The 126,444-nt window shown below is 44.9% G+C and overlaps 3 protein-coding genes, 1 long non-coding RNA gene and 2 pseudogenes across 5 annotated transcripts; 4 read left to right on the forward strand and 2 right to left on the reverse strand.

Annotated features, from left to right (window-relative positions):
- Positions 1 to 338: 338 nt before the first annotated feature.
- Positions 339 to 1,350, forward strand: LOC131808209 (FGFR1 oncogene partner 2-like; annotated as a pseudogene).
- A 2,884-nt stretch (positions 1,351 to 4,234) lies between these two features.
- Positions 4,235 to 37,674, reverse strand: HADHB (hydroxyacyl-CoA dehydrogenase trifunctional multienzyme complex subunit beta). The gene is made up of 16 exons (XM_059132444.1): positions 37,547 to 37,674; positions 30,072 to 30,146; positions 29,918 to 29,962; positions 25,385 to 25,484; positions 22,395 to 22,439; positions 18,992 to 19,091; positions 15,142 to 15,229; positions 12,778 to 12,965; positions 12,267 to 12,447; positions 11,491 to 11,612; positions 8,734 to 8,813; positions 8,608 to 8,655; positions 7,725 to 7,812; positions 7,304 to 7,378; positions 6,730 to 6,894; positions 4,235 to 4,784 (listed from the first exon to the last, which is right to left on the reverse strand). The coding sequence occupies exons 2-16, from the start codon at positions 30,136 to 30,138 to the stop codon at positions 4,749 to 4,751; spliced, it is 1,428 nt and encodes a 475-aa protein (XP_058988427.1). The 5' UTR covers positions 30,139 to 30,146; positions 37,547 to 37,674; the 3' UTR covers positions 4,235 to 4,748.
- Positions 37,675 to 37,830: 156 nt separating this feature from the next.
- HADHA (hydroxyacyl-CoA dehydrogenase trifunctional multienzyme complex subunit alpha) lies at positions 37,831 to 85,270 on the forward strand. The gene is made up of 20 exons (XM_059132443.1): positions 37,831 to 37,986; positions 47,263 to 47,304; positions 47,397 to 47,467; positions 49,713 to 49,846; positions 52,008 to 52,146; positions 53,119 to 53,238; positions 56,449 to 56,551; positions 67,265 to 67,387; positions 67,825 to 67,943; positions 69,555 to 69,611; positions 70,787 to 70,896; positions 73,741 to 73,875; positions 76,065 to 76,236; positions 78,682 to 78,768; positions 81,672 to 81,812; positions 82,298 to 82,366; positions 83,108 to 83,303; positions 83,931 to 84,045; positions 84,567 to 84,712; positions 84,802 to 85,270. The coding sequence occupies exons 1-20, from the start codon at positions 37,920 to 37,922 to the stop codon at positions 84,945 to 84,947; spliced, it is 2,292 nt and encodes a 763-aa protein (XP_058988426.1). The 5' UTR covers positions 37,831 to 37,919; the 3' UTR covers positions 84,948 to 85,270.
- Positions 85,271 to 86,473: 1,203 nt separating this feature from the next.
- On the reverse strand, positions 86,474 to 101,357 carry GAREM2 (GRB2 associated regulator of MAPK1 subtype 2). Of its 2 annotated transcripts, none has more exons than XM_059132440.1 (6): positions 101,146 to 101,357; positions 98,079 to 98,219; positions 92,469 to 92,599; positions 90,733 to 91,767; positions 89,372 to 89,541; positions 86,474 to 88,879 (listed from the first exon to the last, which is right to left on the reverse strand). In XM_059132440.1, exons 1-6 carry the CDS (start codon positions 101,255 to 101,257, stop codon positions 87,865 to 87,867), a joined length of 2,604 nt encoding a protein of 867 aa, XP_058988423.1. In that variant the 5' UTR covers positions 101,258 to 101,357; the 3' UTR covers positions 86,474 to 87,864. The 2 variants fall into 2 exon arrangements, with proteins under 2 accessions (XP_058988423.1, XP_058988425.1); XM_059132442.1 differs by lacking the exon at positions 101,146 to 101,357 and adding an exon at positions 96,195 to 96,277 and having other exon boundaries at positions 98,079 to 98,097.
- On the forward strand, positions 90,361 to 90,480 carry LOC131808763 (U2 spliceosomal RNA; annotated as a pseudogene).
- LOC131807280 (uncharacterized) lies at positions 100,432 to 106,659 on the forward strand. Its single transcript, XR_009344377.1, has 4 exons — positions 100,432 to 100,748; positions 102,099 to 102,264; positions 102,933 to 104,292; positions 106,098 to 106,659. It is a non-coding gene; the product is annotated as an uncharacterized LOC131807280 (long non-coding RNA).
- Positions 106,660 to 126,444: the final 19,785 nt, after the last annotated feature.

Raw genomic sequence — 126,444 nt, forward strand, 5'->3', positions numbered from 1 at the left:
ATTTGCTGACAAGACTGTCTTTTCCCCCATTAAATAGTCTTAGCACTCCTGCCAAAAATCACTGGACCACATAGAGAAGATTTATTTCTGGGCTTTAAAATAAACTGTTATCTCCAAGAGGTTTCCTGTGGGCCAATGATGGGGCTGAACTCCGCTGACCCCTCCAGCACCTCTCCACTGACTGCCTCTGCTGGGTTCTGAGTCTGTTCCCTGAAGAAGCTCAATAGACAAGAGGAATCTCTTTTCTTAGGTGCGTAGGTCCCTGTGAGCAGAGGCTTTGAGCCCTAACGCCACAGCTGACAGCTGACAGGGATCGAGACCAGAGTATTCCTTCAGAAATGAGTTGCACAACTGAGAAGTCACCTTGCTCATGCTAATGATCTTGTTGAAAGATGGAGAGATCACGGCGATGCAGCAAAATCTCTGATCTACCACACCGCAGTTCTCAATGAGTAGAAGCGACCAAGCAGTATCAGGAAGAAATTCAAGAGCTTAATGAAGTGGCAGGACATTGGCCACAGTCCACATTAGTTATGGGAATCCAGCAAGAGAACAGACAAACCAGAGAAGAGCAACAAGAGAACAAAGAATCATATACATCAGTCTGCCTTGGAGCTTGGAATGAGCAAGTATCAAGAGCAAATGTTCAGACAGTTAATGGATAGCTAAGAAGATCTCGTATGCTAATGAAGATAAAAGAGGAGCACTCCAAGACGGACATGGTACATTAAAACAGCTCCGAAGAATCCGTCTCTAATGCATCTCAACAGGGACTGGAGAGGAGGCACTTGGAAACAAATCAGAAATAATTAAAAGCACATGTTGGACAGACCTGAAATGGCAGCAGTAATGAGGAAAGTCATTGAAATTGATGGGTGACAGCGTTGCAACGAACAGAAACGAATATTTCAACTTGAACAAGAAAACAAAGGCTCGAGAGAAATCCTTTAAATAGCTTGAAAACCACTGTTGAACCTTAGGAAAGGGGAGGTTCTGAAAAGTTTATCTTTGTCAGCCTTAGTGACCAGTTATAACCTGAGTCTGAAGAGGAGCTGAAGAGTCTGTAAGCCTACGAGCTTCTTACAAGGCTCTGTCCACTGGGACTGGCCTCCTAAAGTGAATGAGTTAACAGAAAAATCAATCTCAAGCTACTCTTTGCTTTATCTCTTCTTTCTATTATATGAACAGTGTGCTGTCAATGACATTCCTGAGATAGCAACAAAAAATTGCAATTAATGGTCATAGACTTTATTCCAAAATGTAATTAAAAAACAGAGGGGCACCTGGGTGGTTCGGTGGGTAAAGCCTCTGCCTTCAGCTCAGGTCATGATCTTGGGGTCCTGGGATCAAGCCCCGCATCAGGCTCTTTGCTCATCAGGGAGCCTGCTTCCCCCTCTCTGCCTCCTTGTGATGTCTCTCTCTCTCTCTCTCTCTCGCGCGCGCTTTCTGAAAATAAATAAATAAAATCTTAAAAAAAAAAAAAAGACTACCTTCCCATTCATGTAATATTTTGTCAAAGAAAATTTCATTTGCAAGGCTATAGGAATGTTTCAGAGGCACCATAAATAAGATGTAATTTATTTTTTGCTGGTATATAATAATTAAAATACTCCACTAATAATTCTAAGTTGCTAGAGAAATGAAGTATCCTTTCAGGAAAGAAAAAGAACACCTTTCTAGGAAAGACTTTTTTTTTAAGACTTTATTTATTTGACAGACAGAGGTCACAAGTAGGCAGAGAGGCAGGCAGAAAGAGAGAAGGAAGCAGGCTGCCCGCTGAACAGAGAGCCCGATGCGGGGCTCGATCCCAGGAGCCTGAGATCATGACCTGAGCCAAAGACAGAGGCTTTAACCCACTGAGCCCCCCAGGTGTCCTCTATGAAAGAATTTTAAGAGATATTAGGATGTTAAAATACTCCTTAGAAAGATTCAGCTTTGACTCTACAACAATAACAAAGATGAGATCTTTCTTTTCTCTTGTTGACCTTTAAGGATATTATGTAACTCATTTAGCTAAGAGTTGAAACGTTTGATATGGCAAGCTAGGTATGGTAATTTGAAATTAAATTGGAAATTCCTCTCCCTCACAACCCTCCCCCCCCTTTTTTGAGAAGTATTCTTGGGGGCAGGGGTGTGTCTGGGTGGCTCAGCCGGTGGAGCATGTGACTCTTGATTTTAGGGCTGTGAGTTTGAGCCCCACATTAGGTGTGGAAATTACTTAAAAATCTTTTAAAATAGGGGCACCTGGGTGGCTCAATCATTAGGTGTCTGCCTTAGGCTCAGGTCATGATCCCAGGGTCCTGGAATTGAGGCCTGCCTCTGGAGCAGAGAGACTGCTTCTCCCTCTCCCACTCCCCCTGCTTGTGCTCCCTCTCTCTCTGTGTCACTCTCTGTCAAATAAATACATAAAATCTCTAAAAAAAATAAATTTTTCTTTATTATTAAGCTCTTATCTGGTCCTCATAACCTATAGAATTTTTTTTTCTTTTTAAAATTTTGTTTATTTAACATAATATATTGTTTCAGGGGTACACATCTGTGGTTCATCAGTCTTACCTAATACCCAGTGCTCATTACAACACAGACCCTCCCCGATTTCCATCACCCAGTAACCCCATCCCCCCACCCCCACTCCCTTCCAGAAACCCTCAGTTTCAAAAGATTAAGGGTCACTTCTGGTTTGTCTCCCTCTCTGGCTTCATCTTTATTTTTTTCTGTCTTCCCCTATGATCCTCTGCCTTGTTTCTTAAATTCCACACATCAGTGAGATCATATAATAATTGTCTTTCTCTGGTTGACTTATTTCCCTTGGCATAATACCCTCTAGTACCATCTACATTGCTGAAAATGGCAAGATTTCACTTTTTGATGGCTGTGTAGTATTTCATTGTGTAGATATGCCACTTCTTTATCCATTCATCTGTCAATGGACATCTGGGCTCTTTCCACAGTCTGGCTATTGTGGACATTGCTGCTATAAACATTGGGGTACAGGTCCCCCTTCGGATCACTACATTTGGGTCTTTGGGGTAAAGCCCTAGTACAATTGCTGGTCGTAGGGTAGCTCTATTTTCAACTTTTTGCAGAACCTCCACACTGTTTTCCAGAGTGGCTGCACCAGCTTGCATTGGTGTGAGAGGGTTCCCCTTCCTCTGAATCCCTGCCAACATCTGTTGTTTCCTGACTTGTTAATTTTAGCCATTCTGACTGGTTTGAGGTGGTTCTCATTCGTGTGGTTTTGATTTGTATTTCCCTGATGCTGAGAGATGTTGGGGATTTTTTCATGTGTCCATAGGCCATTCGGATGTCTTCCTTGGAGAAATGTCTATTCATGTCCTCTGCCCATTTCCTGACTGGATTATTTGTTCTTTGGGTGTTCTTTATAGATTTTGGACACATATAGATTATCTGACACATCATTTGCAAATATCTTCTCCCATTCTGTTGGTTATCTTTTGGTTTTGCTGACGGTTTCCTTTGCTGTGCAAAAGCTTTTGATCTTGATGAAGTCCCAATAGTTCATTTTTGCCTTTGTTTCCCTTGCCCTGGGAGACATGTCTAGCAAATTGCTGTGGCCAAGGTCACAGAGGTTGTGGACCTGTGTTCTCTTCTAGGATTTTGCTAGATTCCTATCTTGCACTTAGGTCTTTCATCCACTTGAGTCTATTTTTGTGGGTGGTGTCTATTTTGTGGGCCATCCACAAGAATGGCCACAACTGAGAGACCTGAGCTTCTTCAAAGCACTAGTATATATTTAGTGCATAATAAAAACAGAGTTTTTATTTTTTAATTTTAAAATTTCTTTACACTTTACTTAAATCCCGGCAAACAGAGACATCCCCATTGAAATAAATTTACTTCCATGGAGCAATGGGGGAAAAGGTGTTATTCTAAAGTAGGACCCTGGGGTGCTTGGGTGGCTCAGTTGTTGGGTGTCTGCCTTTGGCTCAGGTCATGGTCTCAGAGTCCCAGAACTGAGCCCTGCATTGGGCTCTCTGCTCAGCGGGGAGTCTGCTTCCCCCTCTCTGCCTTCCTCTCTGCCTGCCTGTGATCTCTCTCTCTCTGTCAAATAAATAAAACTTTGAAAAAAAATAATAAAGTAGCACCCTCTTTACATTCCTTGCTGTCTCGTAGTTGACTAAGACTGTGAGAAGTTAACAAATGAGTAAAAGCAAATCTGCCCCCAAGCCCAGAGAACCACCCTTTCCCTCCAGTAAAAAAACAAGGCAAACTATTCAATATTTTCTCAGTTTATTAACGTTAACAGAGTACTTATACATCTAAACATTTACTGTAAGTTGTCAGTAACATTTAACTCTGAATTATCTTTCCATAATTTTTTTAGGCACATTGGTTTGTAACTTATAGAAAACACTCATCTTTAGGTCACAAACAGGAAAGAGTATAATTTGCAAATGTTACAAAGATGATTCCAAATCTCAGCCAACCTCTTTCCCAAATTGCAACCACTCTTAGTATTTAATGAAAACAGAGATGAAAAACAATTGCTTAAATGTTACCACTGAGTGACTCTGGTGACTAAGAAATCCCTGAAAGAGCAGTAAGCCATGATTACTGGAAAGCTCAGAGTGCTAGCAAGGCTTCCTTGCGAAGTATTTAATAGAAGGCCACAGACTGTGTTTCCCTAAGAGGAGCTAGGAACTATGGATGTCATTTAGTAATGCATTGGAATGGCATTGCCTAGTGCGAGTGTGCACGGAAACTCCAGGTCACCTCTTCATTATCTATTATTTTGGATAAGCTTCCACAATCATAGCATGGCCCTGAAAAGGGAAACAAAGAGTTCAATTAGAGCAATGGAAGGTGAAAAATCCAGCCGGTCCTGAGGCAAAAGAGAACAATGGGAAAAGTACAGGCTATAGAGTTTGATCCCTGCTCTGCCTTTCAAGCACTGTGACCCAATGTGCAGAAGGGGGAGTGTTGCTCCTAGCATCTAACGGGTGGAGATCATGCTAAACATCCTACATCCTGGGGCGCCCGGCTAACTCAGTTGAGCGTCCGACTCTTGACTTCTGCTCAGGTCATGATCTCAGGGTGGTGAGATGGAGCCCTGCTTCAGGCTCTGCACTTGCTGGGGAGTCTGCCTCTCTCTCTCTCCCTCTACCCCAGCCCCTGCTCGCTCTTGTACTCTAAAAATAAATCAGTAAATCTTAACACAAAACAAAACAAACAAAAAACCCATCCTACAACACAGAATACAACCCATCCCTCCCCAAGAATTATCTGGCCCAAAATGTTAACAAAGCCAAAGCTGAGAAACCCTACTCTGGATCCAAAATGCCCAATTCCTCCGCTAACCTCAGCCTTGTGTTGGTAGCAGGCATTCGCTCTTGATGAAACAATTGCCAAGTTTAATCTACTTCCTAAGGTGCATCATCTCCTCTCTCTGTCGCCATACTATAAATTTCTAGAAGAAAGGTACTGGGTGGTATTCTTCGTTCCTCCATAAAAGCACCCAGGATTGTACTACACTCTGTGTGCTTGAAGAACTATCAGGGAACACACACTCAAAACCACAGGACACTAACCTGTGCGGACCACCCACTCTGCACAGTACCATGCACTGGTAATCTCCCCCCATTGAGCCTGGCACAGAAAGATAGGAGGGAGGGCTCCAGTCCTGACTACGGTTTCCTGCGGCTGAAGCTAAACAGACAAAAAATGCTTTTCATCATGAAATCTGAAATGCTCCAACCTACAAATAACTGACCTCTTATTTCTTCAAAGTTTCTGAGGCAAGCCATAAATAAAGGTTTTTAAGTGTAAGATATTTAAACGTTTACATATCTTATCGACTCATCTTGATTAGCAACAGAAAGTTTCTATAATCGGGATGAAAACCAAAATCTGTTTCCATCAGGGTTGGGGGGCAAAAAATATTATAATTAGCCTGCCCTCCTTCTGGATTTTATTCCCAGAGTGAAATGCTGCAGCGGGTAGTAAGCTGTGTCTGCAGTGCAAGTAAGGTCAATGAAAGAAATCCAGAGAATACAAATTTCCCCCAAATAAACAGCAGTAAGTTATCCAGAAGTAAATAAATTCTCCAATTAAGATATAGTTCAAGAAAGATAATTTACTTCTTGGAGAGATTTTATAGATAAGGTCTCATGGTGACTAGATAAATGAGTAAATTTTATTATAAAAGAAGAAAATATATCAAAATGTTAATGATAGTGTCTGCTGAGGGGATTATAGGTGGTTCTAATTCTTTTCTATATACTTTTTGTACTTTCTATAATGACGGTGTATTCCTTTTAAAAGTAAAAAATATAAGGGCTCCTGGTTGCCTCAGTCAGTTAAGCATCCAACTCTTGATTTTGGCTTAGGTCCTGATCTCAGAGTCATGAGATGGAGTCCCACGTCAGGCTCCGTGCTCAGCACAGAGTCTGCTTAGGATTCTCTCTCCTCTCTCTGCTCCTCCCTGCACCCCACCTCAAATTAATAAATAAAATCTTAAATCAATAATATAAACATTACTTTAGGAATAGAAACAGCTTGGGTTTAAAAACCAACTTCCTTCCAAAATACTATCAGAATTAAAGTTGTACCCTCTTCCCCTCAAAAGAGGCTGCTTTTTTCCTGGTTGTCTGTCATCAGAAATATTGCTCTAAGGATGTTTCAAAGTTAAATGAAACACTCTCAGATGAGCTTGTTTTGTTTCCAAGAAAATGTCTTTCCAGAAGCACCTGTGGAGCTGCTGAGACGTACCTGCCCGCCAGCTGCACAGGCAGCCACTAAGCCATACTGGCCTCCCTCTTTCCGCAGTCTGTTGGCAGCTGCCATGACCAACCGGCAGCCAGTGGCTCCAAAGGGGTGTCCCAGGGACAGCGATCCACCCCAGTTGTTAAACTTCTCCAGGGGAGGTGACCCAACCTGGCTCCCACAAAACAGACACAAATATAATGAGGAGTTAACTTAAGAATCAGGCCAGGCTCTTACCAACAGGAAGGTAACAGAGACTGAGAACATGTCCAACTTAAATAACATCACATACTATTTTACTATAAAGAAAGAAATTCTAGGTCAATTCTGAAAGCCACAGACCATTTATTTTTCATCTAACATCAGAACTGGAAGAACAAAAGACAACCTAGAATTTTACTTCCATTTTTTCTAAAGATTTCCAAGAACTATTTTTCAACTAAGAAATAAATACATTTAATGAAATACAAAATTCTTCATCAGGAGAAGCCTTCCCCTTCATATTTTTATTAGCAGCCGACTAAACTCCAAATACTACAGTGCCCTGGAAGTTCAAGCCTAATTTTAATCAAACGCTTACCTTGGTTTTTCTACCCATGTAGTTTTGTGCAAACCAATCAGAATCCATGGCTTTAAAATTAGCCAAAATCTGTCCCTACAAGGGAAAAGACCTTGTTATTAATGACCCTTGCCATTAAAGTTGAGCAAATCTTTAAAGCAGTTTTTCATAAAATTTTCCTAAGGAAACATTTTGCTACTTTTCAAGGGCCTCTAAGAGACTGCCTCAGAAGGTTGTTTTCAAACTGTACCACTGGATTCCCTCCTCTTACACCTCTTCCAACAGTGTAGTCGTACTTCAAATATAAAGCTCTCCTCCCGTTTTACTCGCATCGTAAGCCATACCTCATTTCCCACACAAACACAGATTACATTTTTTTTTTTTTACGGATTACATTTTTTATGGTTACAGTCCTTTGATATGTATCTTCTAAGTGACTTACTGAGAATGCCTCATGAAATTCAAAAGCATCAATATCATTCATAGTCAATCCTGCCTTTTCCAGAACTTTTGGAGTAGCATATGTTGGTCTAAAAAGAAAAAATAAGTAATACGTTAAGAATTTAATTTTCCACTTAAGAACTCCTTATTCCCCAATCTGAGTTTTACATAAGGTATTATAATGCCCTTCATTTATTCACTGATTCTACTGTACAAATATTAAGTGTATATGCTAGAGTCAGGGATACAGTTAATAAACAAACAACAAAAAGAGAAGGACAAACAAAGTGAAGAACCAGAAAAACACACCGTGCAAAGGGCAGAGCACAGGAAGAGTAGCCTAGTTTGAAGGACATGATGAGGCCAGTGAGCCAAGAGCCGTGAGGGTGGGGGACACAATGTAAATATTCGGACGCTTTTACAAAAGGCTACTATAAAAACTGTGTAGCAATATGAAGAAATGCTTATGACATCTTAATGAAAAAAAGAACACAAAAGGATTATTTTTTATCCTTTAAATCCAACACACACACACCCCTACTCACAAACACACACCAAAAAAAAAAACTCCAACACACAAAACAATTATGAACTCAGAACTCAATGTACTTTATTTTCTTTTAATTATTTTGATTTAAATCTTGTTAATTAACATATAGGGCAATAGTAGAATTCAGCACTGCATGACTTACATACAACCCCTTGTGCTTATCACATGTGCCCTCCTTGATCCCCATCGCCTGTCTAGCCCAGCCCCCCACCCGCCTCCCTCCAGCAACCCTGTTTGTTCTCTATCGGAACTTAATGTACTTTAAAATCTATATAACAAACGTGGATAATCAAATACTTTCAATTATAGGCCAAGGATATACACTGCTACCTACCCAAGTAAAAGTTGATCTTTTGGATCCTGAGACACATATACGAAATCCCTAGGTGAAAAACAAGAGGGGTTAGCTCCAGTAATAAAATAAAGAAATTGAGGCAATTTATTTGAACATGTACCTTACCTCAAATATGCCTTTGGCTTATAACCCAAGGCCAGAGCTTTTTCCTCTGCCATAATCAGCATTGCAGATGCACCATCAGTCTGAAGTATTGAGCAAAACAATAATGTTAAATGCTTCAGCCTTTCTGGAAGTCTCTGTACAACCATCTTCTATGTCGTGTTCCTAAATCTCCCAACTAATCACACCCATGCAGAGATTTTATGTAACAAACTTTCTTTCCATTTTAGCCATCATTAATTCACAATTCAAACCCACACTGATCCGTTTTTCAAGGACGAGGGTAGACGAACCTGTTCAAAAGTACCACATTATCAAAATGGACAAAGAGAACAGGTAACTTTAGAAATATGTATCGGGGCGCCTGGGTGGCTCAGTGGGTTCAAGCCTCTGCCTTCGGCTCAGGTCATGGTCTCAGGGTCCTGGGATCGAGCCCCGCATCCGGCTCTCTGCTCAGCAGGGAACCTGCTTCCTCCTCTCTCCCTGACTGCTTCTCTTGACTATTTGTAATCTCTGTCTATCAAACAAATAAATAATATCTTTAAAAGAAAAAAAAAGAAATATGTTTTCATACTAAACTTAAGCCAAAAGATTATTTTGGCAGAGAATATAAGAAATCTTATGAATTAAAACAATCTCTCATTTATTTGCTTATTTTTACATTTTATGGACTATTTTGGAGCTGCCTCCTGCCTCCAGAAGGAAACACAGACTTCGAGGTGATATGGAAGAAACGGGTGAGAACATCAGAACCATGGTCTTCCCTCCTTGGACACACCTCACATGCTTTTTCCCAACTGACAATCAAGAAGTTCAGAGATAAAGAGCTACCATTGCAAAAAAGCCCTTCACCATGACTGCAAAAGAAAGAGCTCAAAAAAATAAAAAATAAATAAAAAATTTACTATTTGAGAGTCTGTAATATCAAAACAAGTTCTACCACATTGTATAATATTTTTATAACTTAGTAACTCTGAAGAAACTAAGGAGCTACCACAAGACAGGGGCCATAAAGCCTGGAAATAGAGAACTATACACAATAAATGGTTTACGGACATTACATTGATATAACGAGGCCCTGGGCAAAGCTGCAAGGAATGTGGGGCATTAGCACATTTCCCGTAACTCACGTATCTGCAATGTGCTGCCTCTGATGGTGTGTGTTTCTGACTTTTCAGTGAATAAACCTGCACCGTTCGCACACCCGAAGTGAACAAGGGAGTTCGGATCTGGCAAGAGGAGAGCCCAGCCCATATGGCCCTATCATTCAGTTTGGTTTTGGAAATGATTAACCTTTCAGTCCTTCACCACTCAGGCTTAACAGGCTGGTGCACCATCCTACTGGAGCTACTCCAGGCACCTTTCCCCTAGCCCGAGAGTGGGCATTCAGCAGTCACTTAACAACATCAAAAATGTCAACACGTTCCCATGTTTCCAGACTTTGTGTCCAGGTAGGGAAGATACACTATAAAAGAAACACTGACCAGCCAGACTATATTTAGAAAGTCGTACCCCAAGGTGGTAGGAGAAAAGAAACCACATCCTATGAGCAGAAACAGAATCCATAGGGAGGTTTAACTGAGGAGCCAAAAAACAAGGAAGGATATATGCTGATCAGCAAAACAACCATAACAAAAAGTGAGGGTAAACATGTATTCCATATGTTTATAGGAAGATGCTTATAGAAACTGCTTACAGGAAAATAGCTTGAGGGCCAGTAGAAAGCATCATTTTTTTTAATAGTTTTAATTTTTTTTTTAAGATTTTTATTTATTTGACAGACAAAGATCACAAGCAGGCAGAGAGACAGGCAGAGAGAGAGGGCGAAGCAGGCTCCTCGCTGAGCAGAGAGCCTGATGTGGGGCCCGATCCTTGGACCCTGGGATCATAACCCGAGCTGAAGGCAGAGGCTTTAACCCACTGAGCTACCCAGGCGCCCCTTTTTTTTAAAGATTCATGAGAGAGAGAGAGAGACCACAGATACCATGTAAGCATGGGGGGAGGGGTAGAGGAAGAGAGAGAATCTCAAGCAGACTCTGTAATGAGCATAGACCCTGATGCCAGGACTTGATCCTGCGATCCCGAGATCAGGACCTGAGCTGAAACTAAGAGTCAGACATTTAACCGACTGTGCCACCTAGGCGCCTGGAAGCATTATTTCCTATCAGAGCTGGAAGAGGTTATCTCGTCACTCTCCCTGCCTACTTGGCACGTCTCATACCACTCCTCAAATTCATATCCCATGTTCTAGCCAAGCTTTTCCCGAAAGAAACCCTTGCTCTCATATCCCCTTGCCATTCCCTTTGCCTAGAATGCATTTAATGAATTCTTGAATTGCCTTGTACCCTTCAAGATTTACTGCTCAAATGCCAGCTCCTCTGAGGGGCCTCCTGGACTCCTGTCTGTGTGTCCTCTCTGTCAGCCTATGCTCACAGCCGCCACCGCACCTTCTCGCTACACTACAGTCACTGTGACTAACTTGCTAACCCCACTGCCTGGCGTAGCTCAGCGGTCTTCTGAGTCTTTAAATGACTGAAAGAGATCTTGTTGCATCAGCATGGTGGCAGGATCAAGTGGCTCCAAGGGCCTTAAAACTAGGATTCTAATTTTTTTTAATGACTCCATTTTAATATCTTTATAATAAGTAACTATATTTTTATGCCTCTATTCATGATACATAAAATTGATCCACTTTAGGTTTTTCTATTGAGAGTCCACAAATAGGATAGTTGCTAGTAAACACACAGAGCACACAGTTACCAGGAAAGAAGAATTTGCAGCTGTCACTGTGCCATAGGGCTTGATGAATGCAGGTTTTAGTTTGGCCATCTGCTCCAGAGAGGAAGGACGAATGCCATTATCTTTGGTAACTGTTTCTCTTCCTGTAAAAACATGAGCTTTTTAACTCTGGGGAAACTATAGACTTTATCTTTGCTAGAGAAATATGTTCTAAAAACTTTGAAAAATGAAATGTAAACCACACCTATTTACTAAAATGTCTGTTAAAGTCATCAAGATACCAAATTTAAGACTATACTTTTTTTTTTTTTTAGATTTTATTCTTTTTAACTAATCTCTATGCTCAACAAGAGGCTCAAACTAAAGCCCTGAGATCAAGAGTCACATGCTCTATCAACTAAGCCTAAGTTATACCCTTAGGACATCTGGGAAATCATCTAAATGGTCTAATAAAAGAAGGATACATTACTTCCTTAAGATACTCATTCACATTTGGCTATTTTATACAGAAATCACATGAATGAAGTTTTTAAAACAGGTCTATACAAAAAACCTAAAATATAGCAGGAAGACCTAAAAGCAACTCCTAGAAAAACTTCTCTTTTTGAAATGTTGACCTACTGTTACAACATAAATTGAAACTTGAGTCTGTTTTTAAGAGTGACTGTTCGGCAATCAGAACCAATATACTTATTTGAAAAGTCATTTGGGGCTTTGGCAGTTTGAGAAGCAACTTAGAACTCCCCAACAAGTGGCACAAAGCATTCTCCTTTACAACGCTGAGCAAACCATCGGACCTGGCACTTTGAAGGGTACAACATCAGAAAGTAGGCCTTCATCCTGCGCCTTCTTGGCCAGGCTGTGCGAGCGCAGCGCATACTCATCCTGGTCCAGTCGAGAGACAGCAAAGGCAGCGGCCAGCCGGTCTGCAGAGTGGCCCATGGTCTCACTGGTGGAGAACTCGGCCACTGCGGGGAGCTGGGAAAGGAGCCACAGAGGATCAGGTATGCCATTACCATACGTTCGCCACACCTCAGGTTGTCTGGGGAACTCGGTCAAGACCAAGGTGGGAGAAGCTTTTTGTGAGCAAGGCATCTCCGAGAAGGGCTTACAAATTAAAATTTTCTAACCACAGTCTTTTTTTTTTTTTTTTTTTTATCTTGAGCAAATAATTACCCCTACCCTGTAATTAACAGAATCTACAACTACTAGAGCATAACTGACCCCAAGCTGTCTTACCTAATTCTAAATCTTTGCAGTGGGATGCTTTAGAAAAACATAGGTTCATGTAAAAATTCACAATCTTACCTCAGGTGATAGGAAATTCAATCTGAATTTTGAAATTAAAGATAGTCGCTGACCCAGAGTCTTGGCCTTATTGAGCTCAAGCATCATTTTCCTCATTTTCCTTGAATGACGAATAGGGACGTCAGACATTAATTCTACACCACCTGCCACGATCACATCACACTGCCCAGAAGCGATCAAGCCAATACCTACAGGGCACAGGTGACACACAGATGAACATCTTTAGTAGAAATTAACAGAGCACTGGTAATTTAAACTTCTTCATCAAAAAATTGTATGACGGGGCGCCTGGGTGGCTCAGTGGGTTAAAGCCTCTGCCTTCGGATCAGGTCATGATCCCAGAGTCCTGGGATCGAGCCCCACATCGGGCTCTCTGCTCAGCGGGGAGCCTGCTTTCTCCTCTCTCTCTGCCTGCCTCTCTGACTACTTGTGATCTCTATCTGTCAAATAAATAAATAAAATCTTTAAAAAAAAATTGTATGACAGTTACCATTATATAACATCTGTAATTAAACTTTTCATCTTTTCCCTTTTTTTTTTTAAAGATTTTTTTTTTATTTGAGAGAGAGCACGCGTTTGCACGTAAGCAGGGGGAGGAGAGGAGAGAGACAGAGACTCTTCAGCAGACTCTCACTGAGCACGGAGCCTGACTTGGGGCTCAATTCCACAACCCAAAGCTCATGACCTGAGCTGAAACCAAGAGTTGGAAGCTTAACCGACAGCTGTATTACAGCTTAACCCAGGTGCCCTGCTTCTCACCTTTTGAAAGGGATTAAGATAATTTTTTTGAATGAGTAAAACTATATTCACTGCATTAGAGAAAACAAGTTTCATTCAGGCCACATGGACATGAGCTTCTGGAAATATCCATGGGACCAACCCTCAAACAAATTATATTCTATACTAGAACATTCTGAAGATTTTATAAACTCCCAGCTTTAGTTTTCGGAAAGATTTTTTTCCCCTACAATGGGAATTTCTGCTACAAGCTTGAGAAAGTCTGGCTTTTGAAAAGGTAAGGCAGCCCCCTTCATCTTTATGGCCACTGGCAAGTATTCTGTTGCTTTATGCAGAAGTTGTCACAGGCTTCACAGAATAGTGACTGCTCCCAATCACTGCTTCTGGCATCATTCTGTGCCAGTCATGAGGCAGGATGCCCAAGCTGGCCTTCATGTTATTAAGAATGTCATTGTTGGGGCGCCTGGGTGGCTCAGTGGGCTGAGCAACTGCCTTCGGCTTGGGTCATGATCCTGGAGTCCCGGGATCGAGTCCCGCATTGGGCTCCCAGCTCCGAGGGGAGTCTGCTTCTCCCTCTGACCTCCTCACCTCTCATGTTCTCTCTCACTGTCTCTCTTTCAATAAATAAATAAAATCTTAAAAAAAAAAAAAAAAGAATGTCATTGTTATTAAGAATGCTATTAGGATGTCATGATGACGACATGTTTCAGGTTTCCTCAATTTTCATAATAATGGCCAAAGCTGCAAAATGTCCCAGGATTTTTTGCTAAGGTCTGTTAGGAGAACTTGTAACTAATTATAAAAATGCCAGTGGTGTGAGAAGAGAGTGGAGGAAAGAGCTGTATTACAGCAGTGATTTATCACTGATGCCACAATCTTCATGGGAGAATATCACATTAGAATCACCTAACTTTAAAACCTAGCAGGTTATAAATTATTTATGCCTTAAATTCAGAAGCACCCTCCTAGAGACATACTTTACTACCTGATAATCCCTACTGTGGCCAGCCACATTACTGATGGAGTAACTAAGGAATGGCTGTGTCCCTCAAGTACGGAGAGAAAGAAAAAAGCTGAGAACTACTGACAAAAATAAAAAATGTTCGATGCAACCCTATTTTTCTTAAAAAAAAAAAAAAAAAAGACAAATTTAGAGATCTGTTAAGAGTATTTTTCTTTTTTTTTTTTAAAGATTTTATTTATTTATTTGTCATAGAGGGAGAAGCGAGAGCAAGCACAGGCAGACAGAGTGGCAGGCAGAGGCAGAGGGAGAAGCAGGCTTCCCGCCAAGCAAGGAGCCCGATGTGGGACTCGATCCCAGGACGCTGGGATCATGACCTGAGCCGAAGGCAGCCGCTTAACAAACTGAGCCACCCAGGCGTCCCAAGAGTGTCTGTGGCACAGTCAGTCAGGTGTCCGACTCTTGGGTTTCTGTTCAGGTTGTGATCTCAGAGTCTTGGAATCAGGCTCTGAATCGCGTTCTGTGCTCAGCGTGGAATTTGCTTGAGACTCCCCCTCTCCCTCCGCCCCTAACCGCCATGTGTTCTCTCTCTAAAATAAATAAATAAATCTTAAAAAACAGTTAAGGAGAATTAACAGGTACCTTCTGTCTTCAAGTAAACATACCTGTGGTCATGGCTTGGTTGGCAGAGATGCAGGCCATGGTGACAGTGTGAGCAGGGGTTTTGTCCGAGAAGCCAGCTCCGAGGGCAGCCTTCATGAAATACATGAATGAAATGGTCACTTCTATAGGAAGAACTACCTGGAAATGATGCTTTGAGCACCATTTCTCTCTATGGTGAATCAGGAAAGCACTGAAGTTAATACTCTAGAATAATATTTGAATAAAATTAAGCCCATCACAGAAATGGCTTACTCATTTTTCATCTAGCCATTAATTGCCAAACACGGCGAAATTCTTGATGGCTGGTGTCTAGTGTGGTAGCAGGCTACGATACTCTCTTTTTGTCACCTAATTTCTTAGCCAAGCTTTGACCCAAGCCTTCAAAAATATCAACACATAATTCAATTTTAATTTAAGTTTTCCAATGAAGTAAACCTGTTAAATACAGTTGATGGAATGATGAAACATACTGTGGAGTAGAAACCTCATGATCTCTGTTCCTACAGCTGAAAGGCTTAGTGGCAAAGCACAAGTCATCAAACCAGAAAGTGACTTCTAAAGAACTGACCACTATGAGCAAAATTCCCACTCAGGTCCCTCCCCTGAGTTCACTCCTCTCACTGCCAGCTGATCTCCCTCAGCGACCGTCTCATACTTCACACAGCGCACAGTAGAGCCAACATGAAGTCAAACTGGAAAACTTGCCAATACACAGGAGTTCAAGCTGATGAAAGAACCCGTGCAATACTGCCTGAGCCCCGAGTGAGCCTCTGACAAATAAGGGTGAGACCAGGTAAACAACTGGAAAAAGAGAAATCCGTCCTGGATGATGACATTTACAGGCACTTTAAAAGAGAATAATTTGATGGGTCTTGACAAGAACTGAGGAGCTCCATTAATCTTGCAAAATGGCCTCCGTCATGATGGCATAGTAAGAGTTATACATGAAATGAAGATATCTATTACTTCATTGTACTATTAATTGGGAAAATTATGATGCTAAAAAAAAATCAACTTCTGATTCCATTTTTGCATATGTAAAGAATTAATGCATAGATACAATAAAATATGTTTATAATATTAAAGTTACACTTTAAAAATAATGCTCTCACTGCCCCCCCCACCAACCACCCCCCGCACTATTTACCATGAGATTTGGGCTCCCACGAGGGGAATTCTTTTTTATTGACCATTTTCTCAAACCATTTAACTGTGCTCAGAATACAAGATCTCCTGTAATTTAGTAAAAAGAAAAACATGTTTCTAAAATCTATATTAAGGAGGCTCTGTATCTTTTTTTTTTTAAGATTTTATTTATTTGAGAACCAGAAAGAGGACACACATGGGAAGCAGGCTCCCCACTGAGCAGGAAGTCTGATGCAAGCTTGATCCCAGGACCCTGAGATCGTGACCTGGGCCAAAGTCAGACGCTTATCAAACTGAGCCTCAGACTCCAGATTTCTTCACTGATTTTTACTATCTTACACGCCCTATACACCATCATCTAGAAATTCAAGTGTGTCTCAATACTGTATATGCAACATAACCATCCTCCGGTTTTTCTAGGTAGGTTTGATACTAGGTGCTCAGCCTACTTTGCTGAAAACTACACTCTGGCAATGGTATGTGAGCCTCTCAATGTAGACCATATTCAAAAGGAGCAAAGCAGTCAATCTCCAGGGGGCAGAGAAGGAGCACGCACCAGTGGGGCAAGTGGAAAGGGCACTGAGGTCCTTACGGCCTAATCCTCACAAGGTCCTTTGTAGCACGTGTTATACCCTTGGCCCCAGCTGGCTCTCAGGGCTGAAAGAGTTTTAAATAGAAGTGGTTTCTGGCGAACCTTGTCCACGTGCTTCTATTTAAAGCTTGAATAATACCTCTCAAGGCAAGCCTAGGCCCTGTTTAGTACACTAAGGGAAAAGGAGGAAGATGCCACGTTGTTAAATAGGAGAGCAGGGAAATAAACAGAGGTCTTTCAGAAAATTCAGGTTCATGGGAACTCGGCATCAGAGCCTTTAGGATTTCCTTGAACATTATTAATACAGACAACAAGTCCTTAAAAAGTTCTCCAGCTGGAGGTCACATTAGCTTTTAGGTTAAAATGCATCTGTAGAGAGACCTCTTCATAACATATTCCCCCAAGACCACCTTTCCCTGTAGCACTACAAAAATCACCCAGACTGCAACGCGATACGGCAGGGGGAGGGAAGCAAATGCTGGCCGATTAATACCTGAGATGCGCGCGAGATATAGAATCTTCCGACAAAACTTAGAGAAAAACATTATGGCTTTAAGAATTAGGATAAAATAGAAATACTAAGAAAATCAAAACACTCGGTATTTACTTTTTAAGTGCTCCCATAAGAGCTTTTTTCCCCCAGAATATAAAGGTTGAAAACGTATTATGAATAGCTTGACACACTCCTAAAATTGTCATATTCAACACAGTTAGAAATGTGAAAGCCCAAAGAAAAACAAAACAAAAAAATCAAGACGGGGAGAAAAAACACCTTTCTGTTCTTCTTTCCTGCCTCTCTAATATTATACAGTTGATTCTGTGGGCTTAAGGTGTGCCAGGCCTTCAGCAATGTTAATATGTACTGTTAGGGAAAGATGTGGGGTAGACCCAGTACTTGCAGGCCTGCTCATTTTCCTTCCCCCTACCTGACAGTGATGGAAATCCTTGCCTCTACAACTATACTGAACACAGTAATATGCAGGAACAACATTAAAAATAAAGAAAATGCTTATTGGCACCCTTAAATGTGGAGTCACCTTTATCCAAATAATCATTTCCAATTTGAAACAAAGCCCAGAAGACGCGTTTGGACTGTTCACTATGAAATGCCTGTATGACACGTCACAGAAGTTTCAAGGTCGGTTATCACCCTGGTTGCCACCAATAAACAGTACCTGGAGCTGTGCCAACTAGGGTAAAAGTAAACTCCTGTGAAATCGTTTAAGAAAACAACACCCCATGTGTCATCCAGTTAATGGGAATAAATGAATAAGCAAGGCTACCTACCTCCAACAAAAAACCACGTTACGAAATAAGTTCTTTGCACTATGTTGAAATTTTAAGTTAATTAGTAGCCATAGTAACATTACTAAAAGTCGTATTAGCCATACTTTGCTATAATCTCTATAATCCTAAGAGATAGGACAAATGAACATATATCCGAAAGCAGCTTAAATACTCGATTTGATTTATAGGATAGAATAAATATATTAGCATAGTATATGTTACTTGATTTATAGTATAACTTTTTTTTTAATATTTTTTTAAAAAATTTATATATTTGACAGAGAGAGAAAGAGATCACAAGCAGGCAGAGAGGCAGGCAGAGAGAAAGGAGAGGGTGGGGGAAGCAGGCCCCCCGCTGAGCAGAAAGCCCGATGTGGGGCTCGATCCCAGGACCCTGAAATCATGACCTGAGCCGAAGGCAGAGGCCTAACCCACTGAGCCACCCAGGCACCCTTATAACTCTTAAATATTAAATAACGTTTGTTATTCAAATTGTAAAATCACAATTAAAGTCAAATATAGCTTTAATGAGAGGGCACAGTTAAGCACCTACCTTTGGCTTAGGTCACTATCTCAGGATCCTGGGATTGAGCCCCATAGCAGGCTCCTTGTTCAGTGGGGAGTTTGCTTCTTCCACTCCCTCTGCCCCTCTCCCTGCTCATGCTCTCCCTCCCCCTCTCTTTTTCTCTCTCAAATAAATAAGTTAAATAGTTAAAATATATGTATAGCCTTAATGAATTTTAATAATTTAAAAAAGTAATTCTGTTAACTAAAATTCAAGGTGATTCTCCTATCAATCTCTTCGAACAATACAGAGTTTTACTCACCTCTCTAGCCACATTGCTTGTTTTCACTTCCTGTATAACTGTGCCAAAGATGATGTAATCAACAACATCCTTTGGGACATTGGTCCGAGTCAGCAAACCCCTGAGAGTAGAAATCCAGAGCAAAAACACATTTCACACACCAAGTTATTGCCAGAGGTCATCAGATAAAACACTGTACTTCTTTTAAGAGGTTAACTTTGAATTTAAAAGAATAGAGACCGTATTTTTTTCTTAATTCAACAAGAAGAAATGAATGAATAAGTGATTTAAAAAGTCAACATTTAGGGGCACAGGATGGCTCAGTCGGTTGCACACTACATGTCCGACTCTTGATTCTGGCTCAGTCTGCTTGGGATTCTTTCCCTCTGCTCCTACCCCTACCCCTGGCTCATGAACATGTCACTCTCTCTCTCTCTCAAAATAAATAAATAAAATCTTCTTAAAAATAAATAAGTAAAAAGTCAACACTTGATGTTCAATTGGTAATGAGAAATTAAATAGGAAGAATCAAAAATAATCCAGAAAAAGATAAAAGATACATAAACAAAGTAACATTAGTAGAAACCTAAGTTTCAGTCAAAAGAGAAAAGAGATATAAAATCAAAGACAAAAAAACAAAAAAGCTATAAAATCAAAGAACTGAAGTAAAATACCAGGTATATTAAATTTAAATTTGGTGTCTCAATAGAAACACGATTCATGTGTGTCTATACACACATACACTTGTCTAGCTCTGCCCACCAACAGAAACTAGAAACAGTAACACTCCAGTTGCCAGTAGGAATAGAATGAGCGTATCTTGAACTCGGATTTTGGGCGTGCAAAATGGTGGTTTTATTAAAGCATGGGGTGACCCATGGGAAGAAAGAGCTGCTGCCCCAGGGTTGAGAGAGGTGGCTGATTATATACTTGGGAGTTGGGGGAGGAAAGGAAAAAGGGGAGTTTCAAAAGAACTTCCATATTCTAAAGAGCACCTACTGGATATCAGAGGCAATGATATCATGATATCATTCATTGTCAAGGTTGATTCATCGTTAAGGTTGACAGATGAATGCTAAAACCACTTGGTCAAAGACTGTTGGAGAACATGGTGCTACCATATCACTTTATAGATTACTTACTAATTGCAAAAGAAAACAGTGTACCTTTATAACCAAAAGCCCTGGCAGTGTGACCACCATGACTGAGTGGTTAGATTTAGAATCATGTACCATGTGCCTCCTCAAATGACCGAATACCACATGCTTTACCTATAAAGCATTCTTACCAAAAAACGTTTAACTTGAATCTAACCAATCCTCTAGAACTAATTTCCAGTTTACAGGAAATTCAAAAGAGAAGTTAAATATCATCAAGAAGAAACATCTAAAATATGGGACATTCTATGGGACAGGTGGCCTAGGATTTTCAAAAAGTCATTATCATGTGGGGCAGGAAAGAGTTGGTAGGAGAAAGAAAAGGTTCTAAATCGAAGAGACTAAAGAGTCATATCCATTTGTAATGTGAACCTCGACTGGGTCCTGATTTGAAGGGAAAATAAAAACTACTAAGAAAAGACATTCTTGGAACAATTATGGGGGATCTGACTAGGAACTGAACATTACTAGTAATGGAATCATCATTATTGTCTTAGCCACAATAATGACATCCCAGATAGTAGAGAAGATCCTTATTCTGAGGAAATAAACCCTGAAGTATTTTGGGCTGAAGATCTCTGCCTCAAGATGACTGCAACTTACTGCCAAAAGCTTCAAACCACATAGATACAACAAACATGGCAAAATGGTTAACAATGATTAAATCTGGGTAAGAGGTATTTAGGTTTTTTCACTGTATTATTCTCCCAATTTTATCTTACATTTGACAGTTTTTAAAAAAAAAAGTTGTGGGAAAACTTGCAAAGCACCAGTCTGGGATCATAATCAGAAATGGCGCCAACATCAGAAATAGGAAAACAAGCTGGCTATTCTTTCTTCCTTTCACCCATTCATTCATTCATTCATTCGAGTAGGCTCCACACCCAACATGGGGCCTGAAGTCGCAATGCTGAGATTAAAAGTCGCATGTTCTACCAGCCAGGAACCCTCTTAATTTTTATTTTTGATACGCTATACTTGTAGTGTCTAAGAAAAGAGGTCAAATTCAGAGATTTGGGAGTCTTCCACATAAAAAAAAATAAATACTTAGATGAGATTCTTCTTTTAGGGAAAAGCATGCATACAAAAAAATACTATGCTTTAAGAATAAAAATTTGCCAAATACTTTTAAGATAAAGAGGAAGAGATTCAGTTTTTTAAAAAAGTAGAGAAGCGTCATTCAGAAAAGGGAAGGAAAATCCTAAAGGCATAATATTAAGAAATCAAAGGAAGACAGGATCAGGTATAGCTGAGAGGTCAATGCTACAGAATACAAAAGGACCCAAGCCAGGAGAAAGACTCATGCACTTAATGCCCCCAAAGCCATGATGAAGAGAAGCTTCCAAAGTACGGTTACTGAAGAACAGTAGGAACAGAAATAATCATTACGAGATTAAGGAGATGGACAGTAAGAAAAGAGAAGCAATTGCTGCTTTCACTCATTCTTAAAGTCTGGCAGGAAGAGAAGAAAAAGAACTAGATGGGCAGAAAGGGCAACTGAAAGGTTTTCTTTCAGACTAAAAAAGACCTGTGGCTGGTTGAAGAGACTGAGGCAAGGCATCAATAAAAAATGAGATAATGCTCTACATGCTATTCCCACCACACAAATAGCCACATATTGTAGGAGTTTCCTCAAAGTCCTCATCCATCTCAATCTCAGGTAACTACACCTAATTTTATATTCTCACTTGCTTTACACATGAATCTTTAGGTCTCGTTCTAGTCTTCTTTCTAGATAAATATCAGCTGTCTAAAATAATCACCAGATCACTAAAAAAATTTTTTACTAAAATAAAATCTCTATATATAGAGAGAGATATATTTCGGAGTAAATATATATATATATATATGTGTGTGTGTGTGTGTATATATATATATATATATATATATATATATATATATATAAATGTGTGTGTGTGTGTATGTATATATATATATCGTATTTACTCTGATCAGTTTATACTGGCTAGCTAGCTACAGCACTCCTTAAAGAACACTGTCATGCCAAGAGATTATTTGCCAAGACCTCAAAATAAACATTTCTGACAGCTGCGTGAATTTGTACTATACCTATGCTTGAATTTGTACTGTACCTATGGCCAGAAAAAAGCACAAATAAATCTTAAAAGGCCAGTATTTGTTTCTCACCACATAAAAGTTAGAATATCCTAGATACGGAAATTCTATTAAACACGTTGTTTTACATGTAAAACTAGAGAAAATGCTTTTAATGAAATAAGAACTAAAATAAAACTGCATTTACTTACGAAAGTGCTGCTCTAGCCAAATCATGTGGCATCAGGTCTTTATACCTGGGGAAAGAAAAGAAACAAAATAAAAGCCTAGAACTTTAATAAAAAAAACACATTCGTTCTATTTGAAATCCGTAGAGATAACAGCTAACACAAGCTGCTGTAAATGCCTTCATTTTGCTATCTAAGGTAGTCCATCATCTCAGATGAAGAAACAGTGTGACTACTATTTGTCTTGGGGAATGTTCTGGCAAGCCTTACCCCCTACTGAGCTGGCTAAGAATGTAACAAAGATGTGGCCCAGTATCTTACTGTTCAGTACGACATATGCTACATGCTCTTTAAAACTAAGCTCCAGGAGTGCCTGGTGGCTTAGTCCGTTGAGTAGAGTGTCTGCCTTCGGCTCAGGTCATGATCTCAGGGTCCTGGGATCAAGCCCCACCTCAGGCTCGCTGCTCAGCAGAGTCTGCTTCTCCCTCCCTGACCGTCCTCCCCACTTGTTTGTTCTCTCTCTCTCTAAAAATAAAACTAAAGTCCACCTTTTAAATACTCTTTACTTTCATTTTTAAAATACATTATTTATTTTGTAATGCCCAAAGGGACTTTGGCATTTGTATTAGGGCTTTTAAAGAAACTTTCTGAAATAATTTGAGATTTACGACAGAACTGGAAAGATAGAATGGACTCCTGAATACCCTCTGTGTGGCTTCCCCTAATGCTAATATCTTACAGCACCATGATGCACTAGTCAACACTAAGAAATTAAACTGGCAAATACTACTCACTAGGCTGCTAAATTTATCTGGGTCTCACCAATTTTTCTACTAATTCCTTCTTACTTGTCTGTTCCAAGACCAAATCCATGCATGTAGTGGTCATGCCTCTGTTTCCTCCAATTTGTGACAGTTTCTCAGCCTTTCTGTGTCTTTTGTGACCTTGACAATTGAAGACTAGAGTCAATGGGTCTGGGGGAAGAATACCACAGAGGAAAAGTGCCCTTCTCATTGCTTCATATCAGAATATACATGATAGCAACATGACTTATTCCTAGTGATGATAGTCTCTGCCAGTTTTCTCCACCATCTTTCCCCTTCTGTACTCAACTTGAGTAGAGAAGGACTCACTAGTCCCATTATCAACTCAACGGGAGAATGTAGCTCCATATCAGAGTAGAAGGAATAAAGAAGGATTTGTGGACATATATTAAAAGCATCAAAGTTATTAATGAATATTTGGGGGAAGAGAGTTTGAGGCTATGCAAAATATCCTGTTTCTCAACATCTCCCACCCACTAATTTTAGCATTCATTCACAGATCTTGCTTGCAGCAATTATTACCATGGTGTTCTAATGGTGATTTATTTATTTTCCTTGTTTCTGCTACATCTGTTAGCTGAAATTCTTTGGTAAATAAGATGTGTCCCTTCTTCCTCATGTATGGATTTATTCAATCACTTATTTATATCAGATTGGACTCATACAAATATTTATTCTTTGGGTTATGATGTAACACTCTGTCACCACCACTTACAGCATTACTTCTATAAGAAAATACTCTCTAGATTCTAAACCACATGTTTATCTATTTTTAAGATTTTATTTATTTATTTGATAGAGAGACAGCAAGAGAGGGAAAACAAGCAGGGGCAGTGGGAGAGGGAGAAGCAGGCTTCCCACTGAGCAGGGAGCCCGAAGTGGTGCTGATCCCAGGACCCTGGGATCATGACCTGAGCCGAAGCAGACGCTTAACAACTAAGCCACCCACATGCCCCTAAACCATATGTTTAAAAAAGAACGTTTACTGTTTGTGTGTGTGTGTGTAGATGTATACTATGTAACTTCCACAAACAATGTGCATTACACATACTGCTCTGTACCATACTCTTTATCCTTAACATATCTTCAAGATATTTCTATATTATACATGATAAGACTCACTATTTTTAGCAGATGCCTAACATTCCCCAGTGCATTTTTAAGGTAGTGACTGCTTATTCAAAATACGAACACCAAAACAACCTAAGCGGAATAAAACTATTGCTTCATTTAGTTTGAATCTAGTTACCAAAGTCTGTTATCAGCTTTTGGACAGACGGGGCCTCACCTGGGGTCAAAAAAGGAGAGGAAAAGCCTAAGGAGAATAGCAGTTTGGTTCTGGGAAATTTTTGTACACATCTAAGATCACCCTGGCTCCATTTACTTGGGGTTGTGCTATGCTGGGATTTGGACCAGCCTATCAACTGCAATTCTGATCATTTCCAGGAGGCCAAAGCAATGAATTAAAGGCCCTTGTAAATACCTGTAGGCCCACAGCCTCAGTATTCAAACTTCTGAAGAAGCACAGAAACAATGGAAGTATCTCCAGACAAAGAAAGCATATGTCTGTTGGAACCAAGGTATCTGGACCCACACTAGGTTTTCAAAATAGGGCTGGTTCAATCTAAAACTACACCAGGCTTGTTCATGAGAAAGGATGAAAAATAAATTTTTCCATATTATTTTACCACTAGCTTAACTTATTCTGTATTAATTTCATAAAAATGCTACCCATACATTAGTCCACTAACAATAGTGGACTAATTTTTTTTGAGAGAGAAAGAGAGCGAGCGAGCACACACCAGTGGGGAGGAGGATCAGAGGGAGAGGGAGAAGCAGACTCTCCACTGAGCAGGGAGCCTGATGAGGGGCTCAATTCCAGGACCCTGGGATCATGACTTGAGCCAAAGGCAGATGCTTAACTGATTGATCCACCCAAGTACCCCTATAAAGACCACATTTGAAAGTATCTTAAAAGAAGTAAATAAAATATGTGGGGTGATGGATGTGTAAATTAATCCAACTGTAATTATTTCACAACGTATATGTATATTAAATCATGAGTTATTAAAATTAAAAAATCATGTTGCGCAATCTAAATATATACAATTCTCATTTGCCAATCATACCCGAATAAAGCTGGGGGAAGAAAAAGAGAGAAAAAGAAAAGCACCATCATTTCATACTTACGAAGTGCCAGACTGCAAGAACGGAATGCGAACACCGTCCACCACTACGACGTTCCTTATGTTGGGTTTTGCTAAGGTTTTCTTTGATTTGGTCTGGGTGGCTTTAAGATAAAGTTCAAAGAACTGTTAGTACAACTATATGAAGTCAGATGACTTTTTACATTTTTAAGGAGAGACATTCTAAGCAGAATTACCTCATTCAACACCAAGTTGCATTTGCCATTTATCAAACTACTTCAATTAAAAAAACAAGACAAAACAAAACCACCAAGAAACAGACTAGCATTTACAAGTTTCCAAACGACATTTAAGGTAAATACACAGATTATACCTAATGAAGAGGGTGTTCGTGCCATTAAGAAAACTGTTTCTTTCTATCAAATGTTTGGTAATCACACTGAAAACAACCAATGTGACATCTGTCTGTCATTCATGATAGAAGTCAAAGGGGAGGGGGCACCTGGGTGGCTCAGTGGGTTAAAGTCTCTGCCTTTGGCTCAGGTCATGATGTCAGGGTCCTGGAATCGAGCCCTGCATTGGGCTCTCTGCTCAGCAGGGAGCCTGCTTCCCCCCCCTCTCTGCCCACTTGTGATCCCTCTCTCTAATAAATAAATAAATAAAATCTTAAAAAAAAAAAAAAAAAAAAAAAGTCAAAGGGGACCTGGCTGGCTCAGTCAGTAGAGCACCCAAATCTTGGACTCTGGGTTCTAAGTTCAAGCCCCGTGCTGGGTGTAGAGATTACTTAAAAAAATAAAAATCTGGGGTGCCTGGGTGGCTCAGTTGGTTAAGCATCTGCCTCTGGCTCAGGTCATGATCTCGGGGCCCTGGAATGGAGCCCCACATGGGTCTCCGCTCAGCAGAGAGTCTGCCTCTCCCTCTCCCTCCGCTGGTCCTCCTGCTGTGTTCTCATACTCTGTCAAATAGATAAATAAAATCTTTAAAAAATAAAAATAAATTAAAATATTTTTAAAAAAAAAACAAAAACCCGGGACACCTGGGTGGCTCAGTTGGTTGGACGACTGCCTTCGGCTCAGGTCATGATCCCGGAGTCCTGGGATCGAGTCCCTCATCGGTCTCCCAGCTCCATGGGGAGTCTGCTTCTCTCTCTGACCTTCTCCTCGCTCATGTTCTCTCTCACTGTCTCTCTCTCAAATAAATAAATAAAATCTTAAAAAAAAAAGTTAAAAAAAAAAACAAAAAACAAAAAAACCCATGTCATCTTCTATAAGTGATATGCTATGCCAGACAGGCTCTCTCTCTTAGGAATCTACACAAAAAAGCATAAAGAAAAACACTAATTAGTTGAGGCGGAAAGGATGCCATGAAGAAAAACCAGGGTACTAGCAAACTGAGGTCACTTGTAAGCCAGTTATGCAGCAGCAAAAAGCTTGAGTGAGCAGAGAAGCCAGCAGGAAGGGTGAAGGATATAAAGAGAGAAGCAGCAAAGCCGGGAAAGTGACATACTATCTGACCATGAGAAAAACAAAGGAGCCGGCCCCTAGAGCTGCTTGGTTTCTAACACTCCCCAGCTGTAGTACACTCCGGCCCTCTTATCCTTCACTTGAGTGTGTCCATTACACAATTAAAGACACTTGGCTTTGTGACCTCCCTACATTCAGAGGACAGAGAGAAGATGTGGGACAAAAGGTAAACTCGAGAGGGAGGCAGCAGGAGAGTCAGGAGAGAACAGTGCGTGACAGCAAAAGCAGGAGAGTATCGGGGAGCACAAGATGGTCAAGTGTTTCAATCCTTAAGGAGAACGAGGACTGCAAAGAAGCTACTGAATTAAAAGATCCGCAGATTACTCGGACTGACCTTGGAGAGAATGAAGCACTAAGGGGAAGTCAGATGACATGCCATCATGCCATCATGTCATTCCACTGAGCTCATGTCCCTTTTATACACTTAGAGATAAAGTTCAAATCCTGTCTCTTCCAATGAATTCCCTGCTTTACTAGTTCCACCTTAACCATCCCAAAGAATTTCCCCTTTCTCAGCATGTAATAAGATGAGCGAGTCCCCAAGCCCTCACACTGCTCATTTGCTCATTCAGCATCCTTGCCTTTATTCATGTACCCTCTCATCTGAGTGGCCTCTTCTGTCCGTCTAATTCCTACTTATACTGCAAGGCCTGGTGCACATTCCACCTCCTAGTAAAGCCTTCCTTGATTAACTACAGTTACCTGTGGTTCTAGCCTCTGAACTTCTGTGGCAACGTCTGGGGCAAAAATTAGCTATTCTAAACAATATAGCATATTATAAAGTAATTAAACTAATACTACAAGCCAAATTTAAAAATAGTATTCATTATTCATTATGTATTGAACCGCCACCCAAAGGACTCCCATTCTGTTTCTCGTGCACAATGGTTCCTACCCACATCAGAATTTTCTCAAAGGCTCCTTTTTATGTATCCCACAGCATAGGGGCACACAATAACAATGTACTCTCAGAATCTGAGTTGCGAGTTAAACTATCTGGGTTCTAGTCCCTGCCCTGCCAAAACTTTATTATTTGCTGGACTAGATGACCCCCTCCCAACTAGTTCCCCAGTCACCCACATTTTGGAAATAGGTCCTCTTGTATATGCTCATTAACAGAGAAGCCTATTACTAATTGCAAATTTAAACCAAAGCCTAGGATTCTATGGCTGATATACATTCTGTATTTTACACATATAATTGAAGTCAAAGCAGATAAAATATGTGTCATGTATTATTTCAGTGGTGTGTGTATGTATATGGTATGTTTATACACATAGATACATAACAAGTAGAGATATAACCATTGAATCGGTCAAAATTTCCATCAGACACTTAAGTCCCATCTAAAGACTTGAAAACATCAATAAATTCTGTATCCTTCTATTCTAAACCCTTCACCCTATGAGTCCTGTCAAGCAGGGACATTCACATGAGCTTCAAGAGGAATATGTCACAAAATTACTACAACCTAAAACCTGTCCAGCATAAGCCTGCTCCCTCCCAACAAATCAGGTGGTCACATTCCTTTGTCTTATCCTGTGCTTTCTGGTACATGATCTTCAGCAGCGCTAGCACAAATCACTGTTAGACACCAAAAAGGCTCCAGTCTTACAAGGGTTTGCGATATAGTTGGAGACAGAAACACAAACACAGTTAAAGAATGGTATAAAGAAAAATGCATGAGATGCCAGATAAATGCTTTCCTTCTGTTGGTATTCAGTTTGACCTTCTCCCAGTTGTCAAGAATCAGGTTCATTTGCGTGACTGCAAAGCAAAACCATGTGGGCAAACATCTCAATTACGGAAAAGGTAAATGAGACAAAAAGGAATTATTCTTCATGAAGCTAAGACAAATCCACTTTCTAGCTAGAATTTAGAAGCCAGAAGAAATATAATTGTTGCATGACAAGATGAAACTTCGCTAGGTGGGATTAATAGACTTCTGACAATACATATAAAATATAAAAATACCATCTTACATTCATATTGGGTTTAATTTTTAAAGTACTTTGAGATATCTTCATAACTTGAGGCCAACAAGCCTAAAATTATTATTATTATTATTTTTTAGACAAAGAAATTAACGCACAGGGAAGTAAAGTGACCAATTCAAGACCACAGTGCCCAGAAAGAGACAGAATTGGAATAGAGTAGAGGTCTTCTAAATTCTGGTAAAGTGCTTTTCTATCCAACTATTATCCAAGTAGAAATACCATAATAAAACCAAAATCATAAGCCATAGGTCATTCGAGGACCCAGGCAAAGAGAATAATGGTATGAACCTGTCAGAATGTTTTTAGCTCTGACCAGTGAAGATACATACCTATAATGGGTATAGATGCCTTCAAGATGCAGATCTACACTTGGTTTACCAAAGGTCTATATGACCATGTAAAATCAATACATTTCCCTACTTACTCATTTCATATTGACTAAATAACATCCTTTTATTTTTTCTAAAGATTTTGTTTATTTATTTGAGAGAGAGAACAAGCAAGCGAGCATAAGCAGGGGGTATAGCAGATGGAGAGGGAGAAGCAGACTCCCCACTGAGCAGGGAGCCTGTTGTAAGGCTAGATCCTAGGACCCCAGGATTGTGACCTGAGCCGAAGGCAGACACTTAATTGACTGAGCCATGCAGGCGTTCCCAACAACATTCTTTTATTTACTAGTTCCCCAGTCACCCACATTTTGGGAAGAGGTTTATGCTCATTAATAGAGAAGTCTATCACTAACTGCAAATTTAAAAATTTGACTTTGCCTTAAGAATGTCTGTATAGTAACCATCTCCGAGACTGACAGCTGAATGAAGTGACCAGCAGGGTTCATGGCACTGCCATGACACCAGCAGCAGCATCCTGTCGACTCTACACCACGCAACATCATTACTGGTTAGCCCTATACTGTGTTTTAATTTGAAGGCAACAGTGATGTTCTTGTTGCTCAGAGAAAAGGGAGAATTTGCAAGTTAGTCTTGGGTTTTATTCAGAATTCACAGCTCTAGAATCTAACATTTAAACCAGAAATGTTTATTTTACAAACTACTGTACCTGGAGCAGCTTGCAGCTGGGAGGAACAGCTCAGAGGTCTCACAACTAGAAGATAAAATAAATGGTTTACATAAAGCAGTACAATCAATACCTGTATAAGTTGCTTATAAATCTAAATCTCATCTTAAAAAAAGAAAGAAGAAATTAAACTTACAAAATTGCAGGGCCCATTTTGATGTATTGGGAAGATTTTTAAATGTGTAAGTCAACATGGAAGTCATTCTGAAATCTGAAAAAAGAACAAAAATATATCCTGGATTATTTGAGCAATTTGTGGCTTCTAGTCTATGATCTCTGATAATCTTATCCGTGGTAACTATAAAGAACTGTAAAATTTAATGTATTACCAAGTAACTATCCTTCCTCTAATAATATTCTTACAGCTACACTGACATGGCTTTCATAGCGTGCAAACAACAATTTTAAGCATTATTATTATTACACTCTTTGTAAGACATGAGAAAACTGAAGCGTGCAGGGATTGACTGACTCTCCCAAAGATCCACAGCTAGCAAGAGGCAGAGCTGGGATCTGAAGCCGAGCAGTCTAGCTCCAGAGTTTATGTCCTTCTTTAGGGCCAAAGCAGTAGAGAGGTTAATGGACATGACCATGAAGACACCAATGTTAATCTGCTGACTCTGAAGGCTGTATTGTGATTAGTGCCTTGTGCATGTTCATATGTGGGTGAATGTATACTAAAGTGTTCAGGGCTGATGTAGTGTCCTGTTAGCGACTTACATCCAAATGCCATAGGGAAAAAAAACTTTGTGTATTGCACTTTCTACCTTTTTTTTTTTTTTAAGATTTTATTTATTTATTCGAGAGAGAAAGAGAGTGAGCTGGAAGGAGAGGGAATCTGAAAAAGACTCCCACACTGAGCATAGAGTGCAATGGGGGACTTGATCTCACAATCCCAAGATCATGACCTAAGCTGAAATCAAGAGTTGGCTGCTTAACCAACTGAGCCACCCAGGATCCCCTCACTTGCTACTTTTTAATAAGCTTGCTATTGTTTCAAAATAATTAAAAAAAAAAACATTAAAACCCTACATATTAAAAAATATTTAAAATATATTAGAAGCACCCCTAAATTCTTAAAAAATGAATTCCTACAAATCAGTACCAAAAAAATGGGCAAAGGACATGAACACACTGTTCACAGAAATGGAAATAACGAATGGCTCTTGGATACATGAAAAGAAGTTCAATCTTACTCCTAAAAGAAATGCAAACTGAAACCACACAGAGAGATACAATATTTGACCTGTGACACTGGCAGACTGGAAGGTTTTACATACTCTGTGCTAAGAGTAGGCACAAACACGCTGCTGGGAGGCCATGCTGGGGCAATCCCTAGGGAGGGCAATGTGGCAGTTGACTGTCAAAACTATAACTGCAGGTGGCTGGGTGGCTCAGTGGGTTAAGCCTCTGCCTTTGGCTCAGGTCGTGATCTCAGGGTCCTGGGATGGAGCCCCACATTGGGTTCTCTGTTCAGCAGGGAGTCTGCTTCTCCCTCTGCCTGCCTCTCTGCCTACTTATGATCTCTCTCTCTCTCTGTGTCCAATAAATAAATAAAATCTTACAAACAAACAAACTGTAACTGCATCCAACTTTTGATCCAGCAATTCCACTTCTACTTCCAGGACATTACTAATGCACACGCAAAATGAAGCATGTCACCACTGTTCATAATAGCAAAATATCAGAAGAACTAAAAGTACAGAACTGGTTAAGTAAACCACACTACAACCACCCAAAGAAATATTATGCAGCTATGAAAGATAAGGAAATGGTTATGTACCGATAGGGAACCACTGTTAACCTGCATAAGGTGTAAAATAGTGTACAGCTACTACTGTTCATGTCAAAAAGAGGAAAAATAATATATGTATTTCCTTGTATCTTTATAAAATATCCCTGAAAGTAGAAACAAGACGTTAAAAAGGAAGGAAACTGAGTAACTACAGGACAGGATGTAAGGCAGACTTGTCATTGTCCATGTTTTATAATTTCTCAATTTTGAAATACGTTTTAACCTAAAAAAAAAGGAGGGGGAAGAATAAACTGATGATATATGCCTATGAAGATGGTGGCAGCCAGCCTCTACGATGGCTCCCAATAATCTCCAGCTTTTGGTATCCAAACCCTTCTGCAGTTGCCCCCAACAGTGTACCACAGTTGGTCTGTGTAAACACAAGAATATGTCAGAAGTGATGATATGTCACTTCTGAGATTAAGCTATAAGGAATACTGCAGCTTTGCTCTTGTTCTTTCTCTCCAATCACTCACTCATTCTGGGGGAAGCCAGCTGGCACAACTCAAACAGTCCTATGAAGTGACTCACATGATGAGAACTGCCACCTCCTGCCAACAGTCACCTGAACTTGGAAGTGGATCCTCAAGCACAGGCAAACTCTCAGATGATGAGTGCCCTGACCAACATTCTGACTGCAACCTCATGAGAAATCAAGTCAGAACAACCCGGCTAAGTCACCCCCAGAAGCTGTCCGAAACAGTAAATTTTTATTGTTTTGATCTGCTAAATTTGGGGGTAATTTGTTACACAAATACAATAGATAATATAAAAGCCTTTAAAAGATAGATAATATAGGGGGGGGTGGCCTGGGTGGCTCAGTTGGTTGAGTGTCTGCCTTGGCTCAGGTCATGATCTCAGGGCCATGGGATCAAGCTCCACACTGGCTCTCTGCTCAGCAGGGAGTCTGCTTCTCCCTCTCCCCCAAATAAATGAGTGGAATCTTTAAAAAATAATAATAATAATAATATAAAAGGCTCGTTTAACTTCTCTTGGGTCTTTATAGACTAAAAGAGGATGCCCTAGTACTTAAGAAAAAAAAAATCACATTTTTCCAAATATGTGGTTTGAGAAGAGATGAAGGAATCCAAACTCTAGGCTTATCACCCTAGGGATATTCAAAAGACTCTACCAGGGAGACACAAACAAGCCCATGAGATGAGAACCCCAGTTCCAGAAGTTACATATGACACCACACCAGTCTTGGATACAAATTCCCTTAAGTAAGGGCGCCTGAGTGGCATAGTCTGTTAAGCGTCCGACTCTTCATTTCGGCTCCAGTCATGATGGTAGGGTCCTGAGACAGAACCCAACAGGCCAAGCTCAGAGGGGAGTCTATTTGGGACTCTCTGTCTGTCCCTTCCGCTGTCCCTCTCTCTAAAATAAATACATAAATAAATCTTTAAAAAGAATTGCCTCCCTCTCAAAAAAAAAAAGGTAACATTTCAAATGCAAAAAGATGAATTATTCACTAAATTTGGGGGGGAAATGCCTAATTATCTGGAAAAAAACTTTAGGTCCGTAACTCATACATCCAGAAATCAATTCCAGATGTGACTACTCTAATTATATATATACATATTTTAACTATAAAAGCACTAGTAAAAGGTATCAGAATATTTTCATATTCTTTTTTTTTTTTTTTTTTTTTTTTTTTATAAAAGATTTTATTTATTTATCAGAGGGGGGGGGGGAGAGCGAGCACAGGCAGACAGAATGGCAGGCAGAGGCAGAGGGAGAAGCAGGCTCCCTGCTGAGCAAGGAGCCCGATGTGGGACTCGATCCCAGGACGCTGGGATCATGACCTGAGCCGAAGGCAGCTGCTTAACCAACTGAGCCACCCAGGCGTCCCAGAATATTTTCATATTCTTATACCGGGAAAGACTTCCAACATATGGCACAAAACTCAGAGGTCATAAAGGGAAAAGAGTAAATAATGGTTTTAATTAGATAAACATGTAAAATATCTACACAGCAAAAAGATACTAAAATAAAATTAAAAGGCAAATAACAGATTCAGAGAAAATATTTGTAATTTGTAAAACAGACAAAGGGTTAATATCCATAACCCATAAAGAACTATTACAAATTATAGTAAAAAGAAAAATAATCTATAATGGAATCTGTGGTTTTCACCCAAATATCCATTTGACTCCATTATGCAATTGCCATACGTAGTTTACATGGGATAGAATCCAGCCCAACTCCAGGATTTAAATCAATCAGAATAATTTCATTCTCTTTGCCAAGATCATTGGTTCAGGTAACCAAGGCCTAAAACAATGGTGTGTGATATTGACTCGATTTAGGAATAATAATCTGGTCAGTCTGACATTCCAGTCAGTATTCCACCTAGAATTCTGGAATATAAATCTTTCCTTCTGAGGCTTAACACAGCTACCACAGTTTGCAAACAGGAAAAAAAACTAGTCTGAGCAGAGAGCCAATCAATCCCAAAAGAGGACAAAGCTGAGAATTTCCAAAAAGGAAACTAGAGCCCTAACTGAATCATATCCAAAACCCACTCTCCTTTTGTGCTTTCTCCTTGTTAGAAAATAAATCCCCTTGAATTTGAGTTGAATTTTATTATTTGCAACTGAAAGGTTCCTTACTGATACATGCCTAAAAGAAAAAAAAGCAAATGAGCAATTCACAGAAATAAAAATGTCAAAGTATCAAAATTTTAAGTGTTCAACCTCCCTAACAATAAAAACATTTTAAGTGTTCAACCTCCCTAACAATAAAAACATTTTTAAAACTAAAACAAGGTATCACTGTGGGGTTGTAAACCTGGCAAAAAGTAACAATACTGTTAACACATAATTCTAGTAAGAATAGATTTAGGCACTTCCATACACAGTTGATAAAAGTGTAAACTGTTAAGGTTTTGGAAAGGAATTTTTAGTTATGTAACAAAATTTAAGTTGTGAATTTCTGAGCCCAATAGTTTCTAAAATTGGTCTTTAACCTATAGAAATACTCAAGATGTGTGTGTAGCATACACAGATCTCTGGCCTATAGAAATATTCAATATATATGTTCACTGTAGCACACTAGACACTGGAACTAATCTAACTGCACATCAGTAGGAAATGGTTAAATAAATTATAGTACAAACATACCATCGAACACTGCACAGAAGTTTGAAAAGAAAAATAAAAGACATGATATACATATATATTCTAACACGGGAAAATGTCCACAATATATACTAAATGAAAAAGCAAACTGCAGAACAATATGCACAGTAAGACACCACTTTTATAACAGAAAGAAAAAGTTCATAAAGCTAAGAGTCTATATACAGAAGGAATTTTAAAGAGGAGCTTTCATTTTTTTCTCATTTTTTTAAAAGACGCTTTCATTTTATATTCCTCTCTTCTCAAAAAAATCTGTTACAATGAGCTTTTTTTTTTTTAAAGATTTAATTTATTTATTTGACAGACAGAGATCACAAGTAGGCAGAGAGAGAGGCAAAGAGAGGAGGAAGCAGGCTCCCTGCTAGGTGCCCCCCCCCTTTTTAAGATTTTAGAGCATTTGGGGTGCCTGGGTGGCTCAGTGGATTAAGCCGCTGCCTTTGGCTCAGGTCACGTTCTCGGTGTCGTGGGATCGAGCCCCACATCCAGCTCTCTGCTCAGCAGGGAGCCTGCTTCCCCCTCTATCTCTGCCTGCCTCTCTGTCTACTTGTGATCTCTCTGTCAAATAAAATAAATAAAATCTTAAAAAAAAAATTTTACAGCATTTTATTTTTTATGTACAGTGTAATTCTAGTTTCACTTAAAAATCTATGTATATTAATATTTATACAAATGCACACAAAATGTCCAGAAAAATACACAGCAAAATGTTTTGGGTTTTGTTGTTTTTTTAAGCAACATGTTAATAGTAGTTATCTCTGGGTGGTGGAATTATAGGTGTATTTATTTTCTCTGTAGTTTCTGAAAAATAATTATTACTAACTCAATAATTAACTAAAAATACGTTTCAAAAGGAAGAGAGACTAAGCAAACTACCTTGTGGGAGGGTTGACTTTTATTATCATTTGCTCTAAGCTTTAGGAAGTAGACCTTTTTGACTCAAGGATTTGGGAAGCATGGAAACTCCAGCGGAGTAGGCTGGCATAATCTGTGGAACTATGGAAAGATGCATGAAGTAGCAGACACCTGGGAGTAAGGGAAAGGAAGAAGGTGCTCGGCAAGTAATGAAAGCAAAATGGGGGCGAGGGTTGCCTGGGTGGCTCAGTTAAGCCTTTGCCTCAGATCATGATTCCAGGATTCTAGAATTGAGCTCCCCATGAGGCTCCTTCCTGCTCACCAGAAAGACTGCTTCTCCCTCTCCCTCTTCCCCCACCCATACTCTCTCTCATAAATAAACAAAAATCTTGACCAAAAAAAAAAAAAGCAAAATGGAGTGGCTTAACAGCCCACTGTTAACACTATCATTAAGACACAATGGAAGGACACATAGTCTAAAACCAGACTGTCCAAATCCAAATCCCGGCTCCACCGTAGTTTTAGGATCTTAAGGAAGTAACTTAATCTTTCTATTTTAGAGGAAGATGTAGATAACTCATCTGTAAGATATAGATAATCTCAGCACCTACATCAAAGGGTTGCTGAGAGGAATAACTAAATTAATACACACAGAACACTTAGGGCAGTGCCTGATACATAGCTAGGGTCATACATGTTTGCTATTAATATACTACCGAGCAGTGGTATAAATCTACTTAGCTCCCCTCTCCTAAGTCACAATAACATTTATGCCCTGATGGAGCTTATGATCTCGTTGAGAGTACAGGTACAAAACAGTGAGCCAAGACAGGATGGCATTTAGCTAACAAGAGTTTTTACACTTTTGAAGAGTTGTAGAAAACACAACAAAAAAATACGATATCAATATGGGCTTGCAAAACCTAAACTATTTACTATCTGGCCCTTAACAAAAAAGTTTACTACCCCTTAACTAAATAGTAAGCACTGAACATAATTATATGCACGAGGGCATTTTGAGGGCAGAAGGCAAGCTTTTAACTGTAAAAATCTTATGAGTTGGGAGGGCCTCCGGGGATCAAGAATCCCTTTTGCAAGTTAACGTTATTTCGTTTGGAATCAATCGCATTATTCAAGGACTCTTACCCATTTTTCCAACATAAAACCAGCTATTATGCAACGGAGAACTCGTGACTAAAATTTAATAGACGTGGGCTCTATCCCTATTTCCACCACCTGTAGCCATAGATATGCCCACCCCAGCTGATTTATGGGCTTCATCTACAAGGTGAAAGGAATGAATGACAAGATGATGATGGGCAGATCCCTTCTAAGTTAGAAAATCCTCTGGAACATTTAATTCTCCGCCAAGGATGGAGAAACAGCGCAACTCCTGCCACACTCCAGGCCCGACATGGTCATGTGACCGAGTCCCGGTCCCGCAGCTCCGACGGGGTAATCCCAACTCCGCGTTCTAAATGTCTACAGCGGCTCACCTGGCTACAAGCAAAACGGGGGAAACACACACACTGCAATTCAGCCCAGCGCTTTAGGCCGACACACACACGAGCAAACAGGTCGTTAACCCGAGGTGACAAGTTAAAAGACACGGTGACACCGCCGCTCAGAGCTACACGCATAAAGCTAGTCCCAGGTACAGCCCTGATGGCAGTGGTCCCGCAGCCCCAGTCCGCTGGGGCCTCCCTCCGCTCCCCGAGGAGAAGGGAGGAGGCCGCGGGCACTGGCGCAGGAGGTAGGAAAGGAGCTGCGGCTGTTGCTGCAGGGAAAGGCCAGGCGGGGAGCCAAGCGCACGGCCCATCTCACCTTAGCTCCGTCCACTCGAGCTCTAGCTGCGGCGGACACAGAAGGTTTGGCCTCAAGTGCCGGGACTAGTCGTGACCCAGGGTCGGGTCCTTCCCCAAAGGACCCCCCCCTTCACTCCCGCCCCCGAACCCCGCAGGCTGCCCATCGGCCGCCTGTCTGGAAATCCGGGCACCGGGCCTCCTCTGTGGGCCCCCTGGCGTCCGTCGTTAGCCGGAAGCGAACGGCAGGGTGAGGAGCCAAAGGAAACTCTGCCCGAGGGGGTTTTAGTCAGGCAGTACGTCGGGCGCCTATCTGGGGCCAGGCTGAGCCGAAAAGTCCTCCGCCCCGCAGCCCCACTCTGAGCCCTTTCCACTTTCGTCCTCTTCAGCTCAAGATGGTGGCCTCACGGGCGATAGGCAGTCTGAGCCGCGCCACTGCCTCCAGGATGCGCCGCTGCCCAGGTGAGGCCTTGGCTGGGAGCGCCTCGCAGCCCCGGGCAGAACTCTTGGGAAGCCTGAGGTAGCGTCGTAGCCGCGTCTCCCTTTCGCTGTCGCCTCCCCGCCCGGCCGGGGAACGCAGCCCTGCGTGGGGGGAAGGATGCCGCGCTTGGACCCGGTCTCCTGTGCGTGCCCTTGCGCAGACTGACCCTTCCTCTCTCCCCGCTCCCGAGTCCTGCCGCGATTTCAGGCTCCGCAACCTCACGTTTCTGGGTGCTGCCCACCCGGTCTAGCCCCTTCCGCGAGTGTCCCCGGCGCACTTCTGGCGTCACGCCCCTCTTATTTTCTTCTGTGATGGCTTCGGACCTGACCCTACTACATGGGGAGTTCCAGGAGGACGGGGACGGTCCACTCTGTCACCTCTTTGTGGCTCCACATCACCTTACTCGTGACAAGAGCTGTCCTAAAAGCTTCTTAGGTGTCATGGACCAGCCTTGCGAATTACTGCCGCTCCCAGCTCCTTTCCCTCAAAACCGTTCTGTACCTATTACCACGTTTAAATACGGAGCTCGAATGTTGCAGTTCCAGTAATCCCAGTGTGAAGGTATAGTATGTTAAATTTCAAGGGGAGGGTCTGCAACTTGCCAGAAGAAATATTTTTTTAAATACACGAATACGCTTGTCCTGTCTGTGGACACCCTGAGGGCAAGGTGATGGGGTGGGGGTGGGGCAAATATCTGTACCCCAAGTTAAATCATTTTTTAAAACTAATCTGATTTTGTTTCTGACGGTAGCCGGTTAGGTTTGCATTAGCTGTATTTTTCTCTTCAGACGGGCAGTGAAAGGGTTAAAGCGGGTGATTAGGGAAGATCAAGCGTTTTCCTTCCATCTCAAATCTGTCGGGTGAAATGTAACCTTCTATTGCGTGTTACACTTAATACTGGCTGCTAATCAAGAATTTTCATTTGTAACATGTCTTTCTCCTGAACACGGTAGCTGGTAGCTGGAGGCTTCTATGTAAGGGATTAATTTTGGATTCAGACTTTTTCTGAATCTCCACCAATGTTTGTAGTTTCCACAGGACTGCTGTGTGTGTGTGTGTGTGTGTGTGTGTGTGTGTGTGTGTGTACCAACCATAATATTACAAAAAAATGATACGTAAATTCGGGGGAAAGTTAAGAAAAAAGTCACGCGTTATCAGTCACATATATAACTATTAGCATTTGGTCATTTTACCTTACAGTTTTTTTGTTTTTGTTGTTTTCCACATTTATGGTTTAAGGCTTTATGAAAATCACATGTATATATTTGAACTTGCCTATGCATTGGTTTTAAGATACCGCTTATGGATTAGCGGCTGCTGTAACACTGAGCTGGTAGTCAGGTCATGTGGTTTCCAGTCACTAGTGTAACTTTGGACAAATATCTTGGTCTAATGGATCTTTATTTTCCTCATCTGTAAAATGATTGAGACTTTGGATTTTCTTAGACAGGAGAAATAGGATGAAAGAGCAATTCAAAGCATTAAATTTGGAGTCTGACTTTGGTGCTTGAATCTGGCGTGGCCTTTTACTCTCTAGTGACCTTGGACAGTTAATTTCTTCTGTTTTCTCATTTGTGAAGTGGGGAACCTTTGTGAACTTCAAAGGAGTTATTCTAAATTTAAAGCAATTTTTCATGGACTAAATGTTCAGTACGTGCTGCTATTAACTCTTTTCTGGCCTGAAGAACTGATTCTGTATATCTGAGAATTTTTAAAAAATAATTTTTACATTTTATATATGTAATAACAAGTTTAGCTTTTCTATATTTGCATAGAAATATATATACACACATAAATGTATGTTTCACCAATAAGAAAATATGGCTTATAGTTTTTGTCCATTTGAGTAACAATGAATTTTGTAAAGACATATCTGGAAAGTGAGTTCAGAATTACCTGCACACCTGGATTGCTATTTAATTCAACATATTAGTCTTTTACCCTGAAAACCTGTGCCAAGGCCAGTGTTTAATGAGATTATGACATTTACTGGTGGATGGATAAATTCATTTGAAACTGATTTGTTTCTTTCATAGTTCAAACCCATTCCTCCCCAACTAATGCTATAATTCTGAATATGACTGTCAAGTGACAGTCACAACTTGACCAAGATATCTTAATTCCCATTCCTAAATCTAAATTTCTAATTATGTAAGTGGTAAAATAATTTCATTGAATTAGAGGCAAATAGTAAATAATGTAGGTTTAAATTTGACTCACTTGTTTAATCCTATCTCTTCCCCCAGAGTTGAATATTGAGAAAAGTTGTTGATTGTTAACTACCAAAGTAACATTTTCATATTTGAAATTTGTGTCAGCCTAATGCAACTCTCTCCTCTGCTATAGTTTTAGGTCTTGTAGTATCTTCTTGAGTTAAATTATCAGATGATTAAGAAGTAGGACAAAGGTTTCTCTCTTTTCCTGGCACATTTGATCTAGGCTAAAGTTCACCTAGCTGCTGTGAAGTTAACTTTCCAGATTGCATAATGGTAAGGGCTAGATTTCAAAAGCAAAGCTACCTTGTAGCTACCAACTTGATTTAGCTGGCTGTGGTTTGAATTCAAGATAAGTTTGTACACTTACTGATTTTCTCTTTTTTTGTTTGTTTGTTTCTATTGATTTAGAGGAAGTTTTGTGTATGTGAATATGGGTGTCTGTGTTTGTGCAGCAGAGGTAGTTTAGTGTAAGGGTTTTAAAATGATTTGAACCATAACCTAATGAGCACCAACCTGCTATCTCAAATAGTTGGTCTTTAAAAGTGCAACCTGTGGGGCGCCTGGGTGGCTCAGTGGGTTAAAGCCTCTGCCTTCAGCTCAGGTCATGATCCCAGGGTCCTGGGAGCGAGCTTCACATCGGGCTCTCTGCTCAGCGGGGAGCCTGCTTCCCTCTCTTTTTGCCTGTCTCTCTGCCTACTTGTGATCTCTGTCTGTCCAAAAAAAAAAAAAGTACAACCTATGCTAGGCCCTGGTACCTGCTCTGTTTCTTTTTTCGTTGTTGTTTTTTGCTTAGCATTTATCTCCTAACATACTTCTTTACATTTTTTTTGGCTGTCTTCCCACCCCATCTCTCCCACCGTGCATTCCCAGTCAGTCCATCCCTACTTTCATCCACTTTACCCTGTTCTAGCTAGAATTGCTTATTCCCTGCTTCGCCTCCCACTGGAATTTCCATTTCACAGGCAAACTCCTTTTTATGCCAGGCCTGTTTTCACCTCTTCATGTATCTCTACTGGGTAGGAACTGATTCTTCCTATGGGGTGTGTGTGTGTGTGTGTGTGTGTGTGTGTGATCCCCTGCTGCTATAGAATGTAAGCTACACAGAGTCAGGGATTTGTTGTTGAATGAGGGAGTTCGAGATCATGTTGGAAGAGTTACGCTTTAGTTGGAGGAAACACCTGCTATGGATGCAGTGATTAGAGAACAAAATAGTAAATAATAAAAATCAAAAGGGATTTTGAAGGGAGGGGAAAGATTGCTGTAGATCGAATCTCATGATAAGGCCTTGTAAAAGAGGGTAGAGTCATGATTCAAAGATAAAAAGGAGTGATAAATACAGATGATTCAAATTTTAAATGATAGTAAAGCAGAGAAAGGAAGTGTTTCCTTAGAGAGGCAGAGGCATGACGATTGAGGATATGGCTGACTTCTATCTTCATTTACTTATGGGTAGCACTGTGACTTACAGATACTTTTATAATCATTACATCACTTTTATTTCTGTCTTTATAAGAACACTGAAGTGCACTGAGACTTGTTCATGGTTATACAGCTAATAAATGATAAACGTGATGGTTGAAAAACGTGATGGTTCAACCTAAGTCTTGACTCTCGGGTCCTTTCTCTTTGCACTCAGATGGCTGATTTGGATTAGCTTAAAGAAAAAAATGCAGACAGAAACAGAGATCACCTCACTCTGGTACTTGCATCATCTACACAGCTTTCTTTTAATATGTTGCTTGCCTTTCAAACTAGTGTAAAGCTGCTATTTTCTGGCCGTCTTTTCCCCTCTCTGAAGGACCTGCAGGATAGGGGCACCTGGTTGGCTCAGTCGAAGAGCATGAGACTCTTGATCTCAGGGTTGTAAGTTCTAGCCCCACATTGGGTATAGAGATTACTTAAATAAATAAGACTTTAAAAAAAATAATAGGGGTTCCTGGGTGGCTTAGTTGGTTAAGTATCCAGCTTGATTTTGGCTCAGGTCATGATCTCAGGGTTATGAGATCCAGCCTTATGCTCAGTAAGGAATTTGCTTGAGATTATTTCTCTCCCTCTGCCCACCCCCCCACCCCGCCCCCTGTGCATGTTTTCTCTTTCTCTCAAGTAAAACTGCAGGATAGAGGGAAAGAAGGAGGAAGCAATAGCATCAGGCTATTGCTGATGGTCCCTCTCCGAATCCACTGAATCAGTGGGTTCTCCAAGTCAGTGGCTCTCACTTGCCCACTTGTTTGCTATCTGCTTCAGTTTCCTTTTTTAAAAATATGGACGCTTCCATCCGGGAAGATCCACACATGCAGTCCCCCTTGGATTCAGCTGCCTCTGCCCTTTGTGACTCCTATATCTGTATAAGCCCCAACTGACCCATTTGGGCCATCTCTATGCCCCTATTCAGCAGGAAGAAGTTACAGAAGATGAGACCTTCCACCCTCAGCAACCTTAAAGATTTAAGGGTTAGAACTGTTCAGAGGGGGATGATGTAGGAAACAAAGACAGAAGAGAAACCATTAAATTTCCATACTACCTGTAGCCCATTGACAAGTCCTTGAAACAGGCAGAGTGACATTCCTCTAGAGATTCAACTGCCTCAATGTTATTAGGCCCAATGTTATCAGCCCCAATTACTTTGCTTAGAGCAAAAGACAATTCTAAATCCTTCCCCCACCTCCCCCTCCCAGGATCCTATAAATCTCCTTTAACATATAAAAATTCCTTTGGAAACTTCCTTTAGCTCTACTCCCCAAGAGACAAGTTAGCAATCCTCGCCCAAGCATATGACCCACCAATATGCATCTGAAGAGTCTCATGACTGAGTTTCTACTAAACAGTAATAAATGACCTTTCCTGTCAATAGCTAGCCCCCTCAGGATCCTTGTTTCCCAAATACCTGGGAGGCTTGCACTATCCCTAACCCCTCTCAACTTGAAAATATATAACAGGCCACCACTCCTCAGGACCTCAGTGCAGCTCTTTCTGCCCATGGTACTGTCCTCATGCTTTAAACAAAACCACCTTGGGGCGCCTGGGTGGCTCAGTGGTTTAGGCCTCTGCCTTCAGCTCGGGTCATGATCTCAGGGTCCTGGGATTGAATCCCGCATCGGGCTCTCTGCTCAGCGGGGAGCCTGCTTCCCCCTCTCTCTCTGCCTGCCTTTTGCCTACTTGTGATCTCTCTCTGTCTATCAAATAAATAAATAAATAATCTTAAAAAAAAAAAAAAAACCACCTTTTTGCACCCAAAACAAAAAAAGGGACTCTGAGGCCCAGCACCCTTAAATTCTGATTCCTTGGTTCTAGATTATATGTCACCCAGACATTTGTGAGTGTATTTGAGCCCACTGATTTTAATGCCTAATCTAGTTCTGAAATCACTTTTCAATACTGCTGTGGAAATCGCAGTCCAGCTGGATATGTTGGGAAGTCTTTTGGGTCCTGCTTTGGCCATGTGTAATAGTTCCCCAATCCAGTAGGGTCCATGCCTCCTGGTCAGACATAGACCATGATCAACTTAAAAATGGGTATAGTTCTAAAGTTTGTTTCTAAGTCATGTAGAGAGTGTTTTTGATAGAGGTGATGTTTAAAAATTTCATTTAGACTACTACCATGACATAAAATGGCCAATGTGGTTTAAAATTTTGTCTATTACCTTTGATTATCACTGCATGCTAAGGCAGTCTAAGACTCTTGTTTGACATCCCTCAATTCTGAGCCAGATGAAGGTAGGGGCTTTGGAGAATGAGAGACTAGGCAGAAAGAGAGACAGATGGTCACAGGCTAGTGGGAAGGTTTAGCTGCTGAGAGGTTGTTACGGATTTTTTTTTTAAGATTTTATTTATTTATTTATTTGACAGAGATCACAAGTAGGCAGAAAGACAGGCAGAGAGAGAGGAGAAAGCAGGCTCCCCACTGAGCAGAGAGCCCAATGCGGGGCTCAATCCCAGGACCCTGGGATTATGACCTGAGCCGAAGGCAGAGGCTTTAACCCACTGGCCACCCAGGCATGCCAAGGTTGCTAGGGATTTTAACCTTTTTTTTTTTTTTTTTTTTTTTTAAATAGTGCTCCTAAATTAGGCAGGCACTCCGCTCTTTTGCATTATATTGTGCATTCCAAAACTGTATGCAGCCCAATGCAGTACATTTCAATAAAAATCAGATATAAAAAAGTTTTAATACTAATAATTAAGAATAAAATGATGGTGGAATATTATTCAATCATAAAGAATGCAAAGTTGCCACTTATAACACCATGGGTAGAACTAGAGCATATTATGCTAAGCAAAATAAGTCAGTCAGAAAGACAAATACCATATGAACTCATTCATATGTGGAATTTAAGAAAGAACAATGAGCAAAGGGGGAAAAAAGAGAAACCAAGAAGCAGACTCTTAACTAGAGAGAACAAACTGATGGTTACCAAAGGGGAAGTGGGAGGGAGGGATGGGTGAAAGAGGTGATGGGGATTGAAGAGTACACTTACCATGATGAAAAATAAAATAATAAAAGGAAAGATTAAATTTGCTGATATTTAATATATGAATTGATAGAGGTACATGCACATAATTTGTTTTAAAAGGAATAAAACAAATACTGAGGGAAAGCTAGTACAAGTAGCTAATAGTAGAGATAATGAAGGAACCACTGGATATTATTAAAGCACTAATTCCCAGGTACAGGTGTTCATATGTACTGCTACTATGCTCACTAATTATTAAGGGATGATTTGTTTTTATTTTTATTGCTAAAGAAAAAGTAAACTTTGTTCTAGGATATTGGACAAGGTTTGAAATAAGGAGTAAAGGATTAAAGAGGTGTATAGGAGGGGCACCTGGCTGTCTCAGTAGGTGGAGTATGCAACTCTTGATCTCAGGGACATGAATTCAAGCCCTGTGTTGGGCATGGAACCTACTTTAAAAAAAAAAAAAAAATTGTAAAAAGAAAGAAAGATACCTAAGAAATAGGGTTTGAAGTAAACCATGAACATGAAAGACAAAGGAAGAAAGAGCAGGATGTTTTTAAAGAAGCTTGGAAGTTGTAACTAAGGGATGTGGACCCTGTGCTGGCCTCCAGAGTAACTTGGTTACTACCTAGAGCCAGATGTTTAGGTTAGAGCAAGACAAAGGTGACGCTTTAATGGTAATAAGGAGGTAGAGTAATTCCCAGAACAAACTTTGAAATTTTGCCTGAGAATTTCACAGTGTTCCCTACCTTCTGTCCATAGTCCAAGTTCAGACTTTTCTAGTGATGGCTTGTGCTCAAAACATCATCTCATCATTATTATCCAGGAGAACTTCAAGTAGTGAAGTGATTAGGAGGAGGGAGAAGTGTGGTGGGTCTTTTGTCCTCCCCAGGTTAGGAGTATTCTTGGTAGAGGGCAATAGAGCCCTGTTCAGTTAGAAATTCTTAAAATAGCAGAGTGTGACTGGACTATTTCATAAATGGCCACTGTTGATGTCATCTTTTTTTAAAGTTTTTATTTGAATTTCAGTTAACATACAGTGTAATGTTAGTTTCAGGTATAGAATATAGTGCTTCAACACTTCCATACAACACCCGGTGCTCATCACAAGTGCATTCCTTAATCCCCATCACCTTATCAAGACACCCCACACACACACTTCTGGTAACCATCAGTTTGTTCTCTATAGTTAAGAGTCTGTTTCTTGGGGCACCTGGGTGGCTCAGTGGGTTAAAGCCTCTGCCTTCAGGTCGGGTCATGATCTCAGGGTCCTGGGATCGAGTCCCACATCCGGCTCTGCTCAGCAGGGAGCCTGCTTCCTTCTCTCTCTCTGCCTGCCTTTCTGCCTACTTGTGATCTCTCTCTGTCAAATAAATAAAATCTTAAAAAAAATTTTTTTTTAAAGAGTCTGTTTCTTGGTTTGTTTCTCTTTCTTTTTCCTCTTTGTTTTCTTAAATTCCATATATGAGTGAAATCATATGGTATTTTGTCTTTCTCTGACTTACTTTGCTTAGCATAATACTCTCTAGCTCCATCCATTAGGTTGCAAATGGCAAGATTTCATTCTTTGTGTCTAAGTAAAAATCCATTGTAAATTATTTTACTTTTGATAACACTGGAAAGTCCATCTCCATAAAAATACAAGAGGATGTGGCTAGAGAACATGGTTGAGTATATTTATTATATACCTGGGACTGACAGTATGGATTGCTTTGTAGATTACTTATTTCCTACTGTGTTCAGTTCCTATTGCTGCTGTAACAAATTTCCACAAATTTAGTTTCTGAAACAATAACAAATTTATTATCTTACAGTTAAGAAATGTCAGAAATGAGTCTCACTGAGCTAAAATCAGAAGTGTTGAGGGCACTTGGGTGGCTCAGTGGGTTAAAGCCTCTGCCTTCGGCTCAGGTCATGATCCTAGGGTCCTGGGATTGAGCCCTGCATCAGGCTCTCTGCTCAGCAGGGAGCTTGCTTCCCACCCACTCTCTGTCTACTTGTGATCTCTGTCAAATAAATAAATAAATAAATAGATTTTAAAAAACTGTTGGCAGGGCTGTGTTCATTCTGGGTGACCTAAGGGAGAATTCATTTCCTTACCTTTTCTAGCTTTCCAGGTGGAGGCTGTCTGCTTTTCTTGACTTCTTCAAAGACAGTGAAGTGGGGCTAAGTCCTTATGCTGCCATCTCTTTGGTCCTCCTTGATTCTCTCTTCTTCATGATTACATTGGGCCCACTTAGATAATCCAGGCTACTCTGTCTCTCTCTCTCTCTCTTTCTCTCTGTTTAGTTCAGCTAATTAGCACCTTAGCTCCCTTAGCCATATAACCTAACATATTCACAGTTTTTGGATACCTGGACATCTTTGAGCGGGCAGTTCTTCCACCAACCACATTTACTATTTAAATAATCTCATAAGCTGATCTTTAAAATGAAACAGATATGGTAGTAGTCACAATAATGGCCTAAAATACATTATTCTCATTTGGGGGTTTTTGCTGTTGTTATAAATTCCAGCTTTGTTATATTTAGCAAGTACTACAGCAGTTATGTTTTACAAAGTAATTAATTTTGAATGCCTTTTTCTTGTAGGTTATATTTGCCGCAGCTTTTCAGGGTCCTCTGCTTTGCAAAGTAAGTTTAATTTCTTGCTGACATGCTTACACTGCTTTTTAAATTTGTTTAACAATAAACATGTTTACAAATAATTGTCTTTTCCCTTTTAGCCAGAACCCATATTAACTATGGAGTCAAAGGGGATGTGGCTGTTGTTCGAATTAACTCACCCAATTCAAAGGTACCTAATTTTAACTTGCTGCAGTCTCTTTCTCCTAATACATTCATGAATCCAGCGCTGAATAGGAGGGAAAGAAATCCACCAATTTGGCAGTAATCTCACATGAATTTATAGTTTTGTTAGTTTAGCAAATTGTTCAAGGAGTGCAACTTTCTGGAGCAGAGGTCCTTGTTTAAGAATTCCTTCTAGATGACCTTAGGTCTCAGATTAACATCCGGGATTAATGAAATTAGCCTTCTATTGTTGTGTAGCATGCTGAGGTGACTTATTAGATAAGAACCAAAGTGCAAGCTTTGTTTTATAAGAGAAATCACCTGTTCATCTTAACTACCAGGTTGTTATACATGCTTTCCTCATTACCTGCCTGATGTCGTTATCTGTAGAAGATTGTCTGTGTTAAATGTGGTTGTTAAGCTTCCTGAGGAACTTGAATGAATGACTGAGTGTAGTTCACATATTGGAAGTCAGGTTCTGTTCTAAGTGAAGCCTCATTTGTTTTTGGCAGATTCAGGAAAGCATGGGGCATTAATCCAGTCTTTGCCAAGATGACCTTTATTGCAGGAGCTCATGCTTTTTCCCCCATCTAAAATTGATGTTAAGAGGGGCGCCTCGGTGGCTCAGTCGTTAAGCCTCTGCCTTTGGCTCGGGTCATGATCTCAGGGACCTGGAATCGATCCCCACATTGGGCTCCCTGCTCAGCAGGAAGCCTGCTTCTTCCGCTCCCTCTTCCAGGCCCGTGCTTGTGTTCCCTCTCTCGCTGTCAAGTAAATAAATAAAATCTTAAAAAATATATATATATATGGTTCAGTTGATTAAATGTCTGACTTAGCTCAGGTCTGGATCTCACGGTTGTGAGTTCAAGCCCCACATTGGACTTCACACTAGTCTTAGAGCCTACTTAAGAAAACAAATAAAATTGGTATCAAGTTTTCATACTTCAGGAATCCTCTTACTAAAGGCCTAGATGGAATAGGAGGACGTAGATGGAAGCAATTAACAACTATCACAAATTAAGGAAAATAACCAGTCCCCCTCACTAGGATGAATTTTGGTGCCCACTGACCAATGATTCAAACTTAAGATATTTTTTCAGAATTTTCTAAGTTGAGCATTTTTTCTGAGCACAGACACAACACATCCTTATAGTGGGAAGTTTGAAAGCTATAGAGGAAAATAACAAGTCATTCATAATACAAACCCAAAGGCAAATGCCTTCAACTTTTTTTTTTTTCTTTTTTCAGTTTTATTCTTTGGAGAGAGCGAGCATGCACAAGTAGGCAGAGCAGCAGGGAGAGGGAGAGGAGAAGCAGGCTCCCCGCTAGGCAGAGAGCCTGATGTCAGGCTCGATTCCAGGACCCTGGGACCATGACCTGAGCCGGAGGCAGACACCCAACTAACTGAGCTACCCAGGTGCCCTGACTTTTAACATTTAATCCAGTTTCAACAAATAGCTTTTACAAAATAAGATCACACTATATGTCTAACTTTGATTCCTTTTTTTCTTAATGTTATATGAATTTTTCCTTACCAACAAGCAGGTGTAGACTTATTTGTAGCTCACATATGATTCAGATTCTTAGGAGTGTGACCCTGAATTCCTCCTTTGAGTAGATGTATTTTATGTATATGCTAAAGATTTTGAGTCATTAATGAAGACACTGATGATACTATAGCCAGTTCAAAGAAGAATCCAGAGTACCTACAAATTTATAGATCAGGAATATTGAAATAAATGTGCAAATGGAGACAAACTGATTTTTCCACATGGAGCTGGTTGTATCTTCTGGGACAATTCGTTTGCATGCCTATAGACAAGAATATTTTTTAATTGCTTTCAGTTATCTACACAGAGATTTAACATAATTCCAAAGAAGCGGAAAAAAGATAATACAGAAGGGTGTGCTATAGATAATGCAGTTTCTTTGAAAAACAAAATTTCCTCTATCTAAATAATGTTACAGGTGGAAGTTGTCCCCGTCTTAAAATTGATATGTTGAAGCTGTAAACCCCAGTGTGATGGTATTTGGAGGTGGAACTTTTGGAGTTAATTAGGTTTGCATGTGGTCACGAGGGTGGAGCCCTCATGAAGAGATTGGTATCTTTTTGTGTGTGTGTCAGTGTTTTTTTTTTTTTTTTTTTTTTTTTTTTAAATTTAAATTCAGTTAATTAACTTACAGTGTATTACTTCAGAGTGTACGTACTTCTGATTTAAAGCCTTGGATTTATGTGTATTTCCCTTTGGCAGGTGAACACGCTGAATAAAGAACTGCAGTCCGAGTTCATGGAAGTAATGAATGAAATCTGGGCTAGTGATCAGGTCAGAAGTGCCGTCCTTATCTCATCAAAGCCGGGCTGCTTTATTGCAGGTGCTGACATCAAGTGAGTTTTCAAAGATTGGAAGTCACATTTCATCTTGGCTAATAGTATGTTTCTCAGGCCTCATCATTCCTTCTCTTAGGAGAAGGTGGAAGTAAATTCTCTGAACGTTTTCTTTTTTCAAGTTATTTTCACAAGTGTAATAAAGTTGATAGAAGAGGGGCTTGTTGCTTAAACCATGTAAGACTAAATCCTTAAAGAAGTCGAAAGCAGTTCTAAGAATATTGGCGTAGAATAAAAACTGCTGTACAATGAAACTATGAGGTGCCCTTTTTTTTAACCCAACAGACCAATAAATACTTAAAAGTTTGAAAATACCGTGTTAGCAAGGAAGTAAGAAAGTTAATATATTACTAATAAGAATGCCAATTGCTACAGCACCTTTGGGAAACATTTTGACAGCCTTTAATGAAATTGAAAATGCATATATCATCTAATTCAGTGATACCTCATCTAGCTATATATATACTAAAGAAATCCACCCTTTGTTTTTAAAGACGTGTGTATAAGGATGTTCAGCCCTGTGTAGTTTAAAATAGTAAAGAATTTGAAGCAATTATATGTTAGTCATTAGGGAAATGGAAAACTAAACAAACTTTTATATGATAAAATACTACAGAATGGCTCAAAGGAATTAACTGCATCCACAACATAATGTTAGAGCTCGAAAATGTTAAGTTTTATAGACCTTTTATAGACTTTTAAAAATATATTTTATTTATTTATTTGACAGAGAGACACAGCGAGAGAGGGAACATAAGTAGGGGGAGTAGGAGAGGGAGAAGCAGGCCTCCCGCCTAAGGAGGGAGCCTGAAGCGGGGACCCCCATGAGCCAAGCCTAAGGCAGATACCCAAGGACTGAGCCACCCAGGTGTCCCTTAAAAAAAAAAAAAAAGCAAGTTATAGAACATTCTGCATAGCATGTAGTTTATATAAACATTTTTAAATCATAGTGAGATGCCTTTGTTATTTATAGATACAAATATATAGTTGGTCTGGAGATACACTACAAATATTTGAGAATGGTTGTCTCAGGGAAAATGAAGTAGCTGGTAGGACTCTGAGGTTGTCAAAGGGAACTTTAGTGATGCAGCTAATATTTTCTTTTTTTAATGGTGGAATTTATGTGTATGTAACGTGCTTACAGTTTTCTAAAGCATTTATAAGGAGGTGAAATTCTATCGTAGTGTTAGTTTAATGGGCTAAAATGTTACCAGTTGTTGATTCTGTCAAATACAAGTATTTGTTTTATTATTCTTTGTACCTTAGGCAATGATAGCCAGCATTAGAGGCTTAGTAATTTGTACTTAAGGTGTTTGTATAGTTTTAAATCTTGCTCCACATTGTGTACTCTTTTTTTGTTTATGTATAGTAATTAGGAATTTATAAATATTTTGGGGGTTTGTGTGTGTGTGTGTGTGTGTGTGTTTAGAAAAAGCAAAATTACCTGTATCAAGTGCTTTTTCTTCTAGCTCAGTTATTTGAGCCTAGCAAGGCACTGATGTACCTGGTACTGGCTTCCTATATCCAGAGGAAAATACTTAGCAGCTTCTGTGAAGCTAGCTGAGCAACTCCCAGTATGTAAAATGCCAAAAACTAGTTACCTTTGTTCAAAGGTACAAAAGCCACTTTAAATGCATTTAAGAACAAAGTAGCAAATGAAGCAAACTGAAACTAAAGGACATGACGTACAGTGTTGTTCTTTTATACTCACTAGGAGATAAATAACTTGAAACCTTTTTTTTTTTTTCCCCACTGTTATTTTGATTGCTGTTCAATCTGGGAGTTACTTGATAGTAAAAATGGTTAATGTGATAGTGAAAATATTTACCAGAAGATGATTTTCTCATGTACAGAAAGCTTTATGATCTAATGTGTTTTTTTTTTAATAGAAAATAAAATTACACAACATGTTTTGTTTCATGTTCTCTGGATCCAGAAATCTGACACTCTTTATGGAGAGATGATGTGGCTTTATGGAGAGATGATGTTGCTGATATTAGTGCTGAGGCAAAACCATTCTTAAACTCTTGAGTATTTGAAGATACAATATCAGATATTGGTAGATGATAGGGCAGGGATACAATGGATGAGGTATTAAACAAAGTAGGGTATAATTTCATCTTTTTTTTTTTTCTCTTCTCTGCTTTCATGTTTACTACAGCATGTTAGCCTCTTGCAAGACCTCTGAAGAGGTAACACAAATATCACGGGAAGGACAGAGAACATTTGAGAAACTTGAGAAGTCCCCAAAGCCTATTGTGGCTGCCATCAGTGGAGCCTGCTTAGGAGGAGGACTTGAGGTATTGATTTCTTTCAAAGTCATTGAGACATTGTTCAGCATATTGATGGGAATTATAAGCTGCAAACCTGTAGGCTATGGTTTTGCCTGCAAAAAGTTCTCGGAGGAGGATCAGCTTTCTTTTTAGTTGTCAAACTTCTGGATAGGTTTCAATCCTTATTTCATGGCACAGAGCAAGTAACCAAAAGTGTGATGTTTTCATTTTTATAAATTGAAAAGATTTGAACTACATCTCCAAGGTCGTCTTCAATTCCCAAAACCTGGTTCAGGTTTGCAGGGCAAAGATTCAGAAGTGTGGTCCATGCTTTCGAGCTACTTAAGTCTAGATGAGACTCACAGAGCGTAATATGTGTTTAAGTGCTTTGTGAGCAGTGAAGATAGTGAATAATGTAAGATTTGAGAGGAGAGATGCTTGCTAGACTGGAGCATGTAGGAAAGGAGAGGAGAAAATAAAATAACATTTAATGAGCATTTATCACATGCTGGGCTCTATGCTAGACACTTTCACATATATTAATTAAGGAAACCTATGCCTCGTCCTAAGAAATCAGCAGAAATTGATTAATCAAAAAATAATGAGGAAAAAGATCATTTCACATATGGCATGGTATGAGTAAAGACAACAGTGAGCAAAAACAATGGTAGGCAAAGCCTATTCGATCACTGTAAGTAGGCCTGTTTGATAGAAAAGGAGGGTTTCTGTAGGATACAGGCCTTCTTAACTTGGCTTGCAATGTACAGTGATGTATGTGTATTTTTCTGTTTAGACCTAGCTTTCAGCAGGTTTTTAAGGAGATCCAGAACCCCAGGAAAGGTTCATTAGGGGGAAAGTATGAAATAAGCCTGGGACGATAAATTATAGAAAGCATAAAATACATTCCTGCTTTGTAAGTAATCTTTAGACCTTTGCATATCTGAAGATATTATAAAGTTACATTTTCTAACATTCTAATTTTCTTTTATTTGTTTGAAGCTTGCCATTTCCTGCCAATATAGAATAGCAACCAGAGATAGAAAAACAGTATTAGGTGCACCTGAAGTCTTGCTGGGAATCTTACCAGGAGCAGGAGGCACACAAAGGCTGCCCAAAATGGTGAGTTTAAGCCCCCTGTGACCTTTAGAACCTCAGTACCTATAGGTCCCTTTATCTATTCTTTTTATTCAATTATGGTTTGGTTTTATGTTGTTTTTGCAGTATTTGGTTTATTTAGGTTTGCATCGGGAAAAAAGCATAGTTTATTCTTAAAGCAAAGATTAAGAGTTAAGTTATAGTAATAAAGAGAGCTCCTCTGATAGTATTTAAAAAGTCTTAAAATTTCAAATGACAGGGAAGTTGGATGGGAAAGGTGAGTATGCTAAAATTGTTATCGTGCATTAAGAGCAGATGATTACATTCAAGTTCACAGGGATAACAGGTCTCTTCTTCATACATTCTCTAGTTTTGGCCATCAGACAATTTTCTATTTTCTAGACTAAGCTGCTATTTTGAGAACACATGAAAATACATAATATAGAATTGGAGATTCAAATAGAACACAGACCTATTTGTTATAAGCAAGAGAAATGTAACCTCAAGTTATGCTCATCTTTACCGAAGACATAGTTCTTTTAAGACATCTGATTCCAACTTATCTTAGATTTGGACACTACCTTAGTCTACCAAAACTGCCTTGGATACTTAACATCATAGAAATAAATATGAATTGCTCTTGTAATTCTTTTTTTTTTTTTTTTAGGATTTTATTCATTTGAGAGAGAGACAGAGAATGAGCATGAGCAGTGGGGGAGGAGGCAGAGGGAGAGGGAGAAGCAGACTCCCTGCTGAGCAGGAAGCCCAGTGCAGAGCTCCATCCCAAAACCCTGAGATCACGGCTTGAGCTAAAGGCAGATGCCTAACTGAATAGCCACCTAGGCATCCCTTGCTCATGTAATTCTTTATACAATCACACGAACATTAAGAGTTGAATCAGTATTTCACAGAAGGTGTTTCCCAGGTAGCAGGAACTAAAAAATCTGTGGGAAATGGTCCTCACTTTGTATTGATAGACATAATGACTTTACTTTTCTACAAAAGAGAAAAAAATGTAACTGTGATGCTGTTTCTTTTTTTTTTAACTTATTTAAATTCAACCAATTAATTTATGTATTACATAGTTTGAGAGATAGAGTTCAGTGATTCATCAGTCTTATGTAACACCCAGTGCTCATTATATCACGTGGTCCTTTATTTCCTCTGATACAAAAGGCACAATATGGATATTCATTGTAAAAATTTAGAAACAAAATAAAATAGGGTGTATAGGATCAGTAACAAATTTTATTACTGGTGTTTGATTTATTTTCTTAATTCTACTTTTTTAAATTCCTTGATCAAAATGAATTTTTTAAAGATTTTATTTAGAGAGAGCATGTACATTGGGGGTGGGGGGGACAAAGGAAGAAGGAGAGCCCCAAGCAGGTCTTGATCCCACAACCCTGGAATCATGACCTGAGCTGAAAAGTTGGCTGCTTAACTGACTGAGCTACCCAGGCATCCTAAGTCCTTGATCAAAATTACTGATTAATTACTAATCCCTGAAGAAGTATAAAGGTAAATATTTACCTTTCTGGAACATAATAGTTTTTTGGGGTTTGTTGTGGGTGGGTGTGGGTTGTTTGTTTGTTTTTACCTTTTTTTTTTTTTAAGATTTTATCTTTACCCCAGCATGGGGCTCAAGCTTACAACCCTGAGGTCAAGAGTTGCCTGGGTTCCAATGGAACCAGCCAGGTGTCCCTTGAACTTATAGTTTAATTTGTTCCTTCTGTGCACATTACCATCTTACGAGTTTTTCAAATCCATGGGTCATATTTCATGATAATTGTGAGCCACATCTTTCTCTTGATTTGGATCATCTCAACTGCTGTATTCTATAGAACCAAAAGAAACCAATCAGGCTTTTGAATTCATAAGGAGAGGAGAAAGACAGTCAGACTTAGAGGCTACAGAGCAATGTTTTTTTTTTGTTATTATTTTTTTTAAGATTTTATTTACTCACAGAGATCACAAGTAGGCAGAGAGAGAGGAAGGGAAGCAGGCTCCCTGCTGAGCAGAGAGCCTGACGCAGGGCTCGATCCCAGGACCCTTACATTATGACCTGAGCCAAAGGCAGAGGCTTTAACCCACTGAGCCACCCAGGCGCCCCCAGGGCAATGTTAATACCCACTGAACCCTACAGCTTCAGGCACTGTTAGTTCCTCAATGAAAATAGGGCTCAGCCGAAATATTCTTTGGAAGGAAGTTGATATGAGCTGGGCATAGAAAAATGGGAAGATTTGTAGTATTAGTTTTCTGATAATAAACAGTGTACATTCCTTCATAGAAATTGTCAAGAGGATTTATTGAAAGCATAAATAAGCCTATATGGTATAGAAGATATTCCTGGGTTTCTTTTATTGTCTTGCAATAATTGGTATTTGAATGCTGTTAGAAACCATTCTTCAGGTACGTACATAAGAAGTTCTAGCTGAGTTCTATTTTTAAGTCTAAAATTCTTATTAAAAATATTGTTGGGCACCTGGGTGGCTCAGTCAGTTAAGCATCCGGCTCTTGATTTCAGCTCAGGTCATGGTCTCAGGATCCTGGGATCAAACCCTATTCCCCACCCCCGAACCCTAGGCTCTTCCTCTCTCTCTCAAATAAATAAATCTTTTTTAAAACAATTTTAAAAATACATGGGGTGCCTGTGTGGCTCAATGGGTTAAGCCTCTGCCTTTGGCTCAAGTCATGATCCCAGGGTCCTGGGATCAAGCCCCACATTGGGCTCTCTGCTCAGTGGGGAGCCTGCTTCTCCCTCTCTCTCTGCCTCCCTCTCTGCCTACTTGTGATCTCTCTCTCTCTGTCAAGTAAATAAATAAAATCTTTTTTAAAAATTAAAAATACATAAATAAATAATGACATTGTCAAAATCATCAGGTTTCTCAATCTCCACTAGCTCCACCAAAGGGATTTTAAGATTATATAAATGACATAATATATAAATGCACAGCTTTAGGAAACAATTATTTCTCTACCGTATCAGTTCCATAAGACAGAAATCTTACATATTGAATTAAAAGAAGAGATATAGACATTTTTGCTTCAACGGGAAGTGTCTAATCCCAAAAGTTACCTAAATGTGTATTTTGTGTGTAAAATTTAACAGATTGATAAACAGCATAAAAATCTGGTTTGACTTTGCTTATTTATTTATTTTGCTCTGTTGAATGATTTGTAATTGTCATTCTGGTATTTTCCCCTGTATTCTGATCCTTCCTTGCTTGGTAGGTGGGTGTGCCTGCTGCCTTTGACATGATGTTGACGGGTAGAAACATTCGTGCAGACAGAGCAAAGAAAATGGGACTGGTTGACCAATTGGTGGATCCCCTGGGTAAGTGGTAGCATGCCTCAGAACTGGGCCTTATGAAGTTATTTTTTTTCTAAAGCAAATATTAGTTAGAGTGAAATCAAACTCTAAAGAAATGAGTCATTCTGAAGAGTGAAGTTTTCTGAATATAGCTAATACTAAATCCTCTCTAACATTAATCACCCGAACTTTTATTTTATAAATTGGACATCAAGAGTACAGAATTGAATCAAATCCTTATTTTTGGTTCTTAAATTACCTGTATCATTATTCATGATAACCCTCCTTCAATTTTTTGTGTCTGTTTTAATAATACAATAAATATGTATGAAACAGCCTGAGAATGACATCTACTGATGGGCTGCTTCCCTCCATACAACTTCCTTGCCTCCCCTCACCCAAGGAAACCTCTATTCCAGATTGTATGTTCATTATCCTCTTGCATTTCTTAAAAATCAGCATTATTGAGATGTTCGTTATATACTAACAAATTTACCAATTTTTAATGTCCAATCTCAGTTTTGACAAATATGTATGGCTATGTAAGCACCACCACAATCTTGTAATAGAACATTTTTAGTTTATAGCTTTTTGTGTTTTCTTTCATTTTAGCTAATGCTTTTGAGATTCATTCATGTTATTGCATATTTCAACAGTTTGTTCCTTCTTAATGCTGAGTGTTATTCCATCATACCGATACACCATAATTTGTTTTTCCATTCACCAAATGATAGAAGTTTGAGTTGTTTCCAGTTTGGGGCTGTTCAGAATAAAGCTGCTATGAACATTCATCCACAAGTCTTTATGTGGACATAGATTTCATTTCTCTTAAACAAATAACCAGAGAGTAGATTGGCTGGCTCATATGATAGAATTGTATGTAGCTTTTAAGAAACTGAAGTTGTTTTCTCAAAGTGCCTGTACCGTTGTGCCTTCCTACCAGCAATGTATGAGAGCTTAATCTAGTCGAGAGCTCTTCAACTGCTTTACATGGTCAGTCTTTTTAATTTTAGACCTTCTACCAGAAGTGTAGTAGTATCTTATTGTGGTTTTAATTTGTATTTCCCTAATGACATGAGATATAAAGTTTTTTTCATATGTCGATTTTCCTTCTGTATATCTTCTGGTAAAGTGTCTTTTCAGCTGTTTGGCCCATTTTGTTTGAATTTTTCTTACTACTGAGTTCTCAGAGTTCTTTATATCAGAATACAAGTCCTTTGTGAGATTTGTGATTTGCAAATATTTTCTTCTTGTCTGTGGCTTGTCTTTTCATTATCTAAATGAAGAAATTCTTAATTTTGATGAAGTCCATTATATTAAGATCTTTTATGGGTCATGCTATCGTTGTATCTAAGAAATCTTTTCCTAGGTCGCCTGCATTCTGCCTTCGTCTCAGGTCATGTCTGGGTTCTGTCCCGCGTTGGGCCTTGCTCAGCGGGGAGTCTGCTTCTCCTCCTTCCTGCTGCTCTGTCTGACAAATAAATAAATACAATCATTTTAAAAAGGGGGGGGGGATCTTTTCTTTACAAGACTGCAGAGATTTTCTCCTATATTTATTTCTGGAAATTTGGTGGTTTTGCGCTTCCATTTTTATCTGTGATCCATTTCAAGTTAACTCTTGTATGTGGTGTGAGGTAGATAGAGTTTTGGGGTTTTTATGTTTTGTTTTGTTTTGGGGGCTTTTTGCAAATGAATATCCAATGTATTGGCACAATTTGTTGAAAAGACTCCTTTCCCCATTGAACTACCTTGACGCCTTGGTCACAAACCAATTGACTCTATATGTTTGAGTCTATTTCTGGATTTCCTATCTCCAGTTATCTACATATCTTAAGTCAATATTATACTGTCTTGATTATTGTGTTTTAGTAAATCTTGAAATCGGGCAGTATGACCCCTTTTATTTTGGTTCTCTTTCAAAATTTATTTTGCCTATACTGGCTTCTTTGCATTTACATATAAATTTTATAATCATCTCATCTATAACTGCAAAAATAAAATGCTAGGATTTTGATTGGAATTGCACTATTGGGGAGAATTGACATCTTTAACATACTGAGTCTTTTCATCATGAATAGGATATAACTGTTTATTTAGGTCATCTTTAATTTCTGCAGTGTTTTATACTTTCCTTTGCACATACCTTGCACAAAATTTGTTAAATTTATACTTTGGTACTTCATACTTCTAGGACATTATACTTTTTTTAACTTCAATTTCTCATTATTAACCACTTTTATCTATGTGTGTGTACATATACACAATTGATTTTTGTACATGGAACTTGTATTCTGTGATTGCTAAATTTATTTATTCTGGTAGTTTTTTCTATAGATTTCTAAGGAGTTTTTATTTAAATAGTAATGTCTATAAATAAAGACATTTGGCTTTTTCTTTTCCCGTCTCGTTGGCATTTTTTTTTTCTCGATCTACTGCAGTGGCTGAGATCCTTAAGTACAGTATTGGATAGAGTTGGTGAAAGCAGATAGTGTTAACTTGTTGCCCATCTTAAGGGAAGAGCATTCAGTCTGATGCTGTAGGGTGTATGGTGTTAGCTGTGGCATTTTTATATACGCCTTTATCAGACTGCAGACATTTCTTTTTATCTATAGTGTGCTGAAAATAGACACTGAATTTTGTCAAATGTTCTTTCTGGATTTAATGAGGTGATTATGTGGTTTTTGTCTTTTTTAGTCTATTAGTAGTATCAATTACATTGAATTTTGTTTATTGAACCAGACTTGCATTCCTGGAATAAACTCGACTTGGTCATAATGTATTATCCTTTGTTTAAATTGACTGGATCATCTAAAGTTTTGTAAAGGATTTTTATGTATGGTCATGAGAGGTAATGGTCTCAGGGATAATTTTCTTGTGATAGCTTTGCTTGGTGTTTGTTATCAGAATAATGCTAGCTTCATGAAATGAATTGGAAAGGGGATTCTTTTTCCCTACTTTCTGGAAGATTCTACATGAAATTGGTATTATTTTTTCTTTAAATGCTTAATAGAATTCACCAGTGAAGTCATATATGAACTTGGAGTTTTCTTTGTTGGGCAAGTTTTTATATATGAATTCAATTTCATTCATAGATAATAAGGCTATTTAGGTTCTCCATTTTTTTGAGCAAGCTTATAATAGTTTGTTTCTCAAAGATTTTGTCCATTTTATTTAACTTGCTAAATTTATTGCAATAAAGTTGTTCATAATACTTCATTATTATTCTTTCAGTGTCTTTATACTCTGCAAAGATATATATCATTTATACTCTTTAATTCCTGATATTGATAATTTGTGTCTATTTTGTCCCTGATGAGTCTAGCTAGAAATTTATCAAATACCAGCTTTCAGTTTCATTGATTTTCCTCTGTCGTTTGTGTGTTTGCTATTTATTGATTTTACCTATTCTTTATTTCTGCTTGCTTTTGGGTTTAGTTTGTTCTTTTCTAGTTTCTCAAGGTAGAAGCTAAGATCATTGTTTTAAGCCTTTTTTTTCCTAACATAAGCATTTAAAGCTGTCAGTTTCTCTTATAGCATTGCTTTATCTGTGTGTTATAATACTACGTTTTCAGTTCCATGAAGGTCAGAATATTTTCAGATTTCCCATTATTTCTTCTTTGACCCATGTGTAATTTAGGAGTGTGTTATTTAATGTCTAAGTATGTGCAGATGTTTCAGAATCTTTCTGTTACTGATTTCCAGTTTAATGCTGTTATGATCAGAGTGTGGTTGATCCTTATTATTTGTAAGCTCCTTATCTGCGAATTCACCTACTTGCTAAAATTTGTTGTGACCCCCAAAAATAATATGTATGATGTTTTGCAGTCATTAATAGCCTGTACAGAGTGGTGAAAAATTCATATCTCTCAGTGAAAATGTTCCAGCTGAGGTCAAACAAGGCAGCATTCTGCTTTCTTATTTCAGCTCTCATATAGCCAACAAGTATTCTTTTAGTGCCTATTTAGTGCCATATTCTTTTCATTTTTTTGTGCTTTTTGGTTTTGATTTCACTGTTTAAAATCGGAAAAGCTAGGAGTGGAAAAGTACTGAGTCAGAGTAGAAGTGGTGTCTTTACGTGTTCTCTTTCTTCCCCTAATAAGGAGGCCTCTTGAGAGGCACCTGAATTAGACTTTGGTTGGAGGTCCCAAAGAGAGGGGATTGAGGCACTTGGAGTAAGAATGCAAATGTGTATCAGAGCATAGCCAGCAAGGGATATCTGAGTTATTGACTGGAACTCCTATTAAAGTCTGCGGTGCATTGGCTGTGCACCAAGTCTGCTGTGGGAAGGACAGCTTTCCCTGTGAGGCCTTCTGGGTAAAAGCCTTTCTAATTGCCTGTGGTTGGGCCTGAAAAATCACACATAGGTTTTTGGCCCAGAGCTGGGCTCCTCAGTTTCTACAAATAGTCATGTGGCTACAGCCATACCTATTTCTACTTCCCATTCCCTTAGCAAGTACCTCAGCTGATCATAGTTCTTTGCCTTCATTCCTAGAAGGTCTGGGCCACTAGCAGTCCTGCATGGATTCAGTTGTAATTTTCCATTAACTAATTACAGGCCCCAGTAGCACTAAGAGGACCCCCTAAGAGATCTGTCGTATTCAAGACCTACTCTTCCTTATTCCAGTTGTATAGTAGGAGATTGTAGCTGGAATCGGTGTAGAATCAGTGTAGTTGGTAATCAGGATGAATAGTTCTGGAAAGGGATTGCTGTGCTACAGCAGTGTACTTTCAGATGTCGCCTGAATGTCGTACCGAACTATCTACAGACCAGGCCCGAGTTTTCTCTTCCCAAGTCATCTGGTCGTAAGGAACTCCCCATGAGTCCGTAGGGGCAAATTGGGACAGAGAAGGGGGAGTAAAGAAAGTTTGGTCACTTTCTCATACAACTGGTCACTTTCTCATACGTTTGCCTTTAGGGTCTGCTCAAGCCCTTGCTCACATACACCAGTTCCTTTTGATCATGGAGTGGAGTGCTGTTGCACACCATGAACTTTATGGTTTAGTGGGCCAGACAACCTCCATTTCATGATGGGCAGCTTAAGTCACATGGTAATCTGATAGCCTATGGTAAATTTTGAGTTCCTGCCGAGGCCCACTAGCAGGCCAAAAGCTGTTTCTCAGTAGGAGAGTAGTTACATGGGCTTTGCTCCAAATTCCTCAGTGTCTACACTATGATTTGCCTGTAGCCTCCCTGTCTACCACTAACACTTCATGCACCATCAGGTCTGAATCATATGGTCCAAGTAGCTTTTCTTCCTGGGCCCCACTTAAAACTAGCAGCCTTCAACTTAGTAAAGGGGCTAGAGTAGCACACCCAAATGAAATGTTGGTTCTACGGGGTGCCTGGGTGGCTCAGTAGGTTAAAGCCTCTGCCTTCAGCTCAGGTCATGATCCCAGGGTCCTGGGATCGAGCCCCACATCGGGCTCTCTGCTCAGCGGGGAGCCTGCTTCCCCCTCTCTCTCTGCCTGCCTTGCTGCCTACTTGTGATCTCTCTCTGTCAAATACATAAATAAAATCTTAAAAAAAAAAAAAAAAAGAAAGAAAGAAATGTTGGTTCTAACATCCAGAGAGGCCCAATAAGCTTGTGCCTGTTTTTCTTTGGCAGGAGGGGTCAGATGCAACAACTTCATCATAATATCATCAATGTAATGAACCAGCATGGTATCTTGTAGAAGGGAAAGACAATCAAGGTCCCTGTGGACTAAATTATGACATTTGGCTGGAGAGTTGGTATACCTCTAGGGTTAAGACAGTAATGGTATATTGCAGACATTGCCAGGTAAAAGCAAACTGCTTCAGGTAGTCCTTACCAAGAGATATCGAGGAAAAAAGCATTTTCTAGATCAGAATATGCATAGCAGGAAAAAGATGTGTTAATTTGTTCAAGCAAGGAAACCACATCTGGAACACCAGCAGCAATTGCACTTACTACCTGATTAAGTTTAAAAGTTTAAATCCACTGTTGTTCTACAAAGGTCCATCTCTTTTATGCACAAGCCACAGCAGGCAAGTTGAATGAGTAGAAATCACCGTCTTTCAGATCCTTGCTGGTGGCACTAATCTCTGCAGTCCATCCAGGAATGCAGTATTACTTGGTTCACTGTTCTTCTGAGTAGAGGCCATTCTAATGGCTTACATTTGGCCCTTCCCATTTTAATAGCTCTAACTCCACAGGTCAGGGAGCTACTAAAGGGAGATCGCTAGCTGCTGAGTATGAGTATTCCAATTACACATTCCAGAAATAACCACAGGGTGGGTTCAGGGACCCAGTAGGCCCTTTCTGAGATAGTACTGAACTATAACTCCATGAATTACTTGACCACATAAGCCCCCCAACTCTGGTGGACCACAGAGATATTTTGGGTCTCCTGAAATTAGTGTCAGTTCAGAGCCAGTGTCCAGTAATCCCCCCAAAAGTCTGATTATTATATTTCCCTTTCCCCAAGGTTAATGACCTTATAGCATCCCTTTGGGGGAGGGGGAGAAAGATTAACAGTGTAATCTTATGGAGATGCAGCCTCCCCTGATTGCAGGAGGTTCTGAATCTGTAAACTGGCTCATTTCAAGGAATTGATTGAGGTGCCGTGACTGTCTCTGGTGATTTAGATTATTCTATTTGCTAGAACTAGAATTCTTTCACTTACACAGGTCAAGTAAAAATATAGTAGACTTATCGATCTGTTTCTTTTCTAGTGACACTTTGGTCAACTAGCCAGTGCTATAGGCCTCTGTAAGTCAGACTATTCTGATTACTTCTTTGGTTCCACTGTCCATTATGATAACCATACTCAGTTTGCCTTTGGTGGTGAAGTGTTGCTCTTTGACCTTGGCCATCGTAGGATCCCATTATCTCCATCGTATTTAGGGATCCCAGTTGATGGTAGTGGTTCCCACTGTAGTTTCTGACCTATAGAGAAGAGCAATGACAGAGCCCTTCAAGGGTCCCAGGCCTCTTCTCCCAAACTGATTGCTTAGAGTCATGGTGAAAGATATGTCCTCAAGCCCTTCCAAATTGGCTGAGCAGGTCCAACATGATAAATCCATGTTAACTTTGAAATTTCCTTAAACCTCTCATTAACTTCCTCTACCAGCACAGTTCTAGCATTTCAGCATCATTTAATGCTGCTTATTTTCTGTTTGTCCTCCCTGTTCTTTGTTCCTTTTTTCTTTTTCCTTGCCTTTGGATTAGTCATTTCTTACCCTCATTATTGGGCTTTTACTTTGCTTTACCCTTTTAATGGTTGCTCTGAGGTTTAAATTGTACATCTTTAATATATGATCTATCTGGAAATGATGTATCATTTTACATATAGGGTAAGAACCTTAAAAGAGTATACAGTTGACCTTTGCACAACATAGGTTTAAACTGTGCAGGTCCACTTATACACATATTTTTATACAGTACTGTAAATGGAAATGTATTTTTCTTAAGATTTTATTTGGGGTGCCTGGGTGTCTCAATCAGTTAAGCGTCTGTCTTCGGCTCAGGGCATGATCCTAGGGTCTTGGGATTGAGCCCCACATCAGGCTCCTTACTCAGCAGGAAGCCTGCTTCTCCCTCTCACACTCCCCTTGCTTGCATTCCCTCTTTCACACACTCTCTCTCTCTCAAATAAATAAAATCTTTAAAAAAAAAAATTAAAAAATAAAAATTTTTTAAATTTATTTGAGAGAGACAGAGAGAATGCGCACAAGCAGGGGAAGAGGCAAAGGGAGAGGGCAGGCCAAGCAGGAGCCCAACTTGGGGCTTGATCCCAGGACTCTGGGCTCATGACCTGAGCCAGACACCGAAGCTTAACTTACTGAGCCACCCAGGTGCTGCTCCTTATTTGCTTAATAACATTTTTTCCCCTAGCTTACTTTATTGTAAGGATACAGTACATAATACATATACAAAATATGTGCTAATCAGCTGTGTTATTGGTAAGGCTTCTGGGCAATAGTATGCTATTAATAGTTAAGTTTTGGGGGAGTCAAAAGTTACGCATAGATTTTCTGCTGCAAATGGAATCAATGTCTCTAACCCCTGCATTGTTCAAGAATCAGTTTCATTTTTCCCATTTTTTGTGCTATTGTTAAACATTTTTTTTTAAGATTTTATTTATTTATTTGACAGACAGAGATCACAAGTAGGCGGAGAGACAGGCAGAGAGAGAGAGGAGAAAGCAGGCTCCCTGCTGAGCAGAGAGCCTGATGCGGGGCTCAATCCCAGGACCCTGGGATCATGACCCGAGCCGAAGGCAGAGGTTTTAACCCACTGAGCCACCCAGGCGCCCCAACATTTTATTTCTAAATATATTCAACATTCCTCAGCATATTGCTATTTTTGTTTTAAACAGTTATCTTTCAAAGAGATTAAAATGAAAAAGGTGCCTTTTAAATGTACCCATGTATTTGCCATTTAGGGTACTCTCTCTTTGTATAGCTGCAAGTTCCCATCTGGTTTGATGTTCCTCTAACCTGAATAATTTCACTGACATATTCTGTAGCATAGGTCTGCTGGCAGTTAAATCTCTGACCTTTTGATTTGTTTGACAAAGTCTTCATTTCCATTTTATTTTTCAGAGATACTCTTTTTTTTTTTTTTTTTTTAAGATTTTATTTATTTATTTGACAGAGATCACAAGTAGGGAGAGAGGCAGGCAAAGAGAGGAAGGGAAACAGGCTCCCTGCTGAGCAGAGAGCCCAACGAGGGGCTGGATCCCAGGACCCGGAGATCATGACCTGAGCCAAAGGCAGAGACTTTAACCCACTGAGCCACCCAGGCACCCCCAGAGATACTCTTGATGGCTATCAAATTCCAGGTTTCTCGTATTTTCTTTTGGTACTTTATAGATGTCTGCATCATGTTGTGGCTTACATAATGTCTGATAGATAGTCTGTTCTCATTTTTATTTTAGTTCTTCTGTATGTAATGTGTCTTCCCCCTTACCCCCTACCTTCCCAGCTGCTCTTTGTTTATGACATGCCTTGGTTTGTGTGGTTACTCTTGTTTTTTCTTATGTTCACTGGGCATGGGATTCATTGAGCTTCTTGGACAGTGGACTGACAGTTTTTATAAAAATTAGAAACTTTCTGGCCATTTCTTCCAATATTTTCCCATCTCCCCCACCCCTTTTTCTGGGGCTCTAACTTCACATATGTTAGATTACTTGATATTGTCCCAAAATGAAGCAGTGAAGCAGTTTTTCAGTCTGTATTTTCTATTGCCACGAATATAAGTTTCCTGATCTTTTCTTCTTTGCTCTATAATCTACTATTAGTCCTGTCCTGTGTATTTTTCATTTCAGGTGTCAATTTTTTTTTCATATCTAGAAGTAACATTTGATTCTCTTTTATGTATTCAGTTCCTCTTCATTATGTTTGTTTCCCTCTACCTTCTTGAACATATGACATGAATTTATAATAGCCTTTCCAACATTGTATCTGCTAATTCTGTCTTCATTTCTGCATCTGTTTCTATCAGTCAGTTTGCCTCTTGTCTTTAGGCCATATTTTCCTTGCTTCTTTTATGAAGCATGCTTTTATGAAAAGAAGCCTCAGGTAGTTTCATTTTGTGCGTGTGCAGAACAGTACTCAGCCAGAATTTCAAGGGGCCCTCTGTAGATCTCTGGAGCTCTCCTTTCGCGGAGCAAGTACCCTCCAGGATTCTGCTTCACAAATTCCAGTGGCATTGGCCTCCCTACAGGCTCATTGTGACTTCTGTGGGCCCTGTGCACTCTCACCACTTGGCAGTTTGGGGCTCAGTTCTTTCTCATCCTCTTTCACATACTTTCACAAGAGAGCACATGTCTTAAGGGAGAAAGTGTTTACCTGTTTGCTTCAGCCTCTTCCCACTATTTTGTTTCCTACATACCACAAGACTGTACAAAATTGCCTTTTCAACCCCCAGCCACCACTTCCTTACAGGCTTTTGATTGAGAGCCACCTAGATGCCTGTTTTCATGACCCTGTAAAAATAGCTTTTGGACTTTTGGAGCCTAGCTCTTTAGTTTCTTGCCTCAAGCAAGTTAGATAAGAGCAGATGCTTTCATTAGAGTAGAAGGTGAGTTGCATGTTCTTGGCATGCTCCTTTCTCTGTAGAAGTACTTTATGTGCTAATTGTCCTGACAGTGTGAGGGATTGCCCTCTAGCTTTTTGACCCAGCCCTTCTAACCCCCTACACCACCATAGAATTTCATGACTATTCCATGAGGAAGACTAGCTTTGCATTTGGTTTCTTCTAGCTTCTGATCTATTGTCTTTGACCTCCCAAAACTGATCATTTCATTTGCCCCGAGGAGCATCCTTCTGTTTAAGCCAAGTAGTCTAATCTTTAGCCCATGCCCAGAAGCAACACATATCCTCAGGAGAGAAAATACCCAGCAATTGTCAGCTCACCTGAGACAGGCTCTTCCGGCTCTGGAATTTTAGTTCGTAGGGTCCTCGGTGCTTCCACCACTCTCTCATAGCTCTACAAATGTGTAATTTTACAAGTTGTTCATTTTTGTCCACAGTTTTGCAGTAAGAATACGGGCCTCATGAGATATTCTTCATCCTACTCAGAAATAGAAGCCAGACTGCTAGGACCTAAGACCTTGTTTTCTATCTAGAGCACATTGTTGCACCTTTGCTCAGTGTTACTTCCCTTCTTTGAGTCCGTAGTTGATGACTTGCCACTAACCAGTTTCTAGTCCAACATGGAAAGCTGTGCTGAAAGTGATTTACACTCCAATCTTTTCTGTTCATTTTTACAGGACCAGGATTAAAACCTGCAGAGGAGCGGACAATTGAATACTTAGAAGAAGTTGCAGTTACTTTTGCCAAAGGACTGTCTGATAAGAAAATCTCTATAAAGAGAGACAAGGGATTAATAGACAGTGAGTGTCATTATTAAAGAACAAAGGCAGAGGTTCTCTCCAGAGAGTTTTATTTTATTTGCTGTGAAATAAGAATTGGGGAAGAGGTAAATGCATTATTTACACCAAGCATAGAGTCATTCTGAAGGAGTACAACAACTCTGCTCGGTGATCAAGTCCTAAACCTTACACTGGTTGGTTACAGCCATTTATTTTTAATTTTATCTTGGAAAATTTGAACCATTAATATGAAAGTGGAATAGCATAATGCTTAGCACTTATCAGCTAATTAAACCACGTGTATAGAAGTGCCTTGGGTTGCAATTTGGATTTCGTATATCAAAGTAAAGTTCTTTCAGATAGCTACAATTACTGCCTTTTTATGGAGTTTATAGAACAAACTAATAAGAGAAGCTAGTCTTTTTCCAGTAAGTACATAAAAGCGTTTTCTTTTACAGAATTGATGTCATATGCCATGAGTATTCCATTTGTCAGGCAACAGATTTACAAAAAGGTGGAAGAAAAAGTACGAAAACAGACTAAAGGCCTCTATCCTGCACCTCTGAAAATAATCGATGTGAGTCTTCACCCCATATTCCATTTCTCATGTTTCCTCCCTTTGTGTAGAGCAGTATTCTTTATTGCCGTTCTGAACTGGATCTGCCGGTACTGAAGTTTTTGGGGTGTTTTTTTTTTTTTTAAGATGTTATTTATTTATTTGAAAGACAGAGATCACAGGTAGGCAGAGAGGTAGGCAGAGATCGGGGGAAGCAGGCTCCCTGCTGAGCAGAGAGCCCGATGCGGGGCTTGATTCCAGGACCCTGAGATCATGACCTGAGCTGAAGGCAGAGGCTTAACCCCTTGAGCCACCCAGGCACCCCTATACTAAAGTTTTTAATTCTGTTACAGTACTCACTAAAAATAAAGCAAGCTATGATGGCTTATAAAATTATATTTTAGGAATAATGAGTGCCGGGCATAATGAGTTTAAAAGTACCAGTTACAAGCCAGGAAAAAAGTTACATCAGTATAACAAAACCAGTAAAATATTGGGCATTAGTTAAGAGGTAGTTGAAACGAATTAGTTTGAAACCATTGCCAGTACCGAAAATGTCTCCTTGACTTCCGCATTGTCAGAATTCTAAAAAAAGGTGTAGTGAAGTTCTGAAAAAGGTCAGGGAGGGCAAGTATACAGGGTTAAGAACTTCCGTCTAAAGGTAGACTTTAAAACTTAGAAAGTCTTCAGTCTGGAAAGTCTAAGATCAAGAGAGCTTATAATCTAAGACTTCGAATATGGAGAATAAATCAGCCAGCAAATGTATTTTGAGGAAAAGACAGCAAAATGCATAAAATAGGACGCATGCGTCCCTTCCCTCACCCATCTCCCAGTGTGGGCCGGGGAGATCCGCCGTGTATCCGCGGTGTATCCGCGGTGAGCCAGGTGAGCGCAGTGTACGGGCTGCAAGACGCCGGCATGAGACTGCCAGGTAATTGGGTCAGAGGAAGATTGCTAAATGTACAAGAGGAGGCAACAGTCACTGTAAGGCAGAGAAATGAGGAAGAGCCTCATAGAATTTGACCTGAGCCCTGGAAAGTGGTAGAGAACAGATGAAGACAAAGTAGTACCAGGTGCGGGGGGTGGGAGGTCGGGGTACCAGGTGGTGGGTATTATAGAGGGCACAGATTGCATGGAGCACTGGGTGTGGTGCTAAAATAATGAATACTGTTATGCTGAAAATAAAAAATAAATTTAAAAAAAAAAAAAAAAAAAAGTAGTACCAGGTAGGGCAGGCATTTTGAGCACAGTTCCAGAAGCCGGAAAGCAGGAGCCTCTTCAAGGAAGCAGCCACTCAGTCCTGTCACCTTTGTTATTTCGATTCCAGACTTTTGACTTAATCTTTGAAGACTGATGAACTAGGGGCACCTGGGTGCCTCAGTTGTCAAACGTCTGCCTTTCACTCAGCTCATGCTGCGATTGAGCCCCACATCCGGCTCCCTGCTCGGTGGGAAGCCGGCTTCTCCCTCTCCTTCTGCTTGTATTCCTTCTCTCGATGTCTCTCTCTCTCTCTCTGTCAAATAGTCTTTAAAAAAAAAAAGATTCACAAACTAGCAGTTTTACTAAGTGTTAGTCCACATCTGTCTGGCCAGTCCCTTGCAATAATGAACAAGTGATTTATGTGTTTTACAGGCAGTAAAGACTGGAATTGAGCAAGGGAACGAAGCTGGCTATCTCTCTGAATCTCAGGTAAAGTTCTTCCTTCCCATTTGTTACTATAGATTCAAGAAACTCAAGATCTAAAACCCTGTGTAAAGCTAAAAAAAGAAAAAGTACCCAAAGCCTACCTGAAATGTTTTTCTTCAGTGATTATCATTTCTTAGGGTTAATCTCAGTGAGTGGTTGTTAAGAACACCTTTGTGGTCTCAGCTGTTTGAACTTGCCCTCAGTAACGAGAGCTTAACTAGGAAGAGAAGAGTTCTAATCCTTTCAAAATGAATCACTGGGATGTTTATGTTCCGGAGTTGGGTTGGGCTGATTTTGTTGTAATAAAATCAATATATTGATAGAAAAATGGGTTTCTTACTTGTTAGGGCCTAGCTTTAAGACATTGAAGGCCAGCCTCTCTTTGCTGAATCAGAGAATGGAAGGAAATGTTGTGTAGCCACTTTAAGGACACGGAGGGGCCTATGAACCAGCCTCACCTCTTCCCACTTTTCCAACGAGTTGGTGGTATTGTGGATTTAAGAGGTTTGGATTGTTTTTAAGTTTTAAGCAATCATTGAAGAATGACTGTTCGTTGATAATAAGACAGGTGTCTCAAGAGCTCAGGGACAAGTTCAAGAGAAAACCTTTCTTGTACTGGGTTGCTTACGCTTCACAACTGGGAAATGGCAGAGCCAGGATTCAAATCCGGTCTGTCAAACCCAGACTCTAAATCTCGGATTCTTGAGCAATGCCCTCTGTAAGCATAAGGGTAGTTTTCAAAGTGGCAGGTGTCCTGCAGGCAGCCTGCTTTAGCGAAAGAGATCCAGAGTTGGGAGCCCTACCCCCCGGTGTGAGTTCCGTTTCTGCCACTTGAGGTGGCATGGTGACTTAATTTCTCTGGGCTTCCTCTTCCCAGTCTTCAAAATGAGAGTTGGTTCAGAGGACTGTGAAGGGTCCATTTTGGCCCTGACACTCTAGTTCCACGAAGAAGGTTGGTTACCGCCACCTCTGGTGCAGAGTATGCGAGAGCTCAGATGTGTCCTGACCCTTTCCAAAGCAGTAGTGTGAACGTACTGCTGGTGAGAAGACACCCCAGGCCCCCAGAGCACCAGGGCTCCGCATGTGTTACCTCTGCTCTGTAGGGACACCCGACCAAAGGAACCCCCATCACTGAGACTCTGAAGTTCTACCTTTTCTTGTTCTCCTCTACTTCTCAGAAATTTGGAGAGCTTGCAATGACCAGAGAATCAAAGGCCTTGATGGGACTTTATCATGGTCAGGTCCTGTGTAAGAAGAATAAATTTGGAACACCACAGAAGGAAGCAAAGTAAGTTAAACTCCACCTAGGGAGCTCTTGTAGGTTTCACTACAGAGCTAAATTCATACCTTCTGTCTTGCCTCCATGTACCTCTTCTCTCCTGAGCACCTTAGATCCCTTTTCTTACTAAGAACTTACTGGCTTTCAAAGTTCCGCCTGTGCTGAGTTTTCTCCAGGCCTATCTAATGGCTCCTATAGAGGCTTTCTTGTCTGCTATTGATGTCCCCTAGAAATCTGGCTTATAGCCCATGTTCCCACACCAAACACACACACTATGCACTGTTTAATGATCTTGTGTCTCCCTGTGACTTGAGATACCATCTCTGGGGACTCACACTTCTTCTCCCTAAAAAAAAAAAAAAAAAAAAGTCTCATTCTGACTGTTAAAGCTTGTCCTTCTAGCTTACAACCTAAACACTTAAGGTTCTACTTGCCTGTTTCATGTCATTCTTTGCAGCAAGCCTTTCGGTGCTGTGCTGCCCAAAAGCTCTTCAGCATTTTAATTTCATAATGCCCCTGACTTCACCTTCTAGCTCAGTGGTTCTCAGTCTGGGCCATGTTGCCCCCGAAGGATCATTTGATGATGTCTAGAAGCATTTTTGGTTCCCACAGGTGCCTCTGGCATTTAGTGAGCAGATCAGGGGTGCTGCTAAACATCCTACAGTACATGGGACAGGCCTGTGAATTACAGTAATCTAATCCAGAATGTTGGTAATGCCAAGGTTGAGTCTCACTGCTCTATATGAATTACTGTGAGGGCTTTCAGAGCAGCTATATTACTGCCTTCTCCACCCTTCATCTTTAATGAAACTACAATCCAAAATAGAAGTAAAACCGGTAAGAAATTTGGGTGAGGCAAATACGATGCAAGGCCAGAGGGCTAATTTCCAAATAGAATATGAACTGTGACCGTAACTGCTTCTCCAGGACGCATGTTGATCAGGGCAGTCAGTACCTGTCTGTGGAGTTTGTTCCACCAACGTGGCAGTATCTCGCATTCAATGGGTAAGGTTAATCGCTTCATGCTGCGGTAGAATAAGATGGCCCCCTAAGTCGCCATCTCTGCATACATTCTACAATAATCAGACAGAAGCAAGGACAGCACAGCCACCCTTTCCCCATGCGCGGCACAAATAGAAGACAAATATGCTGCCAACTTCTAATTATGTAAGAGGGAAACTTTATTACAACAGGAAGGAAAAGGAAGCAAGAGGGGGCGCCTGGGTGGCTCAGTGGGTTAAAGCCTCTGCCCTCGGCTCAAGTCACGATCCCAGGATCTTGGGATTGAGCTCCACATCGGGCTGTCTACTCGGCGGGGAGCCTGCTTCCTCCTCTTTCTCTCTCTCTCTGCCGGCCTCTCTACCTACTTGTGATCTCTGTTAAATAAATAAAATCTTTTTTTAAAAAAAGGAAGCAGGAAGAGAGAAGAAGAGAAGGATACTGGATCCTGCAAAATTACAAAACTGTAAAACACACACCAACTTCTACCTCTCCGCCATCCTACCCCTTTACCCCCGTCCCTCCATCTATGAAAAAATGGCATTAAAGAAACTACCTTGCAGCTGAGGAGAGGCCTCTTAAATTACAGAATCTATAATGTCAGCCACTCCAGACTCCTACTCCTGTCCACATATACCTCTTCCTATCATAGGCAGCTCGCATATAATGCCATTTGGGTAGGGTGTTATTATACCAAATACATAAAAAAGACAGGCAACATCCACATGAGTCTCACATAAGAAATAAGAAAATGAGGACAAAGTATTTAAGCTTGTGAAAATTCTCCTCCCCGCCCCCAAAAACAGCCAGAATACGGAAGAATACTGTAACAGAACACTTCCAAGCTTGAATGAGATATCCTTAAGTAAGCATTTACAGATAAGGGTGATCTAAGAGTTGACCTCACTTGGGGAATAAGTTGAGGAAAAAGGCTATGAATTAACTCTAGGGTACCCAAGGCAGGATAGGTTGAACGGAAGATTGACTAAGGGAACTTGAAGAACTGGGGCCTGGCTGCCTTAGGAAGAACGCGTGACTCTTGATCTCAGGGTCGAGCTTGAGCTCCATGTTAGGTGAAAGATTACTTAAAAACAAAAAAACAACAAAAAACACCTTAACGAAATGAAGAAAAGGTATCCTCTTGTTTTCCCTACTGCCAGTAATGCCTCTGCTTCCTCCACTTCTGTCTCTAGGCTCTTCCCCTCACCTTCGATAATTTAAATTCCTTATCTGTTTGCTCTTTTTTTTTTTTGAAGATTTTATTCATCCGGGTGTTGGACTCTGCACTAGACGTGGAGCCTGGCTGAGATTCCCCCACCCCCACACTGTTCAAGTGCTTGCATGCTCTCTCTTGCTTTCCCTCTCTTAAAAATAAATAAATAAATAAATAAATCTGAAGGTCAATTTTTCTTTTAAGATTTTATTTGTTTATTTGACAGAGATCACAAGTAGGCAAAGAGGCAGGCTGAGAAAGAGGGGGAAGCAGGCTCCCCACCGAGCAGAGCGCCTGTTGTGGGGCTCGATCCCAGGACCCTGGGATCATGACCCAAGCCAGAGGCAGAGGCTCAACCCACTGAGCCACCCAGGCACCCCTGAAAGTCAATTTTTAAAAATAAAAATTATTTAAATTTTTTACAGATTAGAAATGATTTTAAAACCTTATTTATAGATTAAAATCTTTAGAATTCTTTAATAGATAAAATCTATAGGTAGGTATAGATTTTTACAGATAATAATTATTTAAAATACCTTATTATTATGCCCACTTTCATTGGTTTATTGAATAACTTGGACGATCTCCCACTTTTACTGAAATGATTAGTTTACCAAAAGTCACTCATGCTTTCCTTCCAGGCACCTAGCCATTCTTGGTGCAGGGCTGATGGGAGCCGGCATTGCCCAGGTCTCTGTGGATAAGGGCCTGAGGACCATACTTAAAGATGCTACACTAGCCGGGCTGGGCCGAGGACAACAACAGGTGTTCAAAGGGTAAGCCCACTGTCTGCCTCTGTCAGCAGAATGCTGTTTGTTTTTTGCCATTACATATTCCTTTTTCCTGAACATGGTGAGTACTGGATGCTCCGTAGTTAAGCTCTTGCCTTTGATTTTTAGAGACACTAGTTCCTTCACCTTTACTTTATTGCGCATATTAGAAACCATTAACATCATTGGAATCTGTAATGTCTGTGGAAGAGAAAACCATCAGATATTTTTAAATGCCATTTATTTTATGCTTTGATATCAGGACTAGAAATTCTCGTGTTTGTGAGTTTTGATGGTTTCCATCTCACTGTCATACTGTTATGGAACACTGAAACAGCACGACCTTGGGGAAGGAAATGTGCCGTAACTGCACGTTGAAGGTGGGGCTGGGGTCAAAACTCTTGAACCTTCTGTTTCTTGGCTGGCGATACTGTAGAGAAGGAGGAAACAGATTTGGTTCCACCATGTCTGAGACTGTGTCTCCATCTTACCTCTGAATTAATAAAAACTGACTATTACTCTCCCTCCTCCCCACCTTCCCCTTCCCTCCTCCCACACGCTGCCTGTTTTACAGAGGGGGAGAAACTGAGCAGCCGCTTAGCCAGACTAGAAACCGGTTCCAGCTCAGGTCTGTGCTTCAGTGTAGTGGACAAGCTGGCTACGTGTGACTTCCAGTTGAATGAGGTTTTTTTGTTTTGTTTTTTTGTTCGTTTTAGATTTATTTACTTATTTGAGAGAGAGAGAGAGAGAGAACACAAGCGGGGGTGGGGTGGGGCAGAGGGAGAAACAGACCGCCCACTGAGCAGAGAGCCCAGTGCAGGGCTCCATCCCAGTAGCTGGGACCAGGACACAAGCCGAAGGCAGAGGCTTTTTGAGGCACCTTCAGTCAGCTTTTTTGTTGTTTCTCAAATGGGTTATGTAGCTTCAGCCCATTTTGACCTCTTTTCTGCAGGGAGGCTCTGAATGTTGCTACTGTAACGCTATACAAGATGTGGCAGGTTTAATCATTTTGGCAGATTATCGTAAGATAGCAAGGAGTTGAGTAAAAGATTTGTGACCAAAAGAAAAAAAAAAAAAATGGGCCTGTGCTCACTAACAGCATTGCCCTGAGACTAGCCTGTACGCACCCCCAAACATCATCTCATACGGTCACCGAAATGGGAAATTGCTGCTCTAGAATGGGTTCCACCCCCTGTCTCTTTTGGATTTCAGTGCTCCCGCTTTCCCTTTGTGTCTCAGAAGCCTGGGGCTCGGGCGACTGCCCCTCACCACACTGCTGACTTGTGACACGTTTCCTATCCTCTCTTGATAACAGTTTCATTAGGCCTTAGAGCGACTAATAATGTTCTGAACTCCGATAAGCATCGGGTTTGCTAACTCCTGACATCGTTGTCAAAAACCAAGAGATTGGACTTTTAAGACTTTGAATACTTTGAACTTACCTTGTGGCTTTAATTTTTCTTTTATTAGTGAATGGGATTTAGCTTCATTCTTCATTCAGAGGAAAATTCTAGGTCAGTCGTTCTGAAAGTGTGGTCAGATTATAACCCAAGAGAGCCTGTTTTTCTTGGCACTGAAAAGTAATCCGTTAAACGTCTGAATAGTAGGAATCCTTTTTATTATCTCCCTATGGGCAGGAAGAAACCTTGAGTCAATATTTTATGTAATCAATATAATATGCCACTTAATATGTGCCAACTGGAAAGTAAATTAAGAATATAAGAAACAGTGCTCACTCTCTCTTCTCCAGAAGATTACAGTTACAGAGTAACAGGATGGTGTGTAATGAGGTGCATGTCCCTGTGGTCTAGGACACGTGTTGGGTGTTTCCTCTGTTACAGGTAGAGAGTTACCAGAGCTGCTTCTCTCTTTTGCCATTCCAATATTTGTGTACTCCTCTTGGCAAATTTAAATGCTTGATGAGTGATAGAGTTTAGGTAAGTTTCACACGTAGAAGTCTCTCACTGGAGAAAGAACGTGGGCTTGGGGCCAACCTGCCTTTGGCCTGGTGCCCTGCCATTTGACCACATGTCCCTCTGAGCCTATTTGAGCAACTCTTCTCCCTCAGAGCAGAGTAACAGAACTGCCTCACAGAGCTGATGAAAAACACAGCACAGTGTCTGTCCGGCCCGTGGATGCTCCACAAATGTTAAGTTTCCCGTCTTCCCTTCTGACTCGGACTGTGTTTTTTCTAGATTAAATGATAAAGTGAAGAAGAAGGCTCTAACATCGTTTGAAAGGGACTCCATTTTCAGCAACTTGACTGGGCAGCTCGATTACCAGGGTTTTGAAAAAGCTGACATGGTGATTGAAGCTGTTTTTGAGGACCTTAGTCTTAAGCACCGAGTGCTAAAGGAAGTGGAAGCGGTAAGTCGGAGGCCTGTTGTACTTGAATCGTAGCCTAGCAGTGGAGGACACAGAGATAGGTTTTTTAAAAGGAAACTCATAGTTCTTTTTATAGAGCTGTTCATGTCCAGACCTTTCAGTTTTTCTGTGAACCCATGCACAGTACATAGGTTACAAAGGTCAAATCTGAGTCCTGAGGTAAGAAAATCAAGTAGCACAAAGCTCGTTAGTGTTCTGTGGGAGTTGGGTCACTGGACATAGAGATGACCTCTTGGAGTGTAGCCAGCTGTCTTAACATTCAGGGTCAGCTACAAGCCGTAACTAAACTTCTGCAGGTCTAGCCAGCACAGGACACAGGGGAGAAATTCTCTCCCCAGGCAGGTTTCAGATGCTTCCTTTGTGGAAATGGTGCCTTGGTCTTGATCGCGAGTGCTCTGCATGCTGTGTGCAAAACAGGTGCCTGTGGATGGTGTAAAGAGTGAGCCCAGAGGAGAACAAAGATAGGAATGAGTATGAGGTAGAACCGGGGCCTGACGGTACACGAAATGCCACTGGCTCGGCAGCTCTCCCGGTGCCCTACTCTTACAGAGGCCTCTGTGTGAGGGCGGGCCCTGCTCTGCCACGCTCTCAGCCTGTGGAGACACTACCGACAAGCAGTTGTGCTTGGGACAGCTTCCGCTTCGGAATCCATGCCCTGGGAAATCTTTTGACAGAGGGTAACGTAGATTCAGCTGGGGGGAACATTCAGAAGAGCCGCATGGATTCGTATCCCATCTGTGCCGAGTGGCATTAAGGCGCAGAGAGGTAGGTGGTGTTCCGGGGGGCTTGGAGGGCGCTGCTGAGCCCGCGGCTGGTAGATCCTGGCAAGAAGTAAAAGCAGACACAGGCAGCATGGTGAGAAGACCATTGACCAGCTGACGAGCTGATGGTCTTTGCATTTGGAAAATCTGGGTTTGGGACCCCGGGCATGGAGAAGGGTGTGTCAGTTCTAGCAGCAGGGAAACTAGTGATCAGGGGACAGAGAGGGATCCGATCGAGAGAAGGGCAGACTCTGAGCAGACGCTACGGTGTTGACCTCTGGCTTCCAGAAGGACAAAAAATCAGGGCTTCTTAAGGTCTGGAGCTCAGAGTGTCGCTCCTGTAAAGGCAAGTCACGAGATTCAGAAGGGCGGAACTAGGCTCTGCATCTGGGTTGCAGGAAAGCCCAACGTGAATCAGGAAGGGAGGAATTGGAGCCGGCTGTCCAGCGGCCTTTGGAGACATTGGCCTGCTCTTCATGATGTCCTCACTGGCGTGAGACACCCCACCGCGCAGACCTGCCGCTTGAGGCTCCTGACTTCCTTGCAGTCATGCTCTGCTCTCAGTTCACACTTCTGACAAGCTAAAATCCTAAAAGCCTTTACACAAGCTGACTGCCAAGCCAGGTTATTTTTGTGGGGTTTTTTGTTTGTTTTTAAAGATTTTATTTATTTATTTGACAGAGATCACTAGTAGGCAGAGAGGCAGACAGAGGTGGGGGTGGAGAGTAGGCTCCCCACTGAGCAGAGAGCCTGATGTGGGGCTCGATCCCTGGACCCTGGGATCGTGACCTGAGCTGAAGGCAGAGGCTTAACCCACTGAGCCACCCAGGCGCCTCCAGAGCCAGGTTTTGTCCAGCAGGAGCCTCTTTAGGTTTTTCCTGTTTTCTTTTTAAAAGAATCTTAATGCGGTATTCTACCTTTGTCCCCATTACAATTGCTGTCACTTTACACTCAGCTTTTCAGGGTGTTGCATGTATCTTGAACCTTGACTCCATCTCCTGTGTTAGGATTTTGCCTGTCCCGGTATGCACAGATCTGACAGGTGTGCCTTCCCATGTTCTTTGTGCACGCAGCTGAATAAAAACATGAGTAGTTTGGGATCGTGAACAGAATGCTGAGACGTTCTACATTAGAGATTGTTCTCCAGGATGATAGAGAGAACAGTTAATAGGATTCGTGTGCGGTAGATTAATTACAGTGGTGCAGTTTTCTAACAGCACCTTGTATAAAATGAGCTGGGCACGCGTGCTGTGGCTGGTTCTTAGGAAGGTAAAGTGTAAGGGGATTGTCAGTTTTCAGATTCGAGAGCAGATCCAAACAAGAGGGACTGATATGCATGCTGAATCTTGAAATGAACAAGAATTGACTCAAGGTTATCTATTCAGTATTTATCTGAGGTCTCATTTACCAAACTGCTGAGATGCAGTCGCCAGATTAGGACACTGAGCCAGAACTAGTAGGTGGCAGAATGGGAAAGAGAACCAGGTCAACACCCTTCCCATCACAGAAGGGCTGGGCGGTTGTAAATGTCACCAGATAGTATCTCCTGTCTGAGTGGTTGTGGGGGGAGTGGGGCCAGGCCCAGGTTTCACGTTTTAGCTCTGCTCCGGGCTCCAGTCTTCTCCCAGGCTTACGGGACACATTCTTCAATGCTTTTCCCCTGCAGGTGATTCCAGATCACTGTGTCTTTGCCAGTAACACATCCGCTCTCCCAATCAATGAAATAGCTGCTGTCAGCAAAAGACCTGAGAAGGTAAATTCTGAGCAGAGGGAAGACCCTGAAGTCTTTCCCTGAGAAAGGCTTAGAGCATTAGCAGGGCCTGGTGTGGACTGTGGGATGGAGGGGTGATGATGTTTTCCCCAAAACTGGGCACAGAGCAGCTAACACCGTGACCGCTGTGAGATACGGGGTGAAGTACAACCAAAATATACTTTAATAGGTGATTTGCATCCTTAACAGCTCTTATTTTTTAGGTTCAGACTATAAAATGGACCGTTTTTATAATTAGGTATTTAAAGATAGGCCCAAGGGGCACCTGGCTGGCCCAGTCAGTAGAGCATGTGACTCGTGGTCTCGGGGTTGTGATTGAACCCCATGTTGGGTGTAGAGATGACTTAAAAACAATAAAATCTTTTTAAATTTTAAAAAATAAAGATAGGCCCTTAAAATAAGAGGGGTACTCCAAAATATCACTTCAGCTACAGAGCAGACACTGGTGACGGTCTAAGACAGGCTTGGTTCCAGTTCCACATCCAGGAATAGATCAGGTGGGGTGGCGAGGTGTGTCCACCTGTAGGTTCACTTAGAACTTCTACCCAGGGTAGCACTTTCAGTGAGTGTTTAGAATGATGACTGGAAATGTGTCTTTGGGCTTCTGCTGTCTACCAGTCACCCAGGGAAAGTGAAATCGCTCGGAGAGAAATCAAACACCTCACCTCCCTGGAGGTTAGCAATTAGCCTCAGCTAAGCAGAGCCAGCCAGAAGTAGGAAGGAAACATAGAAGACTCATAAGCAGCCAAAATTGTTCAGACGGGTGCTTGTATTGAAAACAAAAAAAGTCTGTTTGTTCCTATTCTAATAGCTCACGAATGCAGGGTAAGCTTGTTTCCAAGCACACCTCGGATTGGAAGCGATGCGGGGCCTGACAGACAAGTTCAGGGATGTCAGGAAAAGGTCACAGGGAGAAGAGTGATGCTGAGGAAAGACGAGGAAAGACACAAGAACACTATAAAGGCAGACAGTCTGGCCATGTCACCTCAGTCAGAGCACGGCAGCATTCAAGTCCGTGACGGAGAATCTTTGATGCTAACTTCCCGTTTTCCCAGTGGAGCGGGAAAAGCATCATGCTTTGTAGTCCTGGCCTCCAGAGACCGAGGATAGCTTCCGTCACCTGCTTTCCCTGTGTTGCATAAAATTACAGTGATGGGGGACGCCTGGGTGGCTCAGTTGGTTAAGCAGCTGCCTTCGGCTCAGGTCATGATCCCAGCGTCCTGGGATCGAGTCCCACATCAGGCTCCTTGCTTGGTGGGGAGCCTGCTTCTCCCTCTGCCTGCCACTCTGTCTGCCTGTGCTTTCTCTCGCTTCTCTCTCTATGACAAATAAATAAATAAAATCTTTAAAAAAAAAAAAAATTACAGTGATGGGTACGGGGAGGGCGACCAGCCACCTGCTTATCCAGGACAGGTTGGTCCCCTTTGGCATAGCTTTCTTGAGGGCTACAGATTTTGCTTGGGGTAGTGATTCCACGAGTGTATGTGCAGTTGTCAGAATCACCGAAATGAACATTTTAAGTTCTGTGCATTTTACTGTGTCTAAGTATATGTTGTAAAGGCTAATTCCTTTCGCTCATAAGTACTGACTCTGAATCAGGTCCTGTCTTTTTAAATAGTTTAGACACAAGTTAAGGAACAGTTTCGGGTTCAGAAGCAACTTTAGGTTTGGTAAGTTCATGGAACATTTAAGTGACCTGTGCATTATGTAATGGAGAGTAGGCAGGCTTTGGAACGGGCCAGCTGCGATGGAATCCCACTGCCATTCACTAAGGGACCCTGAGCTCCCAGTCTTAACCTCCTGGTGACTCTTTTCCCCTCATCTAGATAAGACTGACTAGTTCACAGAGTGATGGGTTAAATGTAAGGAATAAATGGCAAAGGCATTAAAGAACAGTGGGTAGCCAGCAGTCAGCAACTGGTAGTTATCATTAGTTGTAGCTTACAGCTAACGCAAGGGTAAGAGGGGCAAAACTACCAGTTTTAGGATTAAATCATTCTCTCCCACAGCAGCTCAGTTGGGAGGACTGTCTAATTGTTAACTTGAGGAGGAGGTTCTGAACTTCAGCATATATCAGAATTACCTGGAAGACTTCTTAAACACAGTCCTGGGCCCTGCCCCTAGCCTCTCATTCAGTAGATCTGGATCTGGGGTGGACCGGAGAATTTGTAGTTCTCAAGTTTCCCAGGCGATGCTAATGTTGCTGTCCCATCGCTTCACTTTGAGAATCATTGGTTTAATGAATCTTCAGGTGCATTTGAACTGATAATTTTAAGATTAATTTATTTGAAAAAGAGAGAGTGTGGGAGTTGGGGAGAGGGACAGAGGGAGAGAGAGAATCCCAGACTCTCCATTGAGCTCAGACCCCAACACAGGGCTTGATCTCATGACCCGAGACCATGACCTGAGCCAAAATCAGGAGTTGGACATTGAACCAACTGAGCCAGGCATCCCTGAACGTTGTTGTTATTTAAACCCAGTACCCTGGTAGTGAGACCCACGTGTGTAAAAAGCAGATACATCTCTGACAGTCCAGCATATTAATGGGTTCCTCTGCCTACCTCTGCCTCCCCCATCTCAAAAACAGTGGGCCCTCTAAACCCCCAGTGTCAGTAATGGGAGTGGAACCTTCATTCATTCTTCCCTGATGAGTCTAACTGGGTCGTTAGCTGTGATTTTGGCATTAATTGTTAGTAGGATATGTTGCCCTAGAAGCAGTTGGAAGAAGATTCTAGTGAGCCCTCTGAGAATACTGAGCTTTTTAGGAAAGAACCACAGAGCCAAACTACTCAGATGACTTCCCTTGCTTTCCTACCAAAACACGGAGTGCTGTCCGCTTCCCTCCCCACGGTCTTCGAGCCGGTGGCTTTGTGTTCCCCGTGCAGGTGATCGGCATGCACTACTTCTCTCCTGTGGACAAGATGCAGCTGCTAGAGATCATCACTACCGACAAGACGTCTAAGGACACAACCGCTTCGGCCGTAGCCGTTGGGCTCAAGCAGGGGAAGGTCATCATTGTGGTTAAAGTAAGGAGTTGTGTAACAGAGCCGCAGATCTGGGTGTACCGCCTTGATTAAAGTGCCGTCAGCTAGGACAGAGTCTCCCTCCCAGTGAAGTCTGGCTGTGAATGTTTGCACAGATTCCTTATACCTTCAGGTTTATGACTGTTCTGGGGCAAATAGGTCACCTTTTAGTAGGATTTCCCCTTGGTTGTGTGTGGTGCGGACTGGGCTGCTGAGTCAGTGTCTGAGAGGGGGAGTGGCTGGGATGTGGCCGGTTCTCCCAGCCCTTCCAGAACTTGCGGGTGGCTGTGAAACCCTCTGCTGTGCTCTTTGGTTCAAGCCGTGCTGCCTTGGCTGTGGCTTCCACTGCCATGTAATTTTGATGATTCTGTTTGGGAATATAAATCACCTTGTATTTGAGAGGACACGTGGGGAAGAGAACCTTCTTTTGGCCTTGCATCGTACCCACAGTGGAGGGGCCAGCGAGCTCACGTTCTCTCCCTTGGCAGGACGGACCTGGCTTCTACACCACCAGGTGTCTCGCACCCATGATGTCTGAAGTCCTCAGAATCCTACAGGTCAGTGCTGCTCGTGGAATGTCGGCAGCGTCTCCCACTTCTTAAACCAGTCCTCCACACTGGTACTGCTAAGGTGAACAGGCTTCCTTCTAATACATTTAAGTCCAGGCTCTTCTCCAAGGCGGCCCTTTTGTGCCTGATCCTTCCACACCATGGTGGAAAATCACGGCCTTTGCTGCCCTACAGCGGGCAGAACTTGAGCTCTGCTCCCTCACTCCCCTCACTGCTCCCTAGGACCAGACACCTCCTGACAGTGCTCTGCACAGCGTCTGCCTCCCTTAGAGGCCAGAACCACCCGGAACAGACAGGTCCGTTTGGTCTGGTTGGTCCTGGAGCAGCTTCTGCACGCACCCCTCTGGGGGTGCCTTCTCAGGCACAGGCTCCAGGGGGCGATCTCTGCTCCCAGCTGTGGAGAAACCTCGCCCGCCTGCCATGGAATCTCATCACTGCTGAGGGTCCGAATTGCAGACAAGAAGGAAATGAATAGTGTGTTCACCTCTGAAGTTGTTCAGGCCTTAAAGTGCTGTGGGTTAGGGAAGGCCCAGACTTTCCCCCGGTGGCTCCCAAACCTCCTTTGCTTTCCCTGAGTGGGCCGGCCTTAGTCCTGGGCCCGGCCAGGTGGCACCCCGGAGAGAAGCAGGTGTCGGACCGGCCCTGTGCCAGAGGGCCAGCATGGGGAGCCCTTGGCAGAGGGTCCGGAATGCCTTCCTCCTCTAAGGTCCCTGCTTATCTCCCACTCAGGAAGGAGTTGAGCCCAAGAAGCTGGATTCCCTCACCACAAGCTTTGGCTTTCCTGTGGGTGCTGCCACACTGGTCGATGAAGTGGGTGTGGATGTAGCAAAACACGTGTCAGAAGATCTGGGCAAAGCCTTCGGGGAGCGGTTTGGAGGTGGGAGCGTAGAACTGCTGAAGCAGATGGTGTCCAGGGGCTTCCTGGGTGAGTAGCCTCAGAGAAAACTAACACCCTGAGAGCAGAGTTTCCTGAGACACACAGTTCCAGAAGGCCTGTGGGTGAGAGTCTTTCCTAACACTGAGCCCACATCAGGGGGAGTTTTTTTTAAATGATTGCATGACAACCCTGGCCTGAGGCCCTGCCATTGCCCAGGGTGTGCAAACCAGACATTTTCATCTGGCCCAAGGCCTCTCACACACCTGTGATCCTGCGGGAGCAGACTCGGCCCCCAGGCTTTACCGTGCTGTCTGGCCACACAGAGCACGTGGTTGAGGCCTGCCAGAGCTGGCTTTCTGTCTCGGCAAAGGAGCAGCAGAAGCAACCCTAGGACCGGGGCGTCTACTAGGCCCTGGTGTTGCATAATGGCTGGAAGGAAAGCTCACCCAAGTGCTCTTTCCCACCCGCATCCACAGACTTGAAAGCCCCAAGAAACACAAGATCATTTTTCTTTGTCAGCCTTGTGGACAAACGTGAAGTTTCTAGGGTTAGCTAGACAGACACATGCAGGGATACAGTTGAGAGACTGGAGCCGTACATCAGACTAGGAGAGAAGAGAATCCGCAGGCCTGAGCTCTGAGATCCCGTCATTCTCCCCTCTCTGGCTTCTTTTAGGTCGCAAATCTGGGAAGGGCTTTTACATCTATCAGGAGGGTGTGAAGAACAAGAATGTGAATTCTGACATGGATGGCATTCTGGCAAGTCTGAAGGTGCCCCCGAAGTCTGAAGTGTGAGTTAACTTCAGTAGCTAGTAGTGCGGAAACCGGTTTCTCTTCAGCCCAGAGCTGCTCCGCCCTCTTGCTACTCCCCTTAACTGACCAGAACCCTTCTGCCTTCCACATGCCATCTCGTTTTCTGCCCCGCGTCAGGGTCAAGACTACAGCTGAGCCTCGGAAAGACCCCTGCTCCAGCCTTCCCTCTGGAGGTCTGGAGGGCAATAGAAAACCTGGCATCCTGGGCCCTCTCACCCCGCCAGACCCTCTCTGTCATTCGTAACTGACAGCTGCTGGTGGCAGGAGATTCTGTCTGCTCTGCCCAGCCCTGCGCTAGCTGCCAGCCTCTGGTTACTTAGGCCGACGAGCTCTGAGCCACCTTTTCCCGGAGCAGAGCTGCCCTCCCGCGGGCTCGTCTCTGCACCATCGCGAGCTGCGGACTGGCTGGCCCTCGGAGCGCCATTCGCTTCTGCAGCCGCAGCTCCTGCGTCCCTCCCCGGGACACTTCATCTACCTGAGTGTCTCTCCCTGTTGGCAGCTCCTCCGACGAAGACATCCAGTACCGCCTGGTGACCAGATTTGTGAACGAGGCGGTCATGTGCCTGCAGGAAGGGATCCTGGCCACACCCACAGAGGGAGACATCGGCGCGGTCTTCGGGCTCGGCTTCCCCCCGTGTCTCGGAGGTTGGTCTTGCGGGTTGGGCAGGGCAGGCAGCTTGTTCTGTCCGAGAGCTTGTCCTGTCTCCTGCAGCAGGTCCTGTCTTTCCTTTTAGGGCCCTTCCGCTTCGTGGATCTGTACGGTGCTCAGAAGGTAGTGGACCGGCTCAGGAGGTACGAGGCCGCCTATGGAAAACAGTTCACCCCGTGCCAGCTGCTCATCGATCACGCTAACAGCCCTAACAAGAAGTTCTACCAGTGAGCGGGCCCTTGGCCCTGCTCCGGCCCCTCACCCAGCTGCCAGCAGAGCGGCGTCTGGCTGCGTCGGCGTAACCAGAAGGCAGGCGAGCTCTGGCCCTGGGTGTGCGTCCTGATTAAAGTGCCTTCAGCTAGAACAGAGTCTCCCTCCCGGTGGAGTCTGGCTGTGAATGTTTGCACTTCATGCCAGGAGCCCGTGAGCCACACCGAAGGCTGGCTCCAGAGCCATCCTGCTGCGGGCTCCGCCAGGGCTGGGGGTGGCCAGGGGTGGCCCCGGGCAGTTCTGCACCCGGCCACGATAACAATAAAAACCAACTCTTAACAGCCTCTCTGCCTCCCTGCTCCTTTTTCTTCTGTGTCCTTCTGGGTTAAGCCCTCTCCCTTCAAGGATTTAGAATAAAGCCCTGGGCTGTTTGGGTGTGAATGTGTTGGGAGAGTTTTAGCACCTTGAGACAGAGACCGTGATGATAAAGGGGGACTTAACGCACTAAAAAGCCTTCGGAACCTGGCCGTATAGACCTGCTCCAGCAGGCTTCCTCTTGCCCTGGGAGACAGGCCTGACTGAACAGAGCAGCTGAAGTGCCACAAGCTTCGAGGCCAGGTTGTAAGAGACCTCCTTCCCCAAACTGTAATGCCTCATGGTACCATGGCACCCAGTGCTTTTCGTAGTGGGACTCATGTGCTCTCGGGATGTTAACACTGGAGTGAAGCAGAGGAGAGACTATTTTCCTGGCCAGTAGATCCTGCTCGTCTTGGCTGGCCCTGAGCACGGGAGAATGGGTGGATCACCGGAGACCACATGGTGAGCTGTTCAAGGAGTGCCCGGCCAACCCACTGGCGCTCTGCCCTCCCGGTGCCCTCTGGGCCGGGGAGTCCCTTTGATCCTGTGCCAGCGGCAGCAGACCCTGGTGTGTGGAAGCAGCCTCGGGGCTCCTGCCCAGTCTGGTGGAGGGGCCCACACTACACGTGTGCAGAACTGAAGTCCCAGTACGCCGTGACCCACTGCTCCTGCCTCTGTTCCACGTGCCGGTGCCTCGCCGACCCCTGGTGCCAGCTTTGCTGGGACCCGTGGACAGAGAGCCTCGTGCCGATTCCACGGACCACTCCCAGGTGCTGCGAAGCCAAACCCTAAAACCGAGTCACCTGTGTGCTGGGATTTTCAGATGACCAGTAGGAAATAGGGAACGGATGCTCTACGCAGAGCCATTAACGGGATTCTAAATGGGGGCTCTGGGAGGGCGTCAGGGAGCCGTTTGGTCAGTGCAGGAACTTAAACTTGGGCGCCAGCTGAGGACAGGGAGCTTTCCAGTCAGCAGCACTAGGAATTGGGTTGAAACGCTGGTGAGAGATGGAAGGTTCTTGTAGGGTAGGGGCTGAGGAGGGGCTTTCGGAAGGGAACCCAGGAGTGGGCCACGTGCACACCCCACTCCAAAGTCCTCCCCTGCCCGGAGGCTCATGCCTTGTACCTGCCGGTTCCCTGGGCCCTCCAGAGGAAGAGGGCCGACACCCAGAGTTGCCCCCCGACTCCTGTTCAGTGCTCTAGCATTTATTTCACGAGTCCTTGAGGATTCACAGAGTGATCGGCAGGGAAGCCCAATGCTTCAGCATCAGCGTGTGTGCTCTACTTCCGGACTCCCCTTGGCCCCAAGCGGAGGCGACTGCCCAGGGTGCGAGCACCAGCGTGGCCTCACTATACTTCAGAGGAAAATGGAGCAAATAAATATCTAGGTAGGTAGGCTAGGTAAGGCAGAAGAGAAGGCTGGTCCGGCTGGGGCCTGCCGCTAGTGGCATGAGGAGAGTTAGTGCAGCCCCGGGGGGCGGGGGAAGGGGGACCGGGAGAGTTGGGGGTGGGGGGACGGCTGGTTGGACACAGCGGCCAGCCTGCTCCCAGTGCCAGCAGACTGCCACGCCCGGTTCCAGGCCCCAGAGACCTGACAGGCATAGGCACAAGCGCAGGAGGCCTGGGCTCCAGGAGCAAGGAGAAAGCCGGTTTTCCCAAACCACGGTGCTTTCTCTTTCCCAACCATCCTGCCTAGGCCAGTGACAGACCAGAGAAGGACACCAGGTGTTTGCTGGAGCCCAGTGAAGGGGGCAGGAGCCAGGCAGAAGTGGGAGTGCTTGGAGGCCACTTGCCGCTACAATCCAGGAGCAGCTGACTTCAATCTACCCGCTTCTCCAGGGAGTGAGAACCTCAGACCCGACCCAACCCGAAGGACGGAAGGCAGCAGCGGGGGCGCTAGAGACGTCTAGAACATCGGTCTCCCTAGCTAGGTGAGCGGGTCAGCGGCAGAGCTGTGCTCTTCCGGAGTCCTCCCCCGCCAACCAGCGCCCTGAGCCAGAGCCTTGAGGCACAGCGACACAGGCTTGACACACCTGTGCTCCGGGCCAGGGCCTGAGTTCATACAAGGGGAAAGGAAGGGCATCCCAGAGATACAGGAAGGGCCCCCAGACTCTGGGGTGGCCAAGGCCAAAAGCCCACAGAGCACGGGGGCGGGGGGGGGGGGCACTTGGGGAATTTGTGCTTAAATGATGGCCCGTCTGCCCTTGTCTCTAACCTGAACCTACAAGCTTGAGAAGTGCAAGATGTCTGACACTCTCCACAAGGGCGGGGGAGGATGTCGGGTCACCATGCTGGCCAGCTTCTGACACCCCATCCCGCCACCGTGGGAATCCCAGCAATGTGTCCCCGGGCCCAGGGGCACACTGGTGCCTCTCAGAACAAAGGTCAGATGCCCCCATTTCCATTTCCAAGTGTGTCTCCCCTGGATTCCCTCAGAGGGGCCACCTGGCTGCCTCAGTCTTGGCACAGATTCTCCTTGCAGGAGGACCTGCTCTGGGCCCACTGTCCACCCGCAGACCCGTGGCTAACCCCCGTGGCCTCCAGGCCAGCGTCCCAGCTGTGCAGCCGTGAGCTGGGAGGCTCAGATCTTGGGCCTCCAGCCTTTGATGAACTGCATGATCTTCTTGACCTGCAGCTTCGTGAGATGGAAGTCATCGGCCAGGATGTCCTCGCTGAGCTGCACAAAGATGCTGCCGTCAATGCGTTCTCGGGCAAAGAAGCTCACCACGTCCTCCGAGAGACCAATGAAACGCAAACTTCGAGAGACTTCTTCCAGGGAGAGCGCAGACAGGTCAGCAGGGGGCTGCCAGGAGGAGGCATCCCGGCCTCCCCAGCCTGCAGCCCCCTCCCGGGGACTGGCAGGAGGCCCTTCCAGGCGCCCCTGGGGCAGAAGGAGCCGTGCTCCGCCTGCCTCAGGCCCCTGCAGGCCCACCGGTAACAGCGGGGTGGGGACCTGCCGCAGCACCAAACCTTCGGATTCAAAGGCCTTGGGGGGTCCAAGTGGCGAAAGGCAGGGAGCCCCCACCGCTCTGGGCTCCTGACAGCGCAACAGCTCGGGCTCCGGGGAATTGCCCTGGCGCAGCTCGAAGGAATCAAAGGGCTCCAGGGCTGACTCCTGCCACTCAGAGGAAGACGACGACGAGGTGGGGCACGAGGGGGGAGCAGCTGAATAGGCCTGGCCTGGGGAGCCTGGGCCTGGGGAAAAGGCAGGGCTGGAGGTAGCCAGGGGACCCGCATTGGTGGTGGGCCCAGAAGAGGAGGCTGCTGAAGGGCCTGAGGAGTAGACAGGCCCCGAAAAGGGGTTGAGAGCTCCAAACGGAGCAAAGCGTTTCTGGGGGTGAGAGGGCTTGAGCAGAGGCGGGCAGCTGTGGTACGCCTGAACGGGGGTGTCAGCCCCCAGGAGGGAGGTGGCTCGACTGCTCAGAGGCTCTGCAAGGGCCCGGGCGGCCTGGCTGGGCTGCGTGGTCGAGGGCAGGGGTCCCGGGGGTGGGCGGCTGGACGACTCGCCCGCCTTGCAGTCTCCCCAGGTGCACGGGTAGCAATAAAGGGAGTAGGCGTCCGGGGACGGAGAGCCGCTGCCGCTGCGGGAACCTGTCCTGTGGGCAGAGAGCAAGACACGCACGGAAAGGTAAGCCAGTGCAAGAGGGAAACGCCACAGGCTCCTAGGGCACAGCACAGCGCTCCGCCAGGCCAGAGACTGCCACTCGGATCTCAGGAATGCCTGCTCGCGCCCCAGCCCCCAAGGCCCGAGACCACCACCTCCCCACCGGCCCCGGGTCTGCCCATGTCTGTCCTCCAGCCTCTCCCACCCCAAGAAAAATTAAACTAAACTGAATTACATAAACACTTTAATAGAGCAAGGAGCAGTCCCTGTGGCCGATCCCAGGCTGGAGGGAACCTGAGCAGGGTTCCCATCCACTCGCCGGGAACAAGCTGAAGCAGCAAGGTGGAAAGCAAAGCTGCGGCCCATCCGATCTGAACGGCAGGCCTGGACTCTTCCTCCCTTGGCTCTGGCTCCCCTCTCCCGGCCATTCCCCTCCTCAGTGCCCCTCAGGAGGACCCAGCACCAAGAGAAGGCAGGGGCTCACCCATCCTGGAGGCCAGATGAGTAGTAGGAGAGGCTGGAGCTAGGTGAGTGGACAGGCTGCAGCTTGGGGAACCGTGGGGGCACCGGGGGGCTGCCCGAGAGCCGGCCGCTGCCATTGCCGCCCCGGGGAGGCACAGGGGGGGCATTGAGCAGGCGGCACTCCTCCTTCACCTGCAAGCAGAAGGCCATGACTCCACACCCTGTCCCAAGCAGTGGACTCTCCTAATTCTCCCTTTCCCAAGCAGCTGGGTGAGGAGGGTGTCTGGGCCTGACCCTTTGCCATGAGACTGCCTTTGCCTTACCTCCAACTACTCACCCACCCCACCCCTGGTAGCCTCTCCAGCCTGTCACTCTGAGAGAGCCCACATACACCATCTCCCACGGCCTTGGAAATCCATCGTGAGTGTAAGAGAATACAGAAGTAGATCAAAACAGGTTAGTCAACCTAGTCCCTTAAGGAAAAGGAAAGTGGGGGGCGCCTGGTTGGCTCAGTGGGTTGAAGCCTCTGCCTTCAGCTCAGGTCATGATCTCAGGGTCCTGGGATCGAGCCCCGCATCGGGCTCTCTGCTTGGTGGGGAGCCTGCTTCCCCCTCTCTCTCTGCCTGTCTCTCTACCTACTTGTGATCTCTGCCTGTCAAATAAATAAATCTTAAAAAAAAAAAGGAAAAGGAAAGTGGTATTGACAGGGAGAAGAAAGGGAAGGACAAGTATCTGCCATCTGTACCCCTTCTTTATAGGTCAAATACTCAAAGTGGACTTGGACTCTCAGAGCTGTTAATAGCTATAGCCCATTTCTGTGGACAAGTATGGTTGGGAAGTTCTGTGTTAGGCATAAACAGGGTTCCTTGGTGCAGGACTTCTCAGAGCCTTTAATAAACCAAAGTTCTGTGGCTCCAAAGTGAGAGGGGGAGCTAGGAATCATCACTACATATTTCTAGATTTATTCCATCATGAGACCTTCTTTTCACTTACAACTTAAAGGATTCCTGGATCGCTTCTCAGCCTTTTGGCTAAGATCAAGTGTAGTATCTGTTCTTATCAGTTTAAAGGATTCCTGTTCTGTGGGACCTTCAGAGCCCATCCCAAATTCTTTCAAGCTAAAGACCTACTAGCATCTTTATCTCCAGAATTTCCAATGCCACAGCCTCTAGCATCCTTTACTACAAATATGCTCTTATGTCTTTCCCCTTGTTCTTCTCCCCTTCGCCTGCCTACCCCCCATCCCGTCACACACTCCAGAAGCAGGAGCCTAGGGCTCAGGAGAACTTGCCTCTGGCTGGCCACCTCCGTCCCCTGAGAAGAGCGAGCCCCCAGCTCGGCTCCTTGCCTCCCACCCTTCCGGCCTACATCACGGCCACTCACCGCCTCGGACTTGGGGGGGACGGGAGGCGGCGGTGCCTCAGGCTCCAGGCGGGACGGCCCGGGGGCTGCGAAGGAGATAAGGTCGGGCCCCGGGGGCGGCCGCGCCCGGCCCTCTGCGAGGCCTTCGGCAGCCTGGTGCGTCCACAGCTCCTCGTAGGGGATCTCTGCGGGCGTCCCGGCGGGATCCTGCGCGCCCGCCCAGTCCGGGCTCACGTACTCCTGGTCGCCATCGCCGGGCGGGCCGGGGGCGCGCGCGAGGGCTGGGGCGCGCGGGGGCGCGGGCAGACAGAGGCGCGCACGGCGCGGGCTGGCGCAGTCGTCGGTGAGTTCGGCCGGGGCCTCGCGCACGGCCGTGGAGTACTCGTCCGGGTCGAAGCGCTCGCGGCAGTAGGAGGCGCTGTCGCGCACCAGGCGCTCCACGCGCGGGTCCCCGGCCAGCAGGCCCTGCGGCAGCGCGAAGCGCGGCGTGTCGGTGAGCAGCAGGAAGTGCAGCGGAGCCGGGCCCTCGCGGCGCAGCGCCAGCCCCAGCACCACGGTCTTGGAGATGATGCTGACCAGCTTGTAGCAGTGGCCCTCCCGCACCGGGTGCAGGTCGTAGGGGTTGCGCGGCGGCCGGCTGGGCACCAGCACGTTGACCGGGAGCCGCACGCGCTCGATGATGGCGCGCACCGTGTGCTCGCCCTCCTGCATCTGCAGCTCCAGCGGGCTGCGCGTGCTGAAGCGGCCCTGGCACTGGAAGGGCAGGCTCAGGCTCTCGTTGGTGCGGTGGTTCATGCAGATGAGGCAGGGCATCTTGCCCTTGATGGCCCTGGTGCTGCCGCCCGTGGCCCCCGCACCCCCGGGGCCGCTGCTGCCGCCCACCCCAGCCAGCGCCCCTGCCCGGCCCAGCTTGCGCAGCAGCGTGGTGAAGCGCGAGCGCTCCTTGGTGGTCTTGGCGCACAGGATCTCCGCCTGGCCCATGAGGGTAAGCTCATCGCCCGCGTGCAGCGTGAAGTTGTACACCTCGCTGTCCTCGCTGAATTCGCCCGACACCACCTGCAGAGCCCAGAGACGCGGGGAGGCCTTAGAGCCCCAGGGAAAGCCACCCTTTGCGGAGCGAGCATTCTATGGGCTGAAACCTGATCAAGACCACTGGACTAGGGGGTCGGGGACGCGCCTTCCCTCCTGGAGAGGCCCCAGAGCAGCTGTGCAGCCTTGAATGAGCTACCTCTGGGGCCTTCACTGCCTTCCGTAGTAACTCTCACTTGAAAGGACTGCTGTGTGTAAAGTGACATACTGGGAAAATATCCAATAAATGAGAACTTGTATTATCGTTATCTTTACAGTTTGGGCAGTAATAATGCTCCATCCACTCAACAAAGCTACTGTGAAGAGAAATGAGTTGACGGATAAGGGTTGGTAAACAGTAAAGGGTGATCCGTACACAAGCGGGGGGACTGTTAGTACTGTGTCCCCCTCAGCCCCCCAACAACCACTACCCCTACACCAGTGGATGCTAGGACAGGCTGCCCTAAAGGTCTCGAAGTCAGAGCATGATGCTTCACACACACTTACTCCTGCCTCACCCCCTTTTCAGAAAGTTCTGCAGGCCAGGGTCATTCACCTAACTCTCCTGATACGGTCCCATCAGGCCAAATGCCGTCGAGGAGCTGCCAGGAGCCACACTGACACTTTCTAACTAAGGGCAACCCTCCAACCAGTGTCGGGGCACCCTGGCTGGTGTGGTAAGGACTGACCTTGACACTGAAGGTGATGGCTTCCATCACAAAGATGCGGTCAGGGAAGACGCTGGCCACCTCCTCCACGCTGCTGAAGTACCTCACTGGCTCCCGCACATCCCGGGCCTGCTCCAGGAGCTTGAACTTCCCTGCAAAGGAGAACACAGGCTGCTAGGGCAGGCCTGCCTGCTATGCTAGTCCCTTCCTGCCACGCTCATCTCAGCCAGTCCCACTGGAACTCCTGCAGGCAGGAAGGCAGCTTTGCACTAGCAGGAAGCAGGAGATGCTGGTCGGCTGGCTCAAGGGCGAACGCGAACACAGACTTAGCATCTAGCACCCCAGGGAGGGCTTGCGGGTGGGTGAGGAGGTTAGCAGCTGCCCGCCCAGAGAAATCCAAATGCAGAGAGGCAGCCGAGCACTCGCACACAGAGCTGGCCTCTAGCCCAGCATCACTGTGGCACTGGAGATGCTGGCTTCTGGCTTTGTCCCAGCTCCACTCTGACTTGCTCTGACCCTAGACAAGTCCCTTCCCTTCTCTGAGCCCTCATCTGAAGGTGCTGGAACAGGAAATTTGGGGCCCTGTCTCGATCTGGCATCCAGTACCTTGGGTTGCCGATGCATGCACACCGCTGCACTGGGCAGACCAAGGGCTCGGCCGTAGGCCTTGGAGGCCCCAGAACCACTGCTCAGGCCCCAGCTCTGTTCCCAGCCCCTGGCCTGGTCCAACATCCAGCCGCACTGTCCCAGAGGCCTCTGAACTGAGCCCAGCAAAATTCTCTCCCGCAGAGGAGGCCTTCCAAGCCTGAAGTCCAGGGCAGCTTTGGCTGGCTCAGCAGAGGCCCCCAATAGACACAGACTTATAGAGGAGAAGGCTAATCCATGAAGCTGACAGCCTTGTGTAAACAGTCACACCTCACTGGCCACACACGTGTTATGTGCCCACCAACTTGAGCACAAAGACAGGCTGTGAAACTCCCGGATGTGCGGACGGATGACCTCTTCTCAGACCTTCCACAGACAGAGGGGCACCTCGGGTGAGGGGACAATAGGCCAAGGGGAGACGAGGTGGCTTTTAGCTTCCACAGTCTTCCTGGGGGTTGCTGCCATCATGGCCCAAGCACGTATTTGTTCTACAAACAGCTATGGAGCACCCTGTGTGTGCCAGACGTTGGGCTAGACCCGACAGAGGGTGCAAACCTAGGGACTCTGACAGAGTGGGCATGATGGTGAGCACCCAGGGAACCTGGAACTAGAGAGCCAGAGGACCACGGACTTAGAGGCAACCTGCCTGGCAGCCCGAGGGGAGCTTGGGAATGAGAAGAGTTTTATCGAACAGACCATGCACACGGAAGAGCTGGCATGAACCAGACCAAGTCACAAGGGCACACTGCTGCCCGATGCGGGGAGTCCCTGTGGCCTGGACTTAAGGGGAAGACAGCAGGGGACGTAGCACCCACGTGATGAAGAGCTCTGGATGCCAGATTAAGGCGGAAGGATTCCACTCAGGAAAAAATGAGTTCTTGGCTTTTTGGCTTTTCGCCTAAATTCAACCCCAATGAGATCAAAGTTTTATACCTGAAGGGCACCAGTGGGGAAGTTGGGGCCACGTGTGCTGGGCCCCCAAGATGGGCCCCCTGGTTATGTCTCCAAACAAGGTGAGTGAGGACTTCGCCCAGGTCAGCAGTGAGGGAGACAGTGACACTGACCATTCAGGACAGAAAGGCCCAGATTGAACTCGTGCCTCTGATCATCAAAGTCCTCAATGAACCGCGAAGAGACAGAAGCAGAACGACCAGAATCACAGTGGAAACATCACTTTTGAGGAGTTGTCAACACTGCCTCACAGAAGTGGCACACGTCTTTAGCCAGAGAACTCTCTGGAACCATTTAAGAGATCCTGGGATCTGCCCAGTCTGTAGGCGGCCATGTTGACGGTTGCCACCTTCGTGACATCATAGACGGCGTCAACAGGGGTGCAGGAGAATACCCCACTAACTAAGAACCAGAAAGGAAAGTATTTCGATAAAGGGTCATCTGAGCCTCCGAAAGGAAGGAAGGGAAGGAAGGAACAAAAAGAAAAGGAAGGAAGAAAAAGCAATGAAAGCAATTAGAGTGTTTTGAGCAACGAAATGCCAAGATCCAAGTTGAGCTCTGTAAATAAAGTGGGGCAGCCAGTCACGTAAACCAGGGTCCGTGCTGCAGGGGGGCCGGGGCAGCCGCTGGGGGAAGCGCGAAGTCGAGCAGACCCAGAGGTCTGCAGAAGGAAGACTGGTGCTGGATGAGGAGTAGGCAGGGGAGGAAAGGACTCGGGCCACCGGCCGCAGCACAGACGGAGCTGGCCCAACAGACTCTTCGTGCCAGACAACAAACGGAGGGTTGCTGGAAGGAGGTGGGCAGGGAATGGGCCAGACAGGTGACAGGGATTAAGGAGGACACTTGTCCTGAGCACCAGGGCTTGTATGTAAGCGATGAATCCCTAAATACTACGCCTGAAATGAATATTACACTGTACGGAAACTGAAATTGAAGTCACAACTTGAAACTACAAGAAAGGAAAAGAAAAAATAAAAATGGAGCTGGCAGAGCTGCTAACTGAAGCCGGGAACCGGAAGTGACACGTTGTAGGGCAGAGCCAGTCCTGGGACCAAGGGAGGCCCTCCAGGGGTGTTGGGGGGTGCGGTGAGCATTCCGGGGCAGGGCTTGGGGACTCCGGGTCAGAAGGACAGACTGAAGGTCACTAGCCCACCGGAGGAGAAAAGACGGCTCAAAGAGGAAGAGCAGAGATCTTAATCCCCTGGGAACGCTCTTCGCAGAAAAATGCCCACAGCTGTACTCCTGGCACGAACACAGACACCATTCTGTACACAGTGTGGGGGATCCTGTACAGTGTGGGGGATCCTGGATTCCCCAAAACCCAGCCGGAATCCCAGACTGAGGACCCCCCCCACCCGGCCTCCCCAGTGCTGGGTAGGAAGCACAGCGGGCCAAGGACCGAGTCCATGAGCATCTAGAAGCAGGAAAGAAGGGCGAGTGCCCAGGAGAGAGCTGGGAAGGGAGTCCTGCCCTAACCACTCTGAGACCCTCCTAAGATGTGCCACAGCCCTTGAGGGCAGCAGGGATTGTGTGGGGACCGGCCTGGCAAAGAAGGTCAGGGGTCAGGTGGCGGGAGTTGGGGGTGTGCTGCCCCTCCCTCACTGGGACCGCATCTCCCCCCGCCACCCACACACACACACATGCCCCCCCCAACCCCAAGCAGCCATGCAGGGCCAAATGCCCACTGCCCCCTGTGGCGAGAGCTGGAGCCAAGTCAGGGCTGCAGCCCGGGGAGGATGTGGCCGGTGGATCGATGTAACCATGGTAGCCAGCACCCCCCCACCCTCCACCGCAGCCTGGGCCCGGCACCGGTCATTACTTCAGGAGGAAGGAAGGAAGGGAGCCCTCCGGGGACTCAGGCGCTAGGAAAGCCTTTACTGCCCCTGCAGCCTCCTCTCCAGCCTGCCCCGGCCTGAGACGCCCCGCCCCGCCCCCCTGCAGGCCCCACGGGCCCAGGGACCTGCCCCTCAACCCCCCCCAAGCCTGCCCCTGGTCCCTGCCCTCCCCTCCTAGAACACGAGCATGCTGCTGCTCAGCGCCCCATCCAGCCCACAGCAGCCCCGCCCGTCTCCCCACCCCCCCAGCACCCGGGCCTGGCAGCCATTCCCTCAAGAACGATGGGTAAATGCACACACTTGGGGGCGGACAGACCTGGTTGTATCCCATCCCCGGCACCAACCAGCTGTGTGACCTTAGGCAAACAATTTAATCTCTGTAGGCTTCAGTTTTCCCATCTGTGAAATGGAAGCATACGGCCCAGAGCGCTGACCAGGGCCACCCAGCTTCGAAGTGGGGGCTACCTCAGAGCAGCCAGGTTCCCCCTGACTCCCCCCCATGCTGGGCTGCCCTCCCCCTCCCTGCCACCTCCCCCCACCCCTCCCAGGTCCACAGCCACTGCCCCAGCCCCGTCCATTATTAATTCATTAGGAGGAACTGGGCTATGCACTCAGCTTCCTCATTACTCCGCCTGCTCCTAAGGGGCCTGGCCTCCCCTCCCCCACTGAGCCACCCACTGGAAAGATGCTGATGGAGTTGTGCCTCTCCTGCAGGCCAGCTGTCACCCCATGACCGCACCGTCCACATGCACTCAGAAGCACCAAAAGACATAGGGGAAGGGCTAGAAGCCGCCCACACTAGAAGCCTCTTCCCTAGGAGGCTGTGCCTTGGTTTCCCGGATTTTTAATCACACAAATGAAATAGGACAGTAAATTCACTCTTCTGATAGTGAGGGCTTTTTCTTATATTTTTTCTCTCAAGAAGACAACCCGGGACCTCTTCCTAGACAGACACCAGATAGATCCCTAGCAGGGGAAGTTTCTAGCTTCTAAGCAGGCCTTCTCAAGGGCTCAGGACAGAACCCCAGGTCAGAAAGACACTTGAGAGAGTTTTCTCATCTTTTAAATGGGATGTGAGGACTCTGAGGGTTACCAACTTCTCAGGGTCATTGTAAAGAGCAGAAGCCTTTGTCTTAGTCCTAGCTCCCTGGTTCAGAGGAGACCCAGGAAGGGCTGGGGGTGGGGGGCAAGCTCCTGGAGCTCCTGGAGCCTCGTGTGAGTTTAAAACAGAATAAGACTTTCTCACAGGGTGACCGTGAGGATAAAAGGAGGAAATGCTCAGCTCAGTGTCTGGAAGGCAGCCATGGGCTTCACACACAGGATCTGTGAGATCGTGGGCTCCCACAGGGGCGTTGCTGGGAGGGGGCCAGATTCCCATCCTTCCCACCCAGGTGACGACGACCCTGCATTGCCAGGGTGGTGCAAGGAAGCACCAGCCCGGGAGTGAATCTCCCTGGGTTCTAGCCCACACTCTGCTGCCCGCTAGCCAGGTGACCTTGGGCAAGTCACTTCCCTCTTAAACCCTCCGTTTTATCACGTGTAAAATACAAGGGCGATGCTTTCCTTTTCCAGCAGAATCCTTTTCTCAAACAAAATCTGCTAGAGGATATCGATATCATATACATAAAAGACAAAAGTAGTTCATGAGCATAATCTTAATTAAAAGCTTACAATTTTAACACTTATAAAGTCAATCAATGAAAGCAATGAATTTAACACAAAAATTGGGAAGATCAGGATTACAGTGGCCAGAAGCAGCAGATAATCAGCCCAGGCATCCCTTCGTTTCTGAAGCACATCGGTTACACGCTACTGAGAAGATCCTGGCCACGTTCTCTGCGAGGGTCTGTACAAAAGAGGCTTAATGAGGGCGGCTCGTGGTACACACCCCACATCGCTCACTGGGGTTAAGATTTGATTCACAGCAATTTGAGAGTGCGGGTATTTTTTTAATCAGTCATTTAAAATCTATTTTCAAATAAAATGTGCCTCAAAGGTTTGCAACAAGAAAACCAGGACTCCCCAGAACAGTATGAAAACCACTGGACCCTAACCCTCACTGCCCCATTCCAGCCAGGCCCTCGCTCTGCCCTGTGCCAAGCAAAAGGTGATCAGCAACAGCTTCTTCCAAGCCCCACCCCCTTACCCTCCTGCCTCCACCCCCAGTGGCTCTAGGTCATCTGTCCCTGGCTGGGCACACCTGGGTACTGCAGGGGGATGTCAATCTTGGGTCCGATGACGTAGTGGCCCTCCTCCAGAGTATGCGCTGTCACGGTTGTCCACTGGCGGCAGGAGTGAATGAGCAGGATATCTCTCTCACTGACCCCCTCGGCATACTCCCCTGGGAGACAAGGGGTGAAGAGGAAAGAAAGGTAAAGCCAACATCAGGACGGGCAGAGAGAGTAAGGAGACGCACTTCTTCCTGAAGACCCTGACTGGGGACAGCTCCCCATGATCCTGTCTAGGTCAATGCTCAGGGGACAGGCAGTTCGCCAGCTGTGGCCTCAGGGCTATGAGTCATGCCCCGTCTCCCAGGGCCCCCAGCTCCGTCTCCTGACAGGGCCCCAGCAACCAAGTCAGCCATAGCCCTGAGTCCTTTACCAGCTGTCCCAGGTCCAGTGCCGCATGGGGCCCTGGGGAGGGGGGGGAAGTGGGAGGGGCCCCTCCCAGCAGATAAGCCAGCTCTGCCCTCCAGGAGCACTTAGACCTGTGAGGAACTGAGACAACAGGCCACCTTTGATATTGAGTGAGGGCGTCTGGGCACTCCGGGAGGAGAGCAGCAAACTAGCTGGGGGCGGAGTGGGGACTTACAGAGCAGCAGACACTAGAGCTGGCCCACGGGCCCACCAGCAGGATTCTCAGCCCCCTAGTCGGTCCCCAAGCCAGGTGAGGAGGGCCTTGTTGGAAGCACAGATAGGGCTGAGACAGGGCTGTCTACTGTGGGGCCCAGCTGAGGGCTGCCCCAGAGCCATACATCACTCGAGTCAGAAGAAGAGCAGGGCTTAGAGGAACAGATTCCTGCCTCTCCCATGGGCAGCCCCTTTTCACCCACTGCCCCAGGAGCCTCCTACACTCAGGGGACCCTCAAAGGAGAGAGAGGAGCATCTCAGATACCTGCCGGCCCCTCTGAGAGAGGCTGTTTCTTGGCTCTCCCCTTGTCAGCCCTTCACCCTCCCAGGCTCTGGAACACAGTGTTGAGGTTGGGGCGGGGGTGGTACTTCGAGGGGGGACCTAGTTCTGGGGAGAGCTGCACTGGGGCAGAGGTGTTGGGAGGGGCCTGGGCCTAGGAGGCTCCAATCCCAGCAACGGTTTCCAGGGGAGCCGGAGGGGCTGGCCCAGCTTCCAGGAGGCCCATGGAGCGGTCTCCTGGCTGCAGCTGGTGGGCAGAGAGGGGGTGGGGGATGCCTTCTTCCCAGCCTTCTCAGACACAACTTACTAAACTGCTGCCACCCAACCAAATGGGAAGTGGTTGATCCTGATGCCAGAAGGCTCCATGATGGGGGGGGGGGGGTGGACGGACGGAGGATGTGTTCAGGTCCTTGGGGGAGAGCCTGGCTCCCATTGTGTTGGTGGGTGTCTGATCCTTCCTCTCCAACCCCTCCCCTCCTGGGGCAGAGAAAGCTCTCCTAAGCCCCAGCTACCCCCACCCCCCTTCCACAGGGACACCGGCCACAGCCACACAGGGCACACACCAGCAGCCATGGGTCATGGTCCCCAACAGTTGAGCCAGTGCAGCCACCTGGCCCGGTGACAGGAGCTCGTCACCCCACTGACACAACTCAGTCCCACAGCACCACGAAGGGGACTTCCCAAATGCATAGACATTCAAGGACCTTTAAGACTTCAAGACACACTTTTGTTCACATAGTCACACTCATGGTGACCACAGCGATAGCCATCACGGTCACAGACACCCAGACCATTCACTCATCCATTGGGTAAGTCCATAATCTTTACTCGGTAGGATGTCTTCCTTCCAGGAGGCTGCAGCCCAGCCTTAGGACAATAAACTATGACAACCAGAGCACAGGACTCAAGTCAAGGGTGCCAGAGGTGTCATGGGAGTCCCAAAGAGGCCTGCCCAGACTGGGGAGCTCAGAAAAGACCCCCAGGAGGGAGTGATGCCAAAGAGGATGTGTGGGAAGTGGCCAGGCAGAACCGAGGGCCCGCTTAGCCCATTCACAGGCAGACACATACAGCCTTGATGCTGACACGGAGGGTCTCGGGATCACGTGCTGACGACCCAGAGAACAAGACTTTGAGCTGCTGAGCACCTCTGTCCAACGGCGATGGCCCCGGTCCCGACGCCGCCACGGAGTGCGCCCAAGAAACACACCGATGCTAACAGTGCCTACCCCTGGCGGCCGCGGGTCGGAGGAGGGGCTGCGGGCCCCATGGAGAGGAGAGGAGCCTGTGGCCGCGGGCCCCATTAGCATTCAGGGAAGCGAGTGTGCCAACGCGGGCCAAACCCCTATTCTTCTCACACACAAAACCCCCGGCCTGGCTGCCAGCCCCGGCTCCCGCCCCTCCTCCAGCCGAGCAGCTCCCCTTCCTCCAAACGGTCCCCTCATTCCATGCAGCCTCCAGGAGTCCCCTTTTGGGCCCCCACGCACAGTCCCATCAGCGGAGCACCCGGGCCTCTGGGAAGTGGGGCAAGACGTGGGGGAGGGCCGGGGACCCAGGGGCACGCCCGGCGGGAGGGCCAATCATTCGGGTCTCTCCCCGAGGTGGCCTGCCCGCCTGGGGCCGCACACAGCAACTCAGGACACGAAAGGAAGGTGCAAGAAGGGACCCAAGAGGGGCCAAGCAGGGCTGGGGGCGGCGGCGGTGGGAAGACAGACCGAGGCCCAAGGGATGCAGGAGGATAGAGGTGAGAGGCGGGAGACAAAGGGACAGAGGGGGCGCGGCCCGGGCGGGGGGGGGGGGGTGTCTGAGAACAGCAGCGAAAAGGATGCACCGACGGGGCGGGCACGGGGCCTCCGCCACGCTTCGGGTTCTATCTGGCCCAGAAAACTCTGTCCCGGCCCGGCCTCAGTGCCTGTCCCGGTTTTCTGTCCCGGTGCCCGTGCGCAGGGCCCAGGAGGCGGCGGACCCTCGGCTCTCGGGTCCCGGGTCTCCAGGGAAGGCGCACCGGGAGCTGCGCAGGACCGGCGCCGGGAGCGGGAGGGCAGGGGCCACATCCTCACGGTTCCTCCCACCCCTCACCTGTCCGTAGAGTCCCCGATTTCCCCGCGGACCCCCGGCCGCCCTTCCCAGCGCCCCGGTACCTGGCCCGAGGCAGGCGAGCGTGGGCAGGCGGCAGCGGCTGACGATGAGGTCGAGCGGGAAGGCGCCCATGCTCCAGCGCAGGCCCGCCAGCCCGGCCGCCAGCTTCTCCATGGCATGGGCGCCCCCGGGACCGCCGTCCCGGGACCCCCGACGGCCAGTCCCGCGCGGCCCGGGCTCGCGCGCCCGCCGCCACCTCCTGGGGCCGCCGCGGCGCTCCCCGCCTGGCGGCCCGGTCCGGGCTGCGGGAGTCACGTGGCAGGCCTCCCCGCGGGGCGCCTGCCCCCGCCCCCCGGCCCTCGCCCCACCCCCCCGGCCCGCGCCCGCCGCCAAGTCCCGCCTCTCCGCCCGGAGGGGGCGCGCCAGCCCCCTTCCCCGGGCGTCCAGGTGACAGCTCAGGACAGAGGACCCAGGCGGGCGCCCGGAACGAACAGGAAGACTCGCGGCGGCATCTCCGGGGCGAGGGGCAGCCTCCTCTATCCCGCCGAGTGCATCTGGACCCCCTTTCCTCTCCGGGAGCCGCGCCTCTCCTCGCCCCCTCGTGCTGCCGCCGCCCGCCCACGCACCCACCCACCCACTCACCCGGTCCTGCTCGGCTTCCCGAAGCTCCTGCCGGAATAGGGCAGCTGCGCTCTCGGCCTCCCTGGCCTCCATCACCTCCAGCTTCACACGACGAGGCCGCCTCGTTAACCCCATTTTACTGATGAGCAGACTGAAGCTTAGAGAGGTCAAGGGGCAGCTCGGCTTGTACCCCGGTTTGACTACAAAACCTACCGCCTTCCCCAGTACTCGCCCCCTGAGCCCCCACTAAGGGGCATTTGCGAGCTCCCAGCGCCCTGTAACCGATTTTCCCGAGTCCCATGGGCCGGGGGGCTCCAGCACACACACAGCGCGCCACGCACACCCTCTCCGCTTCAGGTCTCGCCTTCATGGTCCTTTTTCCCATTCCCTTAAGGGGCTCTTCCGTTTCTGCTGTCGGCGCCTCCTCCTTCCGACCCCACGTGGCTCCAGCGCAGGAGCTCCTCGTGGGAAGCCCTTCCCAGAAGCCGCGGTGTCTTCAGCCTGGCGGCGCTGCGGGAGGACCCCCTTGGCCCTCCGTGTGTCTGCGGTGCCTCCTGCAGGTGAGCAGGAACCCGTGCACGCCTGCCGAGGGTCTGTGGGCTGCGGAGCAGCAGGCCTTAGCCCCTAGGCGGGTCCTTAAAGGGCTCCACGGACTCTAGTCTTCAACCTCCCAACCCAGGGAGAGCCCCACACACGTGCATGCAAGCCCTCTCTTCCAGGGGATGAACCTCCCACATCACGTGCCCTGAACCCTGTGAGCGGTGGCAGCAGGGAAGATAACACAACTTCGTAGTGCGAAGAGATTTCAGGTCCCCTGTTCCATCTTTTGCAGAGGACAGCAGGGGCTACTCCAAGAGCAGAAGGGCCCGGCTCCAAAATAGCAAAGCAGGAAAGTGACTGAGAGGCCTGGCCCTCCCGTGCTGACTCCATAACCAGCCCCACGGCCCCCAGCCCAGCTGAGCCTGTTTCCCCCCCCCAAAGACCTGAGCAGCTGACCCTTGGGCTTGCTCTTCCTTCAGCGCCCACAGTTGTGACTTGGGGTAACCCAGATGGCCTGTGGGGGTGGGGATGAGTTTTCTCCTGGGGAAGCAGCCAAGAGGAAGGCAGAGCAAAGAGAAAATACATCTAAGGCAGGCATGGAGGGTGGAAGGCCGAAGATGAAGAGGCAGAAAGAAGCCAGCAGCTGAAAGGAGCCTGGCTGAGTCACTTGTCTGTCCCTGCCCGGCAGGTTCTCCTGAGAAGAGTGACCCCATCAGCTGTGATCCAAACGAGAACACTCTGGAGAGTGAAGAAGGGCCTCCGCAGAGCAATAAGCATAAACCAGACTCTAGGACAGCGGGTGTAAACCAGGACTGGGCCCTGTGGTCACCCTGTCTCAGAAGGACGCCTCTGAGCGAGGTTTCTCTGGCTCGGCAGGGGCTCCCCCCCGACTTACCCCAGCTCTAGGCCTCGTTTCCAGCTCTGGGCCTCCATCCCCGCCGCAGGCCTTCCGTTTCAGCAATCACACCTGCATTCGCTCTTCTTTTACCTTTTACCCCGGCTAAGGAAATCACCTTTCACCTGGTGCCCCAACCTGGAAATCTCCTTAACCCTTACTTAAATCCACCTGGTCCCCAAGTCCTGGTGATTCTGCTTCTGTCATGTGTCCTAGGGAGCCCTTCCCCCTCTCCAGCCCTGCTTGTCCCCGCCTGACTTCAGTTCCTCCTCCAGTCTTCTCTCCCTGACGCCAAAAGCCCCGTCTACAGCTCTGGGTGGGGGGTTGAGTCGGGGACCACACAGGTGTGAGACATCAGGCAAAACCACCTAAATAGCTGGACCCACTTCCTAGATGTTGTTGAGTTCCAGAATCTCTCCAGGGCTTTTTAGGGCTTGGCAAACCTCCAGGGACTGGACGTAAGTGCCCAGATACAGAGGTTCCTGGATTTGCTTGGGGCTCAGGCGCCACATGGGAAGGAATTCAGTGTCACTTAGAGCCTGAACTTCTTAGAGCTTAGGCAGAAGTTTCTGGAAGATGGCTGGGAGGACAGAGAGCCAGAAAGCACGGTGAGGTGGGAAGACGGGCTGGTAGAAAAAGCTGCTGGATCAGGAATGAGAGAGCCAGGGGGCCTGGGTGGTGTATGAAGCCGTGTCTGAGCTCTCCCCAATGGAGAGTGTGGGGTGGGCTGAGACGGAGAGGCCAGGGCTGCGTCACGGGGATCCCAGCTGCTCTCTGGTGGCTGCAGGTAGAAGGTGACTCCCTGCTGGGTGGAGGGGGGACACGTGAGCCGTCAGTGGTGTGGAGGAGGGGGCGGGGAGGGGCTCATAGCCCTGGCAGAAGCCCACTTTTGGCGCAGCGACAGAGTTTAGTCCAGCAGCCCATGAGTGGGGCAGAGCGGTGAGTGGAGTAGAAAGATGGCCAAAGGGGCCAGCGCTGGCCGGGGCTGTGTGTGAAACAGCCCTGCCCCCCCCCTTCTAGAGGACAGAACCTACTCTGAGTCCATGAGCTTCAGGGGGCCAGAGATCACCAGGATAAGCACCTCTGAGAATTCTAGGAAATACTGTATCCAACGTTTTATTCTAGAAAATTCGAAACGTACATAAAAGCAGAGGTAAGACTCTTATGAATCCTCCATGTAGTTCTGTGCCCCTGCTTACTCCTCTTCTTAATTTTTAAAAAAGGTTTAACCTGGGGCGCCTGGGTAGTTCAGTCGGTTAAACATCTGCTTTCAGTTCAGGTCATGATGCCAGGGTCCTCTGGTCAGGCCTGTGTTGGGCTCACTACACGGTGGAGAGCCTACTCCCTGCCCCCCATGCTCTCTCGCTCTCACTCACTCGTGCTCTCTCTCAAATGAATAAAATCTTTGGGGGAAAAGATTTTATTGAGATGTAATTCACATACTGTGCAATTCACCTACTTAAAGTACACAATTCAGGGGCACCTGGGGGGGCTCAGCTGGTTAGGTGTCTGCCTTTGACTCAGGTAGTGAGCTGGAGGTCCTGGGATGGAGCCCCGCATCGGGCACCCTGCTCCGTGAGGAACCTGCTTTTCCCTCTGCCTGCTCTGCCTGCCGCTCCCCCTGCTTGTGTTCTTGCTGACAGGAAATGAATAAAATCTTTAAAAATAAAATTCAGGGGGCGCCTGGGTGGCTCAGTGGGTTAAGCCTCTGCCTTAGGCTCAGGTCATGATCTTAGGGTCCTGGGATCAAGCCCCATATCGGGTTCTCTGCTCAGCAGGGAGCCTGCTTCCTTCCCTCTCTCTGCCTGCCTCTCTGCCTACTTGTGATCCCTGTCTGTCAAATAAATAAATAAAATCTAAAAAAAAGAAAGTCAGGATAGCATTTCAAGAATAAATGAACTAAAAAAAAAAAAAAAAACAGTCAAAGGGAACATGCTCTAATACTTTTTTAAAGATATCATTTATTTATTTTTACAAGAGAGAAAGAGAACGCGAGCTTGGCCACGAGAGGAGGTGAGGAGCAGAGGGAAAAACTGACTCCCCACTGAGCAGGGAGCCCTATGGGAGGCTCCATCCCAGGACCCCAGGATCATGACCTGAGTGGAAGGCAGATTTAACCGACTAAGCCACCCAGGCATCCTGCCCTAATGTTTAAAGTGTTTGTGTCTGGGTCATGGAATAAGTGATACTGTCTCTAATTTTAAAATATTATCCAAAATTTTATATAGTGAAGAGGCATTTATCTGGTAAGTAGAAGCCAGTTTAAACTTTGCAAATGAGGGAGTAGAACATGATGGAATCTGAGGCCCTGCCTGCCTCCAAGATTCTGCGGTTTGAATATTCTCCAAGCGGTCAGCCCCGCTGCCCAGCAGAGAGGCCTCCCAGCCGGCCAGTCCCCTGCGGGGTGGGTGAAGGCCTGCCTGCTGGGAGAGAGGGTTCTGGGCATAGCAGGGCCTCCAAAGCAGGACACAGCCAGCTTGCTTCTTCACGGGGCACCCAGGGAGATCACCTTCTTGTGCCTCATTCCATCAGTTTTCTTTAATAAAATAAATTCTTTCAAAAAAAAAAAAAAGACATTCTTTCATTACCTCTTTATTGCAAATTTAGGCATTTATTACTTGCACGCAACACACATAACTTTTCGACAATTTATTTGGAATTGTCTGTCTTTTTTTTTAACGATTTAAAGATTTTATTTATTTATAAAGGCAGAGATCACAAGTAGGCAGAGAGAGAGAGAGGGAGGGAAGCAGTCTCCCCGATAAGGAGAGAGCCCAGTCCCACGACCCTGAGATCATGACCTGAACTGAAGGCAGAGGCTTAACCAGGCCTCTGAGCCACCCAGGCACCCCAGGAATTATCTTTCATTTCACTCACAATCACTAAGTAATTTCCATGGACATACAGTGTTAACTAACACATAAGAATTTTTTTTCAAAGATTTTATTTATTTATCAGAGAGAATGCGTGCTTGTGCGCACATAAGCAGGCAGAGGCGGAAAGAGAAGCAGGCTCCCTGCCGAGCAAGGAGCTAGACGCAGGACTCAATCCCAGGACCCTGGAATCATGACCTGAGCCGAAGGCAGCAGCTTAACGGACTAAGCCACTCAGGCATCCCAACACATAAGAATTTAAATAAAAACTTTAAACAAACAGAATATTTGGGACGCCTGGCTGGTTCAGTTGGTAGGGCACATGACTCTTGATCTTGGGTCGTGAGTTCGAGTCCCATGTTCGGTGTAGAGATTACTTTTTTAAAAAATCTTTAAAAAAATAATAAAAATATAGCAGTTCCAATGAGTGACTCCAACCATGCCATCATATTCAAAATTGTGACTGTCCTCAGATGTCTGTCAGCTGGCAATTTTTTTTAAATATTTTATTTATTCATTTGACAGAGAGAGATCACAAGTAGGCTGAGAGGCAGGCAGAGAGAGAGGGGTAAGCAGGCCCCCTGCCTGCTGAGCAGAGTGCCCGAAGCGGGACTGGATTCCAGGACCCAAAGATCACGATCTGAGCTGAAGGCAGACACAGGTGCCCCATCCTAGGAATTTTCTATGCCCATGATCGTGTTGTCTCTATAAAAAAAAAAGACCATTTTATATCATCGTCTTCAATCTGTATTCCTTTTATTTTGTGCCTAACTACACTGGTAAGGACTTCCAGTCCTGTGTTGAATCAGAGAGGTAAAAGCAGACAAATTTGTCTTGTTCCTGATTTTCTAGGAAAGTCTTTCATCTTTTACGACTGAGTAGGATGTTAAATGTGGGGATTTTGTAGGTGACTTTAATTGGGATGAGGAAGTTTGTTCTTATTCCTACCATTTTATTATTTTCAGTTTGTCTCTATTTTTTGTTCCTCTGGTCCTTCCTTTCCTGCATCCTTTTTTTTTTTTTTTTCTTTTAATCTATTTTATTTTTTGTATTTTTTTTTCTTTTTGTAGATATACTTCTTTCCACGGTGTGTGTGTGGTTGTTCTAGGGATTACATTATTATTCACTCATGTTTTCCCAGTACTGCTTCATACTAAATGTAGGAAAACTTGAAATGTATAAATCCATCTGTCCACTCTCCAATATACTATAGTGTGAGATGGATCCCAACTCCCTATATCTTATTAACCCCAAAGACAGTATTGTCATTTTTAAAAAATATTTTATTTATATATTTGAGAGAGAGCACAAATGGGAGGAGGGGCAGAGAGAGATGGAGAAGTGGGATCCCTGCTCAGCAAGGACCCTGGGATCATGACCTGAGCGGAAGGCAGACGCTTAATGAGCTGAGCCACCCAGGCACCCAGCAGTGTCATCACTTTTACTTTAAAGAGTCATACATATAATAAAATGAAATTAAGAGGAAAATAACAGACCCTTTGCATCTACCCACTGATGGTCTTTATTCCTCTCTGAGGATCTAAGATTCCATCCGGTATGACATCCCTTCAGCCTGTAGAAATTTCTTTAGCAATTATTGTAGTGAGAATCTGCTAGCCGTGAATTTTCTTCTGAGAATGCCTCTTTTACTTATTCTTGAAGGATGTTTTCACTGCATACAGAATTCCTAGTTGTTACCTTTTTCCCAGCATTTAAAGAGATCCTTTTACTTTTTTTTTTTTTTTAAGATTGTATTTATTTATTCGAAGGAGAGAGAAAGTGAGAGAGAGAGAGCACGAGAAGGGGAGGGTCAGAGGGAGAAGCAGACTCCCCAATGAGCAGGGTCCCTGACGCAGGACTCAATCCTGGAACTCCAGGATCATAACCTGAACTGAAGGCAGTTGCTTAACCAGGTAAGCCGCCCATGCACCCGAGATCCTTTTACTTTATTTGGTATTTATAGCCCACTCTCTAGGGGCTTACTTTAATGGTTTTTACATTTGTGTGCGTTAAATACAGAGGTGTTTGTTTTATTTTGTTTTTTTCTGTGTAAAGTTGCTCTGGAGGGATCTTACTCAACTATTACCAGAAGCGGATGTGTCACAACTTTATTTTCCAATTAGACTTTTTCCTTTTGAAAAAAGTTAAACCTGTAGGAAAGTTGCAAGAATATTACAACAAACTCCCCTATGTCCTTTCCTGGATTCACCAATATAATATCTATTATTCCTTTTTTTCTCAACCATTTGAAAGTAAGTTCCAGATATCATGCCGCTTTGCTCATAAATTCTTCAGTGTGTTTTTCCTAAGAACTGGGACATTATCTTATACAGCTAGAATTCAATCCTTAAATTCAGGAAATTTAATATTAGTACATAGAATTCAGTTCCTATCTAATTTTTATTTTCCCAGTATTGTCCATTATACTTTACAGAGTTTTGTTTTGTTTTGTTTCCCAAGGTGAATGAATCTAGGATCCAGGACCATGCGTTGTGTTTAGTTGTTACGTCTTTGGTCTCATCTAGAACAGTTTCTCAGCCTTTGTTGAACTTTTAAGAAATTGACAATTCTGAGGACTATGGACCATGTATTTGTTCTGTAAAATGATCAGCTTTGGCTGCTGCATCACTGTCAGGAAGACTCAGCACATCATGTTAGGAGACAGGTGATGTCCGTTTGTCCCATTTTTTTGTGATGTGTCAGTTGGTTAAGGTAATGTTCGCCAGGTGTCCCCACTGTAAAGGCACTTTTTTCCCCGCTTTGTGATTAATGAAGAATTGGTGGGAAGACGTTTGGCTGGGTCAGCGTCCTATTCCCAGCACACGTGTATCCCATGATAGCATCCATCACGGATTCCTGCCTGAGTTAATTATTACTGTGATGGTTCCCAAATGCTGATTTTCTATGTCTATCCTTTCCACATTTACCAGTCAGCATTCCACTGTAACAAGGCACTTGCTCTCCACCTCCCTTTATCGATTAACAATTCACGAATTCTTCTACGTTCTTCATTTTTTGTGACACACTGTCTTATATTTGACAATGGGAGCACCTTGCAGCTAGTTCTTCTGGTCCACCGTCAGGATTCCATAGTTCTTTGGAATCTTTCTAACTTTCTGGAACATTCGGATGTTCCGGGGCCATCCTGCACAGTCCCCGCCCAGCTCAAGAATGGAAGCAGCCATTTCTTCCAGGACTACTGTTTCCTTAGAGTGATTTGTCAGCTGTGCTCCAGGCAGCTTGATCTGTTGAAGTCTGGGGGAGAGACGATCATTAGAGTTGAAAACAAGTAAGAAGCTCGTGTTGTCATCTGGGGTAAATGTGCCCACAATCCTGTCCACCTGCTGCACACCTCTGTGGAGGGAAAGCCATAATCACTGCCCTCTCTGCTGGCAGGCTGCATAGACCAAAGAACAGTCTGGAAGTCTTTCTTACTGCTGATGTTTGGAGCACAATATGGGTACTGTTACCATGTGTTCTTATAAAAAGCTGAGACATGTCGGAAGAGCAGGGAACTCTTGATCTCAGGGTCGTGAGTTCGAGCCCCATGTTGGGTGTAGATTACTTGAATAAATATAACTTTAAAAAACTTTTTTTTTAAACTGAGCCGTTCATAAGGGCATTTAAAAACTGAGTTCCGGGGCGCCTAGGTGGCTCAGTGGATTAAGCCTTCGGCTCAGGTGGTGATCTCAAGGTCCTGGGATCCAGCCCCGCATCAGGCTCTCTGCTCAGTGGGGAGCCTATGTCTCCCTCTCTCTCTGCCTGCCTCTCTGCCTACTTGTGATCTTTGTCTGTCAAATAAATAATAAAAATAAAATCTCTAAAAAAAAAAAAACTGAGTTCCATGTGTTGACTCTCAGTCCTCATTCAAATCAGGGTATAACACTGTGATAGTTTCATTTTTATATGTCCTCGACAAGTAAGAAGAGTTCACATAAGATTTCCCTTCTTATTTCTGTGGTGTGAATTATGGGATCGCTTAGAACACAAGATCTAAAAGAACCACAATATGATTGGCTTTTGTAATTTACCAAATATAGCTTGTTATTGCAAAAGAAAATGTGGAGGGGTAACCCGCTGGCTCAGTTGGTAGAGCATGTGACTCTTGATCTCAGGGTCATGAGTTCAAGCCCCACAGTGGACACAGAGCTCACTGAAAAAATAAATAAATAAAAAGAAAATGTGGAAAGGAGCCTTTTCAAGGCAATTTCTTGGCATGTTTCTATTTTATCATAAAAAGAGAGTACTGTAAGGATAAAAAGGAATGGAGGCCTAATCCTTATCTATAGGTTGTTCCTGAAATGCTCCTTCCTAAAAATAAATAACTCATGAAATATTTGCTTCAGGAAACTAGAACTTTAAGTTTTGCTCAATAGTGTTGGGCACAGTAAATCAAACCATACCTCTTATGTTATTTTTTTTTTAAGATATTATTTATTTATTATTTCTTTATCAGAGAGAGAGAGAGAGTGCACAAGCAGGAGAGCAGCAGGCAGAGGGAGAAGTAGGCTCCCCACCGAGCAGGGAGCCTTTCGTGGGACTCCATCCCAGGACCCCAGAATCATGACCCGAGCTGAAGGTAGAGGCTTAACCAAGTAAGCCACCCAGGCATCCCAAATTGTATATTTTTTAAGTGAACATGTTTTATTTTTAACTAAATAATACATGCTTATCCAAAACTGTTTTGACTCTATAAATAGTATTTTAAGCTTAGAAAAGTCAAAAACGATCAACATGTTTCATTATTTTCCTTATCACCTATTTTTTTATTTTATAAAATTTCTTCTAATTAAATGTCACCCTCACTAAGACTTTTCTTTTTTTAAGTAAGCTCTTCACGCGGCATGGGGCTTGAACTTGCAGCCTCGAGTCCGCCTGTCTACCAACTGAGCCAGCCAAGGGTCCCCCAACTAAGGCGTTCTTGAATCTGAAGCTTCATTATTCTTTTCATCTCTTGTTTTTCAATGTTTTCACTTTCTCAACATGACAAGTTTCAGAATCCTTTACAAATGACTTTACTCAAATTGTTTTCTAAAAGAGAGATTTTTGTGCTACTTGCCTTTCATACCATCCAGAACCACATTTGCCTGAATAGACATTTTGGATGGGCTCGGTCTCATCTGGGCCCAAGTGACAGCAAAGGAGGAAGCGAAACTGTAGAAATTGTCCAACATCTTTTGTGTGAATCGAGTTGATTTGCTGAGAATCTAACAGCTTTGCCTTTGTCTGCTGAGACAGACTGTCCAATAATTCCAGTGAAATTCCCATCTGAGCAATAAGACAACTAGATCGATGGGAGAGAACAGGGAGCCAGAAATAGACATATACAAATAGAGTCAGCTGATCTCTGACAAAAGAGCAGAGGCAATCAATGGTGAAAGAAAGAAGTCTTTTCAACAAATGGTGCTGGAACAACGGGACAGCCACGAAAAGAAGAAAGGGGGCGGGGGAGGAGTCTAGGGGGCACCTGGCTGGCTCAGTTGGTGGAGCATGTGACTCTTGATCTTGGGGTTGTAGGTTCCAGCCCCACTTGGGGTATAGACATTGCTTTAAAAAAAAAAATCTTAAAAAAAAAAAAGCACATCTAGACACAGACCTTATATCTTTCACAAAAATTAATTCAAAATGAATTATAGATCTAAATGCAAAATACAGGGGCGCCTGGGTGGCTCAGTGGGTTAAGCCGCTGCCTTCGGCTCAGGTCATGATCTCAGGGTCCTGGGATCGAGTCCCGCGTCGGGCTCTCTGCTCGGCGGGGAGCCTGCTTCCTCCTCTCTCTCTCTCTATGCCTGCCTCTCTGCCTACTTGTGATCTCTCTCTGTCAAATAAATAAATAAAATCTTTAAAAAAAATAAATAAATGCAAAATACAAAAATATTTTAACACAGGAGCAAACATAAATGACCTGGAGCTGATGACTTTTTAGATGCTACACCAAAAGCACCATTCATGATAGAAAAATTGGACTTCAGTAAAATTACAAACATCTGCTCTACCAATCTGAGCAGAAGACCGGAGCCTGGGCAATATTTTTGGCTACCACAGAGCGTCAGCTTCCTTCTCCAGATTTAACTCTTGACATTTTGCAAATTTTTAAAAAATATTTTATTTATTTGACAGAGAGAGGTCACAAGCAGGCAGAGAGGCAGGCAGAGAGAGGGGGAAGCAGGCTACCCGCCAAGCAGAGAGCCCAATGTGGGGCTCGATCCCAGGACCCTGAGAGCAGGACCTGAGTCAAAGGCAGAAGTCAACCCCCTGAGCCACCCAGGTGCCCCTAACTCTTGACATTTTGAAGAAGGTAACAAATTCTAGGAGCTAATATATTGGCTTATATCTGAATCAGGACAGGAAAAGGAGGAAATGAAATTATTCCCATCACAAAAAAAGCACAACATGGTTGATGCTTTTTTATCCAGGGAAGCCAACCACAAGTTGACCCTTTCCCCTGTTCTGCTCCTATTTGCACCAGGCTTCTCACCAGCTGGCAGCAGGGATGGAAGGCAACCACTGAGAGACCTGAGCTTCCTGATCTAGTCAAGCCAAGAAGTTTCCAGAACTTATGGGAGAGCTCCCGCCCGGTCACCTACCTCTTGGTAAGTTGAATTGATCCTCAATGTCATGCTCCTGGCCTCACAAGTAGATTCGATGCAGAAACTCAAAACTCACTGGGAAACCACTGGCTGTTACATGGATCATGAGAATTTCAAGATTTTTAGCAAATTACATATTTCAACTTATTTGTAAGTGGACTTCTACTGAGGAAAGCATTTAATTTACTACGGAACCACTGACAAAACTAAAAATGATATAATGCTATTGTTAAAAACTATGGTAACAAAAATTGTAATACATAACATAACATTTATCGTTTTAAAGAATTTTACCATTTTGTTTTTGGGGCATCTATGTGGCTCAGTCGGTTAAGCCTCTGCCTTCGCTCAGGTCATGATCCCAGGGTCCTGGGATGGAGCCCCGCATCGGGCTCCCTGCTCAGGGTGGAGTCTGCTTCTCCCTCTCCTCCTTCCCCACCATCTCCCAGCCGCACTCCCATTCCCACTCCCACTTATGTTCTATCTCTATTTCTCTCAAATAAATAAATACAATCTTAAAAAATTTTTTTGGTTTTTAAGTAATACCCAATGTTTGTTTCAAACTCACAACCCTGAGATCAAGAGTCACACACTCCACTGAGTCAGCCAGGCACCCCTAAAATTTACCATTTTATTTATTTATTTTTTAAGATTTTATTTATTTATTTGACAGAGATCACAAGTAGGTGGGGTGGCGGGGGGGAAGCAGGCTCCCTGTTGAGCAGGGAGCCCGATGTGGGGCTTGATCCCAGGACCCCGGGATCATGACCTGAGCCAAAGGCAGAGGCTTTAATCCACTGAGCCACCCAGGTGCCCCTAAAATTTACCATTTTAAAGTGTACAATTCAGTGATATTTAGTACATTCACAACATTGTGTAACCATCACCATTATCTAATTCCAGAACATTTTCATCACCCCAAGAGGAAACTCCACACCCATTAAGCAGTCACTCCCCAGGCCCTCTCTTCCCCAGCCCTGGCAACGAGGAGTCTACTTTGGGTCTCCAGGATTTTTCTATTCTGAACGTATCATACGAATGAATCATACACTATGTGATCTTCTGTGTCTGGCTTCATTCACTTACCGCAGCGTTTTACCAGTGTTTTCTAGGTCGATCCCTTTTGTAGCCTGTGTCAACACTTCATTTTCCAGGTTGAATAATATTCCAGTGTTAGGGGCACCTGGGTGGCTCAGTGGGTTAAAGCCTCTGGCTTCGGCTCAGGTCATGATCCCAGGGTCCTGGGATCGAGCTCCGCATCGGGCTCTCTGCTCAGTGAGGAGCCTGCTTCCCGCTCTCTCTCTGCCTGCCTCTCTGCCTACTTGTGATCTCTGTCTGTCAAATAAATAAATAAAATCTTTTAAAAAAAATAATAATATTATTCCAGTGTATAGACATACCACATTTAGTTCATCCATTCTTCAGTTGACAGACATTGGGTTGTTTCTACTTTTTGGCTATCGTGGGCAGAGCTGCCTTGGCCATTCCTGTACACATTTTTTGTTTGAACACCTGTCTTCAATTAGTTTGGTTACATACTGAGGAGAGGATTTGCTGGGTCCTGTGGTAATTCTGTGTTCAGCAGCCACAAAACTGGGTTTCCACGGTGGCTGCACCATTTGACATTCCCACCAGCAGTGGACGTGGGTTCCAGTTTCTGCACCTAACCGACGCTTGTCTTGCGGTAGGTTTTTTGTGTTTGTTTGGTTTTTTCTTGTTTTTCTTATAACCATTCTAATGGGTATGAAGTGGTATCTCATTGTAATTTTGAAAAGAGAAGGTTTTTTTTAAAGATTTTATTTATTTATTTGAGTGAGAGAGGGAGAGAGAGAGAGAGAACAAGCCAGGGCAGGGAGAAGAGAGAGGAGGAGAGAGGGAGAAGCAGACTCCCCCTGAGCAGGGAGCCCAATGTGGGAATGGACCCCATGACCCTGAGATCATGACCTGAGCCAAAGGCAGATGCTTAACAGACTGAGCCACCCAGGTGCCCCCCAAAAATGCTTTTTATGATTTCGACCTTTTTAAATTTATTGAGACTTGTTTAATATATATAATGCTATTTTACAAATAACACGAGTCTGTTCTATTTGCTTTTTAAAAATATTTATTTATTTATTTATTTGACAGACAGAGATCACAAGGAGGCAGAGAGGCAGACAGAGAGAGAGAGGGAGGAGGAAGCAGGCTCCCCGCTGAGCAGAGAGCCTGATGCGGGGCTCGATCCCAGGACCCTGGGATCATGACCTGAGCCGAAGGCAGAGGCTTTAACCCACTGAGCCACCCAGGCACCCCTCTATTTGCTTTTTTATGTGAATACTTATTATTACAATATTTTGGGAAATTAAATATTAATAAAAATCAGTTTTGAAAAAAAGGAATTGTAAGCTAATCAATTGTATAAATTTACTTCTGTGTGATACCAACTCCCATTTTGATAATATCATAGTATATACACTTCTTATATTATTTCGTAAGGTACTACTTTATTTTCACTATAAATATCAAGGAGTGAACATAGCCCTCATTAGGGCATGGACTTCAGAGGGAGGTAAATACCCAGATCTAGGAGTGTGACCCACCCGGGACTGAGCTTAAGTTTTCCTGCCTGCTAGCTGTGTGATCATGGTAAGTTACATAACTTTGTTGAGCTTGTATTCATTTATTTATGAGCCAAAAGGGGACAAGAACACATAAGTCAAGGAGTATGTCTCCTAAGTCAATATTAGTTGAAGTCAGATAATAAAAGGTGGGTTTGCAGAGCAAAGAATTCTGCTGATTGGGTCTAGCCCCTTCTGGCGGGGAGACAAGCATCTCTGGGGACACCAATCCCTCCCTGACCTTGAGAAAAATGCCTCCAGAATATCTGTTCTGCTTTTCCGGTTCCTCACTGAGAAGTTCCCAGCAGGAAGCAGGAGCAAGAGATGGGATTCATGCATTCAGCAGACACGGAGCACCCTCTGTGTGCACGGGCCCTTCTTACGTGCCAGAGACACAGCAGCAAATAGGACAGACAGAGCCCCTGTCCACGCAGAGCTTCTATCCCAGACGGGAGCAGGCAATCAACTACTGAACACGTAGATTTTAATATGGCAGTTGGTGGGAAGCACTGGAGGAAAAAAAGAAAGCAAGGGGAAAGGATAGGGAATCCAGGGCAGGGCTGGCATAGCTCCTATCTTACGTAGAGCAGCCCGAGGGGGCCTGGATGATAAGGGGACATCGGGGCAGAGACCAGAAGGCAGCGGCAGTGTGAGGGGTTCTGACAGATGAAGGATGCGTCTTTCAAACAGAAGGAACAGCGAACGCAGATGTCCTAAGACAGACTGTGGCTTGTTAGACAAGTGCTCTGAGCACTGAGTTCTGAGCCTCTCCGACACTCAGAGGTCAGGAAGATGAAGACAAACCAGGAAGACTGAGGAGGATGAGCGAGGGAGGCGGCACGGGGTGTCCTGGACGCCGCGAGAAGGAGGTGTTTCAGGAAGGAGGGAGACTGAGTCGACATCTCAAGAATTAGTGGCCACTCCGACCTTGGCAAGAGCACTTCTGATGGGGGTGGAAGGGATGATGCTCCAAGAAAGTTCTAGAAGGACTGAAGCCCAGTATACACAGCAGCTCTTTTCGGGGACTTTTGCAGAAACCCGAGCAGAGAGATGGTGGGGGGGTTGGAGGGGGCTGTGGAGCCCGCCATACTCTTGTTAAGTATTAGAGATATTTCCATTTGCTTCAAGTTGTGTCCCTACTCGCGTGTGAAACACTGTGCCCGCAGGAGAGAGCTAGCTCCCCTGCGCTAAATGATCTGGAGCCACTTCTCTAGGAAACATTTTCTGAGTTCCCCAGTCAGTTTTCTCAACACGGAACATTTGCCCCCAAGTAACAGCTTCCTCTTGAATTACGGCAGCTAGTTGCAAAGGGGAAATTTCCGGAGCTGGGAATTCTGCACCGCAGCTTTCTGCCTCTTACCCAGTGTGAGAAGTAATCACAGCCTGGACACGGAGGTCTAAGGTCACCACACGCCCGCACTTGGTTCTGCTAGTTCTCAAGTAAAAGCAGAGGCTCCAGGAGAAAATGGAAAGGGCACTGGTGGGGAAGAGACAATGACCCCCTCTCCCCCAGTGATCATCAGCTGTGTGACCGCAAGCATGTCACAGGGCATCTCTGGGCCTAAGTTAAAGCCCTGCCACCAGATCTCTAAGTGCCCTACTTGTCCCTCAGACTGTCCTTGCTTTCTTATAATTTGGCTATGCATTTTTAATTATGTTTATCCTCTCTTTCTAGGTGTCTGCATGGGAAGGGGAGCTGATCGGCTTGCTTGCCTGGCTAAAAGCGGAAGGCTGGACTAAGTCACTTTCATGCATTCTCTCGCTCGCTCTTTTAACAGTATTGACTGGGTCCCTACCCTGTGCCAAGAACAGGTAGGCCCTGGGGGAACCTGGGGCACATGAGGCATACTGTATCCCTGCCTTCAGAGATCCTGCTGCCTAGCTTTCCACAGTCCTTTAGCTGTGTGACACACCCACCATTTAGATGGGGACCATGTCCCCTGGTTCTGCTGGAGGCTTTTTTCTTTTTTCTTTTTAAATTTTTATTTTAAAGATTTTATTTATTTGACAGAAATCACAAGTAGGCAGAGAGGCAGGCAGAGAGAGGGGGGGAGGCAGGCTCCCTGCCAAGCAGAAAGCCTGAAGTGGGGCTCGATCCCAGGACCCCGATATCATGACCTGAGCAGAAGGCAGAGGCTTTAACCCACTGAGCCACCCAGGCACCCCTCTGCTGGAGGTTTTTTGCTTCCAGGGCTGGCTGCACAGCCCCCAGGCCTGCTTTCCTGGGACTCAGGGCTCTGTTTCTCTGCATACCTTTTCATTGTGCTCAGAATGTCCTCTAACGGGGGCGCCGGAAGGCTCTTTCAGTTAAGCGTCTGCCTTCAGCTCAGGTCATGATCCCAGGATCCTGGGATTGAGTCCCACATCTGGCTCCTTGCTCAGGGGGGAACCTGCTTTTCCCTCTGCGGCTCCCCTTGCTTGTGCTCGTTCTCTGACAAATAAATAAAATCTTATTAAAAAAAAAAAAAAAGAGGGTTAAAGCCTCTGCCTTTGGTTCAGGTCATGATCTCAGGGTCCTGGGATCGAGTCCTGCATCAGGATCTCTGCTCGGCGGGGAGCCTGCTTCCTCCTCTCTCTCTCTCTGCCTGCCTCTCTGCCTATTTGTGATCTCTGTCTGTCAAATCAACAAATAAAATCTTAAAAAAAAGGGGGCGCCTGGGTGGCTCAGTGGGTTAAGCCGCTGCCTCCAGCTCAGGTCATGATCTCAGGGTCCTGGGATCGAGTCCCGCATCGGGCTCTCTGCTCAATGGGGAGCCTGCTTCCCTCTCTCTCTCTCTCTGCCTGCCTCTCCGTCTACTTGTGATTTCTCTCTGTCAAAAAAAAAAATCTTAAAAAAAAAAAAAAAAAAAGAATGTCCTCTATAGATTCCTGAGAAGGTGAGCAAGGGAAGAAAAAATTTACCCCTTTTCCATACCTGAAGACATCATTTCCTATTTGCCAGAAAGTTGAGTGAGTCGAGAACTCTCCCAGAACTTCCCTTCCGTTCAGAATTTGGACACGATTGCTCCATTGCTTCCTAAGTCTCCACATTATTCAGGAAAATTTCTATCATTCAGGTTCTCAATTCTTTGCAGGTGACCTATTTCTCACTCCTGGGTGCTTTTTTCTTTTTTCTCTTAATCTTTTCTTTTATTCTTGGGGTTCTGAAATGCTCTGATGACATTACTTGGTGCAGTAATTTTTCATTCTTCCGGGCTAGGCCCTTTCGATCTGGAGACTAATATCCCTCAGTTCTGGGCAGATTTCTTGTTTTCTCTCTCCCGACAATCACTTTCTTTCTTTCTTTTTTTTTTAAGATTTTTTTTTTTTTTTAATTTGACAGAGACAGTGAGAGAGGGAACACAAGCAGGGATGCTGGAGAGAGAGATCCAGGCTTCCCACCGAGAGCAGGGAGTCTGATGCGGGGCTCAATCCCAGGACCCTAGGATTGTGACCTTAACCATCTGAGCCACCCAGGTGCCCCGCGACAATCACTTTCTATCTGTCTTCCTCTTTCTTTTTCTGGACTTCCAATTAATCAGATTTTGGCTTTTGGATTGGCCCTCTGAACTCCCTACCACTCCTCTTTTCCATGCGCCCCCCACCACACACACTCTCTCTGCTGGTTTGTGTGTTTTATTTCTAGAAGATTCCCTCACTTTCACCTTCTTTTTTTAAAACTTTTTTTTTTTAAGATTTTATTTATTTATTTGACAGACAGAGAACACAAGTAGGCAGAGAGGCAGGCAGAGAGAGAGGAGGAAGCAGGCTCCCCGCCGAGCAGAGAGCCTGATGTGGGGCTCGATCCCAGGACTCTGGGACCATGACCGGAGCCGAAAGCAGAGGCTTTAACCCACTGAGCCACCAGGCGCCCCTCACTTTCACCTTCTAATTCTTCTCTTGATTCTTTTATTTCAGTTGACTCTTTTTATTTTAATAAATTCTATCTCATTTTTTTATAGCATTCAATTAAAAAATTTTTTTTAAAGATTCTATTTATTTGACAGAGAGAGACATCATGAGCTGGGAGAAGGGCAGAAGGGGAGGGAGAGGCAGACTCCCCACTGAGCAGGGAGCCCGACAAAGGGCTCCATCCCAGGAGCCCAGGATCATGACCTGAGCTGGAGGCAGACGTTTACCCGACTGAGCCACCCAGGCGCACCTCTTTTTACTTAAGTGACCTCTACCCCCACTCCTGGCATGGGACTTAGCCCCGAGATCAAGAGTTGCACGCTCTACCGACTGAGCCAGCCAGATGCCCCTGCATCGTGTTCTTGCTTTATGGATTCAATATCATGTCCTACCCAAGTATATACTTTACATTACATTCATTCATTACAGTGGGTTTGAGGTTTCTCTTTGGTTTTTGCAGTTTTTAAATTTCCTTTTCTTGTTTCTTTGTTAGCTGTTTTCTTCTTTTACGTCACCACACAGATCTGGGTATCTGATTAAAGGCAGGTATCTCAACAGTCTGGGTATCACGTATGTGCTTTTTTACTGTCTACGTTTCTCCTGTTTGATTTCACAGAGGTTTTAGGTAGATTTGGAAACTTGACACGTGTGCGTCTGACTTGGTGACTAGAAACCTTCAGCACGGCACCATCCACAGGGAGCTGAACTTTTAGTTGGTGTACCTCCAAGGGACACGGTTGGTCGCTCTTTTCTCTTGAGCCAGGTTTTCCAGAGACCTTCCTAATCTTCTGCCTGGGTCCCTACGTCTGGAGGCCAAAACCGGGGGAAGGGAGGGGAGAAGGCGGAGAGAATCTGAGGAACCCATCATTCAAGAAGCAGCCGTTCACTGAACCCGCTGCTGTGGACCCCGTGCCTCACCCCACCTTTCCCTCCGGCTGCCTGGTGCCGTTGAGTGTGGAGCCCCTCTTGTTCCATTTCTGCAGCTCCTAAACCTTCAGGAGGGGTGGCAGTACCTCCTGGCTACGAGCGATGATCAGGTACACCCGGGGCACCCAGGATCTCTTACAGAGACTTCCTACTGGTCCCACGTTTGTCTACTGTCTCACACCTGCCATCTCAGTGGTACCTGGTGGCCCTACATCCTGGAACTCTTGGATTCAGGGCAAACCTGCTCACTTCTTATCGGCGCTCCTCTTGGAAAACGGTGAGCTTGTAACTTCCACTCTAGGAGATTCCCCTCCAGCTGTTGCCCATCTCCCGTTTTTAGAAGACTTAGGTTCAGTATTTGCATTAATAAATCTTTTAATTCTCACAGATTGCCTGCCTTTGAACATTTTATAGTATAGTTGACACAAAATGTTACATTAGTTTCAGAAGTACAACATGGTGATTCTGGAAATCTATACGTTATGCTATGCTCACCGCAGGTGCCGTAGCTCCCATCTGTCACCATGTAGCACTATGACAATGTTGTTGACTATATGCCCTAAGCTCTGCCTTTTATTCCCAAGACTTACCGTCTTGTAACTGGAAGCCTGTATCTCCCACTTAATTTTGCGTGGCTCTGCTTACCAGAAATCCTATAGGATGGGGCGCCTGGGTGGCTCAGTGGGTTAAGCCTCTGCCTTCCCCTCAGGTCATGATCTCGGGGTCCTGAAATCCAGCCTCTAATCAGGCTCTCTGCTCAGCGGAGAACCTGCTTCCCCCTCTCTGCCTGCTGCTCCGCCTACCTGTGATCTTTCTCTCAAATAAATAAAAATCTTAAAAAAAAAAAAAAAAATCCTACAGGATGGGATCTCCAGACTGACGGGCTCTAGGAAGTTTCTTGTGACCCAATGAAGACATGCAGTTCTCAGAAATGGTCACAAGGTGGCCCAGTGACTCTATATTTAATTTATAGATTTCCCCCAGCTACCGGGCCAACCCGGAAGAGTTAAAAGTGTTCGATCTTGGTTAATCCCGCAGAGGGGAAAGAGCTACGTAGGTATTTACGCTGAACTGAGGCTCGGAGTGCTTTCTAGCCCCGCTTCTAGAGAAAAGGGAATTGAGAGTCACAGGAGTCAACCCATTTGTCCTGTATCCGGAACAGGCCCTAGGCTTGAATTTTAAAATTCTTATTCTTTTAAAAATCATATTCAAAGTTGCCTTCAAATTGTAATGCACCTGCGCGTGCATGAAGGCGGCAGGGGTCACCAGGAGGCCAGCGCAGCTCCGGCTCAGGGAGTGGAGCGAAAGAAACAGAAGGGAAGTCACCGCGTCACTTACCGCGTGTCCCGGACGCTTGCCTCGTGGGCAGCAGCGCACTTAATGCCGTGGAAACACAAAGGGCACGAGGGTCCCTGCCCTCCAGAGTGTACACCCTGGGAAGGACATGAGCCTTCAGAAGACAACTACTGGCAACCAAGGAAGTCGGCAGTTACGCCCGGTGGAGACGTCGGTCAAAAGTGCTCTCGGTGGTGGGGAGAAGCGGGAATCCTTCCCTGCAGGAGAGGGGAATGCCCTTGCTGGGGAGCCTGGGGCTGGCCTTGGAGTTGGAGTTGGACTCAGCCCTCCTCAAGCTGGGACTTGCGCACTAAGCATCGCCTGGGGCTTCGGTTAAAAGGCAGATTCTGATTCAGGAGGGCCGTCCGTGGGTGCCGAGACTCTGCGTTTCTAACAAGCTCCAAGGTGACTCCGCTGTGGCTCATCGGAACCAGCTCAAGGGTGTAGGCACTGGTTCATCAACAAAAAACCGCTCACACTCCAGTCTCAGCCCATAGTGCGTTAATCGGGCTGGGTGCAACCTTGGCGTTGGTTTTTTTTGTTGTTGTTTTTGGTTTTTTTAAGATTTTATTTATTCATTGGACAGACAGTAGTAGCAAACACAAGTAGGCAAAGAGGCATGCAGAGAGAGAGGAGGAAGCAGGCTACCTGCTGAGCAGAGAGCCCGATGCGGGGCTTGATCCCAGGACCCTGGGATCATGACCTGAGCCAAAGGCAGAGGCTTTAACCCACTGAGCCACCCAGGCGCCCCTGGTGTTGGTATTTTTAAAGCGCTTCCCCGGTGATTCTGATGCGCGGTAAGGTTCGAACATCACCGGCGTGGGAACATGTGTCACCCCACCCAGCACCTGAAGCCCCCGCCGAGAATCAGAGCCCACCCCACGCTATGGAAGCGGCACGCAAGACTCTCTCAATGGGTCACTGACCATTCCCCCACCTCTGGGGCACAGGCATGCGCTCTGGGCGTCACCAACCAACTGAACCATCTTAGACATCGCAGCAAAAGCTACTGAAAGAAGCCGGGGCTGCGCGGTTCCGACCTTGGCAAGGAGTTTGGCATCGGTGGCAGCCACACTGTTCTCAGAGGCGGCAGAGACCATGGCTGGGGCACAACGTTCAGCCGCAGGAGCCGTCCGGCCTCAGTAGACCAATTCTGCTAAGCCTGATTTGAACAGTGGTCTTGACCGCACAGCCTCTGAAACTCGTCCTTTGGTCCTAGAGGTTGTGAGCTACCCAATGTAATATGAAACCCACACAGAGTCCTTTATGATTAAAGATAATACACCCTGTAAAACCCCTAACACCAATGTGCAGATGAATGAATTGTTATAAGGCAAACCCCCTTGTAAACATCCGTGCCAGATTTTGCTATCCCTGAATATCCCTCCATGTGCCCTTTACCACTTAAAAGATTTTATTTATTTATTTATTTATTTATTTATTTATTTATTTAGGGGAGGAAGGACAGAGAGAACAAGAGACAATCTTTTTTTTTTTTTTTTTTTTTAAGATTTTATTTATTTGTCAGAGCATGAGCAGAGCGAAGCAGTAGGCAGAGGGAGAAGCAGGCTCCCGGCTGAGCAAGAAGCCCCAGTTCTGGGACGAGATCCCAGAACCCTGAGATCATGACCAGAGCCAAAGGCAGGATCTGAGACAAAATCTTGAAGCAGGCTCTGTGCTGAGCCTGGAGCCAGATGCAGGGCTCGATCCCATGACCTCAGCAGAAACCAAGAGTGGGACACTTACCCAACTGAGCCACCCAGGAGCCCAATGCCCTACCATTTATAACTCCTCCCTCCCTGCTAAGAATATCCCTATTATGACTTTTAATCATTTCCTTAATTTTCTTTATATTCTCTGTAGTTCCCAAAATACACTGTAGTTTAGTTTTGCCTCTTTTTTTTCTTTTTTCAGTCTTTCATTCATTTGTAATCTCTCACTCTCCCTCCACTGAAATTTAATTGAAGAGACTGGCTCAGTTGTCCTGTCACATTTACCAGGCTGGAGTTTGCTGACTGATGTAGTTAGTTCATGATGTTCCTCTGTCCTCAGATTTCCTATAAATTGGTAGTTGGATCTAGACCGAAACTTTGATCTGACTGATGTTTGAGACTTTTTTTGGCACGGCCTCGTTGTGGGGAGTATTGTCAGTGGTCAGAGGTCCGCAGACGTTTGGCTGTCTCCATTTTGTTGGATCTCCCTTTGTGATGTTAGTCATTGACTATTTCTAAACCCATTACTTCATTAGCAACTACAAAACAGTGATATTCTATCATTTCTTCTTTCTTTGGTGGGATACTTCTACAGACACACTGCACTTTGTTTACTATTTATTGGGAAGAAAAACTTTCTCTATCCTCCTAGGTGCCGTGTTCCGAAGCTTGCAAATTAGACTGACAAAAGACAGATTAGTGGGAGAAAAGCAGATTTTTATCCACTATATCTGCGCGGTCACAGAAGATTGCATGTCTATTTTAGGGCTTATATGCCTTCTCAGAGAAGAGCAGAGAAGCACTTCTTACGCAGGGAGAGGAAGAAAGGGCACTTACATGACTTTTTGGCAGGATAAATGGACCTCCGGGAGGCCAGGAGGTAAAAGAGGCCTGTGGCTCTGTGTTTGGGTGTGGTACAAATCTCTCCAAGAGCTCAGAGTTGCTTCTCAGGGACAAGTGAGTTCATTCGGGAAGCTAAGCTCTTAAGCAGATAAGGGATTTCGAAATTCAGAAACCTTCAGTTCCAAATCATTTTTATGCCCTAGTGGCTTCTTCTGGCCCCCTCTACTCTTCAGTCAACCAGTGACCAGGAAGCTAAGTTCTGGATTCTTTTACTTACCAGGGAGGGTGTGGTGGGTAAGAGAGCTGTTGCCCAAGCGACTTCCGACAGTGACAGATGAGGAGTGTGTGTGCCTGCACGTGCACATTCCATCATTACGGACCCATAGGTTTATAAACGCTCTCTGGCCAGATTGGGTCTCTTCAAGTTGGCTCCCAACCCTACTGACACATCCTTAGATTTCTGGAACTTCTCTGTCTGATGTGACACACATGGACTCTTGACATTTCTTCACAAAGCTCTGGTTTCTTTTAGTGGGAAAAGGGAACTTCTTAGGGCTCAGACTGTTGCAGTCTTCCGAGTTCCTAGTAGACCTCTGCACTCACTTGCTGTTGGATTGTGCAAACCCCTGTGTCAGCCACTGCTCTAATACTGGCTTGCAGTGTTTTCGAGTACTTGCTGGTTATTTTGGTGTTTCTTCCAGATGCCCCGTTTCTTCCCTAGGCTTTCTTCTTCACAGACGTTATGAGGCAGCTCCTGTTTCTGTCAGAAGTTTGCCCCAACCTGCTTGTATTTGTGGAGTACCTTATAAAATACTTTTGCTGTATACACTGTTCATGGGTTTTCCCATCTTACTTGCTGTGCTTTTATGAAGGGATTTGTGGAAAATGAAGAATCAGGTCACTGCCACCACCTTCGTATAAAAATGCAACTTTAGGGGTGCCTGGGTGGCTCAGTGGGTTAAGGCCTCTGCCTTCGGCTCAGGTCATGATCCCAAGGTCCTGGAATTGGGCCCCACATCGGGCTCTCTGCTCAGCAGAGAGCCTGCTTCCTTTCCTCTCTCTGCCTGCCTCTCTGCCTACTTGTGATCTCTGTCTGCCAAATAAATAAATAAAATCTTTTTTAAAAAAATAAAATAAAAATGCAACTTTAACATCCTTTGAAGAAATGTCCTTTACTGTTTAAATAAGGCCAAGTTGGTTTTTACCATTTGCAGCTAAGAACTGCACAGAAAGGTATTAAGCCAAGGGATGGTAGAGACAATTTGTTGCCTGAACTGTTTTGAGGCCTACAAATAGCTAAGTCAATCTGTGTGGCACTTTGGGTGACAGTTAAGGCTGTACCACGGACTGGGGCCTGGAGAAGATCCCCAACTGTTGCACTAGGTCAACTCACTGTTTTTATTTCCCTGGAAGCTTGGATGGTGACAAACCATGATCAAAGCAGGATACATCCTTGCTGTAGGCAACGGGGCCGCTGGACGTTCTCAAGCAGGACAGTGGAGTGTTCAGAAGACGAACCTTCTGATGTGTCCAAGAGAGACAAGGGATATGAGGGGGACAGCAACACTAGGTGGCGAGTTAGGAAAGTAATGCTGTGGTCTACAAGAGAAGACCAAGTATCAAAATGAGAGCAGTGGGAATGTCAAGGGCAAGACAGGCCATAATGGAGAAAACTGAACAGTACTAGGTGACCACAAGGGAAACTTATCATCGGTTGAGGTCTCAAAGTTTGGTGATTAAAAACAAAAATAGTAATATCACCTCCCACATGAGTGACCTGGAGTTGAAACTGGAAAAGTGATCCCAATCCTAGGAATTTATTTTTCACATCATTCTCTTCAAACATTTATTTCCAAGGTAACACGTAAGGGGCCTGTGTTGAAGACGGATGGGATGTGTGCCTTGCCCATGCTTGGGTGTTCTCGAGGCCGCAGGGGTGTGGGAGGCACCACAGAAAAGAGCACAGCCTGGAGGCCTTCAGACCGGACTGGGTTTTCCCAGAGCGCTGGCTGGGCCAAGTCAGTGCCTTGCTCTCCCCGCAGTCCAGTGTGGCATCCGTCTTCAAAACTTGCCAGACCCATGGCTTCTGTAATTGCCGACATGACACTTAGGAGGCTTTGGTGGAATATTCCAAGCACTTCAGAAGAGGCCCGGGTGCAGAGCCTCTCCGCTGAGTCCGATCATTTTCAAAGCGATATCCATTCTGCCCCGGCACATCTGGACTCAAGTAAATGGACCTTTTCCACTTACCTCTACAACCCTGCGCTTCAAGCACTCACAGGAGAGAGCTCAATCTTAGACTGACTACGCTCTAGCTCCAGTCAAATGATGAGCTGCGATCATTTCAGAATCAAATGAGAATGGTAATTACCCTTTCTTGAAGAAGCAAATAAAACTATCTATAACAAGTCCTCTTACCAGAAAGCTGTAAGTCTACACTTCATTACTTCAGCTCCCTGCAGAAATGCCACCATGGACTTTCAATGTACTTTTGTTTTATGGAAATTCACAAAAATGATAGAGCAAAAGGACAAGCA

Source organism: Mustela lutreola, chromosome 9 (assembly GCF_030435805.1).
Source record: "Mustela lutreola isolate mMusLut2 chromosome 9, mMusLut2.pri, whole genome shotgun sequence".
NCBI classification, from domain to species: Eukaryota; Metazoa; Chordata; class Mammalia; order Carnivora; family Mustelidae; genus Mustela; species Mustela lutreola.

Excerpts from the sequence above, each read along its gene's own strand:
- HADHB (XM_059132444.1), bottom strand. The coding sequence starts at position 30,138 with ATGACTTCCATGTTGACTTACACATTTAAAAATCTTCCCAATACATCA. Across the intron at positions 12,448-12,777 it reads TGAATTTCCTATCACCTGAG|CTCCCCGCAGTGGCCGAGTT; the intron begins GTAAGATTGTGA and ends CTCCTTTCCCAG. Across the intron at positions 8,814-11,490 it reads CTGCAAATTCTTCTTTCCTG|ACTGATGGTGCATCTGCAAT; the intron begins GTAACTGTGTGC and ends TCAATACTTCAG.
- HADHA (XM_059132443.1), top strand. The coding sequence starts at position 37,920 with ATGGTGGCCTCACGGGCGATAGGCAGTCTGAGCCGCGCCACTGCCTCC. Across the intron at positions 81,813-82,297 it reads AGGTCATCATTGTGGTTAAA|GACGGACCTGGCTTCTACAC; the intron begins GTAAGGAGTTGT and ends CTCCCTTGGCAG. Across the intron at positions 84,046-84,566 it reads GTGCCCCCGAAGTCTGAAGT|CTCCTCCGACGAAGACATCC; the intron begins GTGAGTTAACTT and ends CCCTGTTGGCAG.
- GAREM2 (XM_059132440.1), bottom strand. The coding sequence starts at position 101,257 with ATGGAGAAGCTGGCGGCCGGGCTGGCGGGCCTGCGCTGGAGCATGGGC. Across the intron at positions 98,220-101,145 it reads GCTCGCCTGCCTCGGGCCAG|GGGAGTATGCCGAGGGGGTC; the intron begins GTACCGGGGCGC and ends CTTGTCTCCCAG. Across the intron at positions 91,768-92,468 it reads CCATCACCTTCAGTGTCAAG|GTGGTGTCGGGCGAATTCAG; the intron begins GTCAGTCCTTAC and ends TGGGCTCTGCAG.